Raw genomic sequence first — 144179 nt, 5'->3', positions numbered from 1 at the left:
TTCGACATTTATTATCTTATTATTTATTGTTTCGAATTTTTGTATATTACATATTCAATGCAAATTTCAAGTTATTTTTTCAATCAACGAAAAACCACATTTGCTTTATAGTTACGAGATTGAAGATTATTGTATTCAAACTTCCCCATTGTTTTTAGAAAATATTAAAATGAAAATTTTGTATTATAACAACACTCCATATAGATTATATAGTTATCCTATTTTATAAACAGGTTTATTAACTTGTTTTAATTTGAACGATTCTATTGATTTCACAATTTATAAACACCACTATTTTACTAGTGAATAAAAACATCATACCTTACAAATTACAAACCTTGTTTTGTATACAACATAAGTTTTTCAAGGCGTAAGAAAATAAATTACTTAATGCTACATTAATGTATTTCATAAAATTTATAATCTCATGACATTTTTTTATTGTATTATAAAAGAAACTCATGACATTATAAATATCATAATAATATAATGCCATTATCAATTTCAAACAACAATTCATTTGAATAACTTAAAACATTATAAAATCCATAATTAACAACACTTCATTTGTTTTTGGGTTCCAAATTCATGAAATTAACAAGCAAATTGTGATAATTAATAATTTGATGACATTCTTTCATAGTACCAAAAGAAACAAGTGACATTCTCAACATCATAACAATTTAATAGGAAAATAAACTAATCTCATTATCAATTGCAAACAACACTTTATTTTAATAAGAGCCTAAAACAAAATCAAACTCATAACTAACAAAGCTTTATTTGTTCTTGGGTTTGATATTCAAGAAACGGGCAAGTTGTGACGGGTTAACAATGCCCGATATGTGCACCTCCCCGGTTTTGAGCAGCTCGGATACTGCACGATACCTTTGCTCTTAAATTTGAGCCTCGGTCATTTTTGGATTTTGTTCTGGTTTTAGCTCTAGCGAACGACTAACGACTGTAGATGGCTTTACTGCAGTCATGGCTTGAGGAGCCAGAAACACCGGTGTAGGTGTAGGTGTAGGTTGTTGGGTTTCAGTGGTGATCAGTCAACGGTTTAACAATTAAACCCGGTTTTAATTAAATAGGTTTCATAATTATTAATTACATTAATATAAGAATACGCAGCGGAATAATAAATCGAGTAATCACCAAAAACGGAACCGTGGCACCTGACTCTTGCGACAATGGTCGGTGACGTGTTTGGCGGTGACGGTGGCCGGAAATTAGCTCGCGGCACCACGGTACTACGATACCTGCCGTCAAAACCAAAAGTTGTGCTCTCACGTTTTCACGGCTCCAACTTCTATTTTTTCATATGCATATGTTAGGTATTATTATACTATATATATATATATATATATATATATATGATATTGATAATCTTAATTATCAATAATAATCAATAATAAAACCTAACTTAGCCCCAAAGCCCAGCTCGTTTAAAAGCCCGTTAAATATCATCAATACCGGTTAACTAATTTAAGCGGATTTTATACTCGTTACCCAAGGTGTAACTCTTACGGGTCACAACCCAGTCGGTCACGTTGACTTAAGCGAACCGGTCCATATTTCCAACAGTCTCCCACTTGGACGGATTCGGTTAAGTTTCTCAACGTTGACAACCAGCGATGCTTTAGCTACACATGGTTGCCCCCAACAGGTTATGACATTTTAAATTCATTAACCAAAGGATCTTGGAATACACTATTGCAAGATAATGAAAATATAGTAATCGTTGTCATCTATCCTTTCCGTATAAGACACCAGTTGAACAATGAGACATGGATCGGATCAATCTCATATGGCGTTCAACCATTATCGTTTTCGTTCTCGAGTCAAAGTGGTCCAATCAAACACACAGTAAGTTTGGGTGAGGCCTCACACTTTACCAGTTTGAATCAACGAAGGCGCCAAGATGTCTAACTGTTACATAACATGTAAGAGTACAGAATCTCATCTTGATTACATACAACTCCCACTGAACTTCAGAATACTCCCAACCAATGCCTTTATGACTGGCAGTTATGCGACAGCGGTTGACATTGATCAAAGAATACCTTTAGTAAACGAAAGTTCTAATATGTATCTCAGGTCTAAGGATACTAAATGAGCATACCAATATCAAATCCATCTTATGACTAAGATCCATAAAGATAATTTGATGCGAGTTACATCCAACGTCATTCATAATGAGGTCTGTGAGTTTGGAAGTCAACCCTTTGAGTCCAAAGTCAGAATAGTCTTAATTCAGAATTGCTCCCACGAGTCTAACCGACTACGGATAATTTAGAATACAATATTCATGGATTAAATGCATTAAAAATGAACACAATTATAATATTCAACGTTTGCATTTAACCATTAAATCAAAAGTGAACTCAAAAGTATAACTGTTTAAATGTTCATACATCCAAATACTAAATCAAAACAAATTACTAGCTAATCTAAGGCCGATAGCATCCCTGTGATGTTCATGCTTGTCCTGAGTTTTCGGCTTAGTGAACAGGTCTACTAGGTTTTGATCTGTGTCTACTTTGCTTATTATGATGTCACCTCATTCCAGTATCTCCCGTATGAGGTGGAACTTCCTTAGAATGTGCTTGGCTCTGTGATGAGATCTGGGCTCTTTGGCCTGAGCAATAGCACCTGTGTTATCACAGAACACCTCGATTGGTTTGCGAATACTCGGAACCACATCGAGACCGGTGATGAACTTCTTCATCCAAGCAGCCTCTTTAGCAGCATCCAATGTAGCTATATATTCGGATTCGGTGGTAGAATCCGTCACTACACTCTGCTTGGAGCTCTTCCAATAAATAGCTCCTCCATTGAGAATGAAAACGAAACCTGACTATGAGCGAGAATCATCTCGGTCAGTCTGGAAGCTAGCATCAGTGTAACACCTTACAGTGAGCTCCTCTTCCACTCCCCCAAACATCAAGAACATATCTTTGGTCCTATTCAAGTACCTTAGAATATTCTTTACAGCAGTCCAATGGGCCATGCCAGGACTCTGTTGAAAACGACTGGTCATGCTCAAGGCATACGAGACGTCTGGTCTAGTACACAACATAGCATACATGATAGAGCCAACCGCAGAAGCATATGGAATTGCTTGCATATGCTCAGACTCAATGTCCGTTGCCGGATATTGTGATATGCTCAACACGGTTCCTTTAGTCATTGGAATAGCTCCTTTCTTGGAGTTTTCCATTGAGAAGCGTGCCATTACTTTGTCTATGTAAGTACTTTGACTTAGCCCTAGAATCCGCTTAGATCTATCTCTATAGATCTTTATTCCCAGAAGCGGCTTCTCCAAGATCTTTCATTGCAAAACAAGATTCCAACCAGTGCTTAACTTCCTTAAGCATAGGAATGTTGTTTCCAATTATTAGTATATCATCCACATACAATATGAGGAATGATATAGTGCTTCCACTAGCCTTTCTGTAAACACAAGGCTCATCTTCATTTTTGATAAAACCAAACTCTTTGATTTTCTCATCAAAGTGAAGATTCCAGCTTTGAGATGCTTGCTTAAGTCCATAAATGGACTTATTCAATTTGCAAACCCTATTAGGATATTTTGGATCGACAAAACCTTCAGGCTGAACCATATAGACTCTTCAGAAAGATGTCCATTAAGGAAAGCAGTTTTGACGTCCATTTGCCATATCTCATAGTCATAATATGCAGCAATGGCAAGTAATATCCTTATTGACTTAGTCATAGCAATGGGCGAGAAGGTTTCATCATAGTTGTAACACCCCGACCGATGGCGGATTATACATCGGGGCGCTACGAATTGTTTCATTACTCGTGACACTATTTGGGTGTCAATATTTAATAAATACATTTCATTGCGCATGCGCATAACACACCAATAAGTAACATAAATCACATATCATAACTCATAATATTCAAATACATAACTTTGTCTTGTTATATTTTAAACTAGGTCCAAAGTAAAAGAAAACATCCTACGTGTCCTCGAGTTTCCAAAAGCATCTACAGCAAACCTGAACATGTGTTAAAATAAAACGTCAACACTTGCGTGTCGGTGAGAAATCAAGTTAAATAGATATAAATAGATAATAACAAAGCACTGCGCGCAACATGTGTATAACTGGTGTTCAACATAGTGTGTAAACAGATTGTGATCAAGCCTAAATAGATCATAGCTCATAGTTCATAGCGTGCTCCAAATCGAGCGAAAACAAATAATCATTCGTGTATGTGCAAACAAACCAAGAAAATCGTAACAATAGGTCTCCCGTGTTCATCTAATGGATCCATGAAAACTTCGGAATAGGCCGATCAAAGCGGTTAATGATCAACACATACAAATATACAACACTAGTAAACGTCCATAACACATGGGTTTTGCGCACATAATTTCATAAACAAGTTTAAGACTCAAGTTGTACGAACACATGAACATCCCAAAGCGTTAAAAATAAAAGGGGATTAGGTACGAGATTACTCACTTGTAAAAGATGCGTTGAAAGATAATGCAAGAACCAACTTTTAAACAAGCGAAAGTTAACCTATAAATAAGAGGTTATTGGTTTAACGATTGGTTTTTATGTCTTGAATATATATATTATATATTATATTTTTACCGAGATTTCTGGGCAGAAAAGAAGAGATGCCGGATTGCAAAGAGGGGAGTGGAGGCGTCGCTGAAGATCTTCGGCTGAGAGTAAGGGAGAAAGATTTTGGGGAGTATTTAAGTGTTTGAGTGTAGTGTTTTATTATCCAAGAAATTAGTTTTATTTATAGGAAAACCCTAGGGAACAGATCCCTTGAATTGGGGAAAAGATCTTATTAAATCAAAGCAAAAGATATCAAAAGCAAAAGATATGGTGGCAGCTGCAGGGGATGGGGAAGGCTGACAGGTTACTGTTCATAGCATGGGAGGGGTCAGTCAAAGTACTGTACAAGACATGGAAAAGAAGATTTTAAAAGATTATGCCAGTTACTTTTTCTGACAACCAAGAGGGTTGGTAAGCAAGCTGCGCCGAAAGTGACTTTTCGGACAGATGTCAGATCTGGCCTACTGTGCCCATACCTTGGCAGGTATAGCACAGAAGATAAGATATTTCAAAAGCATACAGGCTGGCTTAAACTGGAGAAAAGACTTAAGTGCCTAGCGCGAGAAGGCTAGAGTGCGCGAGGGCGAAGGCAGACAGAACAATCCTTAGCGCGCCGCGGGAAGAACTACAATCCTTTGCGCGCCGCGGGAAGAACTACAAATCCTTAGCGCGCCGCGGGAAGAACTACAATCCTTTACGCGCCGCGGGAAGAACTACAAATCCTTAGCGCGCCAAGGGAAGAACTACAATCCTTTGCGCGCCGTGGGAAGAGTTCGTCTCGCGTATCGCAGGAACAGCTGGTCTTCACGCAGGCTTCCTTGTAAGGAGTCTGGCGCGTGGAGCTGCGCAGACATCCTTAGGCGGGAAGAACCAAAGGACAAGCAAAGAGTTAAGAGAAAAAGGGGTTTCAGGCTTAAGGGTTAAGCAGAGGGGCGGGACGGCGACAAGAGAGAAAAAGGGGCGGGACGGCGGAAAGGAATTATTATTATTATTATCATTATTATTATTAGTAATATATATATATATATGATAAATTTATAAAGATAATAATCAAATTTTAAATCTTAAAATCGGATCCGAAAACGGGTACCTGGGTCAGGTCGGATTTGGGCAGATGTCACAGTCTCCCCTACTTTAAGAAATTTCGTCCCGAAATTTATCTCGAAGTAGGATGCGCAGAGAAAAGGTGCGGGTACTTGATCTTCATTTGATCTTCCCTTTCCCAAGTGAACTCGGCTCCGCGCTTGGACTCCCAGCGAACTTTGACAATAGGGATGCGACTGCGCTTGGTTTGCTTCACCTCGCGATCCATAATCTCAACAGGCTTCTCAACGAAATGCATAGACTCATCAACTTGAACTTCATCAAGTGGTATGTGGAGGTTCTCGTCAGCTAAACATTTCTTGAGATTGGATACATGGAACGTTGGATGCACATTGCTGAGCGCGGGCGGCAGGTCCAGCTTGTAGGCAACCTTTCCCACTCTCGCAAGAATCTTGAACGGACCAACATAACGAGGTGCAAGCTTACCTTTCTTCCCAAAACGGACAACACCCTTCCAGGGCGACACTTTGAGGAGAACAAGATCACCAACTAGAAATTCGAGAGGCTTCCGCCTGCGATCTGCGTAACTCTTCTGTCGGCTTCTGGCAGTCAGCAGATGATCACGGACCTTGGCGATTTTATCGGTTGTCTCTTGAACTAGTTCGGGTCCTGTTATTTGAACTTCACCCACTTCGTTCCAACAAATCGGTGAGCGGCACTTTCGACCGTAAAGTGCTTCAAATGGGGCCATACCGATGCTGGAATGATAGCTGTTATTATAAGAGAACTCGATCAGAGGTAGGTGTGAATCCCAATTACCTCCAAAATCAAGAACACAAGATCGAAGCATATCCTCAAGGGTTTGGATGGTTCGCTCAGACTGTCCGTCAGTCTGAGGATGATATGCAGTACTCATGTCCAAACGAGTTCCTAACGCAGATTGGAGAGATTTCCAAAAGTGAGATATAAAACGGCCATCGCGATCGGATATTATGCTCAAGGGAGTACCATGACGGCAGACAATTTCTTTGACATATAGATGCGCAAGTTGTTCAACACGGTAGGTTTCACGAATGGGCACAAAGTGGGCAGACTTGGTCAATCGATCCACTATTACCCAAATGCTATCATGTTTGCTTGCGGTCAAGGGTAACTTGGTGATAAAGTCCATTGCTATACTTTCCCATTTCCACGTAGGAATTTCTGGTTGTTCGAGCAAACCAGATGGGCGTTGATGTTCAGCTTTTACCTTAGAACAAGTTAGGCATTTAGCTACGAACACAGCAATATCCTTTTTCATACCGGGCCACCAATAAGTAAGGCGCAAATCTTTGTACATTTTGTCAGCGTCAGGATGAATGGAATACCGAGTTTTGTGCGCTTCACACAGTATGTCAGTGCGAAGAATCACATCATTGGGAATCCAGATGCGATTGAGATAACAGAGAGTTCCATTCAGGTTAGGGACTAGATGCGCTTCCGCACCACACGCTAACTCGGCGCGTAGGTTGCCTTGGCTGATCGATGCGCGCTGCGCGTCGCGAATTCGCGATTCAAGATTGCTTTGGATCGGCGCGAAGTGAAGCTGCGTGCGCGGCAAAATACAGTTGAGTTGACTGGGTTTGCGGCTGAGCACATCGGCTACCACATTAGCCTTTCCAGGGTGATATCGGATCTCACAATCGTAATCGCTGATGAGTTCGCTCCATCGGCGTTGTCTCATGTTAAGTTCCTTTTGATCAAAAATGTGCTGAAGGCTTTTGTGGTCGGTGTAAATGATGCACTTAGTACCATAGAGGTAGTGTCTCCAGATTTTTAAGGCAAATACAACTGCGCCCAGTTCGAGGTCGTGAGTCGTATAATTCTTTTCATGAATTTGAGTTGCCTTGACGCGTAAGCGATAACCTTGCCTCGTTGCATAAGTACACAACCGAGACCTTTGTTGGAGGCATCACAATAAACGACAAGGTCGTCAGTACCCTCTGGTAACGTTAGAACAGGAGCTTCGCACAACTTTCGCTTGAGCGTTTGAAAGGCTTCTTCTTGCTTCGAGCCCCAAATATACGGTTTGCCTTTGTGCGTTAATGCTGTTAACGGCAAGGCGATTTTTGAGAAGTTCGAAATGAATCGCCGGTAGTAACCAGCTAAGCCCAAAAAGGAACGGATTTCGGTAGGAGTGGTCAGTGAAATCCAGTGCTTGATTGCTTCAATTTTGGATGGGTCGACATGAATACCCATCTTGTTTACAACATGACCAAGAAACTGTACTTCGTCAGACCAAAACTCACACTTGGAGAGTTTGGCATAGAGTTGTTCGGTTCGAAGCTTTTGCAACACCAACAGAAGATGTTGTTCATGCTCGGCCTTGGTTTTGGAATATATCAGAACGTCATCGATAAACACGATCACGAATTGGTCCAAGAAAGGCCTACACACCCGGTTCATTAGATCCATGAAGACAGCGGGTGCGTTGGTTAAACCGAAGGGCATGACCAAGAATTCAAAATGACCGTAGCGGGTTCGAAAGGCAGTTTTGGGAATATCTTCTTCGCGGATACGCAACTGGTGATAGCCAGAACGGAGATCGATTTTGGAGAAACAAGAGGCACCTTGGAGTTGGTCAAAGAGGTCGTCAATACGCGGTAAGGGGTACCGGTTCTTAATGGTGAGCTTGTTCAGCTCGCGGTAATCGATACACATGCGAAACGAACCGTCTTTCTTTTTAACGAACAAAACCGGAGCACCCCACGGCGAAGAGCTAGGGCGAATGAATCCTTTATCGGTCAACTCTTGAAGTTGACTTGCTAATTCTTGCATTTCAGCGGGTGCAAGTCGATAAGGAGATTTGGCTACGGGGGATGCACCAGGAACAAGATCAACACGAAACTCGACTTCCCGAGCGGGAGGTAAACCGGAAAGATCTTCAGGAAAGACTTCAGGGAAGTCACGCACGATGGGGATTTCATGAAGTTTCTTCTTTCCTTCATCGGGTTTGACCACATGAGCTAAGAACGCGACACATTTCTTTCGTAAAAGTCTTCGGGCTTCAGTGCATGACATAAGTTTAAGGCCGTTAGATGGTTTCTCGCCGTAGATATGAAGATCTTGACCATTTTCCCGAGGAATGCGAATTAATTTCTTGGCGCAGATTACTTCGGCGCGATTTTGCGAGAGCCAGTCCATACCAATAATAACATCAAAACTTCCAAGAGGCATGGGAATGAGGTTGATTAGAAAATCGTGTTCATTAAGGTTAAGCGTGCAATCTTTGATCACGGAGTTTATTATAATTGTTTCACCGTTAGCCATTTCAACTGTAAAGTTTTCGTTTAAGTTTATTCGCGGTCGCGCAAGTTTTTGTTCAAATGCGCGAGAAATAAAACTCCTATCGGCGCCAGTATCAAAAAGTATTGATGCATATTGTCCGTTAAGTAAAAATGTACCATTAACCACGTCATTATTCGCTTGCGCTTGGTGCGCGGTTATATTAAAAGCTCGTCCGCGCGCCACTTGGTTTGAAATTTGGTTAACCGGATTAGCTTGCGTAATTTGTACTTGCAGTCTCGGGCACGCGTTCCGGAAATGACTGGGGTCACCGCAGTTATAGCACGACCTGGGTCGTGGATTATGGTATGTTGATTGTGGGTTTTGCGGGTAGGTTGGTGGTGTTTGCGCGATTGGGTTGGCGGGAAGGACTCTACAGTACTCAGCAGTGTGACCAATACGGCCACATTGGTTGCATTGTCGACACGGGGTTTGAGTTGGGTGATGAAGTTTACAGGTTGGGCAAAAGGGTTGGTTTCATGTGTAAGGTTTCTTAGTTGACGGGGCAGGGAGCGCGGAATTGGTTAAGGCATAGTTATGGACTACAGGGGGTGTTGGGTAGGTTGACAGTGGGTTAGGAGCGTATACTGGAGGTTGGTAGGCGGGTTGCTGGACAATGAGCGGGTTGGTAAGCGCGTAGGCTTGATGATTGGGTTTGCGCCTGCGTTTGAGGTTGTTACGGTTTGAGGGTTCTGGCTTGGTTTCTGTTGGTTCTGGGACAGTCTTGGCGAGTTTGGTCTTCTCGGCTCCCCGCAGGAACAGGGTTCCTGCCCTGACATGGTTGTCGCTGAGCACAGCGGCCAACTCGATGGCGTCAGAGAGGGTTACTGGGTTCCTGGCCCATACAGAATCTTGAATTTCCATGGGGAGGCCCCCAAGAAACTTTTCGATGGCGCGGCGGGAAGGGGTAACTAGGTGCGGGACAAGCAAACTTAGTTCGTGAAAGCGCGTAGCGTACTCGCGCGCTTCGCCACTGTACTGTTTCAAGTTCCAAAATTCCTCCTCAAGGCGCTTTACTTCATTGGGAGGGCAGAATTCTCGAGTCAAAAGATCCTTGAATTCCTCCCAGAGCATGCTAGAATCAGCCTCTGCGCCACGCGCGTGAGCTACTCCGTTCCACCATGTAAGCGCCCTTGATTCCAGGACACTTGAGGCGTATAAGGTTCGTCGGTCTGGAGGGCAATGGGTATGAAGGAAGGTGTTCTCAATTTTCTCGAGCCATTGGAGCATTACGGTGGCTCCTTCGAGCCCTGTGAATTTCGGAGGGTTACCCGCATTAAAGGACTTAATATTGTATCCGGAGGGGTTGGTATTATTTTGATTTAAGGCTTGGGCTATTCCGGCGGCCATTTCCTGGGAACGACGCTGCATACGTCTGCGCGTGGCTTCTCTCCTCTGATGACGGCGAGCTGATAGCGGAGGCATTCTATAAAAGTTTTAGTTTTTATTAATATCTTGGTATGGGAAATCGTTTTAGCGCAAAGTATATCATTGTAAAGCTTGTTTCGCAGAGTTAAATGCTATCAAATTTTGAAGTAAGATATGAATTTAAATGCAAACTTAATACAGGGAATGTATTCGAATTGAAAATCGACAATTCATGCATCACCATGACTTTTCAAATCTTCAATTTAAAATATACGAGTAAATGAGTATTGGAGGTTGACAATTCATGTATCACCATGACTTTTCAAATCTTCAATTTAAAATATACGAGTAAATGAGTATTGGAGGTTGACAATTCATGTATCACCATGACTTTTCAAATCTTCAATTTTAGAACATAAGGTTAATGGGGATTGAAAATCAACTATTCATGTATCACCATGACTTTTCGGATTTTCAATGTTAAGTCCCAACAACAAACGAATATGTAAGTAAAGAAACGAATCGAAATTTAACAATAAAAATCGAAAGATCGCGGATAAAACATGAAATCATGTGCTGCGTATGCGCAAGCATATTTTATAAATATCGAGTAATTAACAATTAGCGCGCAATCATGAGATTTTTCTCATGCGCGAGAAGGGACTCTTAGGTATTCTAGGTCGTTACGTCTAACCACCTAATCCTAAAGTCACGGAGCTCTGATACCAATCTGTAACACCCCGACCGATGGCGGATTATACATCGGGGCGCTACGAATTGTTTCATTACTCGTGACACTATTTGGGTGTCAATATTTAATAAATACATTTCATTGCGCATGCGCATAACACACCAATAAGTAACATAAATCACATATCATAACTCATAATATTCAAATACATAACTTTGTCTTGTTATATTTTAAACTAGGTCCAAAGTAAAAGAAAACATCCTACGTGTCCTCAAGTTTCCAAAAGCAGCTACAGCAAACCTGAACATGTGTTAAAATAAAACGTCAACACTTGCGTGTCGGTGAGAAATCAAGTTAAATAGATATAAATAGATAATAACAAAGCACTGCGCGCAACATGTGTATAACTGGTGTTCAACATAGTGTGTAAACAGATTGTGATCAAGCCTAAATAGATCATAGCTCATAGTTCATAGCGTGCTCCAAATCGAGCGAAAACAAATAATCATTCATGTATGTGCAAACAAACCAAGAAAATCGTAACAATAGGTCTCCCGTGTTCATCTAATGGATCCATGAAAACTTCGGAATAGGCCGATCAAAGCGGTTAATGATCAACACATACAAATATACAACACTAGTAAACGTCCATAACACATGGGTTTTGCGCACATAATTTCATAAACAAGTTTAAGACTCAAGTTGTACGAACACATGAACATCCCAAAACGTTAAAAATAAAAGGGGATTAGGTACGAGATTACTCACTTGTAAAAGATGCGTTGAAAGATAATGCAAGAACCAACTTTTAAACAAGCGAAAGTTAACCTATAAATAAGAGGTTATTGGTTTAACGATTGGTTTTTATGTCTTGAATATATATATTATATATTATATTTTTACCGAGATTTCTGGGCAGAAAAGAAGAGATGCCGGATTGCAAAGAGGGGAGTGGAGGCGTCGCTGAAGATCTTCGGCTGAGAGTAAGGGAGAAAGATTTTGGGGAGTATTTAAGTGTTTGAGTGTAGTGTTTTATTATCCAAGAAATTAGTTTTATTTATAGGAAAACCCTAGGGAACAGATCCCTTGAATTGGGGAAAAGATCTTATTAAATCAAAGCAAAAGATATCAAAAGCAAAAGATATGGTGGCAGCTGCAGGGGATGGGGAAGGCTGACAGGTTACTGTTCATAGCATGGGAGGGGTCAGTCAAAGTACTGTACAAGACATGGAAAAGAAGATTTTAAAAGATTATGCCAGTTACTTTTTCTGACAACCAAGAGGGTTGGTAAGCAAGCTGCGCCGAAAGTGACTTTTCGGACAGATGTCAGATCTGGCCTACTGTGCCCATACCTTGGCAGGTATAGCACAGAAGATAAGATATTTCAAAAGCATACAGGCTGGCTTAAACTGGAGAAAAGACTTAAGTGCCTAGCGCGAGAAGGCTAGAGTGCGCGAGGGCGAAGGCAGACAGGACAATCCTTAGCGCGCCGCGGGAAGAACTACAATCCTTTGCGCGCCGCGGGAAGAACTACAAATCCTTAGCGCGCCGCGGGAAGAACTACAATCCTTTGCGCGCCGCGGGAAGAACTACAAATCCTTAGCGCGCCAAGGGAAGAACTACAATCCTTTGCGCGCCGCGGGAAGAGTTCGTCTCGCGTATCGCAGGAACAGCTGGTCTTCACGCAGGCTTCCTTGTAAGGAGTCTGGCGCGTGGAGCTGCGCAGACATCCTTAGGCGGGAAGAACCAAAGGACAAGCAAAGAGTTAAGAGAAAAAGGGGTTCCAGGCTTAAGGGTTAAGCAGAGGGGCGGGACGGCGACAAGAGAGAAAAATGGGCGGGACGGCGGAAAGGAATTATTATTATTATTATCATTATTATTATTAGTAATATATATATATATATATATATGATAAATTTATAAAGATAATAATCAAATTTTAAATCTTAAAATCGGATCCGAAAATGGGTACCTGGGTCGGGTCGGATTTGGGCAGATGTCACAATAGTAAACACCTTGAGTTTGAGTAAAACCTTTCGCGACTAGCCGTGCCTTATAGGTTTGTACATTTCCATGCATGTCGATTTTTCTCATGAAAATCCATTTGCTTCATACTGCCCGACTATCGGGGGGTAGCTCAACCAAGTTCCAAACTTGGTTATCCTGCATGGATTGCATCTCGGCGTTCATGGCATCTTGCCATTTCTCGAATTCCGGATCCAAGATAGCAGATTTGTAGTTAGTAGGCTCTTCGCCAGACTCGGCTACTAATAAGACTTCGGGACCATCTAGATGCCATAAGTATCTAGAATTTGGTACGGGAGTCCTACTACTTCTGCGAACGCTCGTGTTCACGTCTGATGTATCAGCAACAACTTGTTGATCAGACGCTCCAACTTCCTCAGCGGTTGTTTGTGGTTCTTGAATTTCTTCAAGATCGACAATGTTATCTCCAGTTCCTCAATTGAGAAATTTCTTCTCAAGGAAGTGGCCTTTCCTCTTGATAGAGATCGTATTTGTATCAGGATGAAAGAAGTAATAACCGCTTTGGTTATAGTATCCGACGAAAACAACTTTTACGCCGCGGGGATCAAGTTTGTCATCAGACTCACTTGAAATGTAAGCATCACATCCCCATACACTAAGGGGGTGTTTGGTACAGAGAATGGAATTGTAAAGAAATGGAATAGAGAAATGGAATTGCAGAGAACGGGAATTGGTCTGGAGAATGAGAATTGACTGTTCTGTTTGGTAGTACAGAGATTTCAGTAGAGAAATATAGCTGAGAATCATTTCTCTTGTTTGGTACATAGGAAATAAACAGAGAATTATATCAACTTTATCATTAGCACAAGTATTTTTTTCATAACAAATATTTATTAAAAAATAAAAAACATATAAAAAGATGCATAAATTCCAACCAAAATATGCATTGATCAAACCAATTCACATACAAAACATAGTTTTTAAGCAAAAAACATCAACCATAGTTAAAACCAATTCACATACAAAACATACTTCAACCATACACAACTATCCCATTGAACCATCGGTATACAACTCGGCCATCTCAATTTTCTCTTCTATTGTCAACGCAAGAAAAGAACGTCCTAGATCCACATCTTTACCAATCAAATGAGCTGCTTTGAACCGTTTTTTCGTAGTGATACCTGGTAAAGCTTTCAACTCATCACTAACCTTTTCATAGATTTCACGAGCCTCCATACCTTCTTTGCTAAGTTGTTCACCCACCATCTCCCCAAATCGAAGCAAAACTTCCTTGATATCTTTGCAAGACTCTCGATATATCTCATCTGCATCCGTGCTTCTACCTCTTTTGCGCTTGCTTGTTACACTTCCTGTTTGTCCTTCAGATCTATCAACATTTGGAACGGCTTCATCAACAAAATCAAAGTCTTCAATATCAACAGGTGAGCTTTTTTGCGTCTCTTGAACAACATCTTCTTCTCCAAGGTCAACTGCTTTACTACTAGTAGCTCTATCCTTACCGAATATGGTACACAATTTGTCATAGAAAGGAAATGACTTGTCACGAAAATTCACAGCACCTTTGTGAGACTACAAGACAATTACAAATAAATTAGACTAAAATTTTAAAATCTAAAAAATATATTTTTTAGAATATACCTTCACGTATTCATTCCAAACACTATCATCGGCGATAATACAACATTTTTGTTCATCCCAACCAAACCCACTTGTATGCACCATATCATATACAACGCTAAAGTGTGTCTTCCATGTCTTCATCCTAGACTTTATATGTGGTTCTGCTTTGAGGCCAGAGTTAGGAAGACTTACATCTAGCAATTGTTGAACACCATTTAAATAACCTGGTTTGAATCCATTGTCAGCACCAGCATACTTTCCGGATGCATGTATCTCCATTAATGCATCAATTAGCTTTGCATCTTCATCATTTGTCCAGGTATGCTTGCTCCGAGTAACTCCTCTCACTATATTTGAATCTGCCATGTCTACGTACAAATGCATAATTATACAATTAAAAATCATAATTCATGTAACTACAAATACAAATATAACAAGAAACATTAATAAGAAACAAATAAAGTGCATAAATAAACATTAATAAGAAACATCCTTGGTTCTACAAATAAAAAATACATAATTGTCAAACATAATTAAGAAACATTGTTGGCACGTTGCGCACGCATCGCAGTCCAACTATTAAACATTTCATTAGCAAAAAGGTCTCTACGATCGGTCCATTCTTGTGAGGGCTCGATCGTAGAAATAACATTGTCATGGTCATTTGCAGGTTGTGTGTGATTTACTGGGATTTCGTTATCAAGAGGGTCTTCACTCATTGTTGTTCGTATGAAATTGTGCAATAAACAACAAGCAATGATGATACGTGGCATGGACTCTATGGGATGATATGAGTTATCACGCAAAATAGCCCATCTATCTTTAATCATTCCGAAACATCTTTCTATAACATTCCTGGCCGATGAATGTCTCATATTAAAGAACTCCTTAGCATTCGTAGGAGGACGAGACCAATCGTTAAGATGATAACGTTGACCTCGATATGGAGTTAAAAATCCCTCACCATTTGTATAACCGGCATCACAAAGGTAGTATGTTCCTACAATTAACCATAAACTCTATGTTAATTATCATACTTAAATCTATGTATATTCTTTGAAAATTGTCTATCACATACCCGGAGTTATTTTAAGACCATTGGGTCTACTGATTGCATCACGCAAAACTCTACTATCAGCTGCAGAACCCTCCCATCCCGCTAAGACATACGTAAATAAAAGGTCTCTCGTACATACTCCGAGTACGTTAGTACAAATCTGCCCTTTTCTTGTCCTATAAGGTTTTCTATCAATAGCAGGGACTTTAACTTTAATGTATGTTCCATCTAATGCTCCTAAGCAACCCTGAGTTAAAAGAAAACATTACTTACTAATTTATGTTAGCAAAAAATATCTTTAATAAAAAATGTGTTTGACTAACCTTAAACCATTTCCATCTTTCATCAGTTTCATTATCTGGCACTGGCACGGGTGACTTGTAGAGTTCTTTGTGTAATCGACATATAGCATTTAAGACTAACTTGAAATACCGACTTACAGTTTCCCCGGACCGATGAAATCTGTTGACTAGTATCCTATTCTTTGCATTATGAGCAAGGGTATGTAAAAACATAGCAACTTGCTCATCGACTAGCATGTTTTTACTATTCTTTAGTCCCCCTCTAGTTTCTAGCATATCACAAAGTGTTGTAAATGCATGTATATTCATTCTTATGTTAACAACACTCGTAACATCAGTTTCATAAACCATCCTCACCATGTTTTCACGCCTATTATGGTAACTCATTAAATATTTTGTACGTAAAGTCATTGACTCAATCGACCGACGCAAATGATAAGTACACAACATCCACCAACGAATCGTAACATAAATGACATAAAAGGCACCTATGGCAACTATTCTTTGTCTGGAAGGTGATCTTGCCATATACACATAAAAATATAAGAAAAGCAAATAACTCCAAAATATAATCCAAATATTAGCAACAAAGTGATCATGAAAGCAAGAAAAATGATTACAGGCTACTTTATTCACTGACTTGCTGAATGTTGTTTAATTGCCAATGTTTACATCAATATATATGTTATTTTGGATGAAATTGAACATCCAAGTTTCCATGTGAGTTACAAGTCAATGTTATACAAGATCCTTAAGGTTTCCATGTGAGTTACAAGTCAATTTCTAGATAAAAAAAATGTAAAAAGTGATGATTGGTTGATATGTAGAAATCTGAGTTTTTTGGTCAGATTTGAGTTTGTAAATATAGATTTATTTATCAACAAAACAATTGAAATAAATTATGAAAATATTTTCACAGAAACTTCAACATCTCTAGGTGTTTATATATTTTTCTCAAATTTTTAAAGTATGCATAAGGTTTTCAACTAAAATGCTAATTATCAAAGGTATCTAAAACTTACTGTTCAGAGTTTGTAAATGTCAAAATTTCTCAAAAATTGACTACTCAGGATTTGCATACAAGGCCAATTGGGAAATATTCTAGACACTTAAAATGTTCATTAGAAAGAGGAATGAAGTCTAAAACTTCAAAAACAAGAGAGTTATGCTCTTTAGAAGTGGACCTAAAATCTGTCAGTCAAAAACAGATTTGACCTTCGGTTTTATTTTTCACGTTTGGGTAATCAAAACTTCTCTAAAAATTACGAAACCAGTGGGGTTTGAAACTAGACTCTTTGAACTTAATGTTAGACTCAAGAAACGATCAATTTGCATCTGTTATGATCAAAATATTGTTTGAACAAAACAGCATTACAGATTTCATCAGCAACAGCATTCAAGCAACTCATGTAAACATTCAATTTATCGGTTCCAACATTCAACCTAGCATCTAAATATCATTCTAACATAAAACTTATGATTCAAACTCATCAATTTCATACCATATAATGTTCAATTCCCAACCTAGACATCAAAGATTTCATCAAGAGTCGAATTAAACATAAACCATTGAAATCTAACATATCTAAATCGATTACCAACAACATACAAACATCCCACGATAACAATCGACATCAGCAGCTGAGTTTGGATCGAGGTTTAGGTCTAGTCGAGCATAAGAAAGTCGAAAAAATGAAAGTTTCATACCTAGGATCGTTGGAATCGAAGCAAGGATCGCGAATACGAACTCGATTCTTGGATTGGAGATGATTTGTGGGTGATTAGAGGCTGCAAGTCGATCGAACAGCAGGGAGAGGCGTGAGTTTGCTGTTGTAGATCGAACAGCAGGGAAAGGCATGAGAGAGTGAGGCTGAGAAATGAAACCCTAGAAATCCAATTCTCCGCTTTTTTTAGAGAAACAAAATCAGAGAAATGGAAATGGTTTATTTCCATTTCTCACCTCTTTCTTTCATAAACAAACAAGAGAATTCTTTCCAATTCCATTTCTCACCCCTCAATTCCCTCTACCAAACACCCCCTAAGGTAAGACAATTTGGGCTTCTTTCCCTTGTGCCATATCTCATATGGGGTTTTGTCTATCTTCTTAGTTGGAGCTAGATTGACAATGCGGGCAGCGGTCATAAGGGCGTAACCCCAAAAGGAGTGAGGCAAGTTAGTTCTACACATCATCGATCGAACCATGTTTAGTAAAGTTCGATTTCTCCTCTCGCTCACGCCATTATGTTGGGGTGTGCCAGGTGGAGTGAGCTGTGAAACAATTCCATGCTCTTTTAGATGAGTGATGAACTCTGAGCTGAGATACTCTCCACCTCGATCTGATCGAAGCATTTTAATGGTTTTACCAAGTTGTTTTTCCACTTCGTTTTGAAACTCTTTGAACCTTTCAAAAGTTCCGTGCTTGTGTTTCATAAGATACACATAAGCGTATCGACTATAATCGTCGATAAAGGAAACGAAGTATCTTTCATGGTTTCTAGTCATGGTTCTGAAAGGTCCACATACATCAGAATGTATGATTCCTAACAAATCACTTGCTCGTTCACTTTTATGAGTGAAGGAGTCTTTGGCGAGTTTGCCAGCTAAGCAAGATTCGCAATCATCAAACGAGTCTGGTCCTGTGGATTCAATAATCCCTTCGGATTGGAGTCTTTTAACTCTTGCCTTGCTTATGTGGCCATGTCGGCAATGCCATAGAAAAGTATCATTGATGCTAGTCTTGATACGTTTTGAAAGATGATATACGTTATTATCTGGTTGAACATCAATCTCATAAATACCATTTCGAGGTTTAGCCTCAAAATAAAAAGATATCATTTAAGTAAGCAGAAATAGCTATGCCATTAAAAACGTACTTAAAACCTTGTTCAAGCAACAATGAAAATGAAATGATGTTTCTGGTCAAACCAGGAGCATACAAACAATTATTCAAAGGAAAAACTAGGCCAGATGGACAAGTAAAATGAAAAACTCCAGTTGCCAGAACTGGTACTCTCTTCCCATCTCCAACGATGAGTTCCATGCTGCCTTTATTCAGTTTCTTCCACTTCTCAGGCTCCTGCAAGACATTAACAATATGGAAACCACATCCGGTATCAAATACCCATGTGTTGCTAGAGACAGTGAAAAGTTCAATAACGTATATGGAAATACCTCGAGAAGTGCCTTCACCATTGGCCTTCTTCTTTGCTATCTTAGCTAGATGCTCGGGGCAGTTACGCATCCAGTGCCCCATCTTGTTACACTTGTAGCACTGGCGCTCCTCAGGAGGCGGCGGTGGTGCCTTTGCAACTTTCTTGTTAGTGTTGGTGGCAAATTTGGCAACAACAGTAACTTTCTTCTTGCCTTTTCCCTTATAACCCTGATTCTTGGGTTTAGGCTTCTTTACACCAGCAGATCGGATCATCAGAACTTGATTGGTCCTAGAAGGAATATTCATCTCAGCCATTTTGAGCATGTTGTGCAGCTCCGGCACTGTCTTTACCCAGCCGTTCATGTTGAAATTCATTACGAACTGGTCGTAAGAGCTGGGGAAAGAGTTAAGGATGAAATCAGCTGCCATCTCATCGGGCAGGGGATAATCAAGTTTCTTAAGCTGATCGATGTGCCCCTTCATCTTAAGAACATGCGCACTGACGGGAGACCCTTATGCCATCTTGCAACTAATGAGTTGTTTCATGGTATCGAACCGTTCCTGACGGGCTTGTTTCTGGAACATGCCCTTGAGTTTTTCCAGCATCTCATAGGCACCAAAGTCTTCTAAGCTTTTAGCAAGCTCAGAAGTCATGGTGGCTAGCATAATACAGGAGACCTCAGCCGAATCATCCCTATGCTTGTCAAGAGTTATTCGAGCAGCGACTGTGTTGTTTTCAGGCTCAGCTGGAACAGGTCCATCGAGAACATACAGGCGCTTTGCCATGGTGAGAACAAGTCTCAAGTTGCGGTGCCATTCGATGAAGTTGGTACCGTTCAGTTTATCCTTCTCAAGGATAGACTTAAGGGCGTAGGGTGAATTTTCGTTTGATGACATCTGTTTAATAAAGCAAAAGTAAATTTAATTAGTATTTTCGACGTTGTAATCCTATATTAATGACCCAATTAACATTAATAAAATAGAGATTTGAGAATCTGGCTTCCAGTTAGTAATGGCAGCTGTAGCACACAACATTAGTAAGTGGTTAGGCAGATTGACAACGGTTGCCAATTGTGAATAGAGCACAACTCTCGGTTATGAGGCCTATTAAGACAACAATTGCCTAAGTAGATACGTTTAGCCTCATCTATGCCCACCTTAGTCTTCAGACAGCTGTAGCATGTAACAGAAGAGTAAAGTAATAGTCGCCCTAGTACAGACACGTGTGAAAGGGTCGGAAGTTTCAACGAAACCCTTTCACCTTGAAGGGATAGGCTAGAAAACAAGTGCGGTGCTGTAGCTCTAAACACCCGAAGTTTCGCAGTATGCCTCAAGTGTGGCTTATAGTAGGATGGCATTAACTATTGATTTTAAAATTGGGATTAATTTTAGAATTTACCGAATAGAGTAAAAGTCCAATTTTACTGTATTAATCGGGACAACTAGATGAACCCTTTCATCTCTCAAGACACTCAGTTTTAAATAACCTATAAAAACTAAGTTTGTCGCGATATGACTAACCAATTTTAAGTTAATAGTTAAACTATTAAGTTATAAGGTTTTGGAAAATCAAATTTAGTTTAATTTTGCAAAAACTCAATTGGTTAAAGAAAATTTATTTTAATATATTTGGTATTAGGTTGGTGGTATTATAACATATTATAATCAAGCAAGCAACCACAATAGCAAACAAGAATATGTAAATCTTAAATGGCCAAAAGGTGATTGGTCTTTCTAGAGCCAATTAGCAAGACCAATCGGGTCAAGGGGTCACAACAAAAACAACCACAAGGACGGACTCCTGGTGCATCCGGTCATCTTTGCTAACTCCCACTGACTTCAAAAACTCCACGAGCTCGTCCTCGGTTTTTCCTTCGGGTCTTCTTCATTACAATATTCACTAATACAAGTAATGAAAAACTAGACCCTATCTATTACAATTTTGAACCATCAAAGTGGCCAAAAAAACCATAAAATAAAACCGAAAAATAAATACAACTTGTGAACCATCCATATGGCCAAAAACCAAAAACCATTCAACCAAACAAACAAGGTCGGACCAGATTTACATATTCAATAAAAATAAAATTGAGGAATATTTTGGTCAAATAAAATAAATAAAAATTGACCAAATCAAGATTGCTCAAAAAACATATATAGATCAAAAACTTCAACTAGCTTGAAGTTTATGATGTAGATCCGGTGAAAAGACCGGATTCAACTCGTATGTTGTAACCAAGGCTCTGATACCACTTTTAGGTTCCAGTGGTGATCAGTCAACGGTTTAACAATTAAACCCGGTTTTAATTAAATAAGTTTTATAATTATTAATTACATTAATATAAGAATACGTAGCGGAATATTGAATCGAGTAATCACCAAAAACGGAACCATACAGGATCTGGTTACATACGATACGAGTACGAGAAAACAACCAAAGTAAATAAATAATATACATGACATTATTTAAGTTTTACCTCAGTTAATAAATAACCGGTTGAGACACCGAGAGTTAACGAGCGACGCTAGGCGACGATACGAACGACGGGGCGGCGTCGGTGCACTATGGCAGGGGTTCGGGACAGCAGCGAACAGTGGCAACAGGTGGCACCTGACTCTTGCGACAATGGTCGGTGACGTGTTTGGCGGTGACGGTGGCCGGAAATTAGCTTGCGGCACCACGGTACTACGATACCCGCCATCAAAACCAAAAGTTGTGCTCTCACGTTTTCACGGCTCCAACTTCTATTTTTTCATATGCATATGTTAGGTATTATTATACTATATATAGATATATATGATATTGATAATCTTAATTATCAATAATAATCAATAATAAAACCTAACCTAGCCCCAAAGCCCAGCTCATTTAAAAGCCCGTTAAATATCGTCAATACCGGTTAACTAATTTAAACGGATTTTATACTCGTTACTCAAGGTGTAACTCTTACGGGTCACAACCCGGTCGGTCACGTTGACTTAAGCGAACCGGTCCATATTTCCAACATAGGTGTAGGTGAATCAGCCTTTGGTGACTGTGGATTCAAGTGCAGTTTCTTTGGGTGAGCTAGATGTAGCCATGGATTTAGGATGAATAGGTTTTTGTGTTAGCTTAAGTGGTGGTGACCTTATAATTGTTGATGGTTTTATAGCGGGTGATGGTCTCATGAAGTCAAACTCTTCATCTCTCCCTTTTCGCTTATGTGGATGCAATTGTCTACTTGAGCGGTTCATGATAGCCTGCATGAGGATCAACCACACAATAACAAAATATTACACATAATCATATCAACCACACAATAACAAAATATTACACATAATCATATATAATAAGATTGAGCATAATATTTACATATCAAAATACTTAAGCATGTGGAAATAAAAAAAAACTAAAGTATAATAGTTACAATAATGTTTCAACTATGCTACCAACAATATTTCAAGAGTTATATTTAAAGAAAATGATAAGATTATATATTTGTGGTATTAAAAACTTAGATATCCTTCCATTTATATTATCCTATATTTCAAGTGTTAAAATTGAGCTTAATTAGACGACACATAATTTAATGGATGAATGAAAAAAAATAGATCAAACATGTGTTTTTCAAAATGTTAATAAAGCAAGGGTTATCGACAACATGATATGATCATAGTAGACGAATACCTATGAAGATACAAGAATTGAAAGTGTAAAGGATACAATGCTATGGTTATGTTTTAGATCAAGAAACTAACGGTGGAAATATATTCATCAAGAATATCTCACACAAGGAAATGATCTAGATAGGATATCGAAAGGAGACTAGCTTGATAGGGCAGTTTAATATCACGATGTTAAAGATATAGAAGAAGTGGTGGGTGGGAGGGGGCATTTGAGAAAATTAAGTTTTAAAAAGATTCAGATTTGTGGAGAGAAATTTCTCGGCACTTGGATTTAAGACAAGTGAAGGTGTGAGAAATCAAGGGTGCCGACGAGAGTCCAATATATAGGGTTAGTGAGATAATAATAAGTGCGTGAATTTAAGGCAAAAGATATCACATATGCATATACATTTTAGTAAATACGCAAAATACAGGTGTGAGTATTGATGTAATATATTTTTTTAGTTTCGATAATATTTGAACACTCAAGAAGTAAACATATGAAACCAAATATTTGTCTTTAACATAAACAAAATAATCCATGATGACGGCCTCTAGTCCGGATAGCCCGCTCCATCCTAGCATGTAGATTACATGCACCAACCTGATGTACATACTAAAAGTCAGTACGCTCAGTGAGTTCTACTTTAACACATAGAGCCCATTCATCATATCACATTTCATAACGAAACACATCTTAACATAATTCATTATGACATAACATTCGTAATGTAACACTCACAAAACAACATTCTTAACATTCCTATGAGTACGTGGATGGATCAACAACCATCCCTATACTCACAAAACAACGTTCTTTCCCGCTTCGTTTTCCACCCTTTTCACGAAATCAATGAGTAAGCCCGCAACTTGGTCTTTCGTCTTTAACATGAAAACCCACATATAGCAGGTGAATCGTTAACAACAAGTAAAAAATACTGATTTCCACCATGAGTCTCGGGAGTAATTGCGCCACAAACGTTAGCATAAATGAGCTTGAGCGGTACATTTGCACGATAATTGGATTCTTTCGGGATATCCAATCTTGTTTGTTTTCCTAGCATACATGCATCATATATTTGCATCGTGTGTTTGATTCTTGGCACTCCATACGCGAATTTAGAGAGACCCCGAAGGGCATCGAAATTCAGATGCCCCAATCAAGCATGCCATATCCATGCAAGATTATACAAATTGACTTGTAAGCAAACCGGAGAAACAACCTTTAAATTAATTTTATAAACTCGGTTAAAAGATCGTGGTACCTTGATTAGAAGCCTTCCATCTTGTTCGAATACCCATAAGATACCGTCTTGGATCCCGATATTACATCCTCCGTCGTCTAATTATCCGGTACTTATAATATTATTTTTGAGATATGGAATAAAATAAATGTCACTCAAGGCTCGTTGTTCCCCCCTTTGACCTTCTACTACTATCGTGCCCCGACCTTCGATTTCAACACACGAACCATCATCGAAACTTACTTTACCGATCTTGTTACGATCGATGTTGGAAAACCATTCCTGATTTCCCGTCATGTGGTTACTCGCCCCGTTATCGAGAATCCATGTGTTTTTATCACATGGGTTGAAGCATATTGCTTTGGGTCAACCCGATCTTCTTTTAGAAAAATGACACCTTCCTTACTCCGAGCTACCGTCATCATGTTTAGAATCGGTCTACCATCTTGAGCGAGGTTACTTTGATCATTCTTCTCCTTGTATCAGTTAGGACATGACGTGGAAAAGTGTCCTAGTTCATCACACCGATAACATTTAATCTTTGACTGATCCTTCTTCACCCGAGGTTCTTTATTTTCCCGATCCGCAACCTTATCTTTTCCATTGTTCTTTTGACTTGATTCGATTCCCATCTTTCTTCGACATTCACTATGAAACAATATGAGGACTCAAACAAACTTTATAGTGTTGTTGCTTCTTGTACGGTGTAATTCAACGAAAAATATATCGATTTCTAGGTTTTGCATTTGATTATAATTAATGATGAGGTGTGTTACAACAAAATTATATATTTAATTAAAAGGTTATAAACTTTAAGTTTATATATATAATGATCTTGGTGTTCTTAAGTTTATAAGTTTGGGTTGAAAGAAATTTTTTAACTTTAGAATAAAATATAATAAAAAGATAAATATTTAGACAAATATTGTTATTGATTATTGATTTGGTGTATTGTTTTTGACAATTGTTTTTCTAAAACCTCTCAAATTAATTATGTATGTTTGTGTTAAATATTTCTGTTTTAATTTATTTGGTTCATGATATAACTAGAAGATGTTGTGGTGTGATATAATGTAACATAGTATAATATATGATTCAATACAATATAATTCGTTTAAAGGAAGTATGATACATTATGATGTCATGTGATAGAATAAGATATAAGAGTTGAATTATTCTATAAAGACCAATAAAAATGAAAAGTGTGAGAAATTATAATGAGTTAAGTGTTATTTTAGTACATGTGGTTTGGTCAACTACGCAACTTTAGTACATATTCTTTATTTTGCGCAAATTGCTACCTTAGTTTCAAAAAACTTGTATTTTTAGTACTTTTTTTCTAACCCCGTCTACTTTTTTCGTTAAGTCAAAGATAATTTGGTAACTTCGTAATTTTTTTTGTTTTTTTCTTTTCTTTTAAATACTTATAGCTTGTAAACCCTAAATCCCCAAATCAAAACATCAAAATCCAAATCCTAAATCCCCAAATATCGTAAAAATTCAAACCCTGTGATGATATGGAGAAAGGGTTTGAGGATTTAGGATTTGGATTTTGATGTTGTGATTGTGGATTTGGGGTTTACAAAATATAAACGTTTAAAAGAAAAGGAAAAATAAAGAAAATAACGAAGTTACCAAATTATCTCCGACATAACTAAAAAAATAGACGGAGTTAAAAAAAGTACTAAAAATGCAAGTTTTTTGAAAGTGAGGTGGCTATTTGCACAAAGCAAAAACTAGATATTAAAGTTGCATAGTTGAACAAACCACATTACTAAAATGGAACTAAATTCGACTATAATTAATTGACATATGTAAAATGGACCAAAATGTAAATGATGACCAAAATGTAAATGGTATAAAAGTAATTGTTATTATGTAAAATAATTAATTGTTATTATGTAAAATGATGACCAAAATGTAAATGATATAAAAGTAATTGTACATTTATCTCTTCACATGCAAGTTACATGTCAATACCCTAATCATTTAAAAACCTCTATAACTTTTTCATATGATATTTAAAAACAAAATTCACTATAAAATATGTGTTTTTTATATCTTTAATATGAGCATGACTTTGTTATATAAAAATAATAATAAAAATTACATCATTGTGTCTTTTTGTTTGTCATTGTGTCATTTTATGCCATTGTGTCTTTCAAGTCATCATTGTGTGTTTTTTAAATGTTAATAACACCATTGTGTAATAATAATACGTAGATATAGTGATAAAATAATAACAAATTATCTAATGCATAAAACACAATGATGAATACATGTTACACAATAACATGAAATGTAAAACACAGTGATTAATACATATAACACAATGACACAATGGTGAATGCATATAACATAATAACCTTAAACGTAAAACACAATGGAAACTCATATTACACAATGACATGAACGTAAAATGAACGCGATACTCTTTTTCTCAAATTAAGTGAATGTCAAGTGTCAATCCCGAATAAAAGACAATGAACGTATTACACAATGACTAAAACATAATGATAAGTAGAAAGACAAATGATGAGCACAAAGACACAATAACAAACAAAAAGATACACTGACTTATTTGTTCTAATTTTTATCTATAATATATGTACCAATTAATAACACAATGACTAAAATCTATAACACAATGCATAGAAAACTCAATTAAAAAACAAAATGAACAACTAATAACACAATATAAAAAGCCAAATAGTTTTTTATATTCTTATATAACAATATGATACTCATATTAAAGATGTAAAACGATTCTTATTATGGTGATTTTTTTAAAAAGAATGTTGTATGAAAAACTTATGGACGTTTTAAAATTATGCAAGAATTAACATGTGTTTTGTATTTGGATATAGAAAATCAACAAAAATGGTTATTACATTTATGTCATTTCCATCATTTTTTTCTCTTAAATTAATCATCACCATTCAAATATAAGATCAATTGATTAGATTCTTTCTCAGAATTCTCATTTTTGTCATCATTTGTATTTTAACTTTACCCTAAGATATAATACGATATGAATTTGTACGACACAATATAATATGATATAATCCATAAATATTATTAGAAATAAGTATTTTACTAATTATACATTGGAATTGATAAATGGTGCAACACGATAGAACAACACGATATGATACAATCTGTAAATATTCATAGAAATAAATATTTTACTAATTATACAATGGAATTGATAATATGATGCAATACGGCTGAATAAGATACATCACGATGTGATATGATACGATATGATACAATCTATAAGTATTAATAGAAATTAATATTTTAACAATTATACAATGGAATTGATAATATGACGCAATATGATAGAATACGATACAATACGATATAATATGGTATGATACGATATGATACAATATGTAAGAATTAATAGAAATTAATATTTTACCAATTATATAATGGAATTGATACTATGAGGCATTTTGATAGAATAAGATATAATACGATATGATATGGTATGATACAACTAGTAAATGCTAATAGAAATAAACATTTTACTAATTATACAATGGAATTGAACCAATTTGATACCACTAGGAAATTTCAATTTGAAGTCCAACCAACTTGAATTTAATACTATGTATGTATATGTTATAGTGTAATTGTGTGATATAATGTAATTTAATGTAATATTGTAAAGTAATGTAATACAATACAATATTACAATATTGGATGAATTATGATAAAACATGATACAGCAAATATGGTCAATATGACAAAATCCATAAATTTTAATAAAGAAATTTATATTTCATTAGTTATTCAATGCAAATTTCAAGTTATTTTTTCAATCAACGAAAAACCACATTTGCTTTATAGTTACGAGATTGAAGTTTATTGTATTCAAACTTCCCCGTTGTTTTTAGAAAATATTAAAATGAAAATTTTGTATTATAACAACACTCCATATAGATTATATAGTTATCCTATTTTATAAACAGGTTTATTAACTTGTTTTAATTTGAACGATTCTATTGATTTCACAATTTATAAACACCACTATTTTACAAGTGAATAAAAACAACATCATACCTTACAAATTACAAACCTTGTTTTGTATACAACATAAGTTTTTCAACGCGTAAGAAAATAAATTAATTACTTAATGCTACACTAATGTATTTCATAAAATTTATAATCTGATGACATTATTTATTGTATTATAAAAGAAACTCATAACATTAAATATCATAACAATATAATGCCATTATCAAATTCAAACAAAAATTCATTTGAATAACTTAAACATTATAAAATCCATAATTAACAACACTTCATTTGTTTTTGGGTTCCAAATTCATGAAATTAACAAGCAAATTGTGATAATTAATAATTTGATGACATTCTTTCATTGTACCAAAAGAAACAAGTGACATTCTCAACATCATAACAATTTAATAGGAAAATAAACTAATCTCATTATCAATTGCAAACAACACTTTATTTTAATAATAACCTAAAACAAAATCAAACCCATAACTAACAAAGCTTTATTTATTCTTGGGTTCAATATTCAAGAACCGGGCAAGTTGTGACGGGTTAACAATGCCCGATATGTGCACCTCCCCGGTCTTGAGCAGCTCGGATACTGCACGATACCTTTGCTCTTGAATTTGAGCCTCGGTCATTTTTGAATTTGGTTCTGGTTTTGGTTTAGAACCTGGTTCTAGCTCTAGTGGAGCAACGACTGTAGATGGCTCTACTGTAGTCATGGCTTGAGGAGCCGGAAAGGCTGGTGTAGGTGTAGGCGAATCAGCCATGGGTGACTTTGTTGGAGCCAAAGCTTCAAGTGCAGCTTCTTTGGGTGAGCTAGATGTAGACATGGCTTTATGATGAATAGGTTTTTGTGTTAGCTTAAGTGGTGGTGACCTTATAATTGTTGATGGTTTTATAGTGGGTGATGGTCTTAAGAAGTCAAACTCTTCATCTCTCCCTTTTCGCTTATGTGGATGCAATTGTCTACTTGAGCGGTTCATGATAGCCTGCATGAGGATCAACCACAATAGAAAAATGTTATACATAATCAAATATAATAAGATACTGAGTTAATATTTACATATTTACTTAGTATAATAGTTATATTAGTGTTCAACTATGCTACCAATAATATTTCAAGACTTATACTTGAAGAAAATAATAAAATTAAATATTTGTGTTATTAAAAGCTTTTAGATATCCTTCTATTTATATTATCATATATTTCAAGTGTTAAAATTAAGCTTAGACGACACATAATTTAATGGATGATTGAAAAATAAATAGATCAAACATGTTTTTTTCATAATGTTAATAAAGAAAGAGTTATCGATAACATGATTTGATCATAGTAGACGAATACCTATGAAGATACTTACAAGAATTGAAAGTGTAAAGGATACAATGCTATGGTTATGTTTTAGATCAAGAAACTAACGGTGAAAATATATTCATCAAGAATATCTCACACAAGGAAATGATCTAGATAGGATATCGAAAGGAGACTAGCTTGATAGGGCAGTTTAATATCACGATGTTAAAGATATAGAAGAAGTGGTGGGTGGGAGGGGGCATTTGAGAAAATTAAGTTCTAAAAAGATTCAGATTTGCGGAGAGAAATTTCTCGGGGCTTGGATTTAAGACAAGTGAACGTGTGAGAAATCAAGGGTGCCGACTAGAGTCCAATATATAGAGTTAGTGAGATAATAATAAGTGCGTGAATTTAAGGCAAAAGATATCACATATGCATACACATTTTAGTAAATACGTAAAATTACAGGTGAGTATTGATGTAATATGTTTTTTTTAGTTTCGATAATATTTGAACACTCAAGAAGTAAACATATGGAACAAAATATTTGTCTTTAACATAAACAAAATAATCCATGGATGACGGTCTCTAGTCCAGATAGCCCGCTGATGCCCTCCATCCTAACATGTAGATTACATGCACCAACCTGATGTACATACTAAAAGTCAGTACGCTCAGTGAGTTCTACTTTAACACATAGAGCCCATTCAACATATCACATTTCATAACGAAACACATCTTAACATAATTCATTATGACATAACATTCGTAATGTAACACTCACAAAACAACATTCTTAACATTCCTATGAGTAGGTGGATGGATCAACAACCATCCCTATACTCACAGAACAACGTTCTTTCCCGTTTCTTTTTCCACCCTTTTCATGAAATCAATGAGTAAGCCCGCAACTTGGTCTTTCGTCTTTAACATGAAAACCCACATATAGCGAGTGAATCGTCAACAAGTAAAAAATACTGATTTCCACCATGAGTCTCGGGAGTAATTGCGGCACAAACGTTAGAATAAATGTGCTTGAGCGGTACATTTGCACGATAATTGGATTCTTTCGGGATATCCGATCTTGTTTGTTTGCCTAGCATACATGCATCATAAATTTGCATCGTGTGTTTGATTCTTGGCACTCTATACGCGAGTTTCGAGAGACCCCGAAGGGCATCGAAATTCAAATGCCCCAATCAGGCATGCCATATCAATGCAAGATTATACAAATTGACTTGTAAGCAAACCGAAGAAACAACCTTTAAATTAATTTTATAAACTCGGTTAAAAGATCGCGGTACCTTGATTAGAAGCCTTCTATCCTGTTCGAATACCCATAAGATACCGTCTTGGATCCCGATCCTACATCCTCCATCTTCTAATTATCCGATACTTATAATATTATTTTTGAGATATGGAATAAAATAAATGTCACTCAAAGCTCGTTGTTCCCCCCTTTGACCTTCTACTACTATCGTGCCCCGACCTTCCATTTCAACACATGAACCATCATCGAAACTTACTTTACCGATCTTGTTACGATCGATGTTGGAAAACCATTCATGATTTCCCGTCATGTGGTTACTCGCCCCGTTATCAAGAATCCATGTGTTTTTATCACATGGGTTGAAGCATATTGCTCTGGGTCAACCCGATCTTCTTTTAGAAAAATGACACCTTCCTTACTCATAGTTACCGTCATCATGTTTAGAATCGGTCTACCATCTTGAGCGAGGTTACGTTGATCGTTCTTCTCCTTGTTTCAGTTAGGACATGACGTGGCAAAGTGTCCTAGTTCATCACACCGATAACATTTAATCTTTGACTGATCCTTCTTCACCTGAGGTTCTTTATTTTCCCGATCTGCAACCATATCTTTTCCATTGTTCTTTTGACTTGATTCGGTTCCTATCTTTCTTCGACATTCACTATGAAACAATATGAGGACTCTAACAAACTTTATAATGTTATTGCTTCTTGTACGGTGTAATTTCCACGAAAAATATATCGATTTCTAGGTTTTGCATCTGATTCTAATTAATGATGAGGTGTGTTACAACAAAATTATATTTTTAATTAAAAGGTTATAAACTTTAAGTTTATATATATAATGATCTTGGTGTTCTTAAGTTTATAAGTTTGGGTTGAAAGAAATTTTTTAACTTTAATATAAAATATAATAAAAAGATAAATTTTTAGACAAATATTGTTATTGATTATTGATTTGGTGTATTGTTTTTGACAATTGTTTTTCTAAAACCTCTCAAATTAATTATGTATGTTTAAGTGTTAAATATTTTTATTTTAATTTATTTGGTTCACGATATAACTAGAAGATGTTGTGGTGTGATATAATATAACGTAGTATAATATATGATACAATACAATATAATTCGTTTAAAGGAAGTATGATACATCATGATGTCATGTAATAAAATAAGATACAAGAGTTGAATTATTCTATAAAGACCAACAAAAATGAAAAGTGTGAGAATTTATAATGAGTCAAGTGTCATTTTAGAATATGTGGTTTGGTTAACTATGCAACTTTAGTACATATTCTTTGTTTTGCGCAAATGGCTACCTTAGTTTCAAAAAACTTGTATTTTTAGTACTTTTTTTCTAACCCTGTCTACTTTTTTCGTTAAGTCATGGATAATTTGGTAACTTCGTAATTTTCTTTGTTTTTTTCTTTTCTTTTAAATGCTTATAGCTTGTAAACCCTAAATCCCCAAATCAAAACATCAAAATCCAAATCCTAAATCCCATTCAAACCTTATGATGATATGGAGAAAGGGTTTGAGGATTTAGGATTTGGATTTTGATGTTATGATTGTGGATTTGGGGTTTACAATATATAAACGTTTAAAAGAAAAAAAAACAAAGAAAATAACGAAGTTACCAATTTATCTCTGACTTAACGGAAAAAACAGACGGAGTTAGAAAAAAAGTACTAAAAATGCAAGTTTTTTGAAAGTGAGGTGGCCATTTGCACAAAGCAAAAACTAGATACTAAAGCTGCGTAGTTGACCAAACCACGGGTACTAAAATGGCACTTAACTCAACTATAATTAATTGACATGTGTAAAATGATGACCAAAATAAAAATGGTATAAAAATAATTGTACATTTATCTTTTCACATGCAAGTTACAGGGTCAATACCCTCATCATTTTAAAACCTCTATAACTTTTTCATATAATATTTTTTTTAAATCACCATAATAATATGTGTTTTTTTATATCTTTAATATGAGCATGACTTTGTTATATAAAAATAATAATAAAAATTATATCATTGTGTCTTTTTGTTTGTCATTGTTTCATTTTACGTCGTTGTGTCTTTCAAGTCATCATTGTGTGTTTTTTTAAATGTTAATAACACAATTGTGTAATAATAATACGTAAATATAGTGATAAAATAATAACAAATTATCTAATGCATAAAACACAATGATGAATACATGTTACACAATAACATGAAATGTAAAACACAGTGATTAATACATATAACACAATGACACAATGGTGAATGCATATAACATAATAACCTTAAACGTAAAACACAATGAAAACTACATATTATACAATGACATGAACGTAAAATGAACAAAATATTCTTTTTCTCAAATTAAGTGAATGCCAAATGTCAATCCCGAACAAAAGACAATGAACGTATTACACAATGACTAAAACATAATGATAAGTAGAAAAACAAATAATGAGCATAAAGACACAATGACAAACAAAAAGATACACTGACGTAATCTTTGTTTTAATTTTTATCTTTAATATATATACCAATTAATAACACAATGACTAAAATCTATAACACAATGCATAGAAAACTCAATTAAAAAACACAACGAACAACTAATAACACAATATAAAAAGCCCAATAGTTTTTTCTATTCTTATATAACAATATGATACTCATATTAAAGATATAAAACGATTCTTATTATGGTGATTTATTTTAAAGGATGTTGTATGAAAAACTTATGGACGTTTTAAAATTATGCGAGAATTAACATGTGTCTTCTATTTGAAGATAGAAAGTCAACAAAAATGGTTATTACCTTTATGCCAATTGCCATTTCCATCAATTTTTTCTCTTAAATTAATCTTAACCATTAAAATATAAGATAAATTGATTAGATTCTTTCTCACAATTCTCATTTTTGTCATCATTTGTATTTTAACTTTACACTAAGATATAATACGATATGAATTTGTATGATACAATATAATATGATATCATCCATTTATATTATAAGAAATGAGTATTTTACTAATTATACATTGGAATTGATAAATGATGCAACAAGATAGAATAATATACAACACGATATGATACAATCTGTAAATATTCATAAAAATAAATATTTTACTAATTATACAATGGAATTGATAATATGACGCAAAACGGCTGAATAAGATACATCACGATATGATACAATATGATACAATATGATACAATCCGTAAGTATTAATAGAAATGAATATTTTAACAATTATACAATGGAATTGATAATATGATGCAATATGATAGAATACGATACAATACGATATTATATGGTATGATACGATATGATACAATCTGTAAGTATTAATAGAAATTAATATTTTACTAATTATACAATGGAATTGATACTATGATGCATTATCATAGAATAAGATACAATACGATATGATATGGTATCATACAATAAGATATGAATAAGAAATGTATCTTTATATCTATATATAAACTTTTATGTAACATTGTAAATGTCGCATTTGTTTTTGAGAGTCATGAAAAGCAAGATGTTGAATCTTACACACACATATAAAATAATCATGGCCATCTTTTAGTTGAAATTGGTCAAGACTACTCACTCACATATAGAGAAACGACCTTAGACACAACACCATTGGTTATGCCGTTTACGGAATATGAGCATACTGGTTTTGTCCATCACAGGTTAATCATAGCTGTATAAAAAAAGTCAAAAAAGAAACTTTTAGATCAACGTAAAAAATAGTATAAATGCAAATTATTTGTGAAATATTATGAACCGTTTGATAACAAACTGTATCCTTGAATCTAAACTATGTCAAATTGCTATAGTTTCTTTTAACTACGCTCAAGTTTTTATGCCCAAATGTAGTCAACTTGTACTAGACACTAGGGGTGAGCAAAAAACAGTTCGGAACCGCCCGAACCGCGGAACCGGTGCCTCGAAACCGCTAACCTGTGTTACATTACGGCTCTCAGTTTTCAGAATTTGCATTAAACGGTTCGCGGTTCGGTTTCGGGTAAAACCGGCGGTTCTAGACTTGGAACTGAAGAACCGGAATATTAAAACGTTTTAACTAAATTTACCAATACCCATTTTTTATAGAGTAACTTATTAACCCGCATTCATTCAATTATTATTTAATTCAAATTTTTTTTCTTTGCGTTCAAGACCTAGTATCCATGATCAATTTTGACTTAAGCTATCAAGGTAATTTAATATAAAATGATATGATCTTCCTTTAATATATCGTTGCTAATGATTTATTTAATTTTGACAATTAAGTTTTAATAAAAAATATAATGGATGTTCATGTTGTAACCTAATTTAATTTTACCGTGAAAGAAGACATACAATTATATAAACTTGTTTTGTAATTTGCAAAGTTTGGACAACATATTTGATAAATATACAACGGAAACGGTTCTGCCCAGAACCGATTAGCGAGAACCGACTTTACCGGTTATGGAACCGAACCGGTTTGACTATAATAGGTTCCGGTTCCGATTCTAATTTTTAGTCATTTTCGGTTCCGGTTCGGTTCTCGCGGTTCTGAACCGTTGCACAACCCTACCAGATACTTTTGACCCGTAAATCCGTATTACATCTGTAAAAAAAAGCCAATTTATCAAGTTGTTGAAAGCGGTCATTCTTTATTAGGTAATAACTTAATTCGGGTAATTAGAAATTATTAATAGTATAATTTTAAAAAAGTCATAATTGGCTTAATTGGGGTAATTAATAAATATTAAATAGTAATAAATACATTAACTATTATATTATTTAACATTAAAAATTTATTAAATTGAAGAAATGATAATTAAAAAAATAGTTAATTAGGTGGAATATGTAAAAATGAAAAATTAATTAGTTGGCATTGGATGACATATTTGAATGCCAAGTGGAAAACGTGTTTTGCTTTAATAGATTAGTTAGATTATGGTATGTAAGTAATATCTTGTGATGTAGTATGATATGATATGATACGATATGATATGATACTATACGGTATGATACGATATGATATGATATGATAAGATGTTATATAATATATATAATTTGATACGATATGATACAATACGATATAACATGACAAGATATGATATAATACATCATACATCTCATATATTATAATATAAACTAAACATGTCGAATTGTGTTTATCTTTTTTTACTCGTTAGTGCTTTCAAGCTTAGGAAAAGAATGTATTGGGTGCGAATTGTGTTTATCTTAACAGTTCGATTTAATTGCATAATTTATAAACTCCACTACTTTACTACCTAATAAGTATTTTAAAGCCAAACTTTTTTTGTGTAATTTTATTGGGTTAAAGTTGAATTAAACAAATACAAAACTGTATATGAATAGAATGATAGATTTTAAGTCCGGTCAACTTTAATTTAATATTAATCAACTTTAATTTAATATTGAGATATGGTATATATTTACATTGGAGTTTATTCAATTAAAAAAATTAGTTTCAAAGTATAACAATGGGAAAAAAAAGTTGAAACACTAGTGGTTTTAAAAACTTAGGAACATGATAGAACTCTTTAGCGGGTGAGACTCTAAGACAGCTAGATAGAGATAAAATAAAACTTTGTTGCAATTTTCTTCTTGACATTTAAGAAAACTAGAAGGCCTTTTATAAGGCTTACATACTTAAAGAATGAAACGTGCATATGCAGAACTACTAAAAACATGGACATAAATAATGGAATTAAGAAACTAATCTAATAATATGTAAGTAAACATAATGCTAAAGTGAACATGGACGTTATGTTGTTGCATGGATGAGTATTACTTTATTTAAAATATAATGACATTATTTTATAGGAATAATAGAAGCTATATTATCATAATCATAACCATTCGATTGGGTTAAAAGAAAAAAGAAAATAATGCCATTAATCATTATCAATGTTACAATCACGTTCCAACATAGACATTAGACAACACATTATTTGAATAACTTAAACATAACTAAGCCCACTCTTCAAAGCTTCATTCATTCTTGGGGTTCCCTAGAATTGTTTGAAGAAGTTGGTGGTGCATTGTCTTGAGCCGGTTCGAACACCTTGCCAAACAATGTACCATGGTTTAAGAACTCATGAGCCAGACACCCGGCTAGGAGTAGGTTACCTTGAACGGTGCTTTGTGGTGAGGCTGGAGCCGTTGGAGGAGCAACGGTTGTAGGTAGCTTCTTTGGAGATGTAGCTTGTGGATTTGAGGCTACCTTGGGTGTACCCTTGGCTTGAAGAGCAACTTCCTTGGGTAACCTAGATGTAGTCATGGCTTTAGGACGAATAGGTTTTTGTGTAAGCTTAAGTGGTGGTGACCTTATAATTGTTGATGGTTTTATAGTGGGTGATGGTCTCATAAAGTCAAACTCTTCATCTCTACCTTTTCTCTTTTGTGGTTGCAGTTGTCTCTTAGGTGGCTCATGATACCTAGAAGACATATTAGTTAAAACATTAATGTATCAGATTATAATGTTGTTAAGCATGTGAACATATATAGAAAAAGTTTAAACAAGTAATGAATGTTTTAACAAACAAATTTGGTGTGGATACATTCTTATACTATATTTAAAATGACATCTACTCTTCAAACTTTTAACATCTCATTCTATTTATATAATCAAATATTAATTTCAAGCTTTAAAATTAAGCTTACACGACACATATTTTAACAAGTGAACGGAGCATAAACATATAGAGCGTTTTCTCATAATGTTATAGCAAGAGTCACGTAAGAACATGATCTAACCGTACCATATGAATATATGTGAAAATACTTACAAAAAACAGTTGTAATGGATACACGGTTGTGTTTGCGTTTTAGACTATAGTAGCTATATAACTGTGAAAGTGGATATGATATCCGAATGAGACTGGTTTGATAGACCGTTTTGAAATAACGAGGTTAATGATTTAGAAGAGGGAGGGGTATACCCGAGGAAATAAATTTTTAAAAAGGTGCCAATTAGCGGAGAAAATGTTTCATTTGACTCAGATTTAAAACAAATGAAAGTGAGAAATCAGGACTGCCATTTAGAGTCCAATAAATAGAGTCGATGAGATATTAATAACCGTCGGAATTTAATGTAAAAGATATCACAGGTGATCGTGTGTTAGGCGCGGAAAATTACAAAATGAAAAAAAAATATTTTAAAATACTCCCTACTGATGAATATAATTATCATATTACTAATTGTTGGTATATACAACATCTTATAAATTTTTGTGCCAAATTTACCAACTTTTAAAGTTGAGAAACCAAATTGTAAATAAGCAAGTTAAAGTCCAAGGTCTCATCTGTAATATGAAAATTTTGGATTAAACCTACCGCTAGAAGGATTAGACGGTCCATCTAAAGAATATACTTCATCATGAAGATAACAAATTAGACACACCGTCTCATATACCTACATTTTTTAAACGGCCCATCCAAAAACTTTCTTAGCAACCAAAAATGTATTAGGTGGATCGTCTAATCCGCCTAGTATTTTCAGACGACATGTCTAATCCGCCTACTATTTTCAGACGACCCGTCAGCCACAAGAAGGTGTACTAACCCTAAGGCGGTTCTGATCAAGCGTTACAGTGGTGTTAAAAGTCAAGTCATACCAACTTGTTCCTAGGTTGTGTATTAGCTTAATAGGAAGTAAGGTAATAATGTTTAAGACTCGATTAGAGTTCGTTTCATTACACTTAGCCACGATCCAAGCTATATCGATAAAGCCTTTGTAAAATGATGTTGTGGAAATCATAAGTGTGTTTCTAATCAAGTATAAAAGCTTAGAATGCATAAACAAAATGTTGTTTTTGTGTTTAAAATGATTTTTAAAAAAATCAGTTATGTGCATACTATTAGATGGAACACCTAATATTTCGGACGAACCGTCTAAAGAGAAACACAAATGGGGTATAAGTTAGAGAGTTAGACGGCCCATCCAACCATTTTATGAACCGTCCAAACATATGACTGCCCGTCTAAACTTGAGACGGCATGTCTAAATATACATGTGGTCAAAAAGTCAACCCAATAGTAGAGTTTGATGGATCGTCTAACTGATCATACGATCCGTCTAAAACCATTTTTTATTATTTTATAAAACGACGTCAGTAAGGTCTGCAGGTAGATCCTACAAATATCTAGGTACTTATACGTACATACCATTCCCACTTTGGTGGGGTGGTAAGGTTGTTAAGGTGTGAAATATGAGGTAAGGGTTCAACCCCTATATAATATAATATAATATAATATAATATAATATATAGTAGTTCAAAAGAAACTATTTGTGCCTATTGCTATTGGTCAAGCATTAGAGAAATAGAAGTTACTAGATTGAGTTAAGCAAACTGAACAGAAATGTGAATACGTTAAACTTTTAAACAAACAGATCTACTCTACAAGACATGTCAGTTAATGTCTTAAAGAGTCTGAAAAACGTTTACATCGAATAATGAATTCCTTAATACGTTATAACACAAGATATAAAATAAAACACACAGACTAAATGCATATGTGTCTAATACATATTTGACAAAATAGCAGACATGCTATCCGTCATTCTCAAAATCTCGATGCATATTTCATGGGCACAGCTCCCCAAATGATTACTTGTGTGTGTAACTTAGCGGATACGCACCTGGGATCGCGACAAGGCAATCTGGCGAACTAAATTTGTGTTTTAAAGAGTTTATAAAATGCTTTTGAGTCAGTCACGTTTCACAAGCATATAGCTGATGTATTTTCATAGTGTTTACAAGTGATCAGGGGATCAAATTTTGATAATATTAGATCCTTGTATTTTTGTAAAATTGAACAGGTGTTTAGTAATATTAGACAGGTGTTAATCTCGATGTTTATATAAATGAATATTTGAACAAAAGACTTCAGTTAATAAAATATAACTCTAATTTATTTATAAAATTGATTCCAACTGTTGGTCACACTTTCAAACCCTAAGTCGGGGTGTGACATGTTATCATCAAATCCATCGGTTTAGCAAAATGGGTATTTGACAAAAGTACCTAGGCATTAACCAGATTTAAGTTATAATCAATAGGGATAAGATAGGTTGTATTCTTTCTTATCCCTATCTTAATTCTTGTAGATGTATCAAAATGATTATGTTAGCTATTTCGGACATAGACGTCGAACAACCATAAGATCAACCCCTGTTGAGGAAACATCCCAAATGGCTGACAGTGTAAGCAAAACTATTTCACCGATTTCTTCAGTGTAGATCATCAGGTAATTTCCTATGCAAGTAGGGTGAAGTACTTGCCACAAACAGATGCCGATCAAGCTATCAAGCGACACATCCAATTGTATTCCATAATACCATTTGAGACTTGAGAGACTTCTAGCAATCATAGAAATCGTAAGCATATCAAATGACGTATGAAATTTTACTTTTTAGATCACATCTTATTTATATTGTCATCTCAAGCGTTAAAAATTAAGCTTAAACGACACGTAATTTAACGAATTAATGGAATATAAACGGATATTACATGTTATCATAAAGTTAAAGCATGAGTCATGTAATCTCAACATCTAACCATACTAGATGAATATTTATTAAAATTTAAAAATTGAAGGTGTAAAGGACACAATGTTACTCTCATATTCATAGGATCCAACAATGAAATCATTTTCTTCAAGAAAATCTCACACAAAAAATGATATAGATACCATGTTCGAAACATAATAGCTTAATAAGGTAAGTTTGAAATCATTAGGTTATATATAAAAGTTGAGGGTGACGACTGACGAAGCATACCAATTAGCATCAAGATAATTTCATTTGGTTAGGTTTTAAGACAAATGAAAGTGTGAGAAATCAGGGTTACCGTCTAGAGTCCAATAAAAAGAGTCAACGAGATAATACTAAGCGTGTGAATGTAAGGTAAAATATATCATATGCGCTAATGCGTTTTAGTAAGTTTGAAAAATTACAAATATTCGTAATATAATATGTATTTATTTAAATTATATATGTAATATCTTTTTAAAATTTTGTATTTGAATTGAAAGGACCCGCAAACTATTTCAGTCTACTTTAAACGAATAGAGAGAAAGTAATCATGTTCTATGTAATATTTAACAAGACATTGCATGCATATATGCGCATCATGTGACTTATGCTAACTGCCCATTCAAACAAACTTACTTTTTTAACGACAACACACACTCTCTAACTGACTAACTCTACTCTTGTATTACAGTTTTTTTTGTCAACCACATGTTCAAACCCGAACCCTTTGGAAAAGCAAAGTATTTTTCAACTCTTTGATACCGTTAGGTTATTAACTAAGCTAAATAGACCCAACTAACTCCATATTATCTAAACATCAATGACTCTTTAATATTCGGCTTGAAACAAATAAAGCCAACATAAAAATCGATTTTACTAATCTAACGAATGGGTTTAAGCAACAAACAACAATAAAACCATAAAGTTAGGCCCATAGTTGATCCATGAACAATGATTGTTAAGGCCCATCTTCTAGAGATATTAGGCCTAACTTTATTTAGAAAAGTCGAGGATCTAAAAACTTGAATATTACATCTCACTAGTGCTAGGGGTTTGTAAACAAGCCGAACGGGCTGGTAAGTTAGTTACTTGAGACTGGACCGCTAAAATAGGCTTATTTGATGAACGAGTCCAAGTTTTATTTATTGAGTTCAAGCTGATTCAAGCACCCAAACTAGAGGTATAGTTAAAATATAAACGGAGACAAAAATGAGAATTGTGGGAAGATTTGTGGCTACACAAAAAACTTCTTAACAAAAAATTCAAAAAAATAATAAAAAAATCATAACTCAAAATATAAATAAAAAATGAAAAAAAAATTAAAAACCAAAATGTTTCCCCCGTCATTCCCGTTCCAAAAAAAATCGACTAAAAGGCACAATGCCGAAAATGAAGAAAAAATACATAATGTTGAGTAATATAACACAATATCAAGAAAAAATACACAATATAAAAAAAACACAATTAATGACGAAAATAAACATAAACACAATGATAAATAAAAAGACCCAATAATGTTTATCCTCAACATTGTGTCATTTTTACGTTTTTACATTTTCCTTTTTTTATTAGATTTTGAGTTATAATTTTTTTATTAAATTTTCATTATTTTTTAAAGGGTTTTTTTGTGGCTGAAAATCATTTTCATCCTTCTTATTTTTATCTCCCTTTTGAAAATAACTTGACCCCCAAACTAGAACCCTGGAAATATTCGTATATAAGAACTCGTTGTGTTTCACATGTTTTATAAACATTGTAACACATTTGACCGCTTATTCCTGTTATCCGTGCCAATTATGAACATGAACACGATAAAACTCATATTTTCAAAAGGATAGCGTGACCCAGTTAAGTTTTCATCCCACAAATTCAAATCCTAAATTTCATGCTATATTGGTATGATCGTATGATCTAAACCAAAGTACCCAACCAAATGATTAAATGAGCTCTTACAAGAGTTTAATATTACCCATACAAAATGATACGGTTTTGTAAATCGATAATGATGATATTTCGTAGTTTGACCAAAAAAGTTTAGTTCGTGACATTAAGATATGATTGCGGTTGATGGATGAATGACTTAAATCATAACTTTTTTTAATAAAGGAACCAAGGGGAGTAGAACCACCATCATTTTAACTTATGGTCTTTGTGTTGATAGCATTCACTTTTTCATCAAATATATTTATTTTAGCATATATATATATATATATATATATATATATATATATATATATGATATTATTTAAAGGTAGTTTTATTATTTATTATATGCAATTTTGAAAACATTATATATTATGTATATATGTAATCACAAGTTTACATATGTAATGACCAAGTTACATATATATGTAATAAACAATCTACATATATATAAAAATTAATTTACATATATATGATCACAAAACTACATATAATCAATAATCAATAATAAAACAACCCTTAAATTAAGTACATACGACCGTGTGTTGACAATAGATGTTAGTTAGCAAAAAGCATTGTCAAGTCATCGCCACGTGGAACTAATTAACATATTTTATTACAAAATGTTATGGTTGAAGTTAATTAGTTAATCAACATATTAGGGGAAAAAAAGAAGATAATTGCGGGTGGACCCCACCTTTTTGGTGATGCTGGGCGCCGGTTGGCGAGAAGTGAGGTAGGAGGATGACGCTTGGGCTTATTGTGGTAGAAAGGTTGGCTAAAGGCTGAGGTAGAAGTGGAGTGACGCCTCCACAACACCCAGTCTAATAATGAGTTACAAAATGTTAAACAAGTATAAATAACTAGCATCTAGTGTTTTCTAAATCTACACCATGTCTTATTACCATCTTTTAAAGAATTAATAAAATAACTTTTTTACTAATTTTAAATTCATTATAGTATTTCTATGTGCTTTTTATTAAAAGAAAGTGAATTTTAAAAAAGTGTTGAAGTAGCTGCCGTAATTTATATTTACGTGTGTAATTATGAACACACGATACATTATTTTATACATATATTACATAATTTTTATGTTACTTTTTATATATGTGTTGCACAATTTTGATGTTAATATTTTATACTCGAAATCTTGTTTGGCCAAACTATAAAGGGAAGGGGGGTTCGTGTTGTTTTTTGTTCCCGATTGGAATAAATGGGTACCGATGAAGGTGAGCTTATTTGATTGGAAGGCGAAGACATGGAGAATTGTTATCTCGGACAAGCTATGCAAGCAAAGGGCTGTTGATTAAACTAAATGATGCCTGTTACATGAAGAATCACTTGAGTGAGGGGAGCATATACTAACTTATTGCTATGTATCCACGGTTATTTGGTAATTTGTTAGTTGTTGGGTCGGTCTTCCACCGATATTTGCGTTCGAGGTAAAATATTTACTAAAAATCCATCTTCACTTAAACGGATATTAAGGCAAATGAAGAGCCATCCAACCAATCACATTCACAACATGTTAATGTCTTTTGAAGGCTAAGAATGAAACGATCTTTAACAATACAATGGTGTCGTTCACTAGAATCAAAGAGGATATATGACATCTTTGGTGTTCTTTTGGTTTAGCCACTTGGTAGTTATATGTTAGGTAATTATGGTACACCTATACCATTAGTCTTAATCAAAGGTCACAACTTAATTAGTTACAAAATTTCCATGACTCATACAACCAAATAAAATATTATCTAAATCAAAATATTCAATTTTTATATTTGGGTAGGCGTGTATTTAAAGGATTAGATCCACGTGGCAACACATGAGCCCAGTTGAAACCATGACAGTTAATCTCATAACTCCATGGGCCTTATTATTATTTTAGTATTTTGTTTTTTAACATTAAATTTCCCATACCAGTTGCCTTTTATAATTATTATTTATTTCCAACTGCATTTATTTCACAAAACAATATAATAAATAATAAAAGAGTGAACTGCGGTTTTAATCTATGTGTTCGGTTCAAATATGTGGTTTTAGTCAAATAGTTTTATATTTGTAATTTTCGTCTATGTGGTATTATTTCATTTGCAATTAAACCCAAATTTATTAACCCTTTTAAATTTGGTCGTTAAACCCATCAGATTGTCCCTCACGTGAGGGGCAAGTTTGTCTTTTTTCTTCTCAAATAAACCGTAGTCCTAATTTGAAAGTAATCTCACGAGAGGAGCCCGGTGTATTTGGAAAAAAAAGGACAAAATTGCCCCTCACGTCAAGGACGTGCTGATGGGTTTAACGACCAGACTTAACAGAGTTAATAAATTCGGGTTTAACTGCAAGTGAAATAAACCATATGAACAAAAATCACAAATTTGAAACTATTGTACTAAAAACGCATATTTAAACGAATCACGTATTTCCAACTGCATTTATTTCACAAAATAATAAAATAATAAATAATAATAAACCAAAATACAAATACAGCTTCAATCTCACGGCTCAGGATTCTTCAATATCCCCTTATAAATTTTACAGCTTTAATAAAAATAAACAAGAATCATTGATTTCTTGTGTCTTTAAACTTTCAATTCTTGAAATAAAGCAAAATTAAATAGTGGGTATTGGAATAATTGATTGGTTTATCGATAAAGAGAAGAAAAAAGTGAAAAAGATTGAAACTTTATTTGATTCTTTGGTGATCAAAAGCTTCTTGAATGAAGAAGTTGTGATTGATACTGAAGAAGATGGGTTCTGATTTTCATGTCATCAATTTCAGTTGCCATAAAGAAAGGTAATCACAGTTGAATGAATTAATATTATTATGTGTTCTTCAAACTTCAATTTCAAGATTTTTATTAACTACATGTTGGTAATTCAATTTAGGGTTTTGTAAGGTTTTTGATTTCAATTTGGGTAATTTGTAATTGGGTGTTTGATCTTTTCTACTATAAGTCAACTTTTGCATATTTTGAGTGTTGATTGGGTCAAATATTAGGTGTTCTTGTAAGTTCAATTTGAAGTTTTTTTTAATAAATTTTGGATTTTTAATCATGGTTTTGTGGTTTTAAATATTAGAAATTGTAATTGGGTATCTGATCTTTTTAACTGTAAGTCAACTCTTGCGTATTTTTGTGTTGATTTAATCAAATATTAGGTGTTCTTGTAAGTTCATTTTGAAGATTTTTTTTTAATAAATTTTGGGTTTTTAATCATGGTTTTGTGGTTTTCTTGATTTAAATTTGGGAAATTGTTATTGGGTATCTGATCTTTTTAACTGTAAGTCAACTTTTGCATATTTTTGAGTTGATTGAATCAATATTAAGGTGTTCTTGTAAGTTCATTTTGAAGATTTTTTTTTAATAATTTTGGGTTTTTAATTATGGTTTTCTTGATTTAAATTTGGGAAATTGTAATTGGGTGTTTGATCTTTTCAACTGTAAGTCAACTTTTGCATATTTTTGAGTTGATTGAATCAAAATTCTGTCTTCTTGTAAGTTAAATTTGGATTATTTTTTATATTATAAATTTAATGTTTTTAATCAAGGTTTTGTGTCTTGTTGATCAAAATAAGGTATTTAAAGTTCAAATTGAAGTTTTTTTTTTTTAAATAATAAATTTTGGTTTTTTTAATCATGGTTTTGTGGTTTTCTTGATTTAAATTTGGGAAATTGTAATTGGGTATCTAATCTTTTTAACTGCAAGTCAACTTTTGCATATTTCTGTGTTGATTAAATCAACATTAACTGTTCATGTAAGTTCATTCTTAAGTTTTTTTTTTAAATAAATTTTGGTTTTTTAATAAAGGTTTTTTGGTTTTCTTGATCTGAATCTGGGAACTGGTAATTGGGCATCTGATCTTTTTAGCTGCAAGTCAACTTTATATATATTTCCGTGTTAATTTTGCAAGAATTTGACTTAAAACACTGAATTTTTTGTATCTGGTTTTGTCGGTTCAAGATTTCTCGAGGGTGGAGATAAAATATGAGGAATAATAACCGGAATCATCACAACGGTAGATCAAGTCGGCGGTTTGGAAAGATCTTGGGGTGTTTGTGTTCGGGTGAACGATCACGAACCACAAATGAGATGAACCCTTCATCAGAATCAGTAGCTACGAATGATTGTTCTTCACAAATTGTTGGTGAACCCGAAAAGAAACCGGATACTGGTAGTATTGAAGAAGCAGAATTATCACTTCGTGAAAGTGGTTCCATCAATTATGAGGTCCGTTTTTCGAGCCCTTTTGGTTATTATTTTTGAAGATCAATGATTTACACCTTGTGTGTCTCTTAAAAGTTATGTTAAAAGTTTATGAATTATTAATTTGAGTGTGTTAATAATTAGTGTTTGGATATGTTTGGATAAAAGTGATTATGATGCTGTCTATGCTGATTATGAAACTTCAATATATATGCACATCTAATCACTTTCCTTAATTAGCAATTTAGGATATAAACAACTGTTTTTAAGCATTTGGCCAGCCAATGCTTTTGTAGTCGTCCCGGTGAAGGCCGGCCGTCTTAGCGGTTCACTGCTAAAATGAGTGTGCATGGGTCGGTTTGAGTCGGTTTTGGGCTCAAACAGAACCAAAAACCACAAAGTCAGTTTTTGAATTTTTGAAAATTATTCAGCTTCGGTTATTTCGGTTCCAGTTTTTTTAGTTATTACCATTTGGGCTTGTAATTTTTGGGCTTAAAAATTGGCCCAATATAATAAATTTGGGCCTAAATCTTTTTGTTATAAATTATTTATTGATTATTAGACATTTTGGCGGGTAATGATATTTATTAAATTTTTATAAATTACTTAAAATTTAAAACTAAAAATGAAAATATATAAATTTGGTTTGGTTTTTTAGGTCTTCATTATATGAAAAACCGAAAGCGAACCGAATGTTCGGTTTTTGCGAAACACATACTAAACAATCAGTTTTTGGTTGGGTGCCATTATTTCGGTATTTACGGTTTCATGCACACCCCTAGGTCAGATTTATTTCAAAAAACAGATTGCTTAATATATAATATAAAAATTAAAAACATATTATATATATGAGACTATGAACCTGCTTTATGCTTTGAAATAATTTAAAAGTTAAATACACATTATGTAATAAATAATATAAAATAAAGTATGAAACTACTTTATATTTTGGTGTGAATTTGGAATGCTAACATCATAACATGCAGGAAGCAAGAGCATTACTAGGAAGATATGAATATCAAAAGGGAAACATAGAAGCTGCTCTTCATGTATTTGAAGGAATAGATATATCTTCAATCACTCCAAAAATCAAAATTAGTCTTGCTAAAACAGGCGAAACACGTAAAAAGCGTTCCCATACTTACACCAGCCCGCCATTATCACTACACGCGCTTAGTTTACTTCTTGAAGCAATTTACTTGAAGTCAAAATCGCTGCAGATTCTCGGGAGGTATAAAGGTAATTACTTTGTTCCATATTATAACTTTACCATTTGGCTTGAAATTTTTAAGGTCGAAAATTAAAAATCGGGCCAAAATAATGAATTTGGTTCAAAATCCTTTTATTGTGCATTTGGGCTAATATATTTGGTATACACTATTTTTGTTAAATTCTCATAAATTATTTAATGTTAAATATGGTTTTAGTCCATGTGGTTTGGCCCAAAAATAACCCTTTTAGTCCATTAGTTTAAATTATATATGTGTTATTTTTTAAATTCTCTTTTAATTTTACAGAAGCTGCTCAATCATGCAAAGTCATACTCGACATTGTCGAGTCATCATTACCCGAAGGCGTACCCGAAAACTTTGGTGTCGACTGTAAATTACAAGAAACGATAAGCCACTCAGTCGAGTTGCTTCCCGAGTTATGGCAACTCGCCGAGTCACCCCATGAAGCAATCTTGTCGTTCAGGTGGGCTCTACGTCGAAACTGGAACCTTAACGAACAAACAACCGCGAAAATCGAAAAAGATTTTGCGGTTTTTCTTCTTTATAGCGGAAGCAAAGAAGCCACTCCACCTAATCTAAGATCCCAAATGGACACTTCATTTGTACCAAGAAATAACACCGAAGAAGCTATTCTACTTTTAATGATTTTACTAAAAAAGGTTAATTTAAAGAAAATCGAGTGGGACCCGTCTTTGGTTGATCATCTTTCGTACGCTTTATCCATTTGTAACGGGCTTGGGCCTCTTAGTAAACAGTTGGAAGAGTTACTTCCTGCGGTTATCAACAAGAAAGAAAGACATCTCCTTTTATCTTATTGTTATTACGGACAAGATGACGGTTTATCCGCATTATCTTTGATAAAAAATGTTTATAAACACGATGATCCGGACTGTGTGTCGGCTTTGTTAATGGAATTAAAGATTTGTGGAGAAAATCCCGGTTTTGAAGAAGAAGGCGTGGTTCTTGCTAAACGGGCTGTTAATGTTTTGGAAACTAAGTGTGACGAGATGGCGGGGGTTGGTAATTCTTTATTGGGCGTTTCACTTTCGGGTCAAACTAAAACGGGTTTGACCGATTCGGAACGGGTCAAACTTCAAGCGGAAGCGGTTCAGTGTTTGGAGACGGCTAATAGGTTGACCCGAATGAAAGATTCTAGAATTGTTTATGATCTTTGTTTAGAATATGCTGACCAGAGGAAGTTGGATTCGGCTCTCAGTCAGACAAAACATTTGATTAAACTGGAATCCGGGTCGCGGGTTCGAAGTTGGTTGCTTTTGGCTAGAATATTATCTGGTCAGAAACGGTATTTGGACGGTGAGACGATTATTAATGCGGCTTTGGAAGAAACGGGAAAGTGGGATCAGGGAGAATTGTTGAGAACGAAAGCTAAGTTGCAAATTGCACAGGGTCAGATAAAGAAGGCGGTCGAGACGTATACTCAACTTCTTGCTGTTGTTCAAGTTCAGAATAAAAGTTTTCCAACACAAAAGAAGAATCTTGAGGTATTTTTAGTTAAATTTATTCATATATAGGCCGAAAAGGCACCGTCTTGATGTGTCTTTGTGGGTAAATCGCAGTAAATGTCTTTTGAAAAGTGATGGTTTAAATTAGAGGTGGCAAATGGGTTGGGTTGGGTCGAACGGGTCATGGGTTGAAACGAGTCATGGGTCGAAACGGGTTTGGGTCAGAATGGGTTAGGGTCAGAACGAGTCAGTTAAGAAAAAAGTTTTTGGTTTGAGTCGGAATAGGTTAGTCTCGGAACGGGGTTCGGGATTATTTTTTTTTATTTTTATGGAACGAGGACAACAACGGAATAGGTTAAACTTTAAATAAATGGGTTGATTTGGGTCAATCAAATAATACAATGGGTCAAAATGGGTCACACCAACGGAACTAGCTAACTTAGAATGCAAGATTCTCAAGTAGAATCTTGTGGTATTTATAATTAAGTCTCTCCATATGTTAGCCCTAAAAGGCGCAAACTTGCATAAAATATCAATACACTTTCACTTCGTTTTTACTGATCTTTACTAAAACCATTGTATTTTGAAAATCGATTATCTTGGGCTGTTAGTACATCCAAGATTCACGGCCACTCTTAAATAAACGGGTTGATATGGGTAAGTTTCGTTAGCTAAATAGGATGATTTGGGTCACTAAAATTATACAACGGGTCAAAATGGGTCACTTAAGTCATGCCATGGGTCAAAATAGGTTAGTAAAATTATACGAGTCAAAATGGGTCACTCCTATGAAACTAAGCTGACTTAGAACACAAAAACTTGGACATGAAACTGTAAAATGTTGATGTGGCTGTCAGGTTACGTCACAATGGAAAAAATGTTGATTTTTGTTTTCTTTCTTATTGTTTTAAGGTCGGTGGAAAATGTTATAGAGATTTGGAATTAGAAACATGGCATGATCTGGCTATGGTGTATATAAATTTATCGCAATGGCGAGACGTCGAAGCTTGTCTTTCAAGATCCGAGGCTATCAAATATTATTGTTCGTCTCGTTGGCACATCACGGGTACGTTTGCAAATCTTTAAATATTTTTTAAACTTTTAAAAACATTAACATATTATTTTTGTTGTTACAGGTTTGTTGTATGAAGCAAAAGGTCTGGATAAGGAAGCTTTAAAAGCGTATGAAAACGCTCTCGACATTGACCCGGGTCATGTGCAAAGTCTTGTTTCCATGGCTAAGGTTTTAAGACGGCTCGGTGGTGGTAAGTCTGGACCAGTGGTCAGAAGCTTCTTGACCGAAGCATTGCGGCTGGACCGGATGAACTCGCGGGCTTGGTATAATCTGGGCCAGTTTTACAAAGATGAGGGCCCGATGTTCATAACGGAAGCTGTGGACTGTTTTGAGGCTGCGAGTATACTTGAGGAAACCGAACCGATTGAGCCATTTAGATGATGATTATTTTTTTTTCGATGTAAGCATATACAGCGGTTTTTAATTGTAGAGAAATAATCGAACGGTGTTACAAAATGCGAAAAGTTGAACACAAAATTGTTTTGGTTTTATCAGGTTAATTTTTTATAGTGACAAGCATCAACTAGTTATCAACATGTATGCAAATTATAGCTCATTTATCAGTTTGGTTTAATTGAGAGCTCATTAGGTAACAATAAGGTCGTGCGTGGTGCGGTTCGGTGCGGTTTTTGAAACCGAACAGAAAACCAAACTTTGGGTTTTATGATTTTTTAAAACTGCTTGATTTCGTTTTTTTTTTTTTTTTTTTTGGTTTTTGGGTTCAGTTCGGTTTTGGATGCGGTTTTTTCGGTTTTGCTAATCGAGCCAAGACTTTTTTGGGTCAGAAAAAACTTAACTCAATATATTGAAATTGGACTTTTGCTATAAACTAATGATTAATAGAATGATAGAACCTTCCGAACCCTAATATTAAAAGCTAATAAAAGATACATTTAAAATCAAAATAAAAATAAAAGTAATAGTATGATTAGTTATTGACCATATATAGAAAGTAGAAACCAAACATGTTTGTTATTAACAATATGTTAAAACTAAACAAATAGTCATTGGTAGATTTTGTTTAAATGGTTAGGGTTAAGATATTATGCTTATTTCGATTTTTTGGTTATATCGGTTTGGTTCGGTTTTTTCGGTTCTTAACAAAATACAAAACCGAACCAAAACCAATATTTCAGTTTCTGCTATAGTTTAAAACCGAACCTTCAGGATCTAATTCGGTTTGATTTTTTCGATTCAGTTTTTTTGGTTATTTAGGTTTTGGTTCGGTTTCGTGCACACCACTAGTTAACAAAATGTTAAAAAGAATAGGTATTAATATATTGATGTCAATGTTTAGGTGATTTAAGACTTTTTAACTTTTAAGAGGATTGGTTTTGGTAAGTGGGATCTTATTATCTTGTTTACTTTTTATGTTTTTGGTCCTATCTAGACAGTCTCATTTATGACTTTGTAACTTTTAAAAGGTCTTGCTAATTTATTTTAGGCACATGAGGAAAGCATTGTGAATCTAATTGTGACTTTTAATTTTTTTAGTAATTACTTTTTTTAGTTAAAGGAAATAAACAAACATCCTCATGTTTTTTTGAACGCATTCGTGAAAAGGTTCGTAACATAATGGGTTCGGGCGAATACCATACCCCTACATGATATCGTACAAATGGAGGGACATTTGTCGGGAGTGTTGGAAAGTTTGATGGTATATACAATGATACGAGTGTCTGTATTTTTTAGGATTCATGCGACAAACCAAAAATCTAGGGACAAATACATGTAATAACTAAAAAAAGAACTTGGTGCTCTTATTATTTTTTGTAAATCTTAGTATTATGATTTATTCTGGTTCTCCTAAGTACCCATGAAAAAAAGTTGACTTTGGCAATCAAAATCAACATATGATCAACATATATGGAGCTTACAACTTTTTAACCAAAAGTATCAAATTTGATGTTTATACATATGAGCTTGATTACTTTTAAAAACCATCGACAAACATATCATTATTTCTGTCATTCAACTTATACATAATATAATTCATATATAACTCTTAGTCCAACTCACCAACAAATACTATTATTTCTGTCATTCAAACTTATACATAGTATAATCCATCAAGCTTAATTATTAATTAAGGGCCCTAGTTTCTTTTCATAATGAAAATTTACTCGTTTTCATTCAAAATTTTGAATACTTAGTGTAAATTTTGGCGTTTTCAACCAAAAACTTGAACCCCCCCCCCCCACTTGTTAAGCTTTGTATACATTGAGTCCGGAACCCCCAAAATCTTAGTCCAAACTTCACTACTATATAACTCCCAAGAGTTTTAATCCATGTAATCATTTTTTATATTGAATCTTAATGTTCAAACATATATAGTAAGTACTGATTTTCAGTCTAATTCCTGAATCCCTCACTAGCTATAATTACAATTTTTAAAGATAATTGTCACTTGTTTGCTTAAACCTTTTTAAATTATTATTCATAAGTGTGTGACAATGAATTCTTATTTCATATGTTATATTCTTAATTAATATGTTTGAACAGAAAATGTTTCAGCCTAATGAAGTGGTAATCCCATGATATTATAGAATCCCACACAGTTAAAACTGAGACTCAATCTAAGTCCATTAGCATTCAAAACAGATCATAGGCAAAAAGCCTCTACTGCTTTGCCAAGATGGACTAACAACAACAAATATTAACAAGCATAAGACTTAAGCTTAAAATAGTAATTATAATAACAATAATAATAATAATAATAATATCCATTAGCATTCAAAACAGTTCATAGACAGAAGTCTCAGCTGCTTTGCCAAGATGGACTAACAGTAACAAATAAAAACAATAAAAACACACAGATCTAACTACATAACAGTAAATTATTAAGGTAATTGTGACGATGACGTGGAGTTTAGTCATAACAAGAGAAGACAGCAAACCGGACAACCTTAACGGCCGCCGTGGGTGGAAAAATGGAAAGAAATAATGAGAATGAGAATGAGAATGAGAATGAGTTGAGGTTTGAAAGAGGGGTATTTATTGACATCTGGTGAGGGTTTAGTTGGTTGTGTGTGAGTAATGACTTATTGGGCCATATATAGTAATATTAATCACCGGCCCAATTCAGTTTAAAAGGAGTCTATAGAGGTAGAGGTGTACAAAACCGGTTTATAAACCGGTTTAGAAGCAAGATAGGCAGCTATGGTCACGTCGGTTCGGTCCGGTTTATAAATTGGTTTCATCAAACAGGTTCGGTTTTAAAACATGTTTGATAGATCTTAAAGGGAACCGGTCCTGAAACTGGCGGTTTGGGTGAAACCAGTTTTTTTGTACACCTCTACATAGAGGTGCACAAATCGGGTATTTTCAGCAACTGGTTACGGGTATGATCAACAAAAGTCAAAACCGGGTCCGGATATAGTCGGGTATTTGACCAGGTTTTTTTCGGGTTTCGGGTAGGGTAGGGTGGGAGTTTTGACAGGGTATTTCCGCAACCGACGGGTCCGAGTTGGTTCTAATTCCGGTTAAGGCTTTGGGAAGAAATCCTGTACCAGGTCGTACCCGCGGGTCGGTTACGGGTAGGAACCGGTTCCGGTATTCAATCACGGCGGGGTAGCAAATCAAAATGAAAAACTCGCATTGGGTTTAGGGATAATCAGGCTCGAACTGATGACTTCCACCACGTCAAGGTGACACTCTACCGCTGAGTTATATCCCTACCCTGCCCCCATCGAGATCGGGTCTGGAACCGGGTATGTTGTGAACCTCTAGGAGTCCACATTCCATTAAACATTTGAGGTTAGTTTTGGTCGATTTTATGGCGGGTTTTTAATCAGTTTTGTCGTGTTTTGGCAGGTGGCATCAGAGTACGGTTTTTATGAGAAACTAAAGCCTGATTCGTACCCATGAGTAGGTATACTATGTCCAATCTCGGACCAGGTCCCGAAACGGGGTTTTATGTCTACCTCTAATTTTAGAGGTGTGTATGGTTCGATTTTGGATTCAAAGTGAGTTTATGGTCTTAGAAAAGGGTCGATTTCATTTTTTATTTTTTTTTGTAAGGGTTCGTTTCGGTAATGGGTTGATTTTAGGCTTAAGGTGGAATGTTTGGGCCCAAACTAAAAAAACTTGAGCCTAAAAGGCTAAAAGTTTTGGCCTAATTTTGTTGTTATTCACCTATTGATAAACTTGTGCATATAACTTTGGGTCCAAAATAATGGATTTTGATTCTAAATATAACAAGCATTCAAAGAGAAAAAAAGGTTTGGTTTTGGAATGAGTCATAACCGAAACCGAACCGTATTTTTCAGTTTTCAAGAATAAAACATAACCATATCGCCGGTTATTTTGGTTTCGTTTAAATCGGGTTTTTTTTTCATTCCATGCGCTAACTACGGCTTCGGAGAACAACAAACCAAACCGACAAGGTGACGCTGCCAGACAGGCTAATTTTGTCAGCTTGACAGCTTAAGGTTTAGTTTTGAAAATTTGGATCATTGTTTTGTTTTTGTGATCATAAGTTTGCATTAAATTTGTAAAGTGATAGAGATCATTCATGACTATAATGCAAATAACTTACAACACATTCAAATAATTAAAATAATTGTGTGTGCATCTATCTAGTAAGTTAAACAACCGATTCGGTTTACATGGTTGTTCCAAGTTCCAAACTGGACCGAACCGTTAAACCGTATTGTATTGTTTAGATCTCAAGCCGGCCGAATATTTGCATTCTTCTTGTATTTCTTTTTCTTCACTAGATATTTCTACATTTTCAAACTAATTTCACTTTGCATCCATGGTTGTACTTGTGCCTTATCAGTCTCTTGATGATGCAAGATGATCAACACTTTTTTCTACTTTGTAGTCAAAGTTTTTCGCGGCTACAAGAAACAAAACGAAGTTCAAAACGCACAAAACCGTGAAAAGTGCATAATAATAATCTAGGTGCGACTCGTTCAAGTTGTCTAGGATCCAAACTTTATGTCCATTCCTTTGTGTAACACTAGCCACGATAGATAATATGAAACTACTAAGAAAATACCCGACACCAAGACTAGTTGTAAAATAAGCCGTGCCAAGACTTTTCATTCCTTCGGGTGCTTGATCATAGAAAAACTCAAGTTTTCCGACTTCTAAGAAGTTATCAGCGACGCCCATTAAAAAGAACTGAGGAAAGAGAATGAATATACTCAAAGGCACAATTTTACCCTTCTCAAATATACCATGGTCTCTGGCGACACTTAATCGTAGCATTTCTACCAAACTAGCAACGACCATGATAATAATATGTAGCGCTATGCCAATTCCCATCCTTTGCAATATAGTGATACCTCGAGGGTTATTTGTGTATTTTTTAGCGAATGGTACAAAGTAACGGTCGTATATAACAATGGATATAAGCATGGAGATTGTTATGAATGCGGCTAGACAAGCCGGTGGGATCTCAAAATGTGGTCCCATGGACCGGACCAATGTGGTGCCTTGTTTGATGAAAAGTGTGTGAGTTTGAGCCATTAGTGTGCTAGGAATGAATGTTGTGAACAAGATTGGGACCATTTTGAGCATTTGCTTTGTTTGCTCAACTTGTGTCACAGGACATAGGTTCCATTTAGAAACCGGTTCGTTGATCTTCACCGCGGCTTTGTCAAGAAACCTATATGCAAAAAGTAAAATGTTGTTTCAACTAGGTCATAAGTATATATCTATAAAATGTAAAAAAAAAGTTACAAAAGTACCTTAATGAAGATGAATGATCAATTCTATACTTCCAAGAACTAGAAGACTCATCCAAAGTCAACTCATGAAGCTCTTCATGGTCAACAGGCATAACTACATTCCACTTTCTTGTGGCAGCAACTAGTACTTGGGCCATATTAGTAAATGGGCTTCCTGTCTTGGGCTTGTGCCTATAAACCGGTGTCCCGATTATAAACACTACTAAGGCCACAAAAAGTGCCAATGTAGAGATAACATAACCTAAAGCCCAACCCACATTATCTTGAATGTACACTAGGAATGTATTTGAGAATAGGGTGCCAAAAAAGATGCTAAACATCCACCAATTGAAGAAATTTATCTTTTGGGCTTTCTCATTGGGCTCAAAGTCGTCGAATTGGTCTGCGCCCATTGTCGAGATATTGGGCTTGGTTCCACCTGTCCCAACCGCAACAATGTAGAGTGCGCAATAGAATATACCAACTTGAAATGGCGAGGCTCGTTTATCGCAGTCTAAGTAAGTCACGTGTTTTCCACATGATGGTGGCTTTAAAGATGGTAGTGAAACCACAAGAGTCAATAAGCACATCCCCTGTTTGGTAAAGAAATAAAAAAGAACAATTAAGTAACAAGAATAAGAAGCTTTGTTTTAGAACCCATTATTCTAAATGGGCATAGGCCCATAAAAAACAAAAAAGATTTGGGCTTAAGGCCTATAAAAATAAATTAGCGATTGTATACTTGTATTTATTTAAAATGCAAATGACTTGAAGAACCATCATTCGTCCCATAATCGGTCATAAGATCCAAAACATAGAAGATTTGGGGCTTAAGCCATATAATTTGTGACACGATATGAATTAATCAGGTTTTGAGTTGTCATGTCTAACATGTTTACAAGTTATTAACCCATTTATATTAACACTCCAACCCGTTTAACATATTTACAAGTTGATTACAATATGTTAAACTTGTTTAGGGAACCTGCCGTGGTAAGTTTACATGATTTTAAGTGTGTGCAAGTTAGGGTTGATGAATTTGACACAAATTAACAATTTACCATAAGATAAATAATAGAAGAAATCATGAAAGTCCAGTATCGACCCAGATACGTGTCAGCAATATATGCACCTAAAATAGGTGTCATCCACACGGTCCCAATCCAATTCGTGACATTGTTCGATGATTTCACAGTGCCTTCATGTAATTCTCTTGTCATGTACAACACCAAATTAGATGCTATGCCATAATATGCCATTCTTTCACACACTTCATACCCTGCATATTAAATATAGCATGTACAAAATTATTATTAATAAATATTATAAATTTGGGTTAAGCAGATTAGGATTAGGTTCTATATCTATATAAAGTCCTATATGTTGTGTTATTGTGACACAAAAATATACAATCATTCAATTATTAAACTCACCAAGCATGAAGTAACAAGCTCTCCATTTCCCGGTATTTGATCTTAAGACGGGTTTACCCTTTAGATTTCTAGTCCCGTCTTGTGTAAAGTCTTCTCGGACCCTCCTCCCATCTTCGGTCAACTCCATCGTATCAAAACACGAGCAATTAATGCATGCATTTCAATATGGGCCCACGAGCCCCGTCTTCTTATAAATGCATGTCTCCATCGAACTCTACCAAACTATACCTAAACAATTTGGTATAAACAAACCAGGATCAAATTTACGCCTTCCATCGTTTTCGGTCCCTTTGTTTGTACATCACAAGCCTAATCTTTCTGTCATTTTCTGGTCATTTGTTGCTATTAGTTGGTATTTCCTAAAATGTCTTTGATGCTTGCCTCAGTTTTTTTTATCATATTGACTTATGGGCTTGTATTCATCATTAGGGCCTACATTTAGTGCTATTGAGGCCCAAACAGAGAACTAGATAACTAATAGCTAGACACATTTTTGGACCAGGGCCTGAATATTTCTAACAAGTGTAATGCTTTCTAGCCCGTTTGTTTACTATTACAAAGGGGGTGTTTGGGTGAGCTTCTAAAACTTGCTTATTTGCTATTTGTTTGTTAAAAAGCAAAAAGTGTTTGGTAAAGCAACTCCAAAAGCTTCAAAATGAAGACTTTCAAAAGTTGCTTTTGCATTTCAAAGAGCAAATAAGCAAAAAAAAACAATTTTAAAAGCTCCCCCAAACACCCCCAAATCTCACTCTTTGAAAATGTTTGGCCGAATCGATTGTGAAATACGTAATTTGTAAATGAAAATGTTTATTGTTGTTAATATTAATATTTAAAAAAATAAGAATGGGTCCATATTGCAAATTTTTAAGTGTGAAATTTCATTGATCTAAATTATTTTGAGTATTCAGAAAATGAGATATTAGGCATAGATTTTGCAAAATATGTTTTCATAATATATTACAGCTTATTAATATAATGAATTTGTATGGCATAAACACCGTTAGATCAATGGAACAAAAGTTATTATTTCAAAACAAATAAAATAACGTTCAATGAAGGTTGCATAAAAATACCAAGTATTCTTATAATGTCTTAAAATTTTGGTACATAACTTAATAATAGTACTTAATCATCAGTTAAATACAAGAACCATGATTAAGACTTAAAAACAATATTATGTTTAACGAAATAACCGACAAAAACAAAGCAAACAACCAAATATACACAATCCCATCGGTATAGGCCCTAACTAGAAAAACATTACCCTGCAACATAACTTTGTTCTGTGATCTTTCCAATATCTTCCTTCAACTCTTCTTGCTCGGTCTCGTTGACTTCGGCATTGTATTCAAAGTTCTTCGCAACGAAAAGGAAGAAAAGAAAGTTCACAACGCTCAAAACCGCATAAAATGCATAATAATAATCTAGGTGTGACACATTAAGGTTGTTTAAGATCCAACCTTTGTGCCCATTTCTCTTCGTAACATCAGCCACGGTCGATAATATAAAACTGCTTAAAAAAGACCCGACACCAAGACTAGTCGTGAAATAAGCCGTCCCTAGACTTTTCATTCCTTCGGGCGCTTGATCATAGAAAAACTCGAGTTTAGCGACTTCCAAGAAACAATCAGCGACACCCAACAATGCGAATTGGGGAATGAGAATGTATATTTTTAGAGGCACAATTTGCCCGATTTTATATATACCATGATCTTTAGCCACGCTTAGTCGATCTCTTTCTACAAGACTAGCGACAACCATGGTGACGATATGGATTATTATTCCAATGGTCATTCGTTGCAATAAGGTTATGCCTCTCGGGTTTTTTGTGTACTTTCGAACGAAAGGGACAAATAAGCGATCGTAAACCGCAAGGCTAATGAGCATTGATATTGTAACGAAAACCGATAAAGAAGCAGGTGGGATCTCAAAATGTGGTCCCATGGACCGGACCAATGTGGTGCCTTGTTTGATGAAAAGTGTGTGGGTTTGGGCCATTAGTGTGCTAGGAATGAGTACCGCACACAAGATTGGGATCATCTTGACCATTTGCTTTGTTTGCTCGACTTGTGTCACCGGGCATAGGGTCCATTCGGAAGTTGGTCCTTCAACTTTCACGGCGGCTTTGTCAAGAAACCTGTATGTTACAATGTTAAAGTGGTTATGCATTCAATTTCATTTAGATTAAGGGTAAATCGTGTCAGGTTGGCGGTCCTAACCCAGACACACCTAAAAGCGTGTAACCAGAACACAACATGTTTAACCCATTAATCTAACCGTGTCAAATGGGTTGATGATAGTGATCAAGTTGTAATTGTATTTAATCATATTGGTAGGTTGTAAACGTGTTTAGTCGGTTTGTGTAGTTAGAAAGGTTGAATAGGTCAACCCAAACACAGCCCATTTAACTAAACATGTTAACCTGAACACAACTTGTTTGTTAAATAGGTTAGACGTGACAAAATAAAATCAAAATTAGATAGCATAGGTATAAATACAAAATTGTTAAAATGGGCTTACCTTAATGAAGATGAATGGTCAATTCTATACTTCCCGGGGCTAGCATACTCGTCCAAAGTCAACTCATAAAGATCTTTCGGGTCAATGGGTACATTTACATTCCACTTTCTGGCAGTTGCAACTATTACCTTGGCCATTCTTGTAAACGGGCTTTCGGCCCGTGGTTTGTGTCTATAAACCGGTGTTCCAAACACAAACGCTATGATGGCCACAAGTAGCGCAATTGTAGGGATAGTGTATCCTAATCCCCAACCCGCATGATCTTGAATGTACACCAAAAATGTGTTTGAAAAAAGAGTACCAAAGAAAATGCTAAACATCCACCAATTAAAGAAAGTGAGCTTATGGGCCCGTTCCTTAGGCTCAAAATCGTCAAACTGATCCGCACCCATTGTTGAGATATTGGGTTTGGTTCCGCCCGTCCCTATTGCAATAATGTAGAGCGTGCAATAGAAAATACCGATTTGGAACGGAGAGGCCCGTTTAGCGCAATCTAGATAGCTCACGCCTTTGCCACATGTTGGTGGCTTTAGGGATGGTATTGAAACCACTAGAGTCAACAAGCACATACCCTGTTAAATAAAGAAAATGTTGTAACTTAGACCGTTACTAAACCCATTAGTTTAGGTAGGCCCAAAATAAAACTGATTTGGACTTACCGACCATAACAAAAGAATTGGTAATTATAACTCAAGAATGGTGTATTTGTAAGAATAAATGACAAGATTTCATGTTTAGGGCCTTAGGCCATGTTTTATAATAATAGTGAGAATGCTTGATATTAAGCCCATAACCAAAGTAAAATCCACTTAAGGATAGCATGACATGTTTATTAGGAGTGTTAATCGTGTCGGGTTGGTGGATTAACGGGTCTAAATGTGCAACCCAACCTGACTCATATTATTATTTGTGTCAAAAATATTAATCCTAACATGCATATACGCAAATTCTGGTCGACCCTAAAATGACCCGTTTAACCCATTAATTAAAACGAAAAAAAAACAATTTTTTAAAAAGCAAAATGGATATAATTAAGAGACGGTAGAACTGAGTAATATGAAGTTATCTTTTCTATAAATATTAGAAATCTTAAAATTGGATTGGAAATTTCAAAAAGATTAAAATAAATGGAAAACCGAATAAACAAAATTATAATTATATTTTTTTTAAAACTTAAACAAGTTAACACATCACCCGTTTTTATACAGGTTAACCCAGGCCTGACCCATTTATGGGTCGTGAGCTTGACCCATTTTTTTAAAACGGTTCGTGCTAGTCAACCCAAAACATATTTTCCATGTCGGGTTCAGACAGTGTCAACGATTGCTCCCCTAATTTTTATTCACAAAAGGACTATTTTATGGTCTATGTTTCTAGTTGGCCCTGATACCAAAAATAGTAAGGTAGACTTAAAAAATGATAGATTTAGTATTGAGAAAATTTAGTAACAAAGATACTAACATTAGAAAAGCCCGGATAGCATAGTAATTAAATCTAGGGCTTTGGTCTAAAACATAAATAGTTTTCGATAAATTATATATTTACCACAAGATAAATGAGTGAAGCAATCATGAAAGTCCAATATCGGCCCAAATATGTGTCAGCGATATATGCACCCAAAAGAGGAGTCATCCACACGGTTCCGACCCAATTTGTGACATTGTTTGAGGATTTCACAGTGCCTTCATGCAATTCTTTTGTCAAGTACAACACGAGATTGGTTGATATTCCATAGTATGCCATTCTTTCGCAAACTTCGTAACCTACAACCCAAATCATATACTTATACTATTTCAAGTACCTTTGTGATTTTTAACATGTTACGAACCTAACACACAGTTTAAAGGCTTGGGTTTAGGTTAAGTGGGTTCGGGTTTAGTCTAGATGAGTTGGGGGCTTGGTCCTAGTATAGGGTTGGACCCACAATCATGTTTGGCTAAACGGGTAGTGTTTGGGTCAACCTGAGTAGTCACGGGTTGACTCATTTATTTTAATATTGTAAAAAATTGTATTGTGCCGTAACTTAAAAATAACGGGTACCTCATGTCATCATTTAAAAGATAAAAGTGAAATCAACATCAGTTTATAGTTTTTCACGTTAATTATTTTATATGCATTTGCACAACCGGATGTAAATATTTAGTTTTGGAGTATTAATATGCATACATAAAAATAGTAAATTAAAACTTAGATTAAAAAAGTCATGGTTTTGTCAACCCACGGAAACTCATCTCATGTTCGGGTTCTCAACACCATTAGAGCCGACAAACTCGTTTTTGGAGACATGGGAGGGTGATACACGAGTTGGAAAGATCCCTCTTTAACCAGAAAAGAAAAAACTTAGCTTTTTGCAACAAAGCAAATTTCACATGTCTAGGCTTTCGATTCTGAGTTTCACACATATTAAACATTTTTTCGTCGTTTTAGTAGCTAACTAAATACAAGAAAATACGAGTTTTTATAAAGCAATTAGTCGTATGCTTTTAGTTATCATCAACCAATTTATTTATTTATTTATTTCATAAATTTAACATGTGTGTCACATCTAGAATCACTCGATACACGGAACCATGACAGTCGTTTAGCTTTGATCATTTAAAATGATACTATTTATTTTCTCTAAAAACGCATGTTATAATTTTATGACACCATGAAGATGTTATGTACTTATGTCACTTACCTAGCATGTAATAGCATGCTCTCCATCTCCCAGTAGTTGATCTTAGGGCACGTCTACCCTTAAGATCAGTAGTCCCGTCTTGTGTAAAATCTTGTTCGAATCCCTTCTCGTATTCCATCGTGCAAAACGAGCAAGAACGAATACGAGCAATATGCGTGTAAGGTTCGGCTTTTATAAACTCTTGAGAGCTTTGTCAAATTGTATGGAAACAAAGAAATTCTTGTTTTTAACAAATTCCTTTTTGGTCCTTTTCTATCCTATCTCTAATACATCACAAGGGTAATCAACTAATCATAATGTCATTTTCATTTGTTTCTTCTAGTTGGAATTTACTAAATTGTCCTTCATGCCTACTTCTTTGTTTTGGATCATGTAAGCATATGGATCCACGACACATGCTTAATTGCTTATTACACTCTAAATTCGGTAACATTTGATTCCATTAACAAGACAGACAAGTTTATTTGAAAAATGAGGTGATTTGGGTTATAATTTACGTTTTTACGTACTAGATTTAAAATATAAGCTAAAATGGAACGAGTAATGTTTAGAGGTATGAATTTCTGATACAGGATAAAAACATGACATGAATTAGCTTTAGCATAATATGGATTGGATTAGGTTCAGGCAGCGGTGAAGCCAAGATTTTTTTCCTACAATGTCAATAATGGTGTTTGGTTTCTAACCCGACATCAAAATTTTTGTGTCGGATCAGTACACATAATAAAAGTAAAAGAAAATGTTGAATTTAGGTTGGAACACGATTAGAGGAATTTAGTGATCGAAGAAAGTAGAAAATGGGCTATTTTTATTATTGGATTTGAGTTTTTTTTAATTTATAAATAATTTGGGCCTTTTCAAATTGGAAATAAGGCTAATGGTTTAATTTGTTTAGTAAAAGTTTTATAAAAATAACTGGGTTTTTTTATTTCTTTTTCTTATTTTTTTATAAAAATGTATGTTATATATATCATACCTTAAAACATAGTTGGTAATTTATGGTAAAATTTGAAGGATAAGAAAAAACATAAGCATGTGTTTTAATGTTTAAATTAGATTTTTTATATACAATTGTATTCTGGTTATACTTATAATTTATTCTCACAATTATAATTTAGAGATTTAATATGAAATAATAAAATAAAATATATATGTTAAACAGGTCGTGTACGTGTTAGCTCATGAAAACTTGCGTAGACGATATTCGGGGTTGTGTTAAAAGAAAATTATTTGGCATTGCTTTGACCCGCCAACCCATGAGAACAACGCATTTACAACTTCAGTCCTTAGTCAAATGAGTAGGAAACCATCAAACTCATAGATGTTTATAACAAGTTAACTTTTGTGTGACACATCAAATAATTATCTTAACATTATATTATATCTTTTATGATCACGCACTCACACCTCTAACATGAACAATATAGCATTGGCTATATTAATAATTTAACTTGCCGTTTGAATATGCCTTCAAAAAATATTCGTTACCACACATGTACGACGGCATGACGCATTGATATTGTCATATCTATTAGGCCATGTGTAGTCAAAACTCATAACTCTCATACAATAATTACATATATGATATATTAATCTCTCTCTCCCTTCACACATACAATTTTATTAAAACTCGACCGAACTAGTGTTGTGTACACAACGTTTGTGCCAAAACCCGGGGGGGGGGGGGGGGTATTCCCGGCGTTTTGTGGGCAAAAAGCCACAACTCTAGACGGCTACTGATGGTCTTACAATGCGTTGCACTGATATGAACGAAATAAGAAATGCTAACAATAACAACCACGTCACACATGCTATATATATTTTTTGGTCAAAATAAAAAACTATGAATGAGTGGCGTAAATGATAAATATAATTATGTATTCATACCGCTAATGTGGTACGTTCAAAACGTCGAATATAAGATATATATCAAACATACAATAAGCATCTATATGTAGCGTTGATAAGATGTAGTGGAAGAAAGAAATTACGAAGCATCTATATGTAGAATCTGTATCATATTTAAAAGCAATTGATACAAGTGTTTATTTTACTCTCTCCTTAATGTTTGTAATGTATTAAACGCCCTACTACACACACGTTGAGACACATATTAGGGAATATAGTCCCTGTGGTTTGACAAATAATGCGAATATAGTCCAAAAAGTTTAGTTTTTGCATATGGACCCTCCACGTTTACCAGATCTTGCTAATTACATCCAAATCACTAACCCCGTTAAATTTAATCGTTAAGTCAGGGGTATACATGTCTTTTCACTATTTCTTTATTATAATACTTATTTCAGTGAACTACGGTTTTCATCATTGTGGTTTGTCCAAATCTGCGGTTTTAGTCCAATAGTTTTAATTTTGCAATTTTCGCCATTGTAGTTTCATTTCACTAGCTTGCAATGAAACCCAAATTTATTAACCTCGTTAAGTCTGTTCGTTAGCCCATTTGCATGCCTCTCACGTGACACCCAGTTTTGTTGTTTTTCTCCCCAAATAAACCTCAATCCTAATTCGAAAGCCCCATCATCTGAGGAGCTGTGGTGTATTTGGGGAAAAGGAAAAAAGAAGGAACAAAACTGCCCCTCACGGGAAGGGCACACTGATGGGTTTAATGACCAGACATAACGAGATTATGGAATTCGGGTTTAATTACAAGTGAAATGAAACTACAATGACGAAAATTGCAAACTTGAAACTATTGGACTAAATCGCAGATTTGGACAAACCAGAGGGACGAAAACCGCAGTTCACTGAAATAAGTATTATAATAAAGAAATAGTGAAAAGACATGTCTACCCCTGACTTAACGATTAAATTTAATGGGGTTAGTGATTTGAATGTAATTGGAAATAACTGGGAAACATGAAGGGTCCATATGCAAAAACTAAACCTTTTGGAAACTCACATTATTTGTCAAACCAAAGGGACGAAAATGACACTTTACTCTATTCAAGATTAAGTGATTAGCATATATAAGATTCTGTTTGTTTTTACTTAAAAGATTTGCAATGAGCTTATGTTTGCGTGACATAAGCTTCTAAAGACGGTTTGTTTTTTTTTTAAATAAAAAAAGACCTAAAAAATATTTTTTTGTCTTAAAAAATAAGCTAATATCCAACTTATTCACACTTCTTCACATCCTACCAACACCCACTATCCAACACTACCACACCACCCACCGTCGGCCACCACCACCGTCCATTACCACCACCCACCACCACCACCGTCCATTACCACCACCCATCGTCCACCACCACCCACCACCACCATCCATTACCACCACCCACCGTCCTCCACCACCACCATTCACCGCCTACTACCATTGTCTACCACCAATCGTCCACCACCCACTTTCACCGTTCGTACACCACCATTAATTATTTTAGCAGTCTATAAATGTTAAAAAAACGGTTTCTTCTCGTAGACTACAAAGGTTTGGTCCACATATTATTCTACATATGTCTGCAAATGTAATCCGCAGACTATAGACATTTTACCCCTTTAAAAACAAACACCACCTAAGTGAAAGATATACAAGAGTGTAAGATTCAAAGTAAAAAAAGGAAAATCAGAATTTTAAATAGTTTTGTCTTTTGACCAAGCTAATTGCATTTTATAAGATATGCCAACTTTCATAAAGTTTTGGTATAACAAAATTGAGTTGGGAAGTAGATGTAAAAACAAGAAACACATGTCATGCTTATACTAGTAACACTAACACAAATAGTTATTTGCGTACTATGTGATTTAAACCAGAATTGATTGGAAAAAAGTCGGATATGCAAGCACACCTAGACACGACCATGGATTTACGAATATGACTTTTAAGTGTAATTGTTCTCTTACATAACTATAAATAAAGCGATAACTATTCATGATAACGATTTGCCATTATAAATATTTGTGTTATGAAAAGTTTATGTTTGACATTTTGCTTACCGATCTCTCAACTTCGGTTTAAAAATATTATCTTTCTCTAATTTTTTATACTATGCTTACGAGTTACAATCTACCGACAGTGACAAAATATATATTTACAAAGATACTTGACAAGGCCAAGAATCTTACGTAAATCATCGCCACGATTCTTTAATCTTTTCTTCTCAATTTTGATTGTAGCTTTCATGTATACCTACATAAATATATTTAATTACTATACATTTAAAAGATCTTTGATAAATACACCGTAATGATAATCCAATACTTTAAACATAACTACTGACAAATAATGTATATCTTCAGTTGTGATTGAAGAAACACAGTTAGGTTCATCAACTTATTTACTTGTAATAGTTGATTGATTTGGGTTATTTTCGAACTGTAACGGTTCAAACATGTAAAATAGTGTGCTAAAACAGAAATGGGTCAAATGGATCAAAATTCACTAGAAAACAATTTTTACTGCATAAAACCTGCTAAATCAATTATTTCAAATAATTAAACTATTACGGGTTAACCCGGTCTTTTTCGACACATACAAAAAAAAATACATGTTTTGACTTTTGACCTTATTAATCAGCACAACAGCAGAATGAAACTGGTAAAAAGTTTTAAACAAGATATACATGGATAGTCCCTGAGGTATGTTCATTATGCAATTTTGGTCCCTAAGCTTGAAAAATTATACCTTCGGTCCTTACCGTACTTACCATTCACCCGCAGGTGACATAGCTATCCTTTCATCTTTTACTTACAGGTGTATAAAAATCTGTTAACTCACTTGTGAGCAACAGTGAGAACAAAAGGTGTAAATTCTCAAACTTAGAGATCAGATCCGTAATACGAACATACGACATAAACTATCCGAGTAATTCTCTCTTTATACAACATATTAACATACCCAACAGTCCAAACTCGAATTCTTGCAATACACGTTCAAGATTTACGTTCTTGATCAGGTTTCATGTCTTTAATCCTCATCACTTTGAAATATCCTGCAAAAACAAAGAAAAGATAACAGGCGAATAATTATTCCTCCAAAAGTAACAATTATCCTAACGATGAACTTACCTGATCGAAAACAATGATAAAATCAAGAACCAAAATCAACTAACACATAAACGAGTTAAAAAACACTACAAATAAACCAAAGTAACTTAAAAAGCAAATACAACTCTACCAAAATAACTAAAGATTTAAGTGATCCAACCAGTTTTGATTTCTTATCATAAAAAACCAAAACTTTTCAAGAATCTGATTGCCAGCTGGCATTAGAATAACCAGGCTGCCCGTTATATGGATGCCCTTGTTGATCACCGCCAGTTGCAGCACCACCAGCTGGACCATACCCACCAGTATTTGTATTATATCCATCACTAGCACCATAACCGCCATACCCATAACCTTGGCTCCCGTAGCTAGAACCGCCACTTGGAGACTGACCCACCGGTGCTGGAACCGCACCACCACCACCAGAACCGCCATAGCCATAACCTTGGTTCCCATATCCCACATTTGCACCATACTCTGCACCACCATAACCAGGAGTCTGACCAACCCATGGGCTTTTTAACATACTAGGACTACTACCTACATTAGGGTTACCATATGCACCTACAGGACCACCATAACCACCAGCATAACTTCCATAACCAGCAAAACCACCACCACCGTTCGGTCCACCAAAACCATAACTCGGTTGACCGTATCCCGTATACGGAGGATAACCACCGCCACCACCAGAGTTTTGCTGCATGAATCTATTACCATCCAGACCATCAAACAATCCAGCATTGTTACCTTGATACCCTCCACCACGCCCACTGCCACCTGGATTAGCATCTTTAGGTAGTGCTCGTTTAACCTCCACTAACTTAGTATTCAGCTCATGAAAAGACTTCTCAAGAACTCTGTCAACAGCATCTTCTGTGTCAAAAGAAATGAAACCAAATCCACGAGGTCTGTTGGTATTTTGGTCAATCATAATTACTACATCGGTTACATCTCCATAATTTGCAAAATATTCGCGGAACTGTTCTTCTGTTAATGTGGACGGTAATCCACCAACAAATATTTTTTTGGTTCTGTAATTTCCTGATCCTCCTGAGCTTCTGCTTGCACTATTTGCAAGCCTAGATGCTTGTTGTTCTTCTCTTGATAAAGCCCTCTTAGCTTCGACCTGCAAATAAGTTACACGTAAGCATTTCAAAATCTTTTTTTAATCAAATGTAAACAGAAAAATTAAATAACAGCTATTGAAGGGTTGCCTTTTATGCACGAACATGTTTATATAACAGGCGATGGTACAAGGATTTGCACACAATAGTCATAACTTAACCACCAGATTCTCAAGTGATTCAGTTATCTTAATTCAGTCGGTTCTTATCACTTTAATCTGCGAATGTTCTAATTAGTTTAACTGAATTGAGATAATTAGAACACTCATGAAGCTCTCAGATTCTACCATCAATTGGTACTCGAAAACCACCGCCCCGTTCCAGAAATGTAGCTTTGACTTTCGATGCTGATATGAAGATCACCGACATCTTAAACACTCAAATTAGAGGCATGCATCTGTCAGTTTTGAGCTAAAACCAAACCAACCACCGAAATTTCGGCTTTAATTTTTGAAAACCATTTAAATTTCAGCCTTTTTCAGTTTTTTTGGTTTTGTCATCTAAGCTTGAAACTTTATGCCGAAAATAAAAAATTCCCCAAAATAATCAAATTGGACCTAAATCATTTTATAATTATTAATAACTAATTAATCATTATACATTTGAGTTATATATTTATTTAATTCTTATAAAATACTCAAAATTAAAAATAAAAAATTGAAAATCTACAAATTCAATTTGGTTCGATTTTGTTACATGCAAAACCGAAACCAAACAGTAAGTTCGATTTTCCTAAAACATAAAACCAAACCCTCGGTTTTCATTTTGATTTCCGTTTTCTCTGTTTTTCGGTTTCATGCACACCCCTAACTCAAATGGAAATCAATTTATTTAACAGCTCCATCCAGGGCAGCAGCTGCATGTAAGTTAATTGATACATTTGAGCTAAAATACTTGGGTTATATATTTTTCAAATTCTTATAAATTACTTAAAAGTTAAACATAAAAATCTATAAATTAAGTTCGGTGCGGTTTTCATTACATGCAAAAACAAATCCTAACTGTCGGTTTTCATTTCGGTTCGGTTTTCTCAGTTTCATGCAAGTTAACGGTTCAAAGTTCCGACTTTGGTTACATTAAACCTAAAAAGCTTCACAAATTCAAATTTCAAACAACTAAATAATTAACAACTACATCCAGGGCAGCAGCTGTATGTAAGTTAATTCATAACTAACTAATTATTACACATTTGAGCTAAAATATTTGGGTTATATATTTTCAAAGTCTTATAAATTACTTAAAAGTTAAAACATAAAATTCTATAAATTAAGTTTGGTGCGGTTTTCATTACATGCAAAACCAAAACCAAACCGTAAGCTCAGTAGTTACTAAAACACAAAACTCAACCGTCCGTTTTCATTTCGCTTCGGTTTTTTCAGTTTCGTGCAAGTTAATGGTTCAAAGTTCTGATTTTCGAGACATTAAACCTAAAATGCTTTACAAATTCAAATTTCAAACAACTAAATAATAATTAATAATCACTAATAACTTACATTACGGCCATCAATCGAATGCCTATCTTGCACCACAGAATCCAGAACCGTCGGATCCGAGAACACAACGAATCCAAATCCACGTGGACGGCCAGTGATCTTATCACGCATAATTACAGTCTGGGACACGTGGCCGTACTTGGTGAAGTAATCAGTTAAGCGTTGTTCGGTTGTGTCCCATGCGATTCCACCTAAGAACAGCTTGCCTTCGTCTGAATCCATTTACAGTGAGTGTTTGTGTGTGATTCTGGAATCTAGGGTTTGAAGTGACTGTTTTGGGAATTTGGGTGAAAAAGATATTAGTTTGTGATTTTGACTGATGCGACGGCGTCTTTTTGTTTTGTTTTGATTGTTTGTTCGGGAATGTGTGTGCGTATCAAATCAGAATAACTAAATTTTTGGGCTCGTACTAAGGCTGAGGGGTGTGGGGCTCTAACGGGGGCGTGAGTGGGGGCTCCAGCCAATAATATTGTGACGTGTGGCAGAGAGATAAACTGGATAAGATGGGTGATGGAGCCCCCGCTGGAGCCCCTGGCCCTGGTGTGGAGGGGCTCCAGCGGATTTTTTTTTTTATTTTTTTATAAATATATTCAACAAACGTATTATTAAAAAAACTCATAAATTATTAAAAAAAACACACATTAAAAAAAACACATTAATATCTAAAAATAAAAAAAAAAATTAAAGTACTAAAAAAACATTATTCTTATTCTTCGGCTTGGTCTTCTTCGATCAACCTCTTTCGGATACGTTCCTTTTGCTTTTCCATCAGCATTTGATCGACCGGATTTAGGTTACTGAAGTCACTTGTAAAGAAGTCCAAATCTCTCATTCGACTTTTTTCCTTTTTGTCATTAGAGACCACCTCCATGGTTTTGTTGAATTTATTGAGGGATTCAACAAGATCGACGATGTTTACGGCTCCCCCCTCAGCCGGTTTTTTCCCCTTGGCGTCCCGTCCCAATGGCCGCCTCCTCGGCGGTGAAGACGTTTCCTCCCCCGCAATGTTTAGGTCGAATCCAACGCGGCAATCCGACCCGGCAGTAGTGCTATACGCTCCAGACGAACTAGTTTTAGTCCGTTTCGGCCCTACTTCCGCATCATGGTCCGGCGCCACCACCTCAACCCACTTGGAACACCTTTTCAACCTCTCCCACAATTTTACATCGTCCCACGTCTTCACCGTCCCATACCTCCGCAAACACTCCTGCTTCCACTCTTCGACAGTGAAATTGTAAACCGCCAAATCATCACTGCCACTTGGTCTCATACGACCGGCGTTCCTGTTGAAAAGATTAGTAAACAAGCCGACAAATTTTCTGATTTCGGACCACCGACCCGAAATCATATCGGCGTTTCGCTCTGTACTCCCAACGAGCGTATAGAACGTCTCCCTAACCTTTGTCCAAAAAACCTTGTTTTTTTGGTAGTCGGCTGCAAAATGAATAATTAAATTAGATTTCCAGTTAACTTTTTTAATTAACTTTTTTATTAAAAATCATTTTTAAAAACGTTAAAACAATTACCGCAACGCCGATCCTCAGAAATGACTATCCAAGCCCGACACAAGGCTTCCTTCTCATCCGATGACCACGGAGTGGTTTTCCGTTTCATCCTCGGAGTCGAAGCCGGTCCCGGCCCGTCCGTTGCAAGTTGTTTTTTTCGGTGGACGCGTCTTCTTGCTCCCGTAGCATCACCGTGTGATTCTTGTGTCTCCAGAACAACAAAGTTAGGAGACGGTTGTATGTTGGATTGTTGAAAGCCGGATGTTTCTTGCGACCCCGAAAAAAACATCGATTGGTCTGGTGACGACCATAAATCGTCGTAACTATAACCTGAATCTAGGTTTGGGTACCAATTTCCAGACATGTTTTTAAAAAAAAGTTTGGAAGATGGGTTGATTTTGGGTTTTTTTTTGAAGTTGTGGTAATTGTTTTATGTGATTTTGGGTGTGGTAATTGTTTTAGGTGATATTGGGTTTATATATAGGAAGAATAATTTTTTTTATTAAATTAAAGAGCCCAACGGCTCATTTGTGTACTTCCAACGGCTATGTCACGTCTCCCAATGCTCCTTTACGCCACCTTTCTCCCGCGACCCACCTTGCGCCTGCTTTGAATTCCGTGCTCGCGCCCCTCTCGCGCCCCGGTGGTGTGGTGCTCGCGCCTGGGGGCGCGAGCAGAGGGGCTCTCGCGCCCCCGCTGAAGCCCCACACCCCTCAGCCTAAAAAAAGCAATTTTGTGGTAAACAGTAAACTGTAAAAGTAAAAGTGTTTTTGGAATTTATTTTTTATATGACGCATTCAAAAATTATTTACTCTCAACATTTGGAATTTCTCTTAATCTCCAATACACGAGAGAACAGTTTTAAGACGAAGGAGGACAATGAAACCCGAATCCGATGAGAAAACTCAAAACCCGGTATAAAATGGGATGGGTAATACCCGACCCATCAGGGTTTAGGATTAGTTTTGAAATTTTTCGTGGGTTTGGGATTTGTAAAATACTCGATTACCCGACCAAATTACCCCATAACATTGACTCATTTACCCGATATATATACCCGATGTACCCGACATAGCTTTTTTATGTTATATATAGTTATATACTACATATATTATTTGTTAAAACTTGTTTATAACAATTATTTGAGACATTTTATTTTAACAGTAATCATTAATTGTAGTTGATTAGCTAGATTTTTTTAAAAATCCGATAGAAAGCTGATGGATTTTTGGGCCAAATATACTAGACGAGTATTTTGTCAAAACCCAATAAGAAACCTGAAACCTGATGGGAAAACCCGAAGGGTAATTACTCGATTAAAACCCGATGGGTTTGGGACGGACTTTAATAATCGAGTATGGGTTTGGGAAAACCTAAAACCGACCCATTGGCATCACTACTCATCCGGTAACAACGTCAATGAGGAAATCCACTACAGTGAAAAAACCTTCTTGAGTCAGCTTTCAAACATGATACAGTAAAAGTCTCAAATATTAACTGTCACGCTCATGCCTGATGAACCAGGAGGTTGTAAGCAATTTTATGCTAAAAGTGTATTTCTAGTATTAGAGTGATATTATGTAAAATTTAATGGGGGTGAAAATATTAAGGTTTTTTAAGACATCATAAAGGGGATTATATAAATTAATGCTATCGAATACTTTTAATTTTTCATGCTAAGCATTAAATAAATTCATTTGGCATCTTTATTTTAATTCTTGGATATCATAACATTATTTTTATCAATAAAATTGCAGAGTAGTTGAGCTTCTCATAGGTAATACGGATGATACTAATTGGTCTATGATCTCAAATGTTATAAATTGTATCATTGGTTACTATAAATTTACCTTATCAAGAAGAGTCATAACTCATTTTAGAAATTGAACTGTCGAAGTTGGTTATCAGTTTGGTCTTATAATAGCTATCTTTTTTAAGCTAGTCTTTTGGTTTAAACATCCATTTTGTTGTCTTCTTTCATTATAAAGAAAATTATATTAAAAATAGAAGGATCCAATTACAATAAAGAGGCAGGTAAGCGGGCAACAAGCTGCGCCGCCACCCCCTTTTGAATGGCAAAACCGATCCTACTGAAAACAAAGTTATCGTTCTTCGGCGTCGATGAGTTACTGTGCACGACCCGCTGAACTCTTTTCATAAATGCAACAGCATCGGGGGCAAAAGACCCAAATGTGTCAAAAGCAAAAGGAATGAAGGCGTGTTGATTCTCCACACACGCCTTCTCGTGCTTAGCAATTTTTCCTGCTTCTGCCTTTAGCACGGCATGCCTAGCAACAAACCCGGTGTCCCTAAGCCCGACAAGAGGGACACCCCAGTAAGGTCCACACAAGCATGTTCCCCCCCCCCCCCCCACCCCATCCAAACACAAGAATGTCCGTTGGTCGGAGAGTAGACCTTCCTTTACGTGGATCCGACAAGAAATTCACAGGAGCCTCTTTTCTTGCCGAGATTCCCGCCCGTTTTAACACATCACAAAGGGCATCTCTGAACAAATCATGTCTATATTTGAACCCAGGGAGTTCTTTGCAATGAACCGCGTGTTCACCAAAATTATCTAAACAAACCTTACGACAGACCGGGCATGGCTCATCAACTGGGAACAGTGGGATCATTAAACGATATTTAAGAATGGCTCGGTACTCCACTGCTGACATGTGCTGGCCTAACCCTTCGATTGGGGTGAGTCAAAAAGTCTTGAGCATGAGGAGCCTGAAGACATTCTAATACCGCTCTTTGACGAGAGGACATGCCAAACTTTTCTCCCAGACTTTGGACGGTTTTACTATAAAGGGCACTCGCCAAAGCATTTTGGGCTTTAGGGGGGGGGGGAGCGGTGTCCTTATTAGCGAACCCACCAAGATCTAAATCAGGAAACTATGAAATCAAAGCATTTTGGGCTTTGGGGGGGGCGGTGTCCTTTCATAGTTTATAAAGACAAACTATGAAATCAAACAAGCAGCGTCTGATTTGATTCAACTTTAATGTCGATAGACTTGGTTTTAATTTACACTAAAAAGAAAACATTATTAACGGTTTGGCTCACTGTTTTGACCATAGACATACCAAATGGGAGCATTTGTGACAATCTTAGCAGATCTTCATCATCTCGCTCACATGAGAGATACTAAGCTATAAGGAATATTGAGCATCAACTACAAGTAACATAAGGAATATTGAACATGTTTAGGAGAACAAAAATCCTTTGGGCTTGAGCAATTTAGGAAACAACAAATCTACGAACTACTAGACGAAGAAGACTAATTAATACAAGGTCGGATGTTAAATATTATTCATATATAAGTAATTACATAAGTTAGACTAGCAAGAGACTGGACTAGATAAAGCATACACATTTACACACCCATGAGCCACTTACATACAAACCCTGTGTTAGGGGTGTGCACAAAACCGAAAAAACCGAATCGAAACCTTTAAAACCAGAAAAACCGAACAAAAAAAAAAACAAACTGAATTAGAAATCGGCGGTTCGGTTTTGAACTTTAGCAAAACTGAAATATTGGTTTTGGTTTGGTTTTGTATCTTGTTAAGAACCGGAAAAACCGAACCGAACTTAACTAACAAAAAAAATCGAAATAACCATAATATCCTAACCATAACAATTAAAACACAATCTTCCAATGACTATTTGTTTAGTTTTGATTTCTGTGTATGATTAATAACTAATAATACTAGAATTTTTAGTTTTGATTTAAATGTATCTTATATTAGCTTTTAATATTTGAGATCCAAATATTAAATATTATATTAATTATTAGTTTAAATAAAAACAATAGCATGCCCAATTTCAATATCTTGGGCCAAGTTTTTTTTGGACTAAAAAATTTAGGCTTGATTAGCAAAATCGAAAAAACCGCATCCAAAATCGAAAAAACCGCATCCAAAACCGAATCGAACCCGAAAACCTAAAACCAGAAACCGATAAAACCGAATTCGTCGGCATATCGCGCGTAACAAATTCTTATTAAGTAATGGCTTTTTAAGGGGGGCAGCTTACGTTCCAAGGCTCTCTCTTACCTGATAACCAGTACGTCGAAATGTTTAAAAAATCATAAAATTGAAAGTTTGGTTTTCGGTTCGGTTTTAGTCAAAAACCACACCAAACCGCACCACGCACACCCTACCTTAGTATCTATAATATGAGAACTAAATATTAATATATATATATATATATATATATATATATATATATATATTTATTCAACACCAAACACAATAAATTCACAAAAATATTTTCCATTTGAAAAAGAAACTAAAAATATTTTCCAAAAGTAAATAAATAAATTTTAAATTCAAATTCCATCTTGTTGGGATTAGGGACACTGGATTTGTAGCAGGCTAGGCAACATTGAAGGCGGCATCGGGCAAGGTTGCTAAACACGAGAGAGCTTGTTTGGAGAATCAACACGTGTTTATCCTTTCGTCTTTGACACTTTTGGTTTCTTAGCTCCGAATGTCGTGGACCTTTTGAATAGGGTTCAGAAAGTTGTGTATAGTAACGTATCAGCCCATGAGAATCAAAACTTTGTTTGTAATCGGATTGGGTTTGCTATTCAAAAGGGGGTTGCGGCGCAGCTTGTTGCCCGCTTACCTGCCACTTCATTGTAAATCGTTTGGATGTATCTATGAAATATAAAATGAACATAAAAAAAATAAAAAAAATCCATCTTTTCAATATTCAAGAAAAAGCAAGTCTAATATGACATCACTAACTCACCGCAAACGCAACGGTCATCTTCTGAATATACTCTCTCTCTCTCTCTCTCTCTCTCTTTCTCTCTTACAAAGACAAAGTCGACCGTTTTATTTGCTTACTCTCTCAAACATAACAATGGCGTTGATCATCTAACGCCCAGTAGAATAAAAGATTAATTGCTTGTAAATCAAGAAGACTAAAGAAGTTGAATTGATCAAATGGGTTGTTTTCTTGGATGTTTTAATTCTTCTTCTAAAGATCGTAAACCAAGAAAACGTAGGTACAAGGCTATACCCAGAGATCAAGTAAGATTTGTTTAATTGTTTAATAGTTTAATTACCGTCTTTTGAATTGCATCTGGGTGTTGTTGATTTCATGTTTGGGTGCTTCAAGAATTTGAAGAATTTTGGGGATTTTGACTTTTTTATTTGGGTTGATTTTTCATTTTTATGTTTGATTCTTGAATTTGTTAGCTACTAAAGACAGCTTATATGTTTACTTTGTTATATATTTTTTTTATATTTTTTGGGTTTGTTTTTTGATGCATACAAGTATGAAACTCAGATGGTGAGAACCGATCCGAAACCGAAGAAAGCAGACCGAAACAAAAACCGACGGTCTGGTTTTATGTTTTAGTAAAAACCAAACTTAGGGTTGCTTTTGGTTTTTGTTTTGGTTTCGTGTGTAAGAAAAATTGAACCAAACTGAATTTATAGATTTTTATTTTCTATTTTAACTAATTTATTATAAGAATCAAATAAATATGTATCTCAATTCTCAAATATGTTAGCTCAAATGTATAATAATCAATTCGGCGCAAATTCATTATTTTGGGCCAATTTTTTTTTACCCAAAATTTTCAAACACAAATGACAAAACCAAAATGACTGAAACCGGTTTCAAAAAATTAAAAAACTGTCGGTTTTTGGTTCGGTTTTAGCCCAAAAAGACATAAACCGAACCGTGCACACGTCTACATCTAAACATGTAACTAATCATCTGAATTTTTTATTATAAAATCTCATTCTATCACTTCAAATAATCTTGATTTTGAGTTAATTTGTGAATTTGTGTTTCAGAATCCTAAAAGTCAAAACCTTGTGCAAGCTGATGTATCTGTGGTGCAACAAACCATCAAGGATAATAAGCCCTGTGATTCACTTCAAGAATTAAGGTAAATTAAAAAGTTTTACTGATGTTTTTTAGCTTATTATTAAACACTTTAATAATGTTTTATATATATATTTTTTTGTTATAGAGGAAATAATGAAGAGGCATTGAGTGTGAGTACAAGAAAAAAAGTGACATTTGATACAAATGTCACAGCTCATGAACATGTTCAAGAAATCTACGACAGTACCGAGTCGTTATTGGAAAAGAACGAAAAAGGCGAAACCTTTCCCAAATCGGCTCATTCCCATTCCGGTTCTTGGGACGGTTCAGATGATAATGGTGGACACTATCCACCGAATTACAGGTACTGGAATTGCATCGAAAGTGAGGATGAGTATGAATATTCCAAAAACGAAGACGGTTTAGAAGATGAAGAAGATTACGATGATGACGATGAAGACGAAGATGCAGATGGAATCATATGCCAAGAAGTATGGTGTGAGTCAGTTCCGGTTCCAGATGACGAATCAAGAACCGAAACCTGTTTAAGTCCCGTGTTAAAGCCCGTTGAGAATCTTTCGCAATGGAAAGCTTTAAAATCACCAAAGCCATTGACTTTTGACCCACAAAAGGAGAATCTTTCTTTGAATCCCATTGCCAAGAATCGGAATCCGGAACCAGCAGTTGAAGCTAGTCTGAATTGGATGGTTTCTTCAGAAAATAACTCGCATAATACCAAACGGGTCGGATTCTATAGCCCGGATCTTGAGCCCGTTTCCTCTGAAAAATGTTTTTCTCAAGAGTCAACGGTTACTTCAGTGAAAAGCATAGAAGATAGACCAATTTTGGGAGCGTTGACCGAAGACGAGTTGAAACAGTTTTCAGGGTTGACTTGTACACCAAGAAAGTCACCGGGCAAAAGCGCGGATGATATGCCGATAACTGGTAGTGTTGGGAGTTACTGGAGCCAAACGGGCTCGGCCCAATCTTTAAGCTCAACTTCATCGTGTAAAGGCATACCGAATGCCACCAGCAAGTATAGAGAGGTATATCTATAAATTAATCATCTTTGTCACTAAAAATGTTTTTGTTTTCGGGTCAAAACAGGTCGGGTCAAACCAGTTGACCACGTTCGTGACACACAAGTCGTGCGTTGGTATTAGACTTTAAACTTGTTTGACCCGTATAGTTAAATTTTTATTTAGCCCGTTTTTTTAACTTGCGTCTCGATATAAATTTATTTAGAGAGGTATATCTATAAGTTTATCATCTTTGTCATTAAAAAATTGTTTTTGTTTTCGGGTCAAACCAGTTGACCATGTTCGTGACACACAAGTCGTGCATTGGTGTTAGACTTGAAACTTGTTTGACCCGTATCCGTTGATAGTTAAAAAATTTATTTAGCCCGTTTTTTTTAAATCTATCTTCGTCTCGATATAAACATTTGGTACTTGTGTGGTGTATAGGATAAGAAGGTGAATTGGCAAAATGTCCCATTTGAAACAAGATTGGAGAAAGCTTTGAGTGAAGATGCTGCTGAATACTGAAGTTTAGGAAGTGTTTATTTTTTTCATTTTTCTTATTTCAAAAATGTTTTGTGAGATTGGTTTGGAGTCCCATGTGTGATTTGCACAGTTTGTTATCATTTTAGGGGTTGGTTTGGTGTAATTCTGTATTGGTTATTTGGTGGTTATCAATATAAAGATTGGATTAATTTGCATAGCAAATATTGTATGTCCCAGTGTCCCACATCGCCTCCATCAACATATTATTAACATTTATAAGCTTTGGGTAAAACATTGAACTCGCTGGGCTCAGTGACGTAAGCCTATGACCCAAGTGAGGGCATTAAGACAGGTTTGGAGGTGCCATCTCTACTTTGGTGGGAGCCTAAAGGCTTAGGCCTTTGGGTGAGAGGTCTAGGGTTCGATCCCTAGCAATAGCGCTTTATCCTAAAGCTTTATTTGTCGGACTACTTTTCACGGTGTCTAACGGCTGTAGTGATGCTTCTAATAAAGCCGTTCGTGGGTGGTGGGCTTTTCTTATAAAGTGTTCGTAAGGTTGGGCAGTTCTCTTTCCACGGCCCCCCCAATGGTTGACTTACCAGAGCAACCACGGACACCGGCATTGAACTTACCCACTTCATGGCTTTTTTAAAAAAGGAGTTTGAATGCGCGAACATACATTAGAATACCATGGTTGTGTTTGGTCAAGTTCAACCGTAATTGTCGGAAAGTTCTAGCGGTTAGAATAATATAATAAAGTCGTCCGTGGGCTGGTGGTTGTCTCTTCAATACGACCCCTTTAGTTGACTTAACCAGAGCAGCGACCGACACGAACATTGATCCTAACACTCCATGGGTCTTCTTCAGCAGCAATGTCCCATTTTTTTTAAGATGGTTATATGTTGGTTTGGAAGTTTTTGTTTTACAAACTGAATAAAATCCGAGGAATGGATGACTCGCAACATTTAAGGGTTTACGAGAAATATTTTTGTCAAACATGATTGATTATATACATATATATTTTTTTAGCATGTTTTAAATGCGATCAGTGAAATTATATTATGTTACTATTTTTTAAATCTTTTAATAAAATGTATTCAAGAGTTTTTTTTATGTATATTTATTTTTATTAACTTAAAAATTGAAATACTTATTTGAACCGATCTTGAATATAGGCTGTAGTACGTATAGTCGTATAGCCTTCATTATCATAGATATGATCATATGAACAAGACTACAAGACTCATATGATTGGTATCTATAATCTAACTACAAATACATAAATATATTTGATCTTAAAAAATACTTTACCAGATTAGCGAAGTGGTCTACCGGTGAAAGTGCTGGAACGGATTTATGAAACTTGATGGTTCCAAGATGGGCTTTTGCTCGAAGTCTAGATTATTCGTCTATAAGAGCTTCGAGCTATGTTGATGGCTTTAACATAGTCTCGCTCACCCGTTAGTCAAAGACAAAAGCGTCGATCTATTACTACTCTTCACTAGCCAAGAGCGACATACTGACTTAGAGTTTTCCAATAAAAAAGTTAAAATCGTGAGTTTGTTACTCACCCAACTAACTTTTGTGTGTTTTCATTTTTCTAACAGTTGTATTTAATTTTTTAGTTGTCAGTTTAACTACAATTTAGAATTTTTCCCTATAAACGGAGCTCCATGTAATTATTTTTGTTAATTTTTGTGTGTTTTCATTTTTCTAACAGTTGTATTTAATTTTTTAGTTGTCAATTTAGACCAATGACCAAATTTTTATAGCACCAAAACTAAAACAAAAAAAATTGACCTTTGGTCAGTTTCCTATATGTTCGTTATGATAACTTAACTAAACAAAACAAAAAATTCACAAACTAATATGGTGCCATCAAATGCCCAACAATACACTTGCAACACCAAATTTTTTTTTATAATAATAATAATCATAAGTATTACAAGTTATGAGGTATACATATATCGAATGATGATTGTAATAATTCTATAATACGCGTGTAAAGAAGTCAATGTTGTGACCACAAGTTGATACCCATTTTCGTATTATGCACGTAACACATGACACATATTTCATTTTCATATTTGCCTAGAAGCCACAAGGAATGAGGAAATTTCAACACGTATAACTATTAACCAAAGTCAAATTCAATCCGAGTATTTGACAATTGTCGCGCACCTACAAACACAAAGCGACAGTTTAGACACGACACCAAAATAATCAGATTTGGAATTGACTGTATAAGTCGTTTGTTACACATTTAAACATGTTAATTGGTTAACAAATAATGACTCGTTAACCCGTTTAAACTTAAAGTTGTTTAAAACTATTTTTTATTTAGATTGTAAATGGACTTAATAAAAAGTTATTCAAATATTCATTTTGAACAAGTTTTATTCGTTACTTGCAACGATCGGTTCTCACGTCTACATTCCCCGATTTTTCTATACCATTTCTCTGATCCCGAGTTAAATACTTAAACTATAAAGTTAACTCTGTTAATTTGGAATCAGAGATGCATAATAAAAAGAATTAAAAATACCTATTATAAAGAAAGTTAATTCAGGCTAGAGTCGCAAATATTGTTCGTCTTCACATATGAAAATTAAATGGGTAATGGAGAACCGTGTAAGTGTAAAATTACGAGCAATGTTGTATTCGTAGAATCGTAGATGAATACATGTAAACTTGAAGGGCATTAAGGGTGGTACGGTTGATCTCGTGGATGAGATTTAAAATCATGAGTTCTAAAGTCAAGAGAATAATAATAATAGTAATAATTAGTTTTCTTGTTCCATAACCTAAAGGTTGCCTATATAATAGGTTTGGTTGGTTCCGTGTGTTTCTTGTATCAGTTTTTCGTTTTTAATAAAACAGAAAAGAGTCGATCGTTTGTGATCAAATTCGTGTTCTTATTGTCTCCCTAGTTTAACAATAAGTGTGTGTATATACACACACATCTTTTATAACTATTCAATATCAAAACACCAATGAAGTCACTCTTTATTATTCTCTTTACACTAATTTTATACTCAACAATTCACACTCTTGCTTTTAAACAAGAAGCAAATTCTCTACTCAAATGGAAAACTAGTCTCACAAACCAACACAACCCATTATTATCCGCATGGTCATACAACCTAACCGATACCAACCGAATATCACACCCCGCACCATGCACCTGGTACGGTGTTCATTGCAATCATCACGGAGAAGTGATCAAACTAAACCTTTCAAATTCCAAATTAAATGGTACACTTCAAATGTTCACATTTTCATCTTTCACCAATCTAACTCATCTAAACCTTAAACAAAACAATATTTCCGGGCCCGTCCCGGTTGAAATCCAATATCTTACTAAACTCGTGTTTCTTGATCTCTCGAGTAATCTTTTATCTGGAAAGATCCCGCGAGAGATAGGAAACATGAATAAATTGATTATTATACGTTTGAGCCATAACCTGCTCACGGGTCCCGTCCCGGGCTCACTTGGGAACCTGAGCAGGTTAGAGACATTAGATGTTCACGAAAACGTGCTTTCGGGTGTTCTACCACAAGAACTAGGAAAACTCGAGTTTTTGACTTGGTTATCGTTTAGTCACAACGGGTTAACGGGTCAGATCCCGGTTTCGGTTGGGAATCTAACTAAACTTGAGTTGTTGTACTTTAATGACAACCGGTTTAACGGTTCGATTCCTGAAGAGTTGGGTAACTTAAAGTCTAGTTTCGATGCTCTTGCTCGTAAACGGGCTAACTGGCCCGATCCCGGATTCGGTTGTTAAGCTTAGAAACTTTTAGCAGTTTGTGCTTCATGACAATGAACTTTCAGGTTATTTTCCTGAAAGTGTAACCAACTGTGAAAGATTAAGATACTTGACTTTAGGTAACAACTCGCTAACGGGCCCGGTCCCTGAATCAGTCTGCAAGTTGAGATCCTTGGAGATTCTTGACCTCGGGACTAACCGGTTTACTGGCCCGATTCCACAATGTGTGAGTCATTTCAGCCCGAAGCTCCAAGTGTTGGATTTGCGGTTGAACCAGTTCGATGGAAACATTCCCGCAACATTTTTGAAGCGAAATAATGATTTGAGAAGAATAAACATGAACGGGAATCGACTCGAAGGCTTGATTCCCAGGAGTTTGATCAATTGCAGGTAGGGGTGTGCATAAGTCAGTTTCGGTATTGAGCTCAAAACAAACCAAAAACAATTCTGGTTTTTTTATAACCGTTATGTTTCGGATTCCACAATGGATTCGGGTTTTTTTGGTTTTCCTATGTGGGCTTAAAAATTTTGGGCCGAAACAAAATGGCCTAAAAGGCTAAAATAATATGGGTTTGAAACTTTGGGCTAAATGTTTTTATTAATTCATGATCAATTGGTTATTACATATTTGAACCTAAAATTTTTAGATTACACCATTTATTTTTTTTCTTATAAAAAGTTGGTTTTTCGGTTATTTCGGTTCTGTTCCTTCGGTTTTTTGGTTACACTTCGGTTATTCTTGTTTCATCTTTTTGCAGGCATCTTGAAGTTCTAGACTTGGGAAACAACATGCTAACCGGTGGATTCCCACATTGGATCGACACTATTCCCGAGATGCAAGCTCTTGTCTTACGAGGTAATAAATTAAATGGCCCGTTACACGCACCCACCACGAAAAGCCCGTTTCCAAAGCTGCGAATTCTTGATCTATCTAGCAACGGGTGTACAGGCCGGTTGCCAGTAAACTACTTCAAGAACTTTAAAGCAATGATGAGTGGAAACAGATCTGCATCAGGGGATCTTTACATGGATAGTCATTTTATGTATAATGACCGATTGGAGCTAGTGGTCAAAGGGTTACACTTGGAGCTACAAAGAATATCAGTCATTAACATGATTATAAACCTTTCTGCTAATAAATTCCAAGGGGAGATTCCGGACACGATAGGACAGCTGAGGTCGCTTCGGTCTCTTAATCTATCACATAACAGTCTCACCGGTGGAATCCCGACACAAATGAGGAATCTCACATTGCTTGAATCTTTAGATCTTTCTTCTAACAAGATGTCTGGTAAGATTCCATTACAGTTGACAAGTTTGACATCCCTTTCGGTTGTAAATTTTTCCCACAATCGGTTTCATGGAGCCATACCGAAAGGTGGGCAGTTTAATACGTTTGGAAACGATTCGTATCAAGGTAATGATGGATTATGTGGCTTCCCGTTGATAACGGGCTGTGGAGGCGATAACGGGTCATCATCTCCAACACCTGAAGACGATGAAGATTCGAGTTTTTTTAACGGGCTTTCTTGGGAATCTGTTGTTATGGGATATGGATTTGGGATGTTCGTCGGGTCGGGTATCGGATGGGTTATGCTTTACTTTGGAAGGCCCAAATGGGTTGTTAGAATCACTGAAAGAAAACCAAGATAAGGCCATGGTATTGCAAGACAGGCAAACCGCAGAGCTTGAGTTTCTCAAGTTTTCGATGTTAATTTATTTATCTAAACTGTTCAAACGGGTTGAAGGGCTGTTGGCAGGTTGTAATCAAGTTGTAAACGTGTCAGACAGGTTGTTCGATCTATTTAATCAAATAAGTTATTAAACCCCGGTGAAATCAAAGCAAACATCACACATAACTTCCACAGTTCTACCTAGCTACATCAATATCTAGGATACACCAAACTAATTAAAAATAATATGTCTTAACTCTTAACTAATGAAATATCATATCAAAAAGCAGGAAATAACGGTACATATATTTACAGTATGCTTACATTTCTCAAGATGATTCAGTTGATGATGACTCGTTTAACTTAGCACGTTTTGAGGGTTGTGATTCCGAGGGGTCAAGTTCTTCATCTTGCTTCTGTGATGAAGGTGACCCAACTTTAGTCAGGTCGGGTTCAGTTTTGGTTTGGGCTGGAGAACTTGAGATTTCATTGGTCAACTCGGTTTCTGATTTCTCTTGGGTGGATGATGCGGGTTGGAATGCATCAATGCCAAACTTGCATTGCTTCTCGAATATCATTTGTAGGTATTTTCCTTGTTCTTCTATCCTCAATTGTAGATTCTTTTGAATCTGCACAATAGATGGATGTTCATGTAGTAATGTTTGACTTGATATATTGGTCAAATGTCAAAATTGCCCCTTGATGAAAAAAGTATACCTCAAGTTGCTCGTGCAGTCTTTTTTGAACTTCAACTTGTAAACGTAACGCTTCAGTGATCTCTGAACTCCTGTTGTAAACAAAAGAGTGTTGAATTACACATTAATATAGTAATTAAAGTACTATAATATGATAATAGACATAATATAAATCGGCTTAAAGAAGTAGAGGAAAAAGTAACGTACGTTTTTATATCCAGTGACGATAAATCTTGGATTTGAGCAGGCTTTTTCTCTGAAGCTCCTGCAAGAAGTGATATATCAGTTGTATCACTAAATATAATTGACATCTATTTGACTATTTCTTTTATCTATCATTTTCTGGAAATAATCTAAGAATATAAAATTGAAGAAATATTTTGTTTACCTTCTGCTGAAGGTTCAGGTTTGTATTTAGCTGTCCGATATTTCTGCAGAGAACATAAATAAAATATATATTCACATGAATAGAAACACATTCCCTTGAAGTTCAGTGAATGTAACTTACATTTACGCTTGTAAACGAACCGAGAGTTCAACAAACTGCTCGTGAACCATTTGGCGGGAAGTTCAAAAGGTTCGTGAACATGAACAAAAAGTTTTGTTCATTTGGTTAAACGAACAAACATGAACACATGCGTCGCTACCCGTTAGCATTTATGTTCAACTGTTTACATTCGTTTATGTTTGTTAGTTTACGTTGTTTACTTTCGTTAATATATTCATTAAAACTGTTTACATTCATCACATTTTAGTCTAATTTAACAACTTTTTGGGCCCAACAGTCCAACACATTGTTGTACAGATTTACTTTTAATTGGTTGTCACTCAGTATATAACCAAATGTTCTTTGGTTTACGTTCATGAACCGTTTGTTTATACTGTTAATGAACAAACATAAACAAACACGGACACATTCACTTTCTTAACGAATGAACATGAAGAAAAAACCATCCGTTTAAGTGTCTGTGTGTCACTCGTTTGTTCGATTAAAGTTAATCGAACGAACACCAACATCATTTACAGAATTACAGGCGGTTACATCAAAAGAAAATACCAGAAATGTACCTGTAGATGACTTTTCACATGATAGATGGTTAAACCCTCAACCTTCATTAGCTTCAATACTCCTTTAGGGGTAGCTCCTATAGACAAAAAAACAAGTTATTTACAAAAATACCTACCATCACAATGTTGAATAAAGCAAATAACTTAAATAAATATACATACTTTCACTTCCACCAAGCTTGTTAACTGCCTCCACAAAAGCTTCATGAAGTTCTGGTGTCCAACGCATGCGTGGCTTGCTTTGGGACCCACTTTGGGACCCACATGATGATGGTGTCACTGGGTTGCAAGCATCACCAGGTGATGCAGGAACAAGTGAGTTTACTTGCAGTGACAACGAGGCTTTTGATGATTTTCCCACATGATATTCCATCTAAAATAAACAAAAAAATCATAATAAACGGTCACTTTTAAGATAACAAAAACATAATAAAATTCAGTGATACCTTTGGAATTTGATCAGAAACATCAGTATCAACTAGAATCTCATTCCAATTTGGTGTTACACCATCATCCTCAGTAATCAACTGATCAGCCCAGTCTTGCCAGTCATTTGGTTTGCCAATGTCTTCCGATGGCATAATTTGTAAATTAGTACATTTGATAGGGATATTTTCAGGGTAATCAAGAAAATCAGACATTGAATCAGTACACCAAGAAATAGTGTTGTTTTCTTTCATGTAATCACGGAAAGCCGTAGATCGGAGAACTCCTGATGATTGGTTAACAAATGGAGGCCTTTTTGAACAAGTTTCTTCAGAAGAAATGTGAAGATTTGTAGATATCTCTGAAGATGATGAAACTATGTGACCAACTGTCTCATTTGTTGAAGACATTCTTGATAATCAACAACTGTTAAAAGATGGTTCCTGTAAAAAGGTATATACAAATTGCATGATGTGTGTTCTTGAACTAAAAAAGTGCTCAAGAATTTATTCTGATTCATGATTGGCAGTAATAAATGGTGACATGACCAAATAGGCATACTTTTTAGTTTGATATTGATAGATTGATAATATAAACTTCATTCTATCCTTATCAGATTTATGATCTAAACCCATGGAGAATGCTAAATAAAGCCCTAATTCAATTAATCAAGTCTGAAATCATACTAAATCTTAATAAAATTGCTTCAAGTTTCAATGAATCTTGCCATCACTTAACAGCTAACAAAGAACATGAAATTAACACAAATTACTTGCAGAAAACTAATCTCAAAATACAGTTCAATTGCTGTAGTGTACAAAAAGTCAAATGCAATGAACTAAGAAAGTGCACAGGATATTATTCTGATTCATGATTGGCAGGAATAAATGGTGAAATGATGTAATAGGCATACTTTGAAGTTTGATACTGATTGATAATTGATTAATGACATGGTTTTGAATCCGTCCTTGTCAGATTTATGATCTAAACTCATGAAGCATGCTAAATTAAGCCCTTAACAATCAAGTCAAAAAAATCATACTAATAAACTAAATCCCTAGCATAATTGTCTCAAATTTCAATGAATCTTCATCTGTTTCACCATATCTACAGCCATCACTTAACAGCTAACAATATAATGAAATTAACACAAAATACATGCAGAAACTGGATCTCAAAACACAGTTTAAAAGTAACACACAATATCCTAATTAAATGTCAACCATAAGATTCGCATTCCGAACATAAAAGCTTTATAACCTCAGGATACTATTCTGATTCATGATTGGCAGGAATAAATGGTGACATGACGTAATGAGCATAACTTCTAAGTTTGATACTAATAGATTGATTCTATCCTTTTCAGATTCATAATCTAAACCTATGAAGTATTAATTCAAACACTCAAGTTTAAAATCATACTAAATCCTAACAGAATTGTTACAAGTTTCAATAAATCTTCAACCGCTTCACCAATTCAATATCCATAACTTAACAGCTAACAACGAACACAAAATTTACACAAATTACACACAAAAATCGATCTCAAAACACATTTCAACTACTGAATGTAACATTAAGTTATCCTAAATTCCTAATTGAATGTCAACCACACAATTCGCATTCCGAACATAAAAGCTTCATATCCTCATGACCTAAATTAAGTCTAAAATCATACTAAATCCCTAACATAATAGCTTCAAATTTCAATAAAACCGCATCCGCTTCACCAATTCTATTTCCATAACTTAACAGCTAACAAATAAACATATATTACTAGCAAAAACTTAATCTCAAAGCAAAGTTCATATGCTGTAATGTACAAAAAATCAAACGTACCACAACTAATTCAAACATTCAAGTCTAAAATCATACTAAAACAACTAAATCCCAACAGAATTGCTTCAAATATCAATAAATCATCATCTATTTCAGCTATAATCTACAGCTAACAATAAACACGAAATTAATACAAACTTCTGCAAATAACTTATCCTAATTAAATATCAACCACACGATTCGCATATAATGCAATCGAATTAAGTCTAATTAAAAAACCTTACCGAAATTCATAACCGCAAAATCCGTTACTCGTAAAGCCTAAAACAGCTTCAGTTTCAGTAACGACACGTACGGTTTGCAAATCTGACGTAATAATAATAATAATAATAATAAGTCACCGGTGAATAGAGTTAAAATGAACGAACGGTGATGATTGGATGACCTCTTGGCCTTTGATTTTGTATGCAGCGACTCGATGGATACTTTTGAGATGTGTACTCGCACATGGTGGCGCGTGAGGATGAAATGAGATAATATGAAGTTGAAGATGCCGCCGGTCCCACCGGTTGATGGCATGTAACCAGTTGACGATTGGTGGGGTAATGTGGAAGCGCGTGGTTAGTAGTTACAGACAAGTTGAGTGTTTAGTGTTTACCATTAAGTGAACCCTCTGGTTTTGGAAATTATTTAGGCAACAAAAACTATATTATTGATTAATATTTCTTTTCTAACTACCATATTATCTTATCTGAGTCCACATTAGCTTCAGAACTTAGCTTGAACGTTCTACCGGCAAACCATACAGCCGACTGTCACTTGTCACCAGAAGAGCTGAACTCTCTAGTGTAACACACGATGGAACGAAAATCTCGGTGAACTCTGGATTTGAAATGTCAACCTTGCAATGCTTAGTTTAAATCATTTATTGTCATAATCCATCAAAAGCAACATTAGTAAAGATCCACCTTGGATCTCTATTACATAATTCAAGTCTATAGGCCATAAGTTGTGAATTTTTTGAAATTGTTTAGAACTTTAGACAACAAAAAGTGTATTATTGATTAATAATAAGTTTTAATAATTCAATAATTTGGTTTATAATAATTAAAACACTTTTAATGTAGTAAATAATAAATTAAAAAAATAGTTTAATTTAAATCATTATTATTTATAAAATGTGAATAAGTTTGGTTCTATGGATATTCAATACATGAAACGGAAAATAATAAAAATAAAAAATTTTAGACTTCGCAAAAATAGTTGAGGGAGACCACAGACACACCATGGCACAGGCATAGATCAGCCCCTGGGTGACGGGGTTTAGTGTAAAGTCGGACTTGCAATTGATAGTTTTGTGATGGATTAGTTTTTTAAAAGGTATTTTTCAACTTCTTACTTAAATGAATTAATTCTGAAATGTTTTATAAGAAAATATCAGTTAGAAATTTAGAATCATAAGTACCATGTAATATATTTGCTTTCTTATAAACTATACTAATCATCTTAAAATTTTAATTACAAACTAAAGAATTCGAAAAGAAAAGGGCCAACTACTTCTTTTTTTTAATTTTATCGGTGAATATCTTTTAACTTTTGTTGTTTTTTTTACTTAAACTCAAGATTTTTTAAACCTTTATCAATGAACCATCAACTTATTCGTAAAGCCCAACTATTTAACTAGCCGGTCTGGCCGACCCTCTCAATCCTGTCACTTTGGTTTGTTATTATTTGAAACTGTAGTTTTCATTAGTGAATTACAACTTCCAAAATTAAGTTGATTATTAGTTCAGTTATAATATAGGGTGTGGTTTGCTTTATGTACATTTAACTAATATCTAATAATGTTACGGAATCATATCTGTTTTGTTTTTAGTCCTATGGTACCATCATATAGTACTTTAATGAATAAGTTAAATAAAATAAAGATTCCATTTTTCAACCAATCATAAGAAAGGATAAAACATAATAGTAATGTAAAGTGGCCTATTATTTATATGTACCATTTTATCCTATATAATTGAACTAATAAATAATAAATAATATGCATGCTTACCAAAATATATATTTATATATAGATATATAATTTAGTAATTATTCTAAATCACCCTTTTACAAAGAAACAATTTTGTCTGTTTTCATTTTGAAACTACATCAATCCTTTCGGAATAAATACATCACGCCTAATTTACTTTAACTTAAAAAAAGTTAGATTTGATATATCCCACTACCTTCTCCATTAAAGGTTGTGTATTGTCATTAAACACCATGTCATTTCTCTCCTTCCATAAATGTCACACTCCCACTAAACAAACGGCGTTAAATGACTTCGTCTTTCTTCTTTGGAACCCTGTATATGCAAATCCAATATATTACAAAACTAATAAAATTATTTGGGATTTTACACCATAGTGATAACACTTGCCATGCCGATTGCTATAATTCACATGACAGGAACAAGTGATCGGTCGTCTACTCGTTCTCCACGTGTTGACCCAAGGAAGTCAACACCGGTACCCTTTATGGTTCAACTTGCCATGCTAAGAAAATTGATTCCGCCAAAACCAAATTATTCCACTCGAAGCTGTAAATTGGTTTATTAAGCGTCAACTCTTGTAATTTTTGTGTCTAGACAAGACACCGAGAAGTCATTTGGTATCTCTAGCTTCCAAACAGCTTATCTACACCGTCCACCAAAATTACCTTATGGCAAACCCGTAACAACTGTCTTAGCTCCTCAATATCACGAGCCAAAGCCGGGGTCGACTCCAATCCCACTCTTTGGCACGTTCCAACCCAAATAATAGTGAAATGTTTTTTTTTTAATTTGTTAAATTATCAATAGTTGCCCCTCTAATTTGATTAAAGGAGGTGTTCTGAGAACATGTTTACCCATGTTTCGGAATAAAATTATTTAAGTCGTTTTCATTTCCTTACGCACATCAGTTATCATAGTATCGAACCGAACTAACTTAGTTATTTTATTATTTAACAACTAAACTAATTTTAAACACAAACTTTATTTATAGCTTTATTGAAATGGTAAACTAGACATATTACACATATCATCTCATATAGCAAATGACGGTACCGTAACAAACCGATCGAGCTCTCGCATCCCGCCGCAATGAGTTTAAAGCAACTAGTTAGATATAATATCACAGGATTAGACAAATTTGCATCTGGTATGATATTAAATAAACGGAAGGGGGAAATTTGCTGGTCCATTTTTAGACAACTTGTGTACACCTTTTTTTGGCATGATATTTATGAATAAAGAAATTGAAAGTGACCATGTAATGACGATTATGTTGAAAACAAATGGCCCATCACAACTTGCACATAACCAATAATTATGCAACTTGCAACCACTCATTTTCAAACCTTTGTTATTAATTTGGGTTAACCATTATGTATATGATTTATTTTTAAAAAAAAGGTAATTTTGATCCATCATTCTATGTCCTTTTTGTGTTTAAAATAACAAAGTGTAGTTTATTCTTTAACATTATATTACGAGTAGTGTTGCAAAAATCGATGGTCGGTACTCAGGCAGTGGTGTGAGGACTAGCGATTAATCGGGATTAGTCGAAATTAATCGGATCGGACTTTAATGTATATTTTTCAATTTTATACATAAACACACATTTTTATCTGTAATTTTCAGTTTTATACATACACAAACATATTTTGACCGGAAATTGGTTGGAATCTCGCTGGAAACCGCTAGTTTTGGCTATAATTTCGCCGAAAATAGTTGATTTGGGTCGGAATCTCGCCAGATACCATTTATTTTGGTCGGAATATCATCGAAAACCGTCGATTTTGGCCGGATTTGACCGTTGACCGATTAATTGGCCGACTAGCCCAAAATTAATCACTGAAGGGGGCCTAGCAATTAATCAGGGATTAATCGGTGCATAGTCGGGATTTTTGCAACACTGATTACGATAACACAAGCATTGATACTTGTTAAACATGTTGATAAGAAGTTAAGAACAACTACAACACTTTCTACAATAATTCATAAGAATAAGAAGAATGTCACTAGTATTCGTTCAAATACTAAACATGTTCATTCTCAAACGCAACTTAATCTTGTATTTTGATGTTTTATATAAAATTTAAGAGTGATTGTGAGTTTTCCAAATGTTTTAAATATTTTAGAAATCCATTTTCATCTTTTAATAACTTAAAATGGTTTTACTGCGTTAGAGCGACGTTGAGCATCGTTGTTTATAGACTCTCGACGTAGGACAACGATGGTTGACTTGTTTTTCCGACACTATTAAATAATCCAAACTATGTCATATTGGTAAATATAAGCTCTAATTTTATACTTGTCTGCTGATAATCCCAACTATTGGTGTATTTGTTTTTAACGGGGTCACGACTAACGGAAGTTAACTCTGTTAATAATTTGCTGACGTGGCACGCCCAGGTATCAAAAAAACATATACGTGACAGGTCTTCTTCTCTAATTATAACCCTAAAAGCACCGGAACCTACAACCACCATCGGAACCCACGACCATTCCCTACAACCACCATCGGAACACCCTCTGTTTATCTTTCCTACACCAACCACTACTACCACAATTTCCAACAACTACCATCGTCTCCGGCCATGACCCACCATTACAGAACCACCTCCACCACACAACGCTTCCGCCATAACCACTTCAGCCATCACCTTCAGCGTTTAAAACCACCGTCATCACAACCAAAAGCCCCCAATTAGATAATCGAAACAAATCAAGTATAGATCTGAAGTTATGAGCATGCACATCCAACATGTAAATTGGAACCTAATTTAAGAAGAAAGCATACCTTGTGAAGTGGAAATGAGGTAAACACACCACGCTCACAAACCCTTTCCCTCACTCAAAATCGGTTCCCCATAACAAATACAAGCCGTCGCCGTCGCTGATTCCATTTTCCGGCGAACACCAGTCACAAATCGAATAAGATTCCACTATAATAATATGTCATTCAACTCGTTTTTACTTCCTTATCTAAAGCCCCAACGTCTTAAACACAAATTGTTATCAATAAGATCGAATTTTTGAAACCAAATTGAAGGTGCTTCTAGGATTATAATCGGAGAAGAAGACCTGCCACGTAATCATGCCACATATATGTTTTTTTTTACTCCTGGGCATGCCACGTCAGCAAATAATTAACGGAGTTAACTTCCTTTAGTCGCGGCTCGTTAAAAACAAATACACCAATAGTTGGGACTATCAGCAGGCAAGTGTAAAATTGGGACTGATATTTACTAATATGGCATAGTTTGGATTATTTAAAGGGATTACTTCATTCTATATTAGAACATTGTGTTTTAGGACTTACTGTGAATATGATAAGACATCATGAAATTAACACATAATGGATACATATACAACACGTTCCACTTAATGAGTCAAGAATAACCGTGAAGTCCGAGACAACGTTTTAATATCTTGTGTAAGGTTGGCATTACCAAAACCAATCTCTACCTAGCTCATTGTGATTGTTTCTCCACAGCCAAAAGCTCTAAAAATAATGTTATCGGTTACTAGGATGGAATAATGAAAATAAAATGTGTAATCATCAAAATAATCATATTCTAAGGGGCTTATATTGTATTGAAGGAGACAAAGGACCAGGCCCTAGGATGTGCAAATTTAGACAGACCCTAAAATCCCAACCAAAAGGCCCATACCGGCCCAACCAACGGAACCAATTGAATTTATGGTGCGTGGTTATAAACGGTAAAATTAACTTTTGAATCTTTTTTTTTTTTTTTAGTGAGTTTAAGTTCAACAAATTATATATTTTTTTTATTAAATTATTATTATAAGGAAAAATAATCCTAATAAAACACCCGTTGCTCTAGCTAATTGTTCACCCCTGAAACGAGGATGGACGTAGTGAGGGGTAGAGGTGCACAAAATAACCGGTTCCGGACCCGACCCGGATCCGGTTCCTACCCATACCCTACCGCGGGTAGGACCAGGTATAAGATTTATCCCCATAGTCGTACCCGGAACCGGAAATACCCGATCAAAACCCGGAAAAAAACCCCGAAGGAATCGGTCAAAACCCGACCTGGAACCGGTCAAAACCCAAACCCGGTCAAATACTCGACTATACCCGGAACCGGTTCCTACCCGAACCTGATTTGACTTTTGTTGACCATACCCGGAACCGGTTCCTACCCCGTTCGGTGTTTAAAAAATACCCAATTTTGTGCACGTCTAGTGAGGAGCTGCTTAAAAGCATATTAACATTTAAAGAACGATAACTAATTCAGCAAGGTTCAAACATGTGTTGTGACGAAAAGAACAAATTAAAACCAAATAACACCGGAACTGGGATTGGTATTAACCAGCAGAACATTCAAACCAAAGAACATTGGTACTAAGGTGCTGTTTGTTTTTCCTCAGAAGCACTTCTCCATCTCTTTTGTCTGCACCGAGAAGAGGGCGCGCAGACGTTGGGCTCTGCAGTGTGTTTGTTTTTTCGCAGACGTTTCATTAAAAAACGTCTGCGCGCCCTCTTCTCCCAGAGGTGATGGTATTATAACTTCTTAACCTCTTCTGCCCATTTATTTCATCGATCATCATCATTCTCCACCTAACCCTAACTCCTCCTCCTAACTCCTCTCCACTGCCGCCGGCTACCTCCACACCGTCGGCCGCTCAGATTCCAGGCTCAGATTCCAGATTCCAGGTTCATTTATTTCATCGATCATCATCATTCTTGTTCTTCATTCTTGGTCTCAATAGCAACAGCTCAGATTCCAGGTTCATTTTCTTCCAAAATTCTGTGTTAATTGTATGTTTTGATTTTTTCTTGATTGATGAGGCTTCACGGCTTAAGCGAAATTCTTTATATTTGTGTTAATTGTATGTTTTGATATTTTAATGAAATTCTTTATATTTGGGTTATGTTTTATGATGATGTAATAATCTTGGTAGCTTGATATTCTGCCCTAAATAGGGGTGGGGGTTGCAAACGAGCAGAGCCGCTCGAGAGCTACTCGGGCTCGAATCGATAAAAAACTTGAAACAAGCCGAGCCCGAGCCTCAAACAAAGCTCGTTTAGTTACCGAGCTTGAGCCTTGTGTATTTCTAACATAAGACTAACAAGTATCATCAGATACAGATCATGTTAAGAGCACAATGAGATTTGTGACAGAAAATAAAATGAATTTTAGCAGTCTGCAGATGTTAAAAAACAAACAGTCTTCTTGTTGCAGACTGCAGAGTTTTGGTCCACCTCTTCTGCTACAGATGTTGGCAGATGTGGTTTCGCAGTCTTCTGACATTTTACCTCTGAAAAACAAACAGCACCTAAGATTGGTATTAACAGGCAGTAGTTTTACATATTGCAATTTATACAAAACATGAGGATGTTCACTTGGCATATCTTTTTTGGTTGATATATCGAGCATCAAAACAACACCGATCAAAATTTTGTTTGTAAATTGAAGACCCAACATCTCATGTCAACAGGCAAACGCTATCTACTGAATCAACTTCTGTTTTGAGTCCTGGGCTGTACCCATTGCTCGTCTTTAACGACTACGACAAATTACTGTTTTAAAAGTATCATTTGATTGAATATAATATAATAACAGAAATCCAACTTCATTGCACCAAAAACATATAATAATAAGATAACCAACCACTGAAATTCCATTTCTACCAAAACTCTCAACATAATAAAACATCAAATATTCAGTCAAAATAACACAAAAGAGAAGATGCACCAGTAACCAAAACTCCAACCCGGTTCCTAAACAATTGCATTGGCAGCACTTGCAATTCTAGGCCACAAATCAGCGCATTCCTTTCCAATTGGTCCAGTAATTGCAGAACCTATAGAAAACAAGCAAGCTCAAACTTAGGACCAGATCAAACTTTCATACAATAACAAACAATTACTTTCAAGATACGCAGCTAAACAAGCAGTAAGCATTATATAAAAACTTGAAAATTTGGATTCAACTAAAGTGACAGTTCATTTGATAAAAAAAAAACAACCAAAAATTGACAGGATAACACAGCAGTTGAACAAGATGTACCTTTCATTTCTCCCTTCGGATTAACGATAACTCCAGCGTTATCTGCACAAATAAAGATGAAGAACTTAAAACTTGTTATATCATCGTGTATATATAAGTAATAGTCATTGTACAGAAAATCAACTGGAAATTCTAAACCAGAAAAAAATGGTATCTTTTAAGAAATAAATGAGCATTCACCCCTTTATTGTTTTTTGTCAATGTTAAAAAGGTAAAAAAAATCGTTGAATTCTCGCACGGCCGTTCCAAAGATTGCACCTGTCTTCATTATGGTAGTGTTGTCAACTACCGTTGTGATAATTGCCGATAAAGAAAACTTGAGGGTTGAGAATAAGTGTTTGAAAAAAAGTCTTAAACCCATCCAAATACGACAATGCAACACATTTTCTTTTAGGTAATCTCCAAACCCCGGCATGCTAATCCACAATATGGGGTAAAGTGTAAAACTGAACCATAAAACAATTACGGTATCCACACCAAGCACACAAACTCAAATGAGAAAACACAACAAGCTTTACAAATTAGCTAGTAAGAAAAAGTGTTGCATCGCAGCAAAGAAAGTTTCTAGACACGTCTTCTTTGAACCCGATTCATTCTCAACCTTCAACCCCCCTTCATCCACAACCATCAACACGGGATTTAACAGCAGCACAATAACATAGACCAGTTCAAACTTTGAAGTTGCCATCGGCTAATTCATTGATTTTTATTAACGTGTTAAAGTTAACAAGAAAAAGTGTTGCATCGCAGCAAAGAAAGTTTCTAGACTCGTCTTCTTTGAACCCGATTCATTCTCAACCTTCAACCCCCCTTCATCCACAACCATCAACACGGGATTTAACAGCAGCACAATAACATAGACCAGTTCAAACTTTGAAGTTGCCATCGGCTAATTCATTGATTTTTATTAACGTGTTAAAGTTAACAAGAAACAATAGCAAAAGAAACAAAAAACAATGACCAAGTTTCAATAAATTACCACATAACAAAATAACATTTTTTGTAAATGTAAATTTTACAGCACATCTTTATCATACACTGAAGGTGCAAACCACCCAAGCAGATTCATAAACCTAAAACAGCTGATTATTTATAATAAATTTTATAAAATAGAAATTAGAGTTAATAAAAGTACTGATAATAATAATAAAAGACTAATCCATAATGTTATTAAAAAACTAACTAAAAAATATAAATTATGTTGCATATAAATATATAATTAGAAAATATATCTATAAATAAGGTAGTAATAATAACAATAGCAACAACAACAACAACAACAACAATAATAATAATAATAATAATAATAATAATAAAAATAAACTAATCTATAATGTTATAAAAAAACTAACTAAATAATACGAATTATGTTACATATAACTATATAATTAAAAAATATATCAAAAAAAAAGTAATAATAATAATAAACTAATCTATAATGTTATGTAACACTAACTAAATAATATGAATTATGTTACATATTACAACTAAAAAAATATCCAAAAATAATTATAAATAAATAAAAATTAACTAATACCTTCAAAGTACATAAACACGCCGTCCTTTCGGCGCCACGGCTTACGCTGACGAACGATGACAGCTGGCATAACCTTCTTCCTGAGATCCGGCTTACCTTTCTTAACCGTAGCCATAACCATATCACCAACGCAAGCCGATGGAAGCCGGTTAAGCCGACCTTTGATTCCTTTGACTGAGATGATGTACAGGTTCTTAGCACCAGTGTTATCAGCACAGTTCACCGTTGCAGCCACCGGAAGACCTAACGACATACGGAACTTGTTCCCGGCGGAGCCACCGCGACCTGATTAACAATCATAAACAGTTAATTGAGCAATTAATTAAGATTATTAGATGAAATGAAGATCAATTGAGTGTGTGATTGAACCTCGTTTCGACATGGTGGATGGTGTTAATGGAGGCGGAGTGATTTGGGGATTAGGGTTTTATATAAATGTTTTGTGACGATGGTTTATTAGGGTACGGGAGGTTTGGGCTGGGGTCTGATATTTGGGCCGGTAGACGTGTTACAAAAAGCCTGAAAAAACTTGATAAAAAACTTGAACATGGAACCGGACCTGATAAAAATACTCGGAATCGGTTTTTTTGTTATACCGGGTTTTTAATACCGAACCCGTATCCGACCTACCCATAAGGTATGGATAAGGTGCATTTCAGTACCAAAACCTGTACCCGAACCGGACCCGGTTTGTACCTGAACAGGGTTTTTCCAATACCCGAAATCGGGTTTTTCAAATACCCGATTGATACCCTAAACTACCCGAAAAGTACCTGAAAAATATTCAAAAAATACCCATAAAAAGTGCAAACTCTTAAAAAATTCAATCTATACCCGGAAAACAACCCGAAAACCCCCAAAATTAGGGTGTTTTTAATACCCGGAATTGTGGTATTTAAATACCCGGTTTTAGAATATCCGGCTCTATACCCGACCCGAACCCGATACATATGGTATGGTTTTTTAGAGGCAATACACGTACCCGAAACCGACCTGGATATTGCCAAGATACGATTGTAACATCACGAGTATATCGGATCAAAAGTGCCAAGTTTTAAAGTATGGCTAGAGTTTTTCTAGTGATTGAATTGATGATTATAAGGGAAACATTGTCTTGATATCTAATGTTATTGTTGTATATGGGTTATAAATTCTATCTTAACATAGAGTTACAATAGTTGAGAGAAAACACTATATTGACATAGTGTTTAGGAGAAGTTCACTAACTCGACATAGTGAACTATTGAAGATTTGTAAAGACACATCATCTTTATATATTGTGCTGAAGAAGATGATCACTTACTTAGAAGAATGAAGCGTGTAATTTGTGATCCCAATTCACTACCATTTAGATATTCGTCTACCGAAAAAAACTTTAAATCAGAAAACAATGGAGAGGACCAGAGTGGATTAATTAGCATTCACCCCGTATAAATTGGTTGTGTCATCACTACCCATAAAATCTTTACTTGTCGTAATTACTAATTGGCGAGCAATACTATTATTGTGGTTTTGAGCAGGGGCGGAACTACATGTTTAAGTACGGGTTCACGGGAACCCAGTGAGTTTCGAAAAAATACTGTAGCGGCAATATAAAAAAGTTATAGTGAACCCATTATGTAAGGCCCCGTTACCGGTAACCCTATTTTCGTGTTGGATTTACTCATAAACACAGTTCTAAATATCAGAGTTACTTAAAACATTTACGCGGAATATAAAACTTTCATAAAACATTACAATATTTCATAACTTGTCTCAAAACATCCTTTGTCTTTCACATTTAAACATTAAAATCAAAACATCATAAGTCTTCAGATGCCAGATTCTAGTTCAGTGCCATGTGTCTCCTCAAGCGAGCTGCCTCATCCTACTCACCTGCGTGCATACTAAAAGTCAGCTACGCTGAGTGAGTTCTAGATAATCACATAATCATACCATTCACATAACATTATATTCTTTCATTCATGCTTTTATACTTTCATATTTTCCTACATTCATACTTTCTTACTTTCATACTTTCTTACTTTATTTTGTATTAACTTACTTTCATATCTTATGTTATAAAGAGCATTACGCCCTACATTCCTCGAGTATTATTAGGGCTCGGTACCCTCTTTCCTCGAGTATTATTAGGGCTCGGTACCCTCTTTCCTCGAGTATTATTAGGGCTCGGTACCCTTCTTCTTCGAATATTAGTAGGGTTCGGTTCCCTAGTTCTCGAATATTAGTAGGGTTCGATTCCCTCTTCGTTACCATACAACCATACATTATCATTTCTTCCTTCTATTATCTCTATCATGTTCATACACATAAACATACATAACATACTTACCTTATACATAGCGTTACAACCTGACAGTACGTGCAATATCCGAAGATCGTTCACGTACCATCAAGCAATCATTAATACATTTCACATTATCCACATAAGGCATACACTTATCTATTAGGATAAGTGTATTAACAAACATGTTGAGTATGCACACAGCCCCGAAAACATAACACATAAATGGGGCTAGAAACTCACCTGAACACGGTTACGTTCTCCGTTGATCGTAATCCCTTTCTTCAGTTGTGCACGGCTGACTGTATAACAAGTATACATATCAATTTAACTATCACTACTTATAACATCTTTCTAGTCTTAATTACTACCCACAACGAACGGGGGTCCGGGGGCAGCGCCCCTGGCAGCGGGGTCTAGGGGCGGCAGCCCCTAGCAGGGTCCAAGGGGCAGAGCCCCTGGCTGGGGTCGAGCTGCCAGGTCAGCTTGGAAAAATTTTATTTCCATTAACTGTCTTAACACATTTTCATTAGATTTTAAATTTATTTTCTAAACGAACTTGGCTTTAGGCGAAGTTAAACCTCAGGCGAACTTAGCTTTAGGCGAAGTTAAACCTCAGGCGAACTTATCATCAGGCGAAGTTAAACCTCAGGCGAACTTGTCATCAGGCGAACTTAAACCTCAGGCGAACTTGTCATCAGGCGAACTTAGGTTGCAGGCGAAGTTCATCAGGCGAACTTAGCTTGCAGGCGAAGTTCATCGCCTGAAGGCGAAGTTGCCCAGATGAAGGCGAAGTTGCCCAGATGTCCGCTGTTTCGGTTTCTGATCAACATTTCGGGCGATTTTAACACCCTTGTTAAGGTTCAATACCACCCACTACACTTCCCGACCATTTTCGGTCGTTTATACACTAAAAGCTCGGATCTTTAAACTTCCAAGATCAAGAATCATACCTTTTGAGCTTGTTTGGATCTCGTTTATCTTGGTATCACCACTAATCTTTCTCTCTTACCCGGACCTCGCTCGATCCTTCCTTCTTTCTCGGCCCGGCCGGCGGCGGTTTGGGTGTGCTTGGTGTGTGTATATGTGTGTGTTTAGGGGAGTGGGGGAAAATGAAGATATTTTGGGATTTTGGGGGTATTTATATCCCTGAAATCCCATTCTCATTTAACCCATCTCAATTAATCCAAGTCCAAGACCCGCTCCTTCCCCGACATTAATCAATTACGCGAAATCACTAAACATAACTTCCTTTATTCATCATTAAAATTTTAGGATGTTACACATTAATAAAAGCTGGAGTGAACCCATAGACAACAATGAAGAACTAGACAAGTGTTAAGCAGCTTTGTTTTCAAATCGCAGGTCGCGGGTTCGAGGCTGCTTGATGGCATATTTTTGTTTTGAAAACTTACTTTCTTTAATGCAAACCTTTAAAAATATATTATGGCTTCTAACTCTCTCTCTCTGATCCCTTTTTTTTTGTCCAATCTTATGTTTATTTTGACTGCAACTAAAACAACCACTTTGTTCTTATTTCTTTTCCCTAATCTAATGAATATTTTGAAAAAAACCCGTAGAGCTTGAAATTGGTTTATTAACAGAAGACTACAATTTGGTTAGGTACTTATTTTGAAAAGTTAGTTTTTTCTTTTCTTCATTTTATATTGTTGTATTTTCATACAAGCCCGTTAATCCCAAGCCGTGCAACTAAACACTTAGTAACAGTTTTAATTTTCCAAGGTTTGTTTTCGTTTTCGATGACGGTTTGACATAAAAACCGTCAAAAGCGGACCGTGAACACCCATATTGAACCATCCCCGACCCGAACCATCAAACCGACCTGAAATATTAAACGTCTGGTCGTATAAAACTGGAGCATCAAATAACAGTGAACCCACTGGAAAAAATTCTTGGATCCGCCACTGGTTTTGAGATTTACAATAATATTGTTGAGTTACTTGCCAAGTGACTTCACTAAGATCATCATATAGGAGATCAAATCTACATGTTTTTTTACATGTCAGGAACAAGGTTAAATTGTCATCTATAGAGTGATGCTTACATGCTGAAGTTTTGTTTTTAAAAAATTATAACAAATAATATATACTAAAATATAAACTTTTGAGTTCTTGGGTACTCTCCAAATTACTGTTCACTTTTAGTACTTTTCTTCAAGCTTTGACTACGAACACATGTAGGCAAGCTTTTACTTTTTCTCAACATGTACAACATCTATCTATTCTAATAAAAGACTACCTCTTTTTATCACCTGTCAATCCTATATTCATTCTTACATTTTTTTTTACTTATTTATTTCAATATATAGTCCTTATCTTTTAAGTCATTTCAATATATGAATTCAAGTTTATTTTAATTATATGTAAATCATAATTGATTTATTCATTAACATTAATGGTGAAATAAGAAAATATTAAAATTGACGTTGCTGGTTTGTTAGAATAAAATTTTAAAGTCACAGGTAATTGCGAATTAAAGCAAATAAAAGGTGCATCATTGTCGAAGAAATTTGGATTTGTATGGTAAACTACAAATTGTTTTTTAAACTGAGATTCAAGCAACGGTGCATAATTTTTTATATAAGATTAGTTTCAAATATAGATTTAAAATTTTCTCTTATGCATTTGAACTCAGAAAAATGTGCATTTTCTTAATTTTCTCGAAATGTTTGGTATAAATATTGCAAACATGGAGAATACCTATTATATATATCTTGGTGTTTAACATTAAATTATTGAAGTTGAATATTATAATTATAATCATTATGTATACCGATTTACTATATGAAGTATATGTCATTTATTTATATGATTTTTTGGTTAGTATAAAGGGTTTTAGCAATAAGAAAATCAATATTTAGTTTTTGATATTTTATTGTATAACTCAGACCAAAATGCTTCAGAAACATATATTTTCACATTAATATAAAAAAAATAATTATCTGGTTAAAAGTCATTTACCACGCTTCCAACAAATGCGAAATCTTTGCTTTTTTTCTATATGTTTTTAAAATATATATATCGATTAATTAAATACTCCAACAACTCCCGTGATATTAACTAATAACATGGGATTAGTATTCAAAATTTATACATACATTATCTAATACTTTCAACTATTATAAATAAAAACCACTACCTACACTTTATGTAAATTTAAATCTTCTAATATTCTGCTAACTCGGAATAATCACTTTTATCTGAACATGACTTTAAGGTTAGTATGTCTTTGTCCTTTTCCATTAATATGAAATGAAAAAAATTCATTTTGTTATATTTTATTTTCCGATTTTATATGTTGCTTGATTATATAATTGTTAATTGTAAAATATAAAATCAAGTAAAAATTTGTCATACACAAAATATTAATAACACCAAATTTATCATGATCAGTTAGTTTCAAATTCTAAAGATTATAATAATGGCTATATCATCAAAGTTCAAATAATCTGGTTAGCAAATGATCCCAAATGACATTATATTAATTGATTAAAAGGTATGATATTTTATGTGTATGAATATTTTTTTTGTTAGTTTCATGGGTATAATAGCATTTAGTTAGGGTTGGTATGTACTTGAAGAATCTTATTTGTCACACGGACAACTATATGTGGCTATATCAAGAGTTATAAGCATACATATATGTTATCTTATCAAGAGTTACAAGCATGCATGGACTAAAGATTTTGATTTGTGATAAACAATGTATACCAACCAATATAATCACAAATGTAGTGTACAAGGAAGGTTTTACTTATTTGTAACATATTTGTGTGATCTTAGTTATGTAATTTATATAATTTTAATGTAAATTTTAACTGTATAAAAAAATATGATCTTTTTGCTAACTATATTTCACTTAATGGTTAAAGTATAAAATTTTCATCAATTACCCGTGTAATACACGGGCCTCAAACTAGTTTTTAATAAAATATTCTATTTCTTTTTTTTAAATAGTTGTTTAGCATTCTAGTAATCTAGTTGGTCTTTGCAGATAAACTTTAGCTAGCTAGACTGACATTACAAGGAAGTGAGATTCTGGTTGGATAACAAAATCTCCCAAGTTAGAATTATATTTCAACCAAGTTTTACATTACTTTGGGTGACAGGTTTTCTAAAAACAAGAGAGAGTGTGTTCTTACCACCCATTGTTGTATCTTGTATGCAATTACGGACGTATGAAATCGACTTTTATCATTGCATTACCCCGAATAGCCAGACTTACTCATTTATTGTTCAAAAAATATCATGGTTGGTCGTTGGACTTTGATGGCTAGACATAATTCTTAATCATACCATGTTGTTGAAAAATAAAGATTTTCGGCATTCATACCTAGAAAACATTAAACGTTAATGGTTTGCAATCAATATATAAAAAATGTTGAACCTTTTTTGGCATACCACAACTATATTTCTTTTGTTTGAAACACTAACTGCCAAAACCCGGTACCACCGTAACGGACCAAATCAAATAGATACTAAAGAAAATCTACAAGTTGCTTTTACAGGGCGGCCGTCTACGAGAATTTAAATACCTCGGCCGAGCAAAATTAAAAAGGCCCGTATGCCTTAACGAAATTTTTTTATTCGCTAGTGTACATAGATAAAACTTTTATCGACCAATTCTGAGCATGCATTTATCTCATAAACCATAGCAAATAACCTTATTTTTAACACAAAAAACACATATATGTAATACATATAAAAATGTTTATGTCCCCAAACCTTATATGCCCCAACCAATTATGCGGCTCGAACACCCTCCAAATCTCCCATGTGCTTTTAAAACAAAACCTCCATCCATGTTTTCATTTTTCACATATGTTCTATTTATAAAATCAAAAACCCTATGTAAATAACACCTACATGGCTACATAAAGCAATGAACACTGCCAGAAGCCAATGTCCTTTCAAAAAGACTCCCATCATATCCAATCCAACGGCTATCATAATATTAATATAACTTAAAACCCTCTGAAACTTCATCAAGCAAAATTAAGATTTGTAAATTGTAATGGCCAGCTTGTACTCATCTTCCATCATGGTTTCACAGGCATAATATTAATATGCTTTTGTTTTTATGTTCGTTTAATATTAATCTCTAAAACTTAGTATAACTTACAACATGTTTGTTTTTGTTAGGTTGGTTTGCACTTTGTTCAAAAATACTATGATGTGCTTCGGGAACACCCGGCATATCTTTACCAGTTTTACACGAGTTCTAGTACTATGATTAGAGTTGATGGCGAATCTACCGTGACCGCATCGGGTGTATCTGTGAGTTTTATATAACTTCGAATACATTGTTGCATGACGCTTACTTTTATCTATGTTTCAACCGAGTATATTTGTATTTAGGGTGCTTATTTTTTAAATGTCTCGTTATAAATTTTTCTCGAACGCCGGTTGTAAACAATGGAGTCAAGTTATTCTACAAAAGAAAAAAATGGAGAAGGGTGAAAAAACCCCCTAAAAAATAATAAAAATTTAATAAAAAATCATAACTCAAAATTTAATAAAAAAAAAATGAAACATGCAAAAACGCAAAAATGTTTAAATCGTTTTCCTCGTTCTAAAAAAGACAATGTTGAGGAAAAAACATCATTGTGTCTTTTTATTTATCATTGTGCTGTTTATTTTCGTCATTGATTGTGTCTTATTTCCTTGACATTGTGTCTTTTTTTATTGATACTGTGTTATATTACTCAACATTATGTTATATTTTGTTCGGCATTGTGTAAAATTTTGCAACCTATTGTGTCTTTTTTTTATTATCATTGTGTTGTTTGTTCATTTTCGGCATTGTGTATTTTCGTCGTTTTTTTTCTGAATCGGAATGACGGGGGAAACATTTTGGTTTTTTTTTCCGGTTTTTATTTATATTTTGAGTTATGATTTTTTAATAATTATTTTTGAATATTTTGTTGAGGGGTTTTTTTATGTGAACACAAATCTTTCTCACACTTTTCATTGTTGTCTCCCTTTGCATTTTAACTTTACCCGTGAACAATGATGTACACGTAACCGAAACATAAACAATTAAACATACATGTTATCAAAGCCACCTAACGTTATGGTGAGCGTTAGCACCGTAATGAATCAAACCGATGTCGACTGAATTCCATGACAAGAGGAATTCACCTAGTTTAAAATATGCATTTTGACACAACAATTTATTAATGTAATTAATTACTATTAGCAAAGTAGTCAATTTCTAATAACAGGTAGCTTACCGTGTTATGTTAATATTGGTTTATTTTGTGAAACAGCATTTTTTTTTATAATTGTTTTATTGCAGCAAATCCATTTTCTTGTTCAGTCATTACACTGCAATGAAATTGAACTTAACACTATAAAATCTATAAAATCATGGAGTGAAGGGATAATAGTGTTGGTATCCGGTTGGGTAAAATCAGACCGCTTTAGCGGCTGGAGGAAGTTTGTTCAGACGTTTTCGCTCTCTCACCAAGATCATAAAAATATTTACATTGTTACAAATGACATATTTCATTTTGTTAGGGAGAAACACTTATCGGGTATCGCGTCTTTTTCTTATATATTCCGCTCGCTTGTTTGAATTTATAAAATTATATCACAACATGATCATAAACACTTGATAATATTAATTGTGACTTGTAGATGTTAAGGAGGAGGAGATCAAGGACCATGAAGGAGAGTACAAAGTCACCATGCCCAAAATACCCAAGATGGAACCGTTCGGTGACGGTGACAAAATCTAGTCATCTACCAAGGTATCACGACGAACCATGAATGGCAGGATTGTGCACGGCTCGGTTGCGTGCTTGAATCGAACCGAAATCCGAAACTTCGTTTTTTAGGTTTTGTTTTGTTTTCGATTTTTCTATTTGAGTTTGAAAATTTTGGACCAGAATAAAAAAGTGTGGCCCAAAATAATGAATTTAGGTTGAAATCATTTTGTTAAATAATTATATATTTATTTAATTCTTATAAATTACTTAAAACAAAAATAAAAAATGAAAGTCTAGAAATTCTGTCCGAGTTTTACGAAAACATAAAATCAAACCGCAGGGGTTTTTCGGTTTCATGTAGAACCCTAATGAAGGGACAAAGTTGAATGAACCCCAAAACCTTTACATCCTCAATAATTATTATAAAACACGGCAAACCGCCACAAAGGGCAACAAACAACACCGGTCGAATGAACCCCAAAACCTTTACATCCTCAATAATTTACACACTAGTAAAATTTTTTTATGTTAAAATCCCAAAAGTTCAGATTTTGTGTCATTTAACATTTTAACAAATACTGTGTTCAACTTTCAATACAACAGATTATTTTCAAAATCTTATTTTCTGGTAAGATTGTCATAGATTTTAATTTACTTCTACATTTATCAAGTATATAACACTTTTTAATAAAAAAACTTATTTGTTTTACATATATTTTATTGAAAAATGTTAAGAAATTTAAATATGCTTAATCGATGTAATTACAACAGACTAATTGATCCTATATTTTTATAAACATTTTAGTATTATAAAACTTTATTTAATAATTAAAAGTGCTTGGTACATTGGTACTGTTAAGTGATAGATATATAATTTGTCAACTTTGTTATATAGCTTGAAGAAAATGGAGTTTGGCTGCTCAAAGCGTGTACAAGCATGGCGATGTCATGGTTTATTTGGTTGATGATTTTGGATACGTTCTATGATTAAGTTTTGCATAGTTTTTATCACGGTGATGCCGATTATGATGTTGAAAAACTTAAAAAACGGGGTGTTAGAATATATATGTTTATGCTCCATGTTTTTGGGGTCTATCGCTTGTGTGTTTTTTTCATATGGTGACTCGTACTCATATGCCCTTAATATCCAACAACGGTGCTCTTTTTCCTCGTCCGTATCCCACCTAAAGCCTTGTTGCAAAAGAGAGAGCATGGAAGGTTCGGCATAACGGACACGTCTGAATGAGTGGTGTGAGGGAGGAAGTAGTCCAACCGTTATGGGTGCTCTAAGTGAACAAGGCATATTGATAAGATTTTATAATTATTCATAAAATGCTTTTTTTTATTATTTAAAGAAATAATAGTGACCTTATAAATCAATTCAAATAAAAAAATCTCTCTCAATCTCACAATAATCATCAACATTCATAAAAAAAAATCTATAGACCAACATCTTCAAGTGTTTTAAAGACTGACTGAAACCAGTGTGATCGATTCGGTTTGATACATTGGACTGGTTCAATATATAAATAAATTCAATATTTATATAATTTATCTTATTTTAAAATGGTTTCTTCGTTATTTTGTTATTATATATCTCAATTAGGCTATGTGTAGTGGATGAGCTACAAGCTGGGGCGTTTCGCGCCGTGTGGCGCCCAGTCTGCAAAGGGTGAGAATTTGCTTTTGGGGTGTAATGGTGTAGGGGCTACAAATATAATATATATATATGTATATATATCCCCCTCTCTCAATCACAATATAATAATATTAAAAAAACAATTCACCCCCCACAAACAACACAACCGGCGATAAAAGCTTGGCGCCCCCCCCACCCCACAATTCACCCCACATTTCGCCCGGGGGCGGTGTTGTAGCCCCTTCGCGCCCAAAATTCGCCCAAATCGACGCTAACTACATATAGCCTTATCATTTAAACATGTAACATTTTTTTTCTAAAATGTTGTTTACCCCAATTTTCAAAGTACTCATACCAAATAATAAATTGGTCTTAAGACTAATAAATTACTTTAGGTAGGAGGGAAATTAGATTTAAATTCACATATTCAAACGTATTCAAATGTTAAGTCAAACTCATAGAATTACTCACTCCTAAGTTAGCTCCTGACTTTGCTCACTTTATAACTTGTAAATCTGCCTATATATGGCATGTGAATATACGCAAATGAAATCAACCTCTTTAACCATCAATTTAATAATTGTAACAGGCTTAAGGTTTTGAATCGGGTAGTGATAATGCCGAGTTCGGTCTCATCTTCCGCTTCTAAGGTATTTGCTTTTCTGCTTGTTAAATCTCGAAAACATTGTATAATTATTATTAACAACACGTTTGGTTTATGTTTGTTAGGTTGGTTCGAACTTTGCTACCGAGAATGACTTGTCAGGTATTGTGTCTTTTACTTGTATCAGCCTCTTTTAATTAATAATATGTTGGTCACAAAATAATCAAACGACCGTTTTGATCGATAAAGTCAAACTTTGAAAATCATTGATGACAATAACTTTGAAATTTAATTGGTCGGAGTGTTCATTTGGCCAAAATAAGGACTTTTTTTAATTAAAAAGGTCAAGTGTTGAAATTTTTTGATCAAAATGGTCAACAAAAAAATGGTCGTTATTTAAACCAAAAAAAATCAAATTTTGAAATATATTGGTTGGTTTTTTGCACAATATCCGGATGGCCATTTTGACTAAAGAATGTCGAACTTTTCTTTGGTCAAAACGGACGTCCATTTCTATACAAATGATCATTTGAAATGATGTAGTATTAGATTTCAGAAGGTGTGTATAGCTGGTCCCATTTATAAAATATCCTAAAGTCATAAACATTGGAAAATAATCGTGACTTGTAGATGTTAGGGAAAAGAAGGAGATTAAGATCCATGAATGTGACAAAGATCTAAAGAGGAGAAAGGTTTTGACGTTCTTCCACACGGGCGCCAAAAATGCTAGCAGGATTAAGAGTGGATCTAACCATGTTGAACTGTGGATGAAACAAACAATAACCTTTTGAGTCCAAAAATGGCCCTTTTGTCATTTCGGCTATAATAGCCTGTCACTTGGTTCGTGGGATCTATATAGTCGAAGGAGCCGACACAGAGGTCATGTACGAACATTGTTTTAATCAGCTAGATGAAGTGGTCCGTAGGAACCTAACCAAAGACTCGAGCACATTAACCCGAGTCTTGGGAGGAATGGTGAAACCGATAGGGCAGATTCGACTGCCTGTCACTGTAGGTGCCCAAGGAAGGTTCCGAACGTTGGAGATGACGTTTTTGGTTATTCGTGCTAATGCTTCACCCAACGTCATCTTTGGACGTTCGGCCTTGGGGCATTGCAGGCGATGGCCTCGATTTGTCATGGAGTGATAAAGTTTCCTACTCCGAACGGCATTGCGACTATGTTGTTCGAAGAAGAGTAAGATGATGAAAATGTGACACTAGCCTAGTATGAGAACAAAAATTAGCTTATGTGGTCTATGTGTTCTTTAGTTATTTTCAGTTGGTAGTAGTGAGCATTTATGTTTTATGTTTAGTACTTTATGGTTCTATGGTTTGCTTGTAATGGTTAATTAAGTGCAATACAATATGCACAATTAGTTTGTGTTCTTTCATTGTTATCCAGTTGTGTGACTATTTGTTTAACAAATGTTTAATTGAAAATTATTAAAAAATTATTGTACTTAAGCATCATATAGTATCGGTATCAGTTTAATTTAAACCGTGTTTTAAAAGTATATGCGTCTTATCTCTCTTATCTATCATTTTAAATAAAAATGGTATAAATAAATATGTATTGGTAGCAATTCAATTTAAACCAAGAAATTGAAAGTATATGTGTCTTATATCTCTTATCTATCATTTTGAATGAAAATGGTAGAAATAAATATGAAAATGATATATCGGTATATCATAACAAGAAATAAATAGAAAAACCTTAAATGGGGTTGAAATGAGATCATAGAACGGAACACGTGTCATTATTTGATTCTCTAATATAAATCAAATGAACAACTTTTTAACATTTTATGATTAGAAAAAGATTATTATTTTGTGTATCAATCATCTTTGAAATTTTATTCAATGACAAAATTCATATGGTTTTTCATTATTTAATGTTTTCCAATCCAAGAAATGTATACTTACAGAATTGATGTAATTACAACACACATGACACAGTAGAATTTTATGCTGATACAAGTGAACAAAGCATATTGATAAGATTTTATAATAATTCATAAAAATCTGTTCTTAATTAAAGGACCTTTCTCAATGTCAATCATCATCTACATCAGCCCATAAAATCTATAGACCTACGTACATCTTCATGTGTTCGAAGACCTAATTGAAAACCAAACTTATGATCGATTACATTCGGTAGATTAAATTGGTTCAATTAATACACTGGTAAATTCTACATTAATTTAATGTAATATAGTATTTGTATTTTATGTGATATTTAAATATTTTTAAATTTTGATTATAAAATATAGGCATTCTATAGGTTTGTATTTTGGTTTCCAGGTTTCTCGGGTCGGGTTCTTCGGGTTTCAAAGTTTTAATTTTAGAACCGAAACATAATCCAAATCTCTCATGGTTTTTCGGGTTCAGATTATTTGGGTTCGGGTTTTTTCGGGTTGGGTTTATCAGGTTTCAGGTATATAAGAAAACAAAAGGTAAAGAAAATCTACAACGCGAAAACTAAAACAATATATTCTTCCATATTAGTTATGAAAATAATCAAATTATAAACAAACATAGCCCGGTAAATCAACATTTTATTCTTCTATTACCGTTTATTATTATAAAAGATATACAACCAATAAACAGTCGATCAACCATAATAGATGAAATATAAACAAGTGGAATGCGTAAAGTGTTACGTATATGACGTTTTTAAACAAATAGTTATTCGAACTTTTGCGATTGACACAAAATCTAGAAATCAGACCCAAGAACCAACAGTTTTTAAGTCGGGTTAGTCTGAATTCAAGTTCGTATTTTCTTGGACTGAGTTTCAGGTAAAAGTCACGGCCGCAATAAAATATAAAATATTCCAAAGTTTTGGTACTACATTGACAAAATCTAAACAGTTTGTGGTCTAAAGAAATAAAAAAATATATTTATACCGTCACCGTACTACGTTCATCCACCTCATTCCATTTCACCTTTCTCATAATAATAATAATAATATTAATAATAAGCTGTAACCACACTGTCATTAAATTGTTAGGGTTTAACAAAAATTAGGGTTTTGTTTTAATCGGGCTGTAATAATAATGCCCAATTCCTACTCATCTTTCGCTTCACAGGTATTATTATTATTATTATCATTAATATTAATTGTTCGTTTAATTAGTATCGAAATTAAACATTGCGTTGATTATTAATTTGATTAATTCATGTTTTTGTTTGTTAGGTTGGTTCGAGGTTTGTTCAGCAATACTATGATGTGCTTCGTCATCAGCCTGAGTTTGTGAAGCATTATTACAGCGGTTGCAGCACTATGATTCGAGTTGACGGTGAATCTACTGTTACTGCTTCTGCTATGTCTGTGAGTAAAATTATTATTATTATTATGATTATTATTATTATTATTATTATTATTATTATTATTATTTTCAACTCATTTTGCCCTAGTGAAATTAAATTTTGTTATTATTATTATTATTATTATTATTATTATTTTAATAATAATTGTATCAAGAAGAAAAAGGTGTTTGGAGGTGACCCACACAAAAAATATAAAAACACTGTTTTTTATTCTAGTGAGCTGCTTGAGCTTGGATCGATAAAAAAGCTGAGCTTGTGACTTAAATAAAATTTTTTTAGTTATTGAGCCCAAACTTGAGCCTTGTATCGAAAGCTCGTTTAGGCTCGTCTAGCCTTAACGAGCTGGGCACCAGTGCGGGGTGGTCAACTGACCCCGGCCCGACACCCCGATGGGCCCGTTTTTTAATTATATATATATATATATATATATATATTTGGAAAAAGATGTTTATTCTTAATGTTTATATCCAAATACTCAACTAATTTAAGGCCCTCATTATTTTTTTCGCTTTCGGCCCAAAAATATTTCACGATTCTTGGAGACGGCCTTGTTAACGAGCCTTGTGAATTTATAAGTTTTTCCTCTGTTGGACTTCTATTCATTACTTTCACATTGCATAACCGAGCTTGAGCTTAGCTTTAGCTCGTTTAAGTTACTACACGAGCTCGAACCGAGGTTAGACTCGTTAAAAGGTTTTTTTCCAAAATATATAAAAAATAATAAATAATAAACGAGCCGAGCCCGAGCTTGAAAAAACAACTCACAAGCCGAGCTCGAGCCTTAGAAAAAGAGCTTGAAACGAGCCGAGCCTTGACCTAGTTGAGAATTATGGTATAACATAGATTTAAAAAGTTTTGCGAGCATGTGACATGTTTGCTAATAGGCTCGATTACCCTGAAATATGCATACCCGTTTATCCAAACAATACTTGCGTAAATGTTTTCTTTTTTATTTATGTTTTGTTGTTGGGTAAAAAATAATTTACTAATTTACTTATTTTTAGTTTTTATAATTTCTATTTTCGTTGGGCAATATAATAATTTCCAACTGATAATTTCTCCTATTATTTCTAGGGGTCTGCAAAGTCCGTTCAGTTCGGTTATGGGGGTTAACCATAACCATAACAATAAATGAATGCCTGGCTAATCGCTTGTTATGGGTCGGTTTAGGTTAAGTTCGATTTGTTGTCAAATGTACATTCTATGTTTTATTTTCTTTATTCTAGTTGAAAATTGTTCGGCTATGTTGTAAAAGATGTAGAGTTATAGAATTTAGAATTAAAGGTATAAAAGATGAAGAAAATGGAAGTATAAAAGATAGAAACAGGGGTATAAAATTTGGAAAAAATACATACAAGGTTCGGTTCGGTTTCGGTTTCGGTTAAAGTCGGTTAACGAAGACACATTAACCGTAACCGTAACCGAATGGTTGGCTAATCATATTCACTTAACTAGAACTGTCGGTTTTGTTCGGTTATGGTTAACTGTTCAGTTTTCGGTTTTGGCTATTTTTACTGCCATTTTTAGGTTTTTAATTTTTTTTTATTGCAGCAAATACATGAACTTGTTGAGACATTAAACTTTAATGAGATTAAAATCAAGACCATAAACTCTGTTGGGCCATGGAATGAAGGAATTAATGTGGTGGTGTCTGGTTCAGTCAAATCTGATAACTTCAGTGGTTGGAGGAACTTTATTGAGATGTTTTCTCTAGCTCAACAAGATAAAGATTGCACTGTTATTAATAATATTTTTCACTTTGTTGGCAAAGAAGACTTATCAGGTATCATTACATCTTCTCCTATAGTATCTTATTCAGTTTATAAAATATTATATACTAATAATTAGGGGTGTGCGTGGTGCGGTTCGGTGCGGTTTTAGGCTATAATCAAACCAAAAACCAAAACTTGGTTTTTGGAGTTTTTGAAACTGTTCGGTTTCGGTTTTTTTGGTTTTGGTTTTTCGTTTTCTTTTTGGTTTCGGTTTTTTCGGTTTTTGCCGTTTGAGCATGATTTAAGCCGAAAAAAAAGTTACCAAAAATTAGTGAATTTAGGTATAAATAATTTTGTTAATTGTAAAATTATAGACTATTATTATACATTTGACCAAAAATATTTGAGTTAAATATTTATTAAATTCTTATAAATTACTTAATATAAAATATAAAAAACAAAAATTTAGGAATTCGGTTCGGTTTTTTCGGTTTTAATTACATGAAAAACCAAAACCGAACCGTTAGTTCGGTTTTTACAAAAACATAAAACCTAACCATCGGTTTTTGTTTCGGTTCGATTTTTTCGGTTTAAATTTTTCGGGTTCGAATCGGTTTTTTTGGTTTCTTGATAATTGTGACATACTGACATGTAGGTCTGGTATATGCAAAAAGTCCCATTGATATTCACTATATCAAGAGAGTGGACACTGAAACCGTTGAAGACTTCCTGTTCCGGTTCACCAAAGAAACCTCGCAGATCCCACGAGCCAATGACTCGATGAAAATCTCGGGTTTTGTCCATGGTGTACGCAACGATGAGCTTGTCGAGAAACTACATGAAAACATCCCAAAAACATTCAAAGACATGATAAATCGAGTCAAAGGCTTCGTTAGGGGAAAGAAGGCACGCAAGACAGCTGATGAGTCATCGCACCGCCCGACAAAAAAGGTGAGGCATAACCCCAACGGGTGCATTGATACCGACGATTGTTGGTATGACCCCAACGAGTACTGTGAATACCATGAGGATTTTGGTCATGGTACGGACGAGTGTGTCATTTTAAAGGCACGGTTTGAAGACGCACTGGAAACCGGAGAGTTCGACCTTTTTATGAAGGATATCAAGAAACTTGGTAAGAATAAGGAGTCTGGTGACAAAGATCCGAAGAAGAAAGTGACTCGGACGCTTTTCAGCAAAGACACTAAGGAAATTGGTAGCGTCGATCGTGGTTCTTCTGTTTGATGAGATCATGTTGATTCTAACTTTCGCGTAGTTTTTATCTAGTGTGTCCTTTAAGGATGGTGATGTGAATGATGATGATGAAAGACTTATAGACACTTAGTAACATAGTGTTGGATGGTTTTTATTATGAGCATATATATATGAATATTATCAATGATTTTGAATTAATTGCTTGTGTTTTTAGATCCTTTCACAAATCATTGAGGATATTGTTGCCTTGATCTTGTCTAGGGGTGCAAACGAGACGAGCCGAGCTTGACTAGGCTCGAGCTTGACTCGTTTAACTTACACAGAGCTCGAGCTCGGCTCGTTTCAAGCTCAATTTTCAAAGCTCGAGCGCTGCTCGTGAATGGATTTTATTTATCAATTATTTTTTATATGATTATAATTATTTATATATTTTTTTCATAACAATATATATTAATTAATAGTTATTAAATATATATTTAAACAAATATATATAAATGGCAGGCTCGTTTAGGCTCGCGAGCCGGCTTGAGCTCGATACATGAAGCTCGGGCTCGGGCTCGTTTATTAAACGAGCTTATTTTTATGCTCGAGGTCGGGCTTGGGCTCGATTAAGCTCGGCTCGATCGAGCTTTTTAACGAGCCGATCTCAAGTAGCTCGCGAGCAACTCAGCTCATTTGCACCCCTAATTTTGTCACTTGTAAGGTCGTCTTCAAAGAGATATGACGTTTAACGAAAATCACTTCACGTATTGTTACTTTTACGCACCTCTTTTAGGTCTACCTACGACGTTTTCGTTTAGACAATTTCATAGTAACTAAACTTTAAACTTAGCTGATTCACAACCATATGTTACGTGTTGTGACAAAAATGCCCTCACGAGTGATGTGCGTATAGTGACTTAACGAGATAGCAGGCTATTTTATGTTACCCGCAATTTGGATCATAGTTGTAGCTTAAGAAAAGTGAGAGGCAAACATGCATACTATATGTAAAATTCGGGAAGCATCTGTGTAATTAACTCATCTATTCATTCAAAAAACTTAAATCGATTATTCATTCATGTTCGATAATGTTGTAGACCAAGTACGTAATTTTTTTTAGTCTTGAATCAATTTATTAACTATTTAACTATGTATTCAAGATTTAAAAATAATAATAATCATATTAGAATATATTTTAAAAAAGAAAAATTAAAATTCTAGTGATTTGCACTTATACAAAAGATTTAACATTTTCTTTTTATAAAGTTGTGATTTGTTTCAATAAAATGTTATAAGCTTCAAAGATGTTTTTACATTTTAAGTATGATTAAAATAAGATTTGAAAATAATAATATTAATTCAACACAAAATCACCCAAAAATTCAGGACAACTTGTTATAAAAATAAAGATTTAACATAATAATAATACTAAAAAATAATTAAAAATAAAAATATTAAATTTCGAATAAACGAACATATATTAAGAACACAATTGAACGAACGAGGCCTATGTTCGTGTTTGTTCGTTAAGCTTACCAAACGAAATTTTTTGTTTCTGTTCCCTTCGAACTGTTCACCGAACGTTTGATTCATTTACAATTACCCTATATACCGAACCAAATAACCCTTTGTTCATTATTCATTTGTTTATCATGTCTTTGAAACCAAGTCATGTAACTAATCACTTGTCATATAGTCACATGAATGCATGGAGAATGAATATATTCATCTTGGCTTCAAAGCCAAGCAATGAACACAAACCTCAAATTATAACTACTTTGCTTTCAATATGAATTGATTCCATCCTTCCATTTCTTTATATTTTGTCAACAAAACCTTAACTCCATCTTCGAGTTCTTCGATGTTCAGAGAGATTAAGAGGTAACTCGTCAATAAAAAAGCGTTCTAAAGATGATGGTCAAGGCCCCTGTTAAAGCTCGCGGGGATCTATATTTTCCTTTTGAATCGCTAGGTACGTTTATATTCATCAGGGTGCTTTGCGAGCGAGCCAAATTTAGCTTATATAATAGAATTCATATATTAATGTCAGGTCTCCGTTATCTGATCCAATTTGAAGTAACAAAAGAAATTGGAACACGAATTATATCCCGTGACAACTCCAATACAAATATGAGACAGAATTGTGCTTCTAATTTGGCATCGACAATTACTTCCATAGAAAAAGGTTGAAACTTTTTACGTTGTTACATATTATTGTTTATTATCATTTGTCTATACAAGATTGTCTTATTTTTAATCTTAACTCAGGGTCACGACAACCCAAGATTCATCAAATTAAGGACGTTGATCGTACTGTTCAACGCCCTCGTGCAGTTTTATCTAGTCCCGGTATGCTTATTGTCCTTGGCTAAACAAAAATATCAAATTTAGTAGAAAATATTGTCTCTAGTTAAAACGGTAAAAATGACGTACGTGTTAGGTAAAAGACAAAACCTGATGACAATTACTAGATGTAACTCATAATAAATGAAAACGTTAGCTAAAAAGAGAGACGTTGTGACAAAGATATAAAATGCTCACATGCTAAATAATTGAGTAATCATAGTAAGTTTTTATACTATTTCTTAAACATGCCAAATTATCAAACTTGTCAAAAAAAAAAAAAAATTTAAATGCATTAAACCTATTAGCTATCATATAGTTTTATTCGGTTGTTATATAATCATGTAATAAAAGTGCAATTTTTATGCCGAATCCTTAAAAGATTGTGCAAAGTCGATTTAGACCGGAGTTTTAAAGTATGTTTCAACAACCGGTCTTAACATCCCATCTTTTTCACCACGTTTAGTTGTTACATTACTTGGTTTTGCAAATGGATTGCTAGTTACATGCGTCATTATTTGTTATGCACGGGAGAGATTAATTATGTCATAATATGATGTATTTCTTAACATAGATGCATTTTTCATGCCGTGTATAATTTGATTTTTATGTTGTTTCGCTAGCAGACAATGATCTTTTGATCAAAGAGATGAATAAGAGGACCTTAAAACAAGATTCTGGGTCCAAAGCACCTACAAGGAGACTTAAGTCAGCTTATGTTAACATAGAGAATGCACCCATAAGGATTCGTGGCACAAACTCAACATTTAACTCTCAACATCGTCCGAAAGTCAAGGACTCCAGTAAATCGTCTGTTGCAAAGGAAAAGACATGCATTACAAGGCTAAAATCCTAGTAAAGCTTAGAAACATTATGTTTGACTAACTAGAAAACTTGACCTGTTTGATTACAATCATTTATAACTAGTCTTTCCTTTTGGTCTCGTTTATTGGATTTGTTTAAAATGGAGATAATACACACTACGCTCTTTTTATTATCATGTTATTAAATATACATCAACACAATATGTAAAAGTATATAGCAATACTCATATAGCATATACACGTAGTAAGTAGACGCTAAACGTTAAATCATTACTTATTTAAAATATCTTTTATCATTAAACTTTTATAAATCAAGTAAGCTTGACATCAACACACACAATAAAACTCTTTACCGAGTCACACTCCACATGCGTCATATCCATTAACATATCAACCCAATCATCCGTTTTGTCTACCATCTTTTCACGTCTCCTCTAAGAAGCATAAGAAAAAAAACATATTTTAGAAAACAGATCCAGGTAGCTCAGCCGGTTATAACTATTGAATAAAAAAAGTGTATTCCGAACTGTCGATTGGGATTTTACCCTTTTAAACCCCACCTCGGTAGCTCAACAGTAAAGCGACCTCTTTTATAGTTTCAACAAGTAGTCGAAATAAACGTTTGACAGACCGTATACTCCGTCACCATCATCAAATTAATCTCCACCGTCCACGTCACCCCCATTCCAATCCAACGGACATTATAAACAACTAAAACCCTTTCAAATTCCCAAACCCAAATTAATTCAGAACCCACACTTATCTTCTCTCACCTCAATTCAAGTTCTTTCAATTTCTCATTTCAATTCTCAATTGACATCAATTGACATCAATTTCACTCATTACTAAACCCAATTACTTCCAATTTCCAAAAACCCCCAAAATACACATCACCATTTGTCACATAGGGTTTTCGAATTAGGGTTTTTGATCCAGTTACGGTAATGGCGAGTTTATACTCGTCTTCTGTTACCGCTTCACAGGTAATTGTGTGTTTTCATTGTTTAATTTGGATTACATTGTGTAATTAACGAATTAGGGTTTACGATTGATACGTGTGATTGATTGTGTTAGGTTGGTTCGTACTTTGTTGAGCAATATTATTCGATGCTTCAGCAACAGCCGGAGTTTGCTTACCAGTTTTATACCGACTCGAGTTCGATGATTCTAGTAGACGGCGAGTCGACGCAGACTGCATCGGCTATTTACGTGAGTTGTTGTGAACTTTATGACTTAAGGATTACTTGCTGCATTTGTACATGTTGTTATAGGATATTAGGATGAATGAGTTTTATTATTAATGTATGCATTTGCTTTATTTGATGTTTGTAACTATGAGTAGAACCTGTGTTCTACAACTCACTCCGATTAGGCGATTAGATATTTAGATCAGTGTTTTTAAACAAAGGGGCTTTCGTAATGGTCTGGAAATGCACACTGATTAGATGTTTTATACCTTCATTTCATGTAATTATATCTCCGTTTCATGTATTTATATCTTCATTTTTATGTATGTACGCATACATTTCATGTATTTCTAAGCAAAAATTTAGGCCATGTTTGATACCAGCAAAAATAACCAAATAAATCGAACTGATTAACCAAAGACCGATTGGTTAATTCGATTGGGGTTAATAACAGAGCATGATTGTGCACACCCCTAGCAAAAAGTGTCTCTATGTAGATGCCTCCTGGGAAAGGCTGGTACTCATGTTTACTAAGGGATGTAATGGTTCGCTGTTTGTGACCATTTTCTTGATTAATAAAATATTGAAAAAACACTCACAAGGCTTCTTTTCATGCTTGTGAGTCCACTCACGATGGTATTGCGGGTGGCCTAATAGGATGAATGCTCTTTTACATATTAAAGGGATCTCAGTAGTCACATGTGACATGTCCTTAGATATGAGCCATCATCTGTACATTTGATAACTATGCGCCAATTTTTTCAACAATCCTATGGGGGTTCTAACACAGGACAACTGTTTTTTTCTTTCCATATATGGTTTTATTCTCTTTGGTTGCATAAGAATCACGTGTTTAGATTTGCTTATACTTTCTTTTTATGTTTTTTAATTTTTGATGCACCATAGAGTTGGTGGCAATTTATGACTTATATGCTATTGAAAAATTCATTTTTGTCTCAAACAGGAAAAAACTTTAAGCTTAAAGATAGCGTGCCAAATGATGAACGTTTTGTAACATTGTAAATGTAATTCATGCTACTTTGTAAAACCAGTATATTTTTAAATTCATTTTTGGTTATGGATTTATCTCAAACAGGAAAAAACTTTCAAGCTTAAAGATAACGTGTCAAAAGATGAACATTGTGTAAAATTGTAAATGCAATTCATGTAACTTTGTAAAAGCGGTATATTTTTAAATTCATGTTCTTGTAAAAGCATACTTTTTGTAATCTTGGTATTCAGTCAATAGTATTTTAAAAAATACATGTAATTATGAACATAAACTGATAAAAGTGTTTGCAGGTGACCCACACTACTATTGAACTGTCTTTTGGCTTTTATTTTCTGCCACTTTTCTTGTCTTTTGAGTATTGAACTGTCTAAGGAAGGAAACCTTTTATTGTACCATTGCAGCATATTCATACGCTTCTTCAATCATTACACTTTAGTGGGATTGAAATCGGGACCATAAACTCTTCTGAATCTTGGAGTGGAGGGATTATTGTGGTGGTGTCGGGTGCTGTCAAATCAAATTGCTTTCTTGGTTCGAGGAAATTTGTTCAAACGTTTTTTCTTGCTCCTCAAGAGAAGGGTTACTTTGTTATAAATGATATTTTTCACTTTGTTAGTGATGAGGTTACCAATCATTTTTCACCACCTTTAGCCACTGTACATAAGCATGATTTTAAACCTCTGAATTCTTCTCAGAACTTATCAGGTATTGCATCTTTTACTAGAAGTAGTTGTTTATATTTGCGTTTATTAAATAGTGATGGTCGACTATTAAATAACAGTTGCTGAAGATGCATTTGAGGTTGAAAAGTTTAATTCTTTACACTTACAAAGTAATGGTCAAGGTGACTACTTTACTTCACAAGATCGTCAAAATCATCAGCAAGAAGACTATGATGGTAGAGAAGACTATGAGGAAGAGTCAACGGTCAAACAGTCTTCTTTTGACCATGTTAACCATTTTCAAGAGTCTTTTTATCAAAACACAGTGAAGTATGATCAACAGCCTTTGCATCAAAACACATCGGTTTATGTTCAAGAACCAACTCAAGCTGTGGAAAAGCCTGTGAAATTTACATACGCTTCTATAGTAAGTTATTTCATTATTTTTGTTATTCTTTTCTTGTTGCCATAAATTTTTTTATTTGCAGCTGAAATCAAACGCGAAATCCACATCATCAGTTCCAACTCAAGCACCAGTCATTAAGAGGGTTCCATCTACAACCGGATTGCATCAACCACCAGAACCTGAAACTACACCTCATGTTACAGAGGATGCTTTAGTTAACGAAGAAGGTGAATTCATGTAACTTTTATCCATTTAATAAAAAACAACAAAATAGACTGTAATGTAGCGGGTTAGTTTGCCTTCGGGTTAGGGCGTGGTAATATTTGGCGGGTCAAAATGGGTTGGTATGGGATGACCCTAGACACTTGTTTAAAAGTTTATCCTTTTAACATCGGTACAAGAGCTACTTGATTTTATTAATAGTGTAAATTTTCTTTTAGGTGAGTCGATGTCTGTTTACGTGAGGAATTTGCCCACGTCTATTACTACTCAAGAAATTTATCAAGAGTTCAAGAATTTTGGGAGAATTAAGCAGGATGGCGTGTTCATAAAGAATCGCAAGGTCTTATTTTTTAACTATTTATTTATAAGTATAATATATGTTAACCGCTATTAGTTTATTTAGAGTCAAACTTGTGATTTGCAGGATGTTGGTGTTTGCTTTGCATTTGTAGAGTTTGAGGACATCAGTGGTGTTCATAAAGCTATTGAGGTATGAGTTTAATGAAATCTGTTTCTACTGATAATGAACATATTTGGAGAAAAATAGTGTGATTAAATTTTACGCTTGTTTATATGAACTTGACTTGCTACGTCTAAATTTTGTAGGCATCCCCAATACAACTGGCTGGAAAACAAGTGTACGTTGAAGAAAGAAGAGCAAACAGCAGCAGCAGCAGCAGCAGTTCTCGTGGAGGAAGTATGTGCTCTTAAATCTAAATAAATCATCTTTAATTATTTGCCGCCAATACATCAGATTAAAATATTAAAATAACCTTTTTTAAAAATGGTTGATTTGTTAACAGAAGGAAGAGGAGGCGGGAAAGGAAGAGGAAGTAATGATGCAACAAGAGGACGTTATGGTGATGCTTCTAATGGCAGGGGTAATGGATTGCGTAACCATTAAAGTGAAAATAACCAGATTCTAGTTTTTGACCATAGTTTGGTTTTGAAACAAATGCTTAGACTTTTATGATATCATATCACATATATGCACTTTGTGAATGTTGTTTCTATCTTGTCGCGTATGAACAACTATTGCCAGTTTTAATCAATTTTGGCGTGTAAAGATTGAGATGACCTCAAGTTTTTGTAGCTAATCAAGTAGATTTCTCAGCTATATGTGAGATTAAAAAACTTTTGCTTGTAAAAGAGTTTTTTTTTTTTTTTTTTTTTTTTTTTTTTTTTTTTTTTATGTATTAGTTTATTTTTATAACCATAAGAGCTTGTTACTAGAAAACACACGGGATCCATAAGTACTCTGCTTACCAAGACGATATGTTTTAGTGTTGATTTTAGCTGTTAGAGAGAGAAAGTTAAATAATGATGTTTTTAAATCTTCAAAGACAAAGTTAAATAATGATGTTTTTAAATTCTTCAAATTGTAATGGCTTCTATTAGTTATATAAAAAACACCTCGTTAGTATCTAAACCATTTAATCAGTCATATATATCAAAAGTAGCTCACTATAAAATATTATAAAAATTTGTTTACTGTTTACAAGTTTTTTATTGTATTAGTGAATTATATTGTTTTTTCGGTTCTTACTTCTTAGACCATCTCCACATCAACCTTTTTAGATAGATACGGGCAATCACTCTCGCTCCTCCTCTCACATTCCTTGCTCTTTCGAATGTATTCCTCTCGGCATCTCTCTTTCACTTCTCTTTTGTGTTTCTTTCTTTAAATCAAACTAGGTATTTTAAAATAATCTTTTAACACGATCTTTTCATGTACAAATATAGTTCTTAAACCTTAAATATAATATAATTTCATAATATGATTCTTAAAACAATAAATACGTCAATGAGCTGGTGATGGAGTGACAATGAAAAGACTTGGTGTTTTATGTAACTTAAGTTTAATTCTTGTCCCCGCCATTTAGTTTCGGCGACAACAGGTTGATGATGAGAGAGTGGGCGAGTTGATGACGTTCACGAGTTGAATCCTTGAACTGAACCGGTTTTATCTCAGCACATAGTCGGACCTTTGGACTTGGACTAGTGTTTGTTCTTGAGTGTATCCCGATGTGATGAAATTAGTAGTAACAAAAAAAGAAAATATTATAATTTACATACCCAAAACCCTGAACTTGACCGTTCTCCTCCATAACTAGGGTTTTGCAACATAAACAGAAAACGATGATCGGCAGAAGATTTATATCGTTTTTCAGACGAAACTCTACTGTTTCCAGGTATCAATTCATTCAATTTCAATTGTTTAATATCGACTCATAAACTGAATCTCGCAATTTATATATTTATACTTAATTGATCTGATCTGATGTGTTATTATTATTGTGCAGCAGCAATTCAGCCGATGTAACGGTGGAGGAAACCACCGCAAAAGCATGGGGCCGGAGAATCGTTTCCGGCGGCTTGATTTGTCTCACCGGCGGCGTTGCGTTAAGTGCACTTGATGATCTTTTCATTTATCAAATTTGTAGCAGGTATTATTATTATTATTATTATTATTATTATTATTAATTGTGTGTTTGGATATTAATTAAAAGTCAGTTAAATATATTGGAACTTATTGCTACAAATACATGGTTTTGATTCTTAGCTGTACAGCTCTTGTGTTTAACATACGCGCATAATGTGATGCGATTCTATGATATGTGCATCACATGACACGATCTGATTTTGGGATGTAAACGAGCCACTCGAGCTTGAGCTTGGCTCGTTTCAAGCTCTATTTCTAAAGCTTGAGCTCGGCTAGTGAGTAGTTTTTCAAGCTCGAGCTCGGCTCGTTTCTGTTATATTAATCAATTAACATGTAATTATATATATATTTGTATGTGCATTTTTATTATAGTTTTATATATAACATAATGTATTATTTAGTTATTTTTATCATAAATTTTGTATATAATAATTATTAAATAAATAGATATTAAATATATTTAGAACAATTTTATAAATAATAGTCTTGTTTAGGCTCGCAAACTAGCTGGAGCTTGATAAGTGAAGCTTGGGCTCAGGCTCGTTTATTAAAGAAGCTTAGTTTTAGGCTCGAGCTCGTTTAATCTCGTCTCGGTTTGAGCTTTTTGCGAGCCGATCTTGAATAGTTTGTGAGTGGCTCACTCGTTTACACCCTAGTCGAATGTGATCGTGTGCTGCGATGCCATATGCAGTTGACCTGAATTTGAACAAATTGGACCATCGATTGCAATGAGCCTGTTTTTCAAATTTGATTTGAGCAATGTGTTTGAGTATTTGAACAAATTAGACCATTAATTGAGTAAATCTGACCTATATGATGGGAATATCTTCTATTTTTATCTTTAAAAGTTAACAAGTTAACGTATTATCTTGTGAGTAACACCTTGTATATGCATCGGCTTTTGGGATCAGAATGCATCGGAGTGTTTCATTGTCACGACCCACCTAAAGATCATTAGATGTCTAGAATAGTTTGAAATTAAAGATCATTAAACTAATCATACAGCTCAATAGGGCTAGTCCTTTATATCTTTCTTTGTGAAGAGTTAATTACCTTGATGCATGCTTAACAAGAAAATTAATTAAGATTTCTTTCAAATCTTTTATCGGGTCAATTGGGTTAATAGAAAAATAATGCGAAAGTGGAAACCGATCAAACAGGGTGAAAGTTTTCTTAAGCGTATTTTAGGTTTTTAGCCCATGCAACATTCAACCTTGTAAATCGATATATACGGACGATTAGTTTACTATTGTGCGAGAATAGCTTTTGTAATCATATTTAACATACTATTTAAACGAGCTTTTTTAAATTTGACTTTTGTTTCTGTTTTTAAAAGAAATTTGACTATTGTGCGAGAATAGCTTTTGAAAGTTTTCTTAAACGGTGTGCCTACATCCCACCCTCCCCAGACCCTACTTATAGCTTTGCTGTCGGTGGGATTTTACTGGGTATGATTGATTGATATGATTGAATGTTTCTGTTTTTAATTTTGTTCAGTAAAGCCATGGAGAAAGCCAGCAAGAACCAGGCTATTATAGATGCAATTGGGGAGCCGATATCTAGAGGTCCTTGGTACAATGCATCACTTGCAGTGACTCATAAAAGGCATTCGGTTTCTTGCACTTTTCCCGTTTCCGGGCCCCGTGGCAATGGAAATTTTCAACTACGGGCTGTTCGTAATGGAGGTAAGAAATCATCATGTTTTTTTATTTATTTTCCAGGTGTGGATTATTCTACACTCCAATATACTTTTCATCATATTGTTCCCTGATATTTAAAAGTCCAAAATCGATTATTATAGTTGCAACCCCACCAAAGAAAAAATGGGAAAAAGTTTTTCAAGAGATATGATAATATATGCATTTTTTTAATTTATCCGAACTAGGTTATAAGAGTCCTAATGACAATATGCATTTGTTTAGTTTATCTGTTTGCTTAAACCTTAATATCTCTTGGCACGTATATGTATATTGTTTTCAACAGAAAGCGTGTGTTTCTGTGTTTACATGTTTAGTCTAACACTCGCGTGCACACACACTTTTTTTTTTCTCAGTAATCCAGATCACCTCATAGATTTTGGATGTAAGTTATTGTCCTTGAAAAGCCTGTATAATTCTTTTAATGTTCTTTGTAAGTCTCAAATTTATATGTTAAGTTTCTCTAGAAAACACATACATAAAATTACACGGATGGTCCTTGTGATTTGGTCAGATTGCAACTTTGGTCCCCAAGTTTCAAAAATTATAGGTTTAGATCAATAGTTTGAGAACCAATAGTTGGACATTTCACACGCACTTAATGAAACAAGTTAACGCCCGTCCGCTCCTGGGACTATGGGTTGTGCAAACAACTGGTGTAAAGTTGTACTTTTTGAAACTCAGGGACTAAAGTTGCAATATGGCATACCACAGGGACTATTTGTATAATTATTTCAAACTTTTATATGAAATCCAAATCTGGTATTGTGAGTTGTGACAATCAAACCCGACTCGTCATATGGGTTGGGCGTGCGGGGTCAAACAGGTTTGGCAACAGGTGAAGTTTGGTATGTCTGTATTAGGTTTGTTGAACTAAAACCCTTATTCTAAAATTTTACATTTGCCAAACAATTAATGTGTCAATTATAATTAATAATTACAAAACTTATATCGTTTCAGTAATAAACTAATTTAATTAGAAAATTCTAGCGATGCTTAACATGTTTCCTTTGTTAGCCTTTTTTTTTTAATTTTTTTCGCGTTTGACCCGTTAGTTATAAAAGTCATAAAACATCTGATGAAAAAAACCTTATGTATGATGTTAATGACGTGTAAACAGAAGAGAGCTGGCTATCATTTTTCCGACCACGTGATTGGGAAATCCTAATTATGGACGCTCAACTACATGTTCCTGAAAACGATGAAAAAAACAGAACATTCAGAATCCGCGTATCAGATGACGTGGCATGCCAGCCGTGCATCACAAATTGCACCAGAAGTCAAGAACCGAAAGCTGCTGAAAAGAAACAGCCTCAACCCACTTAAACCATTTTTCAAGTATTTATTCAGGTGCCTTTTACCAATAAAGATTTTGCTTTTTAAAATATACACATTTGGTATTAGTAATGATTTTGAAATATGTTGTGATATTGTTCTAACACAATTTATAACCTGTTACCAAAAAACATCTGTTGGCATATGAATAAAGTTGGAAGACCATGACCATGTAGTGTTTTGTGACAATTTCTTTGCATAATTATAGTATCTATTTGTTGTATACAAATTGTTTCTAACACTTGTGATTCATTTACATTAAAATATGAAACAATATAGTCCGGACCACCCAGATTAACTTTTTTTTTTTGTATATTTGTGGTTTTGGTCCGGAAAGTGGGGCGTATAATGAATATTAATGAATTAAGGATTTTAGAGTGGTGGTAATAATCGAGAAAGATTTTCTGGGCTTTTGTCTGCTTAGTGGGCCCCTACTGCACCTTTGACCACTCTAATGTGGTTTCAAAACCACCCAGATTCAGGCCACGTTTCCGTTATGTTTGGTTTATTTGTTATTCGCGTCATGTGAAACGTATATGACTCGAATGGTGGGTGCATGACAACATGAAAAAAGTTGATGACTACATGGGAATGAACAAATGGTACAGAACTGGGTATCATCGGTACTAATTCCGTACCAAAATTTGAAGTATTTGAATTTTTGTCTTCGGTACAGGTGCGAAGCTTATCCTTACGGCAACACACATAGGGTGTATGAATATATCATCCTTTTTTGGCTTCTTTTTTTTAAACATATGGGGTGGGTTGTGCAAATGAACATAACTACAAAATATAACAAATTTTTTCACTTAATTTATTAGTTGATATAACTTTTTTAATATATATATATATACACACATACACGCACACGTTATACGTGTACAGTCTAAATGATTCCAAATCACATCAGTTTATATGAAGGTTAACCAACTGTGGTGAGGATATATAATCTAGGGATGTAACAAGTTCAGTCGACTCTGAACTTATTTAAATTTGCTCAAGTCATTTAACTTAATAGAGTTCAATGTAATATGTCATGTTTTGAATCATGTCTACTTGTTTAAGGAGTACCTCGAAGATTAATCATAGTGTTTGCACTCACCTGATGGTCTAATCATCGAAAACGGTGATGAGTTAGAGTATAGTTATTTTGTTTGTGGAGTGTTAAGGCGACAAGAAGTTGCTAGAAATTGGCTAATACACTTATTCATTTACTAAAGTTACATGGGTAAAACCAACCCGAGGGAAGATCATATTCAAATTGATTTATTGATTCATGAAAGGTTGACATGGTTTGTTAAGCTACAAGTTTGATGGTGGACGATGAGTGTCCACAATGGATGGGGGTGTCCACGAAACCGATGGAGGGATTAACTGGTCCTTGTAAACTAGAATTGAACGATCCACATAATGGATCCGCCTAGAGCATGATCACAGTGAAAATAATTTGGGGTGAAGAATGCATGCTGGAATTAACTATTTATAAGCATCATTTTAATCGAAAGCCAAAATGAACCGTTAATTCAGTTTGTCGCACACAAACAATGATTCAATGAAATGTGAAGTTGGGAACACATTTACTAAATTTGACTTGAGTAAAACTTTTAAAAAGCGAGTTTCGATTCGACTCATTTACACTTCTATACCCCTAAACTGTAACTTAGAAAACTCACACGAGTTTAATGAGTTTGATAAAAGAAAATAACAAAATTATAATATGTAACTACTTTTATAAAAAGTATGGCAGTTAATATACTCCCTCCGTACCATTATAAGTGTCATAGTTTGATTTTTCAAGTCTTTCTTGTTTAACTTTGACCGACAATATTTTTGTCTGTGTTATATAATACTTGATGTAAAATATATGAACGGATTGGATTTTAAATGTATTTTTCATTGATATAATTTTCATCAAGTATTATATAACACAAACAAAAATATTGTTGGTCAGAGTTAAACAAGAAAAACTTGAAAAATCAAACTATAACACTTATAATGGGACGGAGAGAGTAAAAATTTATGTTTAATATATTATCTTTTGAATTTTGTGTAAATAATTGTATGATAAGTCTTAAACATAGAGCCATGAGGAGACTTTAGTGGAACCCACATCTTGTCTGTTTGTCTTTGGGAGTATTTGTCACTCTTCTCCTCATTTTATTTTTATTTTCTTCCTTTACCTTCCAAAAATGTCATTATCACCCCTTTAAACTGCCTATCCCCCCATTTCGAATCGGGTTTGAAACAAACTTCTCTTCATGAAGATAGATTGAACAATTGTATATCTTTTTTTGGATTCTAGATATACAATTGTTCAGATAGATACACTAATATAATGAAATTGTTCAAAAGTAAACATGATTATTTACTAATCAATCACATATCCTAACAAATATACACGGTAACGTTAGATTCTAGATTTTATTTTACTTTCATGAAATTATAAGGTAAATTTAGATTTTTTTAACAAGAATTAAACACACATTTGAATTTTAATCATGACTTTCACATTAAAAAGTCACTAAATTACATGTATTTGGAAAATAAACACACATCAATCAGATAATCACCCTCCACTTTGCATGCTTAGAATAATTACATATTTGAATTTTAATTGATTCGTTATAGATTTCTTAAAACGTGTAAAAACAAATTCAGTTGTCAGTTGCGTATAACAATTTAAAAACGTCTTGATAGGTATAAATCTAACCCGTTTTTTTGTTTTTGTTGTTTCTTTATTTATACGTGAAATTTTGTAACGTGTCGAGTTTACTTAGATGAGAAGTAAGTTAGAGTTAACTGATTCTAAACTTCTGAGTGATTTAACTTGGAAATAAAGTGAATTCGAATTCAAATAAATGTTTCAAAAAATAGTCATTTTCCTTTATTAAATCAAACAAAATGTTGAGTCCCTTTAACTTGGTATTTGCCCAAAAAAGTGAGATTAGATTCATGTTTTTTTCCTTTCTTTATCTGTGCATAGGATTCTATACTTTTAACCAACATAATTCAACACGAAACCACTCACAAAAATAAATAAAAACTTTACTTTTAGGAAAGCAACTTTCACAGTGAATAGGTAGGTCCCAGCAGAGCCCAGTTGGACCCGCAAGACTCACCTTGAAGAGGGACCTATGCGCAGAAACCAACTGGATCCGCAGGACACCGTAACACCGTAGAAGAAGTTTTTATTGGTGGGACCAGAGTGTTTGATACAAATGGTAATTATTACAATTAATACAACATTAAAATAATTATTAGTTGAGTGGAGAAATGGCCAACCTCTAAAAAGTCATCCAACCACTGATGTTTGTGTGTGGTTGTCTATATACACAAATATCATTTCAAAATCAAAACTAAGATTCAACAATAGACATTGTTCATTTGAGATTTTGATCCAACCATGAACTTGTCACAAGAAGATTACAAAATGTCCGAAGAAGAGGAAGGGCTACTTCAAGTGAATCAAATAACCGGGGGCATGGTTCTTCCTATGGTCGTTAAAACGGCTATAGAACTCGATCTCTTTGAGATCATGGCGAAGACTCCTGGTGCCCAGTTCTCGTGTTTTGATCTTGCTTCTAGTCTTCCTAGACAAACCCATGAAACACCAGCATTAATTGAACGGATTCTTCGGTTTCTAGCTAGACACTCGGTTCTTACATCAAGTGTAGTCAAGGATGAGCATGGGAATTCTAAGAACTTGTATGGCATGACAAAATTGTCTAATAATTATGTCCGAAGGCAAGACGGGACGTCTCATGCTTCAGTGCTTCACCTTATCTATGATAAAGTACTCGTTGATTGCTGGTTAGTTATCTATATTTACGGTCTTATATCTAGCTTCTAACTTCTTTACACATGATCATAACCAATATGACATGAGATAACATGTCAACCAAGTTGTTTTAGTATAAACGTTTGTTTATATAAATGGCTAATGCATTAAATGCCATTTAAAATAACTAAATTATTACCATATTTATCTAATTTTATAAATAAAGCTAGGAGTCCCATTGGTATCTTGTTATAGATAATTTATATTGAAGTATGTAATCCTTAATTCTTTGTTAATTTTTTTTTTATGAAAGATGGCAATTTATTAAACCAAAGGCAAACTAGCGAGACGCTATTGAACAAACCATCAAACACGAATAAACAAACCAAAACAAAATAAAAGACTACAAGAACTTGAAATTACTCCAATGCGCCTCCTCAAATCTCAAGAGAGTTCATACTAGCTTGATTTGTATAATAGCTAAAGTAAACGTGTTTGGTATAATTTGTTTGAATCAAAACAAAAACCCTTTTTAGAAGTCAAATAGATAGAAATCATCATTTATCATTTAGAGTATAATATAAGTAAAGCATCATTGTTTTTTTTTTTTTTAGTTATGATTTACTTTTTTTTAGTTTTTTTTATGATCATAAATATTTCTCATCATTTTTAATTTTGTCCCTTTTTTAGAATAACTTAACTCATATAATAGTTAATAATAAAATAGTCGAACATTTCTCATGTGCCGAGCTCAAGATTTAGTCATAAAGCATAAAAAAAGTTGTACTTAATATCTCTTAAATAAACAAGTCAAGCTCGAGTTTGAATTTCGCTTGGCGCTTTTTGTCCAACTTCTAAATTTAGTAGCTAGAAGCCTAGAAGATTATGGTAATCTCACCAAAAGGGTAACATAGTTTTACATTTTTGTCTATGTATTCAAGACACAATTTTATTATTCTATATGGCATACTCACATTTTGATATGCTTACATTTCATATAATTATAGTTATTATTAGTTTATTACTTTATTTTATTTAGCACATGTTGTAACATCATTACATGCTATTGTCTTTAAACTTATAAGAAAATAATATTGTATAGAATTTCAAAGATAAATGTGTCTTGCTTTTGATGCAAATCACCTAAACATCATGATTACAAAACTATTATTGTTATTATAAATTCTTGACTACCACACATGATATGATTTTACTTGTCTATCTAATATCTTTAATTTTACTTGTGTCAACTTTGTCTTGGATAAACCGATTATTGATAGGAGGTTATAAACAGTATTTTTTTTATATGGGGTGCTAAGTTTAATCATCATATTATATATATATATGGGGCAGGTATCACCTGAAAGACTCAGTTACTGACGGAGGCGTCCCATTTGACAGGGCTCATGGAATGAATGCATTTGAGTATCCTGCAAAAGACAATAGATTCAATGAGGTGTTTAACAAGTGCATGTATGACAACACAAGAATAGTGATGAAGATGATTCTTGAGAAGTACAAGGGATTTGAAGGTGTCAAACAGTTGGTAGATGTTGGTGGTGGTTTAGGTGCTAATCTTGAGCTTATTGTTTCTAAGTATCCTGACATTAAGGGGATAAACTTTGACCTACCTCATGTCATTAAGGATGCACCTCCATACAAAGGTATATTCAATTTCATAAACACACACAACTACTATCATTGTTATACACATAGTTGTAAAAATCATGTATAGGCGTCGATTACTCAACGAAACAGACGGCATTGGGTGAGCTAACAATCAAATTCAATGTTTTTTTTATTAAAATCAAAATAAGGGTAGGAAGGTGTTTGTGTTGCCCCAACCTACTCGGTTATGACACTCTCGTTAAAATTGTCCTCTTTAGCTCGGTCTAATTGATGATAATTTATTGGATGTTCTTGACTAGGTGTGGAGCATGTTGGTGGAGATATGTTCCAAAATGTTCCTAAAGGAGATGTTATTTTCATGAAGGTTTGTACATCATTACATGTTTGTTTAAATAATAATAATTTCTAGTTAAATAGCTACAATGATTTTTCATTCTTTTAGTGGATACTTCATGACTGGGGTGACAATTATTGTGCCAAGCTTCTAAAGAACTGTTGGGCAGCATTACGAAAGGGCGGTAAGGTGGTGGAGGTGGAAGCGATCATTCCAGACCCTGAAAGTGATATTAGCGATAGTGATGAAGTTTCTAAGGTTGCCGTCGATACTGATATAATAATGCTAATTGCTAACCCTGGTGGCAAAGAGCGAACCGCAAAAGAATTCAACCTCTTGGCCAACGAAGCTGGATTCACTTCTATGGAAATTGTTTGCCAGGTTGCTAGTTTTAAGATCATGGAATTCTACAAGAATGTTTAAACTTGATGTTGAATGTAATTGTTGTGTGATGAGGATTTGAAGTAAAAAGAACTTAATATTTACTTTTATTGTATATCATAATAAACAAAAGCGACACGTTTCATGCATTTATCTTGGTCTGTCAACCGGAAATGGTTTAAAAAGTTGTTGTGCTGGAGAAAACTATTAAAAATGTCGCGTTTGAAATAAAAAAGCATTGTTACAGGCTTATAGCTAGGAAAGACGACGAGAAAATTGACTGTTTATTATAGTATTCTTGCTAAACTAACTCTTTCTTCTCTTTTTTCTTTTATTTTTTTATAAAAAACTGACTGATTCTCTTGGGATCCTTCATAAAATTCCAATGTTTATTATCATATATATATATATATATATGTTTCTTCTTTAATCATTAAAAATATGCAGGCAAACACATGATTAATGGTTGGATCCCTTGTAAGAAATGAGTTAGTGAGAATAAGACATGATTTTTCATCTCCATTCTTCACTATCAAAAGAATAAATGAGTTAGATTTGGATCTTGTGTTACTGTTGATGCTTACTGTAGTGTTTTTTTATTAGACAATTTTTTTGGCCATTAAAAACATGAACTGATTACAATAAAGTGGCAGGTAGATAAGCAACAAGTTGCGTCACAACCCCATTTTAGATAGCGAAACCAATCCTATTGAAAAAAAGTTTGAGGTCTTAGGGGCCGAAGAATGCACCACCTGTTGAACCGGCTCAAAATGATAATGTGGTAAGGTTTAGGTGTTAAAAAATGAAGATTTATTCCATTATTATGAATTAAATCATATTATTTCAAGTCTAAAAAGCCTTTGTTTGTTGGATCTTGAGTTTGCAGCCCTAGCCGTTGAAGAATGAATACAAATGGGCAAATATGTCAAACATGTGGTGACACACTTGGTCCGTTGGTCTCGCTGAAAATGGATGTTGCTTGTAATGACTATGCTTTTCCAGTTTGTAGACCGTGCTCTGGGTATGAAAGAAGAAATGGAAATTAAGCATGGCCTCAATGCAACACTTGATATAAAAGACACAAAGGTTAGCTTATGTTCATCAAGGTTGTTATGGCTCACAGTTAAGCGCATTTTTGTCATTCAACATGTTTTTTTCTTGGGGTCCATAATAGGTATAAAACTATAAATGGTGCCATGAAAGATGTTGAATATTTGGGTTGCCTCCACAATCCACATACTTTACGGGTGGAAATGGTCGTCCAAAATTGTTAATTGTTTATAAACAATTTGTTTGTCAACAATGATTAGGTAGTATATAAACAGTATGCATGTGTAGTTGTTGTCTGCTTTATTTTGGCTGATGTGCCATATACCATGACAAATTATACACATTTCATTTGTTAAAATAATAAATTATCAAGCACCTACTGCATAAACGAATATAAACATCATATTAAACCCAAGACTAATCTGATCAAAGTGCAAAACTGAATATTGGTTGCACAAATATGTTTTCGGCAACTGCATCGATAACCAAAGGCATTTTCGGTGATTTAAAAGGTTTTGGTTAAATTGCTCTTTGCAGCTTGACCTAATAAAAGTCATTAACTCAAACTTAGCAAATCAGTTTTAACGTTGTAACACTCGAAATTTAAAAATAACGTTACATTATAAATTAGTGCGGAATTTGGTTACTCACGTATATGCTTTTGACTCGTTACGTCATAACTAAGCACATTTCTGGAAATCACTATTTTATTGATACATTGTCCATAAAACCACGACAAATGAATTCATAAAATACTACAAAAAATACATAAAATAGTTTATGATATGAACCAACTCCACACAAAAAAATCATGTCCAAATAAATTGGTTAATGCTCCGAAACAACATCTACAAACGACTAACCTGGTTGCTGAAAAGCACTGCTTTATTTATACAAAATCCATAAAACCGTATCAAACGAATTCAGATAATTCTAGAATTATTACACAAAATCAATTATGATGTTATCCAACTTCTGTCCAAAACCCAGACAAATATAAAATGTTTAAGACCCTGAAACGAGGTCCTGGTTAGGACAACAGCAGTAAATCTGTTTTACAAAACCGTTTGGACCTCTTAACTAAACCCATTTGACGTGAAAACTTTTGTAGGACCTACACAAATGTTTCTGGAATGTTGAAACTCGGTTTCGTATAAACCGAACAATATTGAATCCCCGATATAAACCCCGGCTCAACTACATGTTCCTGAAAACGATGAAAAAAACAGAACATTCAGAATCCGCGTATCAGATGACGTGGCATGCCAGCCGTGCATCACAAATTGCACCAGAAGTCAAGAACCGAAAGCTGCTGAAAAGAAACAGCCTCAACCCACTTAAACCATTTTTCAAGTATTTATTCAGGTGCCTTTTACCAATAAAGATTTTGCTTTTTAAAATATACACATTTGGTATTAGTAATGATTTTGAAATATGTTGTGATATTGTTCTAACACAATTTATAACCTGTTACCAAAAAACATCTGTTGGCATATGAATAAAGTTGGAAGACCATGACCATGTAGTGTTTTGTGACAATTTCTTTGCATAATTATAGTATCTATTTGTTGTATACAAATTGTTTCTAACACTTGTGATTCATTTACATTAAAATATGAAACAATATAGTCCGGACCACCCAGATTAACTTTTTTTTTTTGTATATTTGTGGTTTTGGTCCGGAAAGTGGGGCGTATAATGAATATTAATGAATTAAGGATTTTAGAGTGGTGGTAATAATCGAGAAAGATTTTCTGGGCTTTTGTCTGCTTAGTGGGCCCCTACTGCACCTTTGACCACTCTAATGTGGTTTCAAAACCACCCAGATTCAGGCCACGTTTCCGTTATGTTTGGTTTATTTGTTATTCGCGTCATGTGAAACGTATATGACTCGAATGGTGGGTGCATGACAACATGAAAAAAGTTGATGACTACATGGGAATGAACAAATGGTACAGAACTGGGTATCATCGGTACTAATTCCGTACCAAAATTTGAAGTATTTGAATTTTTGTCTTCGGTACAGGTGCGAAGCTTATCCTTACGGCAACACACATAGGGTGTATGAATATATCATCCTTTTTTGGCTTCTTTTTTTTAAACATATGGGGTGGGTTGTGCAAATGAACATAACTACAAAATATAACAAATTTTTTCACTTAATTTATTAGTTGATATAACTTTTTTAATATATATATATATACACACATACACGCACACGTTATACGTGTACAGTCTAAATGATTCCAAATCACATCAGTTTATATGAAGGTTAACCAACTGTGGTGAGGATATATAATCTAGGGATGTAACAAGTTCAGTCGACTCTGAACTTATTTAAATTTGCTCAAGTCATTTAACTTAATAGAGTTCAATGTAATATGTCATGTTTTGAATCATGTCTACTTGTTTAAGGAGTACCTCGAAGATTAATCATAGTGTTTGCACTCACCTGATGGTCTAATCATCGAAAACGGTGATGAGTTAGAGTATAGTTATTTTGTTTGTGGAGTGTTAAGGCGACAAGAAGTTGCTAGAAATTGGCTAATACACTTATTCATTTACTAAAGTTACATGGGTAAAACCAACCCGAGGGAAGATCATATTCAAATTGATTTATTGATTCATGAAAGGTTGACATGGTTTGTTAAGCTACAAGTTTGATGGTGGACGATGAGTGTCCACGATGGATGGGGGTGTCCACGAAACCGATGGAGGGATTAACTGGTCCTTGTAAACTAGAATTGAACGATCCACATAATGGATCCGCCTAGAGCATGATCACAGTGAAAATAATTTGGGGTGAAGAATGCATGCTGGAATTAACTATTTATAAGCATCATTTTAATCGAAAGCCAAAATGAACCGTTAATTCAGTTTGTCGCACACAAACAATGATTCAATGAAATGTGAAGTTGGGAACACATTTACTAAATTTGACTTGAGTAAAACTTTTAAAAAGCGAGTTTCGATTCGACTCATTTACACTTCCATACCCCTAAACTGTAACTTAGAAAACTCACACGAGTTTAATGAGTTTGATTAAAGAAAATAACAAAATTATAATATGTAACTACTTTTATAAAAAGTATGGCAGTTAATATACTCCCTCCGTACCATTATAAGTGTCATAGTTTGATTTTTCAAGTCTTTCTTGTTTAACTTTGACCGACAATATTTTTGTTTGTGTCATATAATACTTGATGTAAAATATATGAACGGATTGGATTTTAAATGTATTTTTCATTGATATAATTTTTCATCAAGTATTATATAACACAAACAAAAATATTGTTGGTCAGAGTTAAACAAGAAAAACTTGAAAAATCAAACTATAACACTTATAATGGGACGGAGAGAGTAAAAATTTATGTTTAATATATTATCTTTTGAATTTTGTGTAAATAATTGTATGATAAGTCTTAAACATAGAGCCATGAGGAGACTTTAGTGGAACCCACATCTTGTCTGTTTGTCTTTGGGAGTATTTGTCACTCTTCTCCTCATTTTATTTTTATTTTCTTCCTTTACCTTCCAAAAATGTCATTATCACCCCTTTAAACTGCCTATCCCCCCATTTCGAATCGGGTTTGAAACAAACTTCTCTTCATGAAGATAGATTGAACAATTGTATATCTTTTTCTGGATTCTAGATATACAATTGTTCAGATAGATACACTAATATAATGAAATTGTTCAAAAGTAAACATGATTATTTACTAATCAATCACATATCCTAACAAATATACACGGTAACGTTAGATTCTAGATTTTATTTTACTTTCATGAAATTATAAGGTAAATTTAGATTTTTTTAACAAGAATTAAACACACATTTGAATTTTAATCATGACTTTCACATTAAAAAGTCACTAAATTACATGTATTTGGAAAATAAACACACATCAATCAGATAATCACCCTCCACTTTGCATGCTTAGAATAATTACATATTTGAATTTTAATTGATTCGTTATAGATTTCTTAAAACGTGTAAAAACAAATTCAGTTGTCAGTTGCGTATAACAATTTAAAAACGTCTTGATAGGTATAAATCTAACCCGTTTTTTTGTTTTTGTTGTTTCTTTATTTATACGTGAAATTTTGTAACGTGTCGAGTTTACTTAGATGAGAAGTAAGTTAGAGTTAACTGATTCTAAACTTCTGAGTGATTTAACTTGGAAATAAAGTGAATTCGAATTCAAATAAATGTTTCAAAAAATAGTCATTTTCCTTTATTAAATCAAACAAAATGTTGAGTCCCTTTAACTTGGTATTTGCCCAAAAAAGTGAGATTAGATTCTTGTTTTTTTCCTTTCTTTATCTGTGCATAGGATTCTATACTTTTAACCAACATAATTCAACACGAAACCACTCACAAAAATAAATAAAAACTTTACTTTTAGGAAAGCAACTTTCACAGAAAGAAAGAAAGAAATACTAGAAGCAAAAGTGGCAGCTTTGTTGTGTTGTACTCAATCATATTCATTGTGCAGTAAGAGTTGTACCTTCATGAGATAACAAGGGTATGTGTACCGGGGTGAGAAGGGGCAAGAAATTTGGTGAGCATTGCTCCCTGGTAATATTGAGGCGATTTGTGGGGAGGGGGCGATGAACATTTATCGCCTGGTTTTTGTTTATTATTATTATTATTAATATGTGTGTGATATATATATATATATAACTGTACAATAATATCTTAATGCACGATAAGTACGCGAGACGCTCAAAGGCAAAAATACTAAAACGCCCAGCCGAAAACCTAAAACGTTCAGTCAAAAACTAAAACGCTCATAAAACGCTCAGAAATGGGTTTCGTGAAAAAATGTAAAAAGTTGATCGATTAACCATTCAAAAACGGGTTTCGATGAATCGATGATTAATTGGGTATGTATTGATGATTACAAGATGTGATTTTATGGATCAATTTCACGAATATATGTATTCTTGTACGTTAAAAATTATTATATTGCATGCTTTCTCTCTACATTTATTACATATATATATGAGGCTATAATATTATTATATTATAAAACAAATACTTACTATTTACTAACTGGACACACAAAATGGTAACACCGTAGATAACCTAAGAAACAGGCATAATTATGGGTAGTCTAGAAGAAGTTTTTATTGGTGGGACCAGAGTGTTTGATACAAATGGTAACACAGAAATATGTTGGTGTGGGACAAAGTTAGGAGAAATCAATGAGATACAAAAAGCCGACATGTGGGTCCCACTTACCACCACCCACCCCCCAAATGTTTTCTTCTTTTCTTTCTTTTTGCACCAAACTCACATATCCCTTGTTGTCTTTCTTTCTAACCCACATCAAACTTTCAATCTTTCTCCTAAATTTTCAATCTTTCTTCATCAAGATTCAATCTTTCTTCTAAATTTTCAATCTTTCTTGATAAAGATTCAATCTTTCTTGTAAAATTTCAATCTTTCTTGGTAAAGATCCAATCTTTCTTGATCAAGAATCAATTTTTCTTGATAAAGATTCAATTTTTTTGAAAATGGAAGTAACCCTTGGTTTATTAGACCAAATTCCATCCAGTGATGATGGTGGTGGTGTGCCATCTGGTGGGTCAACCACCATGAGGTCAATCTTGACTGGGTCAAAGTCAAAAGACGATAACAAGAACACGATGGTTGTGTCTACTGAGGTTACTTCATCATACCCTGTTGCTGTTGTTGTTGATGAGAATTTGGATGATCTTGAATTAGGACTTGGGTTGAGTATTGGTGGTGGTGGTTTGAAGACAAAGACTGTCGTGACTGGTGGTTGGACTCAATATGCAAGAATCTTGACTGCAAAAGATTTTCCTACTACTCTGGTTTCTAAGCCTAATTCTTGTTCTTCATCTTCTTCTGTTAATATCCCAAATTCATCAGCTTCTGGTACCAAAAGAACTGCTACTGATTCTGTTTCTCCTCCTAATGGTACCAGGTATCATACAAATTTTTCAATAATTTTCTTTTTTTTTTATTATTTATTATTTTTTATATATATTTCTAGAGATTTTTTTGGTTAATTTATTAGTTTTTGGATATTAGATGCTTGAATTTGTTATGTGGTTGCGATGAACACCATCAATAGATTTGTTTTACATTTAAAGTTCATGAGTCATGACTTTACCATATTCTTTCAATATTATTATTATCCAAAATTAGTTAATTAGTGAATAATAGAATAAGAACAAAGCATGCACTTGTGGGTTCTTTTTATTTATTCTGTTTAAATCTTATCTTGCATGTTTTATAGAATGCTAATTTATTGTGTTTGTGTGAATCTTGATGATGAAAAATTTAACCTTTTTATAATCTTGTGGATCGTGATATCTTGTTTGATTACTAATTTTTTTTTTCTTTCTTTTTTTTTCTACAATAAATAATTTTTTTAAACTGAAAAGTAATCATTTGGGTTTATTTTAATATCTAGTGAAATTAATTAAAGTTTTAAAATTTGTGTGATTTTAGTGTTGTTGGATGGCCTCCTGTAAGTAAAGCTCACCGGATGCCTAATTTGGCGAACCAAATGAAGTCGCCAACCGAAAACTTTATCTCAAAATCCGAGCAAAACAAAAGCAAGAACCGAACGGTTGGGATTAAGGATTATTCTGATAAAAGAAATGGGATTGCCAACAAGAAATACCGGTCGGTAAAAGTTAACATGGATGGTACTCTGATTGGAAGAAAAGTTGATCTTAATGCTCACGCATCTTATGAGATGTTGGCTCAAACCTTACATGAAATGTTCTTTAGTAAATGTAAGTTGGTCATTTTTGAATTTTTATGTTTTACACTAGACAATATTCATGATTTATAAATTATACGCGAAATTATTTGGGATTTCCGAAAAAGTTTGTTTCTTGATGATTTTAATTCGATTTAGGCTTTGCTTGATCTTGAATCTTGACTTAATAAAGTTTTGATCTTTCAAACTTTGATTTGCTTAATTAATTGATATATATATATATATATATATATATATATATATATATTTGTTTATATATGTTTGATCTTGAATCTTGATAATTTATTATTATTATTATTATTATTATTATTATTATTTTTGTTTATATATGTTTTAGGGCCAAGCAAAGACGCAGTTAAACCTTCAAGATTATTGGACGGGACATCCGAATTCGTGCTCACTTATGAAGATAAAGATGGAGATTGTATGCTTGTTGGAGATGTTCCCTGGGAGTATGATTTTTCTTAAACTTTCATTTCTTGAAACTTTGACCAACACGTTGACTTTATTTGACCAATTTTAACATCTACTTATCTGATTTCAGGATGTTTATTAGCTCCATCAAGAGGCTTCGGATCATGAAAAATTCTGAATCCAATGAACTCGGTGAGTAACTGCTTACCGCTTATTGTCATTTTGCGTAATGGGTCAAAATGGTCATTTTGTTCATCCAAAAGGATCTGCTTGACCGAAACCGTTCTCCAATATTTTAAAATTTCATAAGCTATTAGTGTTTATTAGTAAAGATTTTTCAATGATAATTTAAGAGGTTTTATACGTTAAAAATACACTTTGACTAAATTTTGGCCCGTTTGACTCGTTTCTATTGAGCCTAAACATTTTTTACTCGTTTGACCTGTTAAATATTCACTTATTTCATCAGAAAATTCACTAACTTCGATGTGATTAAATCTCAGCATCAAGATGTGAAGAAAACAGCGAGAGATACAGAGACTGATTATGTCTAAAAGATGCATATAAACTTTGTTTTCTGGTAAAGATGAACTCGGGAGCCAAGTTCTTGTTGGTTAAAAGATAAAAAAAGAGAGTAATGGTTTGATTGACGCGTTTGGTTTTGTGGGTTTGTATAAAATCCTGCATATTTCATCACACAAGGGTTTTGGGTGAGACCGGTTTTGTTTTGATGCAAGAAAGATATTAAGCATACACAATGCACATGTCACTGATAAATTGAGTTCTATGATATTGTAAGTACGGAATTTACTGTGATAAATGAATTAGGGGTTTTTAGTTTTTTGTGTAATTTTGGTTCGATTCTTCCATGTTTTGGTTTCTTGTATATTGGTGTTGTGGATACTTCAATCTTGATCGGTGTACCTTTTGTGCGGGCCAAAAACGACATGGTACGCCCACGGCCACTTTTTTTTTCCCGCAATTACGTTAAGATTATAATTTAGACGATTATTTTTCTCGATAAGACGATATATGATGTGTTAGGTTATGTTAAAAAAAAACAAAAGTGGATTTTAAATATTTAAAAGAAATAGAACACTTCACATTTTTGTTTGTATTAGGGCTGTCACTTTTACTCGAAACCCGAAACCCAACTCGAGAAAACACGTATCCGAACCCGAACTAACCCGACCCGAGAAGACTAACCCGCACCCGAACTGAAGTAATTTGGGTTGGTTCTCGGGTTTGATTTATAAGTTTCGTGTCAACCCGAATAAACTTTTAGTTATGAAATTAAATATATTTTTATGTATAATAGGCCTAGTATTAGCCACTAACATTATCAGAATCCGGTCCTAATCGATTGTTGTCATTACAACTATTATAGATTGATTGTTTATTGTTAATTTATGTTTTCCGTTTGTTACTAATAGCAACCGTAATCGAACAACCAAATCACGCCTGATTGAAGACGATTATGGTTCGAGTTAGTTTTACTCTTCTTTTTTCTTTTGGATTGTTTTATCAAGTTATGTTGGTTTATTATTTGATTATTTGCTTACGAACAAAGAATAATAATAATATGTTGTTTTAATTTTAGCATTGTAGTCTTTTACATTTTTTTGTTTTTTGTTTTGTTTTCTAGGATAATCGAAATCCGATTAACCCAGCCCGAAAAAACCCGAACCCGAAAAACTCGTGAGAGATTCGGGTTAGGTTTCGGGTCAAGATTTAAAACTTTGAAACATGAAAAACCCGGCCCGAAAAACCCGAAACCCGAAGAACACCCTAGCTTGTATGATATCATTATTTTTTAGCATTAGGTTATGTTAAAAAAATAAAAAAAATGGATATTAAATATTTGAAATGAAATGGAACACTTATCATTATTTTTTAGCAGGGTATTTGAAAGATCCTTTTATCTACCACAGGTTTTTACAATAAAAAAAAATCAACATATACATGTAATGTCAAACCCTTTAGTAAGAGATACAAAGACACTAAACAAAAGAACAAACATGTTAATAAAAAAGGATCCTTTGCACATTGCATACAACAATGTTTATACAACTCAAAAAAACCACTTACAAATTACAAACCAAAATTCACATCCAAATCTCCAAACCTGAAAACCAAAACCGTAAAAAGTTTTCACGGTTAGTTTTTTACAACAAGGGCGGCGGCCCTCCTAAAATATTCAAGGCTCAAGCCTTAGCCATTACTAATAATCTGGCTACAAACCCTATAAATTAGTACATTACCACTCATTGTTACTCTCCATTAGTAAATATACACTTC

The 144179-nt window shown here is 34.4% G+C and overlaps 14 protein-coding genes and 1 pseudogene across 17 annotated transcripts; 10 read left to right on the top strand and 5 right to left on the bottom strand.

The window, feature by feature from the left end:
- The first annotated feature begins 44642 nt into the window (after positions 1 to 44642).
- On the top strand, positions 44643 to 50615 carry LOC143562028 (protein NPGR2-like). The gene is made up of 6 exons (XM_077049954.1): positions 44643 to 44926; positions 46093 to 46359; positions 47322 to 47574; positions 47853 to 49069; positions 49943 to 50096; positions 50167 to 50615. The coding sequence occupies exons 2-6, from the start codon at positions 46117 to 46119 to the stop codon at positions 50484 to 50486; spliced, it is 2187 nt and encodes a 728-aa protein (XP_076906069.1). The 5' UTR covers positions 44643 to 44926; positions 46093 to 46116; the 3' UTR covers positions 50487 to 50615.
- A 4175-nt stretch (positions 50616 to 54790) lies between these two features.
- Positions 54791 to 57623, bottom strand: LOC143562030 (protein NRT1/ PTR FAMILY 5.2-like). Of its 2 annotated transcripts, XM_077049956.1 has the most exons (4): positions 57214 to 57623; positions 56842 to 57059; positions 55802 to 56373; positions 54791 to 55719 (listed from the first exon to the last, which is right to left on the bottom strand). In XM_077049956.1, the coding sequence occupies exons 1-4, from the start codon at positions 57338 to 57340 to the stop codon at positions 54882 to 54884; spliced, it is 1755 nt and encodes a 584-aa protein (XP_076906071.1). In that variant the 5' UTR covers positions 57341 to 57623; the 3' UTR covers positions 54791 to 54881. The 2 variants fall into 2 exon arrangements, with proteins under 2 accessions (XP_076906071.1, XP_076906072.1); XM_077049957.1 differs by lacking the exon at positions 57214 to 57623 and having other exon boundaries at positions 56913 to 56934.
- A 741-nt stretch (positions 57624 to 58364) lies between these two features.
- LOC143562029 (protein NRT1/ PTR FAMILY 5.2-like) lies at positions 58365 to 62549 on the bottom strand. Its single transcript, XM_077049955.1, has 4 exons — positions 62414 to 62549; positions 61279 to 61496; positions 59734 to 60305; positions 58365 to 59350 (listed from the first exon to the last, which is right to left on the bottom strand). Exons 1-4 carry the CDS (start codon positions 62529 to 62531, stop codon positions 58474 to 58476), a joined length of 1785 nt encoding a protein of 594 aa, XP_076906070.1. The 5' UTR covers positions 62532 to 62549; the 3' UTR covers positions 58365 to 58473.
- A 3989-nt stretch (positions 62550 to 66538) lies between these two features.
- Positions 66539 to 70369, bottom strand: LOC143562027 (heterogeneous nuclear ribonucleoprotein 1-like). Of its 2 annotated transcripts, XR_013140407.1 has the most exons (3): positions 70035 to 70369; positions 67266 to 68543; positions 66539 to 66557 (listed from the first exon to the last, which is right to left on the bottom strand). XR_013140407.1 is itself a non-coding variant. In XM_077049953.1 (2 exons), the coding sequence occupies exons 1-2, from the start codon at positions 70254 to 70256 to the stop codon at positions 67611 to 67613; spliced, it is 1155 nt and encodes a 384-aa protein (XP_076906068.1). In that variant the 5' UTR covers positions 70257 to 70369; the 3' UTR covers positions 66794 to 67610. The 2 variants fall into 2 exon arrangements, 1 of the variants encoding a protein (XP_076906068.1); XM_077049953.1 differs by lacking the exon at positions 66539 to 66557 and having other exon boundaries at positions 66794 to 68543.
- Positions 70370 to 76458: 6089 nt separating this feature from the next.
- Positions 76459 to 78934, top strand: LOC143562017 (uncharacterized). The gene is made up of 4 exons (XM_077049944.1): positions 76459 to 76579; positions 77354 to 77448; positions 77533 to 78433; positions 78854 to 78934. The coding sequence occupies exons 1-4, from the start codon at positions 76493 to 76495 to the stop codon at positions 78932 to 78934; spliced, it is 1164 nt and encodes a 387-aa protein (XP_076906059.1). The 5' UTR covers positions 76459 to 76492.
- Positions 78935 to 81918: 2984 nt separating this feature from the next.
- Positions 81919 to 84312, top strand: LOC143562016 (receptor-like protein 41; annotated as a pseudogene).
- Positions 84313 to 84481: 169 nt separating this feature from the next.
- LOC143562008 (protein PHOSPHATE STARVATION RESPONSE 1-like) lies at positions 84482 to 86975 on the bottom strand. The gene is made up of 7 exons (XM_077049938.1): positions 86542 to 86975; positions 86258 to 86468; positions 86096 to 86172; positions 85416 to 85458; positions 85235 to 85292; positions 85050 to 85119; positions 84482 to 84961 (listed from the first exon to the last, which is right to left on the bottom strand). Exons 1-7 carry the CDS (start codon positions 86929 to 86931, stop codon positions 84662 to 84664), a joined length of 1149 nt encoding a protein of 382 aa, XP_076906053.1. The 5' UTR covers positions 86932 to 86975; the 3' UTR covers positions 84482 to 84661.
- An 8942-nt stretch (positions 86976 to 95917) lies between these two features.
- Positions 95918 to 98381, bottom strand: LOC143562007 (large ribosomal subunit protein uL14). The gene is made up of 4 exons (XM_077049937.1): positions 98277 to 98381; positions 97908 to 98192; positions 96371 to 96412; positions 95918 to 96164 (listed from the first exon to the last, which is right to left on the bottom strand). The coding sequence occupies exons 1-4, from the start codon at positions 98287 to 98289 to the stop codon at positions 96082 to 96084; spliced, it is 423 nt and encodes a 140-aa protein (XP_076906052.1). The 5' UTR covers positions 98290 to 98381; the 3' UTR covers positions 95918 to 96081.
- A 6844-nt stretch (positions 98382 to 105225) lies between these two features.
- Positions 105226 to 106951, top strand: LOC143562015 (putative G3BP-like protein). The gene is made up of 4 exons (XM_077049943.1): positions 105226 to 105264; positions 105354 to 105488; positions 106510 to 106747; positions 106851 to 106951. The coding sequence occupies exons 1-4, from the start codon at positions 105226 to 105228 to the stop codon at positions 106949 to 106951; spliced, it is 513 nt and encodes a 170-aa protein (XP_076906058.1).
- Positions 106952 to 112203: 5252 nt separating this feature from the next.
- LOC143562014 (uncharacterized) lies at positions 112204 to 115451 on the top strand. Its single transcript, XM_077049942.1, has 4 exons — positions 112204 to 112253; positions 112361 to 112495; positions 114046 to 114277; positions 114862 to 115451. Exons 1-4 carry the CDS (start codon positions 112221 to 112223, stop codon positions 115449 to 115451), a joined length of 990 nt encoding a protein of 329 aa, XP_076906057.1. The 5' UTR covers positions 112204 to 112220.
- Positions 115452 to 116912: 1461 nt separating this feature from the next.
- LOC143562006 (uncharacterized) lies at positions 116913 to 118703 on the top strand. Its single transcript, XM_077049936.1, has 4 exons — positions 116913 to 117375; positions 117454 to 117588; positions 117672 to 117752; positions 118373 to 118703. Exons 1-4 carry the CDS (start codon positions 117315 to 117317, stop codon positions 118600 to 118602), a joined length of 507 nt encoding a protein of 168 aa, XP_076906051.1. The 5' UTR covers positions 116913 to 117314; the 3' UTR covers positions 118603 to 118703.
- Positions 118704 to 119424: 721 nt separating this feature from the next.
- LOC143562005 (nuclear transport factor 2-like) lies at positions 119425 to 123218 on the top strand. Of its 2 annotated transcripts, none has more exons than XM_077049935.1 (9): positions 119425 to 119553; positions 119645 to 119779; positions 121171 to 121474; positions 121551 to 121858; positions 121920 to 122064; positions 122278 to 122399; positions 122484 to 122549; positions 122666 to 122756; positions 122875 to 123218. In XM_077049935.1, exons 1-9 carry the CDS (start codon positions 119515 to 119517, stop codon positions 122961 to 122963), a joined length of 1299 nt encoding a protein of 432 aa, XP_076906050.1. In that variant the 5' UTR covers positions 119425 to 119514; the 3' UTR covers positions 122964 to 123218. The 2 variants fall into 2 exon arrangements, with proteins under 2 accessions (XP_076906050.1, XP_076906049.1); XM_077049934.1 differs by having other exon boundaries at positions 122863 to 123218.
- Positions 123219 to 124135: 917 nt separating this feature from the next.
- Positions 124136 to 127614, top strand: LOC143562004 (uncharacterized). The gene is made up of 4 exons (XM_077049933.1): positions 124136 to 124251; positions 124366 to 124506; positions 126000 to 126187; positions 127320 to 127614. Exons 1-4 carry the CDS (start codon positions 124199 to 124201, stop codon positions 127523 to 127525), a joined length of 588 nt encoding a protein of 195 aa, XP_076906048.1. The 5' UTR covers positions 124136 to 124198; the 3' UTR covers positions 127526 to 127614.
- Positions 127615 to 130924: 3310 nt separating this feature from the next.
- LOC143562003 (caffeic acid 3-O-methyltransferase-like) lies at positions 130925 to 133805 on the top strand. Its single transcript, XM_077049932.1, has 4 exons — positions 130925 to 131344; positions 132666 to 132976; positions 133241 to 133305; positions 133384 to 133805. The coding sequence occupies exons 1-4, from the start codon at positions 130938 to 130940 to the stop codon at positions 133696 to 133698; spliced, it is 1098 nt and encodes a 365-aa protein (XP_076906047.1). The 5' UTR covers positions 130925 to 130937; the 3' UTR covers positions 133699 to 133805.
- Positions 133806 to 140222: 6417 nt separating this feature from the next.
- On the top strand, positions 140223 to 142833 carry LOC143562002 (auxin-responsive protein IAA12-like). The gene is made up of 5 exons (XM_077049931.1): positions 140223 to 140660; positions 141191 to 141480; positions 141805 to 141919; positions 142012 to 142073; positions 142385 to 142833. The coding sequence occupies exons 1-5, from the start codon at positions 140227 to 140229 to the stop codon at positions 142423 to 142425; spliced, it is 942 nt and encodes a 313-aa protein (XP_076906046.1). The 5' UTR covers positions 140223 to 140226; the 3' UTR covers positions 142426 to 142833.
- Positions 142834 to 144179: the final 1346 nt, after the last annotated feature.

This window comes from Bidens hawaiensis, unplaced genomic scaffold, assembly GCF_021521415.1.
Source record: "Bidens hawaiensis isolate Kalapana, Puna unplaced genomic scaffold, B.hawaiensis_p1.1 tig00020893_1, whole genome shotgun sequence".
In the NCBI taxonomy this organism is placed as follows: domain Eukaryota; kingdom Viridiplantae; phylum Streptophyta; class Magnoliopsida; order Asterales; family Asteraceae; genus Bidens; species Bidens hawaiensis.
The sequence above is the reverse complement of the archived record's forward strand: the minus strand, read 5'-3'. Positions and strand labels throughout refer to the sequence as shown.

Bases quoted from the DNA above. Each gene is read 5' to 3' on its own strand.
- LOC143562029 (XM_077049955.1), bottom strand. From the start codon at position 62,531: ATGGAATACGAGAAGGGATTCGAACAAGATTTTACACAAGACGGGACT. The intron at 61,497-62,413 runs GTAAGTGACATA...TTTGGGTTGTAG, and splicing joins AGCATGCTATTACATGCTAG to GTTACGAAGTTTGCGAAAGA. The intron at 60,306-61,278 runs GTAAATATATAA...TTTATTTAACAG, and splicing joins CTTCACTCATTTATCTTGTG to GGTATGTGCTTGTTGACTCT.
- LOC143562017 (XM_077049944.1), top strand. From the start codon at position 76,493: ATGGGTTGTTTTCTTGGATGTTTTAATTCTTCTTCTAAAGATCGTAAA. The intron at 77,449-77,532 runs GTAAATTAAAAA...TTTTTGTTATAG, and splicing joins GATTCACTTCAAGAATTAAG to AGGAAATAATGAAGAGGCAT. The intron at 78,434-78,853 runs GTATATCTATAA...TGTGGTGTATAG, and splicing joins CCACCAGCAAGTATAGAGAG to GATAAGAAGGTGAATTGGCA.
- LOC143562030 (XM_077049956.1), bottom strand. From the start codon at position 57,340: ATGGAGTTGACCGAAGATGGGAGGAGGGTCCGAGAAGACTTTACACAA. The intron at 56,374-56,841 runs GTAAATTGTTAA...TTTACCAAACAG, and splicing joins CTTCTATTATTTATCTTATG to GGGATGTGCTTATTGACTCT. The intron at 55,720-55,801 runs GTACTTTTGTAA...TTTTGCATATAG, and splicing joins GATCATTCATCTTCATTAAG to GTTTCTTGACAAAGCCGCGG.
- LOC143562014 (XM_077049942.1), top strand. From the start codon at position 112,221: ATGCCCAATTCCTACTCATCTTTCGCTTCACAG. The intron at 112,254-112,360 runs GTATTATTATTA...TTTGTTTGTTAG, and splicing joins ACTCATCTTTCGCTTCACAG to GTTGGTTCGAGGTTTGTTCA. The intron at 114,278-114,861 runs GTATCATTACAT...ACTGACATGTAG, and splicing joins TGGCAAAGAAGACTTATCAG to GTCTGGTATATGCAAAAAGT.
- LOC143562007 (XM_077049937.1), bottom strand. The intron at 96,413-97,907 runs GTATTAGTTAAT...TTATTTGTGCAG, and splicing joins CGTGTTTATGTACTTTGAAG to ATAACGCTGGAGTTATCGTT. The intron at 96,165-96,370 runs GTACATCTTGTT...TGTTTTCTATAG, and splicing joins TCCGAAGGGAGAAATGAAAG to GTTCTGCAATTACTGGACCA.
- LOC143562027 (XM_077049953.1), bottom strand. From the start codon at position 70,256: ATGGATTCAGACGAAGGCAAGCTGTTCTTAGGTGGAATCGCATGGGAC. The intron at 68,544-70,034 runs GTAAGTTATTAG...ACTTATTTGCAG, and splicing joins ATTCGATTGATGGCCGTAAT to GTCGAAGCTAAGAGGGCTTT.
- LOC143562015 (XM_077049943.1), top strand. From the start codon at position 105,226: ATGGCCAGCTTGTACTCATCTTCCATCATGGTTTCACAG. The intron at 105,265-105,353 runs GCATAATATTAA...TGTTTTTGTTAG, and splicing joins CTTCCATCATGGTTTCACAG to GTTGGTTTGCACTTTGTTCA. The intron at 105,489-106,509 runs GTGAGTTTTATA...GTTTTATTGCAG, and splicing joins TGACCGCATCGGGTGTATCT to CAAATCCATTTTCTTGTTCA.
- LOC143562028 (XM_077049954.1), top strand. From the start codon at position 46,117: ATGAGGAATAATAACCGGAATCATCACAACGGTAGATCAAGTCGGCGG. The intron at 49,070-49,942 runs GTATTTTTAGTT...TATTGTTTTAAG, and splicing joins CACAAAAGAAGAATCTTGAG to GTCGGTGGAAAATGTTATAG. The intron at 50,097-50,166 runs GTACGTTTGCAA...TTGTTGTTACAG, and splicing joins GTCTCGTTGGCACATCACGG to GTTTGTTGTATGAAGCAAAA.
- LOC143562003 (XM_077049932.1), top strand. From the start codon at position 130,938: ATGAACTTGTCACAAGAAGATTACAAAATGTCCGAAGAAGAGGAAGGG. The intron at 132,977-133,240 runs GTATATTCAATT...GTTCTTGACTAG, and splicing joins GGATGCACCTCCATACAAAG to GTGTGGAGCATGTTGGTGGA. The intron at 133,306-133,383 runs GTTTGTACATCA...TCATTCTTTTAG, and splicing joins GAGATGTTATTTTCATGAAG to TGGATACTTCATGACTGGGG.
- LOC143562005 (XM_077049934.1), top strand. From the start codon at position 119,515: ATGGCGAGTTTATACTCGTCTTCTGTTACCGCTTCACAG. The intron at 121,859-121,919 runs GTAAGTTATTTC...TTTTATTTGCAG, and splicing joins AATTTACATACGCTTCTATA to CTGAAATCAAACGCGAAATC. The intron at 122,757-122,862 runs GTATGTGCTCTT...ATTTGTTAACAG, and splicing joins CAGCAGTTCTCGTGGAGGAA to AAGGAAGAGGAGGCGGGAAA.
- LOC143562008 (XM_077049938.1), bottom strand. From the start codon at position 86,931: ATGTCTTCAACAAATGAGACAGTTGGTCACATAGTTTCATCATCTTCA. The intron at 86,469-86,541 runs GTATCACTGAAT...TGTTTATTTTAG, and splicing joins TTTCTGATCAAATTCCAAAG to ATGGAATATCATGTGGGAAA. The intron at 85,120-85,234 runs GTACGTTACTTT...TGTTTACAACAG, and splicing joins TCGTCACTGGATATAAAAAC to GAGTTCAGAGATCACTGAAG.
- LOC143562002 (XM_077049931.1), top strand. From the start codon at position 140,227: ATGGAAGTAACCCTTGGTTTATTAGACCAAATTCCATCCAGTGATGAT. The intron at 140,661-141,190 runs GTATCATACAAA...GTGTGATTTTAG, and splicing joins TCTCCTCCTAATGGTACCAG to TGTTGTTGGATGGCCTCCTG. The intron at 142,074-142,384 runs GTGAGTAACTGC...ATTAAATCTCAG, and splicing joins TTCTGAATCCAATGAACTCG to CATCAAGATGTGAAGAAAAC.
- LOC143562004 (XM_077049933.1), top strand. From the start codon at position 124,199: ATGATCGGCAGAAGATTTATATCGTTTTTCAGACGAAACTCTACTGTT. The intron at 124,507-125,999 runs GTATTATTATTA...AATTTTGTTCAG, and splicing joins ATTTATCAAATTTGTAGCAG to TAAAGCCATGGAGAAAGCCA. The intron at 126,188-127,319 runs GTAAGAAATCAT...ACGTGTAAACAG, and splicing joins ACGGGCTGTTCGTAATGGAG to AAGAGAGCTGGCTATCATTT.
- LOC143562006 (XM_077049936.1), top strand. From the start codon at position 117,315: ATGATGGTCAAGGCCCCTGTTAAAGCTCGCGGGGATCTATATTTTCCT. The intron at 117,376-117,453 runs GTACGTTTATAT...TATTAATGTCAG, and splicing joins TTTTCCTTTTGAATCGCTAG to GTCTCCGTTATCTGATCCAA. The intron at 117,753-118,372 runs GTATGCTTATTG...TTTCGCTAGCAG, and splicing joins TGCAGTTTTATCTAGTCCCG to ACAATGATCTTTTGATCAAA.